This window comes from Wyeomyia smithii, chromosome 2, assembly GCF_029784165.1.
Source record: "Wyeomyia smithii strain HCP4-BCI-WySm-NY-G18 chromosome 2, ASM2978416v1, whole genome shotgun sequence".
Taxonomy (NCBI): domain Eukaryota; kingdom Metazoa; phylum Arthropoda; class Insecta; order Diptera; family Culicidae; genus Wyeomyia; species Wyeomyia smithii.
In genome coordinates, this window is record NC_073695.1 from 16064068 (window position 1) to 16208246 (window position 144179).

At 39.1% G+C, this 144179-nt stretch overlaps 7 protein-coding genes and 1 long non-coding RNA gene across 9 annotated transcripts; 4 read left to right on the plus strand and 4 right to left on the minus strand.

The window, feature by feature from the left end:
- Nucleotides 1–1906: 1906 nt before the first annotated feature.
- LOC129725846 (uncharacterized) lies at nucleotides 1907–2971 on the minus strand. Its single transcript, XM_055682161.1, has 3 exons — nucleotides 2836–2971; nucleotides 2097–2745; nucleotides 1907–2037 (listed from the first exon to the last, which is right to left on the minus strand). Exons 1-3 carry the CDS (start codon nucleotides 2917–2919, stop codon nucleotides 1907–1909), a joined length of 864 nt encoding a protein of 287 aa, XP_055538136.1. The 5' UTR covers nucleotides 2920–2971.
- Nucleotides 2972–4560: 1589 nt separating this feature from the next.
- LOC129725382 (uncharacterized) lies at nucleotides 4561–8494 on the plus strand. Its single transcript, XR_008728079.1, has 4 exons — nucleotides 4561–4665; nucleotides 4810–5091; nucleotides 5158–5256; nucleotides 8375–8494. It is a non-coding gene; the product is annotated as an uncharacterized LOC129725382 (long non-coding RNA).
- Nucleotides 8495–19349: 10855 nt separating this feature from the next.
- LOC129725381 (chymotrypsin-1-like) lies at nucleotides 19350–20840 on the plus strand. Its single transcript, XM_055681154.1, has 3 exons — nucleotides 19350–19433; nucleotides 19495–20057; nucleotides 20122–20840. Exons 1-3 carry the CDS (start codon nucleotides 19382–19384, stop codon nucleotides 20314–20316), a joined length of 810 nt encoding a protein of 269 aa, XP_055537129.1. The 5' UTR covers nucleotides 19350–19381; the 3' UTR covers nucleotides 20317–20840.
- Nucleotides 20841–36668: 15828 nt separating this feature from the next.
- On the plus strand, nucleotides 36669–63974 carry LOC129723821 (synaptic vesicle 2-related protein). Its single transcript, XM_055678273.1, has 8 exons — nucleotides 36669–36792; nucleotides 43714–44256; nucleotides 44316–44440; nucleotides 62515–62578; nucleotides 62640–62765; nucleotides 62831–62902; nucleotides 62963–63366; nucleotides 63427–63974. The coding sequence occupies exons 2-8, from the start codon at nucleotides 43810–43812 to the stop codon at nucleotides 63719–63721; spliced, it is 1533 nt and encodes a 510-aa protein (XP_055534248.1). The 5' UTR covers nucleotides 36669–36792; nucleotides 43714–43809; the 3' UTR covers nucleotides 63722–63974.
- On the minus strand, nucleotides 63902–66397 carry LOC129723820 (protein MTO1 homolog, mitochondrial). The gene is made up of 5 exons (XM_055678272.1): nucleotides 66179–66397; nucleotides 64454–66125; nucleotides 64291–64394; nucleotides 64175–64235; nucleotides 63902–64121 (listed from the first exon to the last, which is right to left on the minus strand). Exons 1-5 carry the CDS (start codon nucleotides 66250–66252, stop codon nucleotides 64026–64028), a joined length of 2007 nt encoding a protein of 668 aa, XP_055534247.1. The 5' UTR covers nucleotides 66253–66397; the 3' UTR covers nucleotides 63902–64025.
- A 15819-nt stretch (nucleotides 66398–82216) lies between these two features.
- LOC129724542 (retinol dehydrogenase 12-like) lies at nucleotides 82217–141964 on the plus strand. Of its 2 annotated transcripts, XM_055679528.1 has the most exons (6): nucleotides 82217–82795; nucleotides 82861–83064; nucleotides 140707–140812; nucleotides 140873–141033; nucleotides 141097–141501; nucleotides 141562–141964. In XM_055679528.1, the coding sequence occupies exons 2-6, from the start codon at nucleotides 82976–82978 to the stop codon at nucleotides 141779–141781; spliced, it is 981 nt and encodes a 326-aa protein (XP_055535503.1). In that variant the 5' UTR covers nucleotides 82217–82795; nucleotides 82861–82975; the 3' UTR covers nucleotides 141782–141964. The 2 variants fall into 2 exon arrangements, with proteins under 2 accessions (XP_055535503.1, XP_055535502.1); XM_055679527.1 differs by having other exon boundaries at nucleotides 82217–83064.
- Nucleotides 94497–96179, minus strand: LOC129724543 (uncharacterized). Its single transcript, XM_055679530.1, has 2 exons — nucleotides 95420–96179; nucleotides 94497–95347 (listed from the first exon to the last, which is right to left on the minus strand). Exons 1-2 carry the CDS (start codon nucleotides 96177–96179, stop codon nucleotides 95241–95243), a joined length of 867 nt encoding a protein of 288 aa, XP_055535505.1. The 3' UTR covers nucleotides 94497–95240.
- On the minus strand, nucleotides 96226–100794 carry LOC129724544 (uncharacterized). Its single transcript, XM_055679531.1, has 6 exons — nucleotides 100638–100794; nucleotides 100505–100582; nucleotides 98487–98591; nucleotides 98320–98430; nucleotides 98174–98266; nucleotides 96226–96589 (listed from the first exon to the last, which is right to left on the minus strand). The coding sequence occupies exons 1-6, from the start codon at nucleotides 100747–100749 to the stop codon at nucleotides 96240–96242; spliced, it is 849 nt and encodes a 282-aa protein (XP_055535506.1). The 5' UTR covers nucleotides 100750–100794; the 3' UTR covers nucleotides 96226–96239.
- Nucleotides 141965–144179: the final 2215 nt, after the last annotated feature.

Sequence of the window (144179 nt, forward strand, 5' to 3'; positions counted from 1 at the left end):
ACTCTCGGTTGTAAAACGCCCAAGATTACCGCAAGTTTATGGCTGGCTGAATCTCCCCTAGCTGAGGTCGATGGGTAAGATTTCTTAAGAGCAATCAGCGATCCTTGGGCATCCATCATTTATGAATAATGCATTCATCTCAACTGCATAAGGCCAGTCAGCCACAGCACTGCCGGCAGCAGAACAATTAAATCACTCTGAAAGGCATTGTAGGCATAGCATAAAACCTGAACCGGAAGCAGGATAGTAAGCCGTCCAAACACTATACATGTGGCCGCTCAATCAGGTTTGCTTGAACCGAGGAGTCAAGTGAAGTCGAATGGAACTCCATTAAGGTTCAAGGAACTACCCTGTCAGGAAACTAAAAACAACAAGAACCACCAACAACGCCGCGGGATGCGAATTGAATGCATTGTGTTGCCGCTTAGCCACACGCAACTCGCGTGACGCAAGAGGTGCATTCGGAGTTGATAGGTGCGCGACCTTCAGAGCGTTTCAGTTTATTTTTTATTTTTGATTAATGCTTTTATGGATACTATGAACAGTGTTTCTTATTCCTATTTTGCTCAACTCTTTCGTCCGCGTTCATTGTGATTTGAGAACCTTCAGCAGGAAAATAACCTAGGACAACAAAGCCGGTTGTCGATCAAATCTAAATTGAATGCGAATCTAGAAGTTGGAAAGCGTTGAACTTCGGTTTGGTTTTTTTGCCAAACTTTTATGTAGTTTTTGAAGTAGAATACTTCTCTCAGGAAGTTCGGCTACATAGGGATGTGAAATGAAAATCTAGAACCGAAAAAAGTGAAAAATATGTCCAATTTCAAATCCTAATAAATCGGTTAGTATCCGATGGATTTCCTTTGTTCTTGCAGCAATAGATTGGAAAATCTTCTAAGATTCTTCCCAAAATAAGATAATTGTAATTTTATTATTCACACTATTGTATTATTGAAAGTAGTCAAGCCTTGTCAAAACGAAAATTTCGACCTCTGATTGGTCGTTATATGATTGCTTCCCAAGCACGGTCGACAGAATCATATACATTGCAATTGAAAACATGCTATTTGGCCTATATAAGAGCCTGTTTCAGCCGAAGTTGCAACAATTTTGAATAGCTCATAATGTGGAGAGGACACTGGTTAAGTGCTCAGCTTTGGTTCGGTCACTATACCCGCTTATTTGTCGCAGATCTCGCCTCTCAAGAACAAACAAACTGGCAGTCTACAAACAAATAATTGCCCCCGCAGTCTTTTACGCGGCTCCGGTGTGGGAGTCATGTGCACAAACTCACAGGAACAAAATACAGATTGCGCAAAACCGAATCTTACGGATGATCCTCGATTGTCCCTATGACACCAGAATCTTAGACCTCCACCAAGAGGCAGCCACTCTAAAAGTAGATGCCAAAATCACAGAAAGTAAATCTAAATTTGTCCAAAAATGCCGGCAATCAGAATACGCTTTAGTAAGCGGTTTGTACATAGTAGGTTAAGTTAGTTCTAAGCTGTAAATAGTAGTTTTAAGTAGTTTCCCTTTCTTTTCTTTCAATCAACCCGAGCAGAAAGGAATAGGAAATGCATACCACATTATGTTATTCATTTTGAAATAGCAGAATGACTCAACTTGTACTGCATCAGGTCGAAATAAGTGCTAAAATAGCGAAATCAAAGACCAAAAAAATGTTTGTTCCAAAGCAACATCAGAGCATATCCAGGTATTGCGCTAGCTATTATTTTGCTATCAATAAACAATCCGAATAAGCTATTCGTGAGTTATTGTGCTAAAAGCAACTAAATACCTGATACAGGTTAAAATGTAAAAAAAACTAGCTATGTAATATTTCAGACATCTTTTATTTATCTTCTTCAAATAACAAGGGAAACGACAACGATTAACTCGATATTGATTAAAATGATTCTTTTCTAAGAGCGGGATTGTTCGCGACTGCTATGGCGATGTATTTCGGAACTTTTTGCGCCATCTTTTGAGCTGTACCTGGAGCATCTCTCAGCAACATCCTCCGTTCGAAAAGCCGATCTGAATAAAAAAAATGTTAGATTTTTTTTTGTTAATTGCTTAATAATTTTAAGAGTTACCTTTAATGTATTCAACTTTTTCTGGGTCAAGCTTCGCCGGAGAAACTGTTAACAAGGATTCCTGCTGATTTGGCAGCTTTCGCTTACCGCTAGGATTGTTCGACTTTCTTCCCGACACAGTTGCGTTGCCAATACCATTTGGCCACAGACGAAGCATTAATTCCTTCACAAACATATAGTCCGATTCGTTTGCAGCTTGCGAAACCTTCAACAGCCATGCCTTATCCGGGTATCCAGGCAGTTCTTTAAAAGAACCTTCTGTGGGGTTTTCCAGTAATGCCTCTTGCAACTTCATGTTGAGCTTTTGGAGTTTATCGTTTGCCTCTTCCAGTTTTGCGACTTTGCTGAGAAGTTCTGTAATTTTTGCATTTGCAGTGAACTCAACTGCAGTGTTATCTTCGAATGGTGTCTCGTTGTTATATATTTCAATTATCTGCGGTTGTTCTGCTTCAACAGCCGTGATTGTCTCTATTGTTTCCCCAAAATCAGACGGATATTGGTTCGAAACATTGCTAGGTCTTCGTTTTCGAAGGGCTGATTTTTTCGCTTGGCATTTTTCAGAAACTGGCATTTTCTTCATCGCATGGTCCTTTCCGTATATTTTACGTTCAGATGTCGGTTTTTTTGAAGTTTTTTTCACGTTGCTCACCTGAAAATACACGAGGATCAAAAATATTTGAGGTTATAACAGTTTTCTCTCCGTTTCCCAAAGGCTTTTTGTATTGTACCATATACTTACAGTTTGTTCCAAAAAAAGCATATTCGCTGCGTTCGCTTTTCTGCCAACGGTTTTTCGAGAGCCAACTTTTTTAAATTTAGCCATTTTACTAGACTTCGATTACGATTATTCGATTACTTGATTTCAACTACGCGTTCAACTAGCACGATTGAGAAGAAAACTATTCTGAACCAGAGATGCCAGACTGTTCTAAGTTGACTTGTCTTCAATAAAGATGCCAGATTATTTTTAAAGAAAGTTAATGAAAATTCAAAAAACTACCCGTCAGTCTACAATTCATTATAGTAGCCTTTCACTGTTAGAAGCATGATTGTCTTTTGCTTAAATTGTTCGCAAAATATATAGTCTGAAACCAACCTTAGAATATTCTTGAAACGAAGCATTTCCCAGCCAAATAGATCGAATTTTCAACCAGCACTGGACAGATATGCAAAGATTTTTACCAGTATCGCGAAATGTGCTCACATATATCATTTTTCAAGTATGATCATGTTCAAAAAAATAGATCAACAATTCGTGTCAAATCACAACGAAACCTAATGAATGTCAAACTGACCTATGGCACAGTTATGCGTCCACTGACATGTTTGTTCTGCTCTTCTTGAAACGGTGAAGAAGAACCAAACTGTAGTTTGAAAACATGTTAATGGTGTTTTTAAACTACACTTTGTTTCAAAGCAACAAAAAATACTAATAGTGCATTACGTCATATTAGAAATCTAAATTAAACATTTTATTTTTTTTCTAAACTGTGAACAATTTTGCCATCTTGGCATCGCTGTTTTCTTTTCATTCCTCTGATGCAGAGTTGCCATTCATACATAATCATCTATCAATGTGCACCAGGGATACCAGATATACAGATTGGTTTGCAAAAAGCAATTGTCTAGTGGTCGAGTGTAAATTTTTATTGATTTGCAGACATTTTCAGTTTTTTTTACAGGATCTACAGATTTTTCTTTGAGTCTTCTGATATATATATATATATATATATATATATATATATATATATATATATATATATATATATATATATATATATATATATATATATATATATATATATATATATATATATATATATATATATATATATATATATATATATATATATATATATATATATATATATATATACAGACATTCTCAAAATGTTCGCAGACTTTTCCTTGTCAACTGCAGTTTTTGCGCACTACGGAAAGATATCTCTCTGATTTAAACCAGATTTTTCCGGTTTCTCAAGCAATTGCAGGTAAATGGCAAATACTATAAAACCAGTGTATAACATCTGAGAGTATTTTTATTTCGCATCGTGTTGGGAAACATTTACAATAAACGACTGTAAATACATTAATCTCGAACTCGTTTGCGCGACGCTGCTACACCGTCACGGACTACACATGGCAGCTTGTAAACGAACAGGGAAACTAAAGTAACTTTGCTGTCGTTTTCGTACGGCATTTGACAGCACTTGTTTTTTTGTTGTTGTTTTGTTTCAAACTACACCCTGGTGTTTTTGGGTGAAGTCCGGAACAGAGAGAGAGAGTGTAGTTCCGGTGCAGTCCGGAAAATAAAAAAAAATCTACAGGCCAAAAGTGTAGTCCTCGTGTAGCTAAACCGCAAAAACGCATACGACATAAAAATTTGTGATAATTGACCTGGCAACTTTGCTGGTGCTTCTGTTACCATCGTTACCATCGGCATCCACCATTTTGGCTAGTTCGTTGTTGTTTCAAAGCTTTCTGTTTTATTTTCTGCATCATGAAACCACGTAGAAGGCGACATGACTATTTATCCAGTGAAATACAAGGAAGGCGATACGAAAAGAAGGTATTACATTTTTGAACTGGAGTCTACATACAGTGTGAAATTATTTGGACGTTGTAAATCTAAAATTTGTTTTGTCTAGTGATATGCAGTGCAAGCATTAAATCAATCGCGACGATCATAGTCTTAAAAAATCTATCTTTTCAGCCCAAGAAGACTGCAATTAAAAGGAATGAACAGATAGATACTGAACAATTTTTCAATGTAAAAAGAAAATTACGAACAGTTTCTGATTCGGGTAACTCGATTGTTGATGAAGCAGCAGCTCAGTTATCTAATTCTCGGTTTGTCGATGAAGATGAGCTTTCTGTCGAAGGAAGAATGAGCAATACAGTCAACGAATCCTCTCAGGAGCACTCGTATCATGGAGATAATAACGGGATCCCCGAAAATACAAATCTGTTGCGTTCTATCCAAGACGACAATGAGGTATCTTTGAATGAAATTAGCGGATGGTATGAGTTCTTAAAGGTTTGTTTTTCTTTCAAAATGCAGACTAGGCTGCTATATTGAACGAGAAAACTAGTTTATTTTTTGGTCACAGTTATAGTTTTTAACAGAAACTGCCGTCGCATAGCTGTTTTAAAATTATAGGTGAGTTATAATATAAAAGTAGAAAAAAAGATTATATAGGTTCGTTGTCATATACAGTACCTACATTCATTATTTTTATGGTAAACACACCATTGACTCTATAATAATTTCACACTGCATATAATAACGACAACAGTGACATTTCTAGTAATACTTTCACACTGACTTTCATCAACTATTTTTCTTTTTCATTTAAAGAAAATTGCGAAATAAAAATTCTAAGAACAGATAGATTCTTAGCTCGAAAATGCTTACAATGTACCAGGTAATGAATGATCTTATTTTCTGTTTTATTTTTTGTAGATATTTATTTTTATTTAGTAGATAATCAACACTTTCAGGCTCGTTCAAATCTGCTAGTGGTTGAAATTTTATTCATGATCCTGAATTATTACGTTCGGCACAATTTATCACAGGAAGCTTTAGAAGATCTTCTGAGACTATTCAATGTCATTGCAGGAGCGAAGACGTTTCCTGAAAACTTTACATCATTTGCATCAGAATTTCACAGTAACGCATACGATACAAAACGCATTTATTTTTGCACAACCTGCCAATACGATTTTGGAAATACCAAACCCGAGAAAAAAATCGAGTGTCCCATCTGTGTATCAAGAGAAAGAGATTTTTTTGTAATAATTCCAGTTGAACCCCACCTCCGTGACATGGTTCTCAAATATCAAACAGAAATTGAGCATTATGCTAAGTATATCAAAGATAACAATATTTGTGATATTAATCGAGGCCGGATTGCTCGTGAGTTGTTCTCAAAAAAACCTGGCAAGCATCTGACACTCAGTGTCAACACTGATGGTGCTGCATCTTGCAAAAGTACGATGAAAAAACCGCTTTATCCCATTTTTGTGACGTTGAACAACCTTCCTCCTATGCTTAGGTTCAGAAGACATAATTTGATAGTTGCTGGCCTTTGGCTATCTAAAGGGGAACCAAACCCAAATTTACTTTTTAAATATTTTTGTATAGAGTTAAGAGACCTTCAAGAAGGGACACTGATCGGCAGTGAACACTATACTGTTAGCTTACTTCAAAACTGCTTAGACTCTGTAGCAAGATGTAAGGTTTTATGCATGAAACAATACAATGGAGCTTACGGATGTACGATGTGTTTACATCCTGGAAAAACGATCGAGGCCGGAAGCGTGGGATCAAATATTTTAAAATAACAATATAGTTCACTCTCGAATTTCCCATATATTCCCGTGAAGACAGACAGGGAACACCCCCTCTTGTGGTTAAAAAGGTAACTAAACTCATTGCACAGTGGTACAGTAAGGCAATTTAGGCGGACATAGGCTTTTCGTTGCGATTTTGGTTTGCGGTTTAAAGCCATAGTTTTTGTAAAAAGTTGTTTCTTATACATAGTCCTCGATTCATGTGCGAATGAAAATTAGGGTGGTCCTAAATTCAACGAAATAAAACATTCTTTGGCAAACTTGTAGACCAACTTACTAAGTAACTTTGTAAAAAAACTTTTTTGTAGACATGAAATTTGGTTTCCAAAAACAGTCTTTTCGCTCTATTTTTTCAATTCAAATTCAAAAGCAATGTTTTCTTCGGTAACTTTAATCAAAAATACGCCAATTTTGACGAAAAAACATTGTCGATATATTATACAGATGAAGAGTTTTCACTATTTCTATTTTAAAAATAGGCCCTTTTGATATTTTGATGTCTCCGTTTAAGGCAAACATAAATAATATTTTTTGGTATCAGTTGATAGAACAAATATTGTATAAATATTGTGAAGAAATACCAAAGGTTGCTTAAAATTAGTTGATCTACAACTGTGCCGATGAATGTATACATTTATTTATGCAAATAAAAAGTTAGTTTTCTCATTTAGTCGATTTCAGGACCACCCTAATTTTCATTTGCACATAAAAAATAGACTAAATATAAGAAACAAGTTCTTAGAAAAAAATTTTACTCTAAAACCACAAAATCGCATCGAAAAACTCGTGTCCGCCTACATTGCCTTACTGTACCACTGTGCATTGTTGTTGAATTTCTGTGAGCGTGTGACATTCTCACACACGAAACTGAATTTACTCAATTTTAGATTTAGTTGACTCAATTTCATACTTTCACAGAAAAAAATATGTTGCATCTATCTGGAGAGGAAATATTTGGAATCTTAGATGAATCGGTTTTTGTTGCTATTCCTGGATTTGACATAATTTCATGTTTTCCACCGGACTACATGCACTCAGTACTTCTAGGAGTCATGAAACAGTTGTGGTTAACTTTGACTAAGAGCGAAAACCACAGTGCACCGTTTTATGTTGGACGTCGGCTACCAGAGATCGAGAGTACAATGTTATCATTCCGACTCCCTAGCTCGATTCCAAGATATCCAAGAACATTGGATGAATCCAAGAAAGTCAAGGCTAATGAGTGGGAGGCAATACTCCTACACTACATATACCCATCACTTAATGGGATATTACCCAAGGAATACATAGATCATCTGATGATTCTTTCATCGACAATTTTTCTGCTATTGAGCTCGAATATATCAGAAAAAACAATAGACACTTGCGAGAAACAGCTTAAACAATTTACACGGAAATTTGAGAAAATTTATGGTCTAGGCAAAATGACATATAACGTTCATTTATTGTTACATTTGACGGAAACTGTTCGAAATCTGGGCGCTTTATACAATTCTTCATTGTATCCTTATGAAGCGGGTAACTATATGTTTCATCATGTATTCTCATGCTCCATTGTTGATATATTTGATATAATCGATAGAAGGGCAGTTCCAATTTAATTAATCGTTTTGGTTTTAGAAACGTATGTTTCTAGACTATCAGACAAATATGCTGTTTGTGGGATAGTATATATTTTGTTGTAGATTGCAATGTGTAAAAACTAAACGCTAGTGCATGCTTTCGAAAATTCAAGCCATTAAGAGTATCGAACCCACATCTGTCAATTACCATCAGTCAAGTATACCATTCTCATATATTAGCTAACATTGTACAAAGCATACACTACCATATTCCATTTTCTTTTCAACCGCCAACAAAACGTGTTCTGCCCTGATAAAAAATATACGGAAAATAATCAAAGATATTTTAAACTTTAATTTTAGGTAATGGAATGCTTCTTTAATTTTGCACTGGCAATAATAAACCCATTCTTCAAGTCGAGAAGAAATATTATCTGAATAAACTTTGTCATTTTAAAGATGCCCCTGAGGATTCTGTCATCAGGTGTTGGATTCGGTCTACCTGGTCTAAAAAATATCCTTCAATTCAATATGATTCTCAGAGTTTGTTTACTCCTAGTGAAAATACGATATTTGAAGATGGTGTTCCACAACAGTCATTTAGCTGTCATTCTAAACTTTACATTCATGGAATCAATTTATGCACAGCCACTGCTTGTAAAGACTACAAATACGATAATTCGTGGTTTTGGGATAACGGATCTTTTTTCAATATTCAAGCTATTTTATGTGATATTAATAATTTAACATAAATCGTAGGTCAGAAACTACTAACTGTTAAATTGTTTGATAATTTGTACACATACACATTTACAGATGAACTTAGACTCATTCTACTTCAAAAGAAAGCTCTATCATTCCTCTTGAAAACGATGTGTTGGTTGCAGGAGATTCAATGACAAATTCAAGAGAAATAAATCAATAAAAAGGTCAAGAATTGCTCAAAAACCAATTTTTGTAAAAACCGTTTAACCGATTTGTGCCCGAGGGGTCCATCAATATGAACTAATCAAAGTGGTTTTCTCATTTTTTCGCTACTTTCAATCATTTAGACATAAAAATATCCTTTTTGAAAGACCTCATGCCATGTGGGACGGTTTCAGCGAGAATTGCTCACGGTGGTTTTTGGGTACAAGGTGGGGTTTTATGACATTACTGTGTCATCTGAGACTTTGCTTTATCTCAGTGGCGTAGTAAAGTGGAAGTAAAGGAGGGGAGTATGAGGTATGCCATCATTTATCGATTATTAATTTGATTATTGAATTCGGTGCATAGAGATCTTAAGGCAACAGATTTTGTCTATCTCACAAGCGTGGGCAGGAAGGGGGGGCAGCAAGGGTGCATTTGTTCTCCAAAATACCAAACTCGACTATTATGCCAATTTGTAAATGTTGATACTTAAATTCGAGGTATATTCCCCTTGCAATTAATTTGTCTAAAAACAGTAGATTATATTTTTAGGTAATGGCTTTATTTTAACTTTATTTCGGTACAACTAGTCAAGTTTTGCAACCGCAAAACTGAGTTGAAAAGGATTTATCTTTCTATCGTTTATTGTTAATGTGTTTGTTGAGTTTAATTTGGTTGAGCGATGTCCCACTATTAAACATTTTTTTTGACATGGAAAAATTACATCCTTTTTAAAGCTCAGGCTTGTTTTTTTGGCGATGCAAATTGCTTATAAGTACACAGTAAGAAATCTGAGAGACTAAAACCAGTTACTGGTACAGTGTGTATGAATTTCGTTAGAATATCGGTCATTTTAACATAAAATGGGCATAACTCAAAAATGCTGCCAACGATTTTTTTTTTTAATTTAGCCAGAAATGAAGAACATCATAACGAAATAACTGGCAGTTACCGTTTTGATGGTATTTTTTTGTTTGATAATAACGGTCTGTGGAAGCCCCGTGCAACGAACAGTTCTCAACGAATTTTAGCACAATTCGAACATCCGTTTAAATTTTCCATTTAGTAGCTTTGAAGTTTTGCATGATGTAAATTTCGAAAATCGTTCAAAATACCGTTCTATTTCGAGAAACTGTTCAAGAAAGGTGTGTACCAAAATTACGTGTAGAATAAAACCGTGCCTATTGTTTGCCCGGGGGATTGCGTCCTGTTGAAAAAAGCTTGTGAAGAAAAACCGTGTTTTTTCGAGAAACCGTGCAAAAAGCCTTTCTTTCAATAAGACTTGCCTTCTTATTTCTACCAAACCGAATTCGATTAAATACAAAAGATTAACTTCATCAACGCCTTCCATAAGTGGAAAAAGTGTTGCGAAAATGCACTGTATTCGTAACAACTTGTTACAATCATGAGCTTGGGATTATTGTATGCTATTCTGCTGTTCATAAGTGGTAGGTTTTTCGCTCCAATAAGCTTTCAGAACACTTTTCAGACCGCTTCTCTCAACTCAGCGAATTCGTCTTCATCGTTTGCCCGCATAATTCATGGTTCAAATGCATCGATAAAAAAATTTTCATTCATGGTGTCGCTGAGGAAAAATAATAAACATATTTGTGGTGGCACCATTCGGCCGAGGAACAGGATTACGAAGGCCACTCATTGTGTAAGCAATTTCACCGCACCGCAAAACGTTTCCATGATTTCCGTTCAGGTGGGAAGCAAAATCCGATCTAATCACGTTGACTCACCGGTCTATGAAGCCCAAGAAATTATTCCGCATGAACAATACTCCGCTGATAACGATTGGATCAACGGTATTGCTGTCTTTAAGTTGAAAGAACCATTAACATACTCGGAAAAGGTTCAACCGGCTACAATGCCTCCGGCTTGTTATGAAATTCCGGGACCGGATCGGGCGGTGACAGTGCTAGGCTGGGGAGTAACAGAATATGGTAGACTTTTTGATACCCTGCAGAAATTGAAATATTCCTTCGTTTCGTTTCCCGAACGCTTCAGGCAACTGAAAAGGTCAATCTATCGATCCCAAATGTGTAGCGCCAGACCCAGTTGCAATTAAGCTGAGTGTGATGTAAGGTTAGTGGTTCTTGTCTAGAGAAAATGGTTCAGGTAGTCTTGTCTTCGCAGGGTGACCCACTGATGTACCAAGGAATGTAGCTGGGAATTGTCTCGTGGAGTGTCAAACCCTGCGCAGAATCCCGAAGTGTTCACTCAAGTTTCGTATTTGCTAAAATTCCTCTACACGCATAATGACGCCGTGATTGACGATGCGTCATTTCCTCCGTGTGGGACAGAGAGCATTGAAATCTACTAATTTTGTTTCACAAATAACATACTAAGAAAATAATTCGGATTGAAGGACAGTAACAGTAATGTCCATTTTTTCATCAGAAAAAATACTGCCAACAAACAAGAAAATTCATTCCGCGTCGAACACTCGACAGAAACGGACGTGCAAAGTGGTCGTTCTATTACAATCCGGTCCGTGTGTACGAATAGCCAAACAAAAGAGTGTATTATTCTTTCGAGTTAAAGGCCATCAGTTGACAGTCGAGTCCGTGTCGCTGTGCTGAGTGATCTCACACCCGGCTCATTGCTGGTGGCTGTATTGGTGCTGCTGTACTGGTGCTGCTGGCTGCTTTGGGTGCAGCTTCGAACGATCGGACAACCACTGCTGGAAGGAAGAAGTAAATAGGTACGTGTTCTTGTCGGCGCTAGTGCGCTACATTTAGCGCGATGGATATAGATCCCTCGCCTCCCGTGCCACCATCCCCGAACCCCCTTGACCCTGACCCTTCTGTTACCCCCTCCCCTGTTCATTCTCCAGTCCCCCCTTGCCCCAGGCTTTACCCGGACGGATCTCAACAGGGCAGCTATACTGTTTATTTTCGTCCAAAGGCAGGAGTGAATTCAAAGCGATTAAACATACTGCAAATTTCTAAAGACCTGACGAAGGGGTACAAGGCCGTGACCGAAATTTCCAAGGTCCGACCTAACAAGCTCCGTGTCGTGGTCAGTGATCTGGCACAGGCCAATGCTATCGCTTGCTCTGAGCTCTTCACACGCGAGTATCGTGTTTACATACCCGCACGAGACGTGGAGATCGACGGTGTCGTAACCGATTCGAGTCTGTCTGTCGAGTGTATCCTCAAAAGCGCAACCGGTTGCTTCAAAAATACCGAAACACAGGCGAAGATTTTGGATTGTAAGCTATTGCGGTCCATGTCTCTCGTCGGCGGTAAAAAAGTTTACACTCCGTCAGACTCGTTTCGCGTTACGTTTGCCGGATCTGCACTCCCTAGCCACGTCTCGATCGACCGGGTTCGTCTGCCTGTGCGATTGTATGTACCCCGTGTTATGAATTGCACCAATTGCAAGCAGTTAGGCCACACAGCCGCCTACTGCTGCAATAAGGCACGATGTAGCAAGTGTGGGGAGACTCATGCGGAAGATTCTTGCAGTGTTAATGCTGAAAAATGTATTCACTGTGGGGAAAACCAGCATGAGCTCTCCACATGCCCGTTGTACATGCAGCGCAGAGATAAAATCAAGCGGTCACTTAAGGAGCGTTCAAAGCGTTCTTACGCTGAGATGCTGAAGAAGACCGTGACCACTTCTACCATAACATCGAACCCCTTTGATCTGTTGTCCTCTGATGAAACCGATTCTGACGATTCATCAGCGGGAACATCTTATGCCAATCCTGGGGAGTCTAGGAAGAGGAAAAATGTTTCTTCTCCTGAACTTCCCCGTAAAGGTCCTAAGATTTCCCAAAGTGTAATGAAAAGTACGAACAAACCAAACAGTGCTGCGGAAAAACCGAAGCAAACTCCTCCTGGGCTTGCAAATTTAAAGTCCCAGAAGGAGTTCCCAGCACTGCCAGGAACATCTAAAACCCCAGTTGTTCCTTTTGCACATCCACTTGATGAAACAAACTCTGGATTAGTGAAATTTTCTGACATTGTGGACTGGATTTTTGAAAATTTCAATGTACGCGATCCAATTAAAATTTTTCTTACAGCATTCTTCCCAACAGTTAGATCATTTTTGAAGCAGTTGACTGCCCAATGGCCCCTCCTTGCAGCGATTGTATCCTTCGATGCCTAATTCAACTGCGTATATGAAGGATTCTATCTCTGTCTTACAGTGGAATTGTAGAAGTATTTTACCAAAAATTGATTCGTTTAAAGTTTTGATAAATTAAAACAAATGCGATGCATTTTCCCTTTGTGAAACTTGGCTTACTTCAAATATTGATCTCAACTTCCATGATTTTAATATTATTCGCCTTGATCGAGACACCCCATATGGAGGAGTACTTTTAGGGATTAAAAAGTGCTATTCTTTCTATCGTATTAACCTCCCCTCGATTCCAGGCATCGAAGTTGTCGCATGTCAAATGACAATACAAGGTAAAGAGCTTTGTATTGCCTCAATATATATTCCTCCCAGAGCACAGGTTGGGCAACGGCTGCTCTTTGATTTAATAGAACTTCTTCCCTCGCCACGTTTGATTTTGGGAGACTTTGGGACAACTCTCATGGCGTGACTTGGGGTTCCCCTTACAATGATAACCGCTCCTCTTTAATCTATAACCTTTGCGATGACTTCGACATGACTATTTTGAACAACGGTGAAGTGACACGTATCCCGAAACCTCCAGCGCGCCCAAGCGCTTTGGATCTATCCTTATGTTCGACGTCGCTACGGTTGGATTGCACATGGAAGGTAATCCTCGAAGCTCACGGTAGCGACCATCTGCCTATTCTTATTTCAATTACAAACGGGTCAACTCGCATGCAACCAATTGACATTCCGTATGACCTCACACGGAATGTCGATTGGAAGTTATACGAGGAAATGATTTCAAAAGCGGTCGAGTCGATTCAACATCACCCACCACTTGAAGAATACAACCTCCTCGCGGGCTTAACCCTCGACGCCGCGTTGCAAGCCCAAACGAAGAAATATCCCGGCGTAACGATCAAAGAGCGGCCTCCAACTCCGTGGTGGGACAAAGAGTGCTCAGATGTCTACACGCAAAGATCCGACGCGTTTTTGGCCTTCCAGAAGGGAGGTATACCTGGCGACTATATACGGTATTCGGAGCTTAATACCAAGCTTAAAAGCTTGGCTAGAGCAAAGAAACGCGGATATTGGCGTCGGTTCGTGAACGAGACGTCGAGGGAGACATCGATGAGCACTCTTTGGAACACAGCCCGAAGAATGCGGAATCGCGTAACGGTCAACGAAAGCGAGGAGTCTTCAAGTCGGTGGATATTTGATTTTGCCAGGAAAGTATGTCCGGACTCTGTTCCTGAGCAAAACATTGTTCGCGATGCGTCTCCGGGCCACGACGCGATAGAATCACCTTTTACGATAGCAGAATTTTCAGTTGCCCTCCTGTCCTGTAACAATAACGCGCCTGGGTTAGATAGAATCAAATTCAGCTTGTTGAAGAATCTACCCGGCAATGCCAAGAGACGCTTGTTGAACTTGTTCAATAAGTTCCTGGAGCAAAACATTGTACCGCAGGATTGGAGGCAAGTGAAGGTGATCGCCACCCAAAAACCAGGAAAACCAGCTTCTGATCACAACTCTTATAGGCCGATTGCAATGCTATCCTGTATCAGGAAATTGATGGAAAAAATGATCCTCCGTCGTTTAGACCACTGGGTCGAATCAAATGGTCTACTATCAGATACTCAATTTGGCTTCCGCCGTGCCAAAGGGACGAATGATTGTCTTGCGTTGCTTTCAACAGATATTCAGCTGGCGTATGCTCGCAAAGAACAAATGGCGTCTGCCTTCTTGGACATTAAGGGGGCTTTTGATTCCGTTTCTATTGACATTCTTTCGGGTAAACTTCACCGACAAGGATTTTCTCCAATTTTGAACAATTTTTTGCACAATTTGTTGTCCGAAAAGCACATGCATTTTACGCACGGCGATTTGGCAACTTTTCGCATTAGCTACATGGGTCTTCCCCAGGGCTCATGTTTAAGCCCCCTTCTTTACAACTTTTATGTAAATGACATCGACGAATGTCTGGCAAATTCATGCACGATAAGACAACTTGCAGACGACAGTGTAATCTCTGTTACAGGAGCCAAAGCTGCCGATTTGCAAGGACCATTGCAAGATACCTTGGACAATTTGTCTGCTTGGGCTTTACAGCTAGGTATCGAATTCTCTCCGGAGAAGACTGAGATAGTAGTTTTTTCTAGGAAGCATGAACCTGCTCAGCTTCAAACACAATTAATGGGTAAAACGATTTCTCAGGTTCTGGTACACAAATATCTTGGTGTCTGGTTCGACTCTAAAGGCACCAGGGGTTGTCACGTGAGGTATCTGATGAAAAAATGTCAACAAAGCGTGAATTTTCTTCGTACAATAACCGGACAATGGTGGGGAGCCCACCCAGGAGACCTTATAAGGCTTTACCAAACAACGATACTGTCTGTTATTGAGTACGGGTGTTTCTGCTTCCGCTCCGCAGCAAACACACATTTGATCAAACTGGAGCGAATACAATATCGTTGTTTGCGTATCGCCTTGGGTTGCATGCAATCGACCCATACGATGAGTTTGGAGATCTTAGCTGGAGTACTACCATTGAAAAACCGCTTCTGGAGCCTGTCTTCTCGTATTCTAATCAAATGTGAGGTCTTGAACCGTCCCGTGATTGAAAATTTTGAAAGGTTAATCGAACTTAATTCTCAAACCCGTTTTATGACATTGTATTTCAATCACATGTCCCAAAATATTAACCCTTCTTCGAATATTCCAAATCGTGTCGACTTATCAAATACTTCTGATTCTACTGTGTTTTTCGATACATCCGTGGAATCCCGGATCATTTACGCGTGCAGCAGATCCCCAAAATTTTTTCCAATAAATATCGAAACATCAACTGCGACAATATGTACTACACTGACGGATCACTTCTTGATGGGTCCACTGGCTTCGGTATCTTCAATAAAAATTTAACCCATAAGCTCGATAATCCTGCTTCTGTTTACGTCGCAGAATTAGCTGCAATTCAGTACACCCTAGGGATTATCGAAAAAATGCCCACGGACCATTATTTCATCTTTACGGACAGTCTCAGTTCCATTGAGGCTCTCCGATCGATGAAAGATGTTAAGCACTCTCCGTATTTCCTGGGGAAAATACGGGAACATCTGAGTGCTTTATCCGAAAAATCGTATCAGATTACCTTAGCGTGGGTCCCTTCTCACTGCTCAATACCGGGCAATGAGAAAGCGGACTCTTTGGCTAAGGTGGGCGCAACAAACGGTGATATTTATGAAAGACCAATTGCCTTTAATGAATTTTTCGCATTTGTACGTCAGAATACGATCATCAGTTGGCAAAATTCTTGGACCAAGGGGGAACTGGGAAGGTGGTTACATTCCATAATCCCCAAGGTGTCGACGAACCCGTGGTTCAAGGGGTTGGATGTAGGTCGGGATTCCATTTGCGTGATGTCCCGGCTTATGTCCAATCACTATAGATTTGACGCGCATCCCCGTCGTGTTGGGCTCGGGGAGAGTGGTATGTGTGCCTGTGGTGAAGGTTATCACGACATAGAGCACGTTGTTTGGTCATGCCCTGTACACCGTGACGCCAGGTCTAGATTAATAGCTTCCCTGCAGGCCGAAGGTAGGCAGCCGGCTGTTCCTGTTCGTGATGTCTTGGCGAGCCGTGACCTATCCTACATGTCTCTTATATACGTTTTCCTGAAATCCATCCACGCCCCAGTTTAGTCCTACCCCCTTCCGCCTGCATCCAGCCTAACGACAAGAACACGTTAAGACCCCGGATCCTGAAACAGCAATCAGACCCGCACGATACTCTCAAGGCCCGATGGAAACAACCCAATATGCCAGTCCGTAATATCTTGGCCCAGCAGCGGAACAAATTTAATATGCTGCTTACCCATGGCAATGAAAACCATCAAACAGCAAACCTGTGCTTTTAATGCAAAATATTCTAGCTTTAAGCTAGATTTAGTTTCAGCTCGTAGTCGGCAGCGAGGATAAAAAATTTGCTTTTAGTTATTAAAATACTTTAGAAAGTAAGCTACCAGATATAATTGGCGCCGTTAAACATTGAATTGTATTTGTGCCGTGTCAAATAAACTATAGATGAAGAAAAAAAAAACAAGAAAATTGAGTATCACTTTAACCATGAAAAACTAGTATTTTCAGAACCGGTAATGAATGGCTATTTCGGGCCCTGTCTATGACGTACGAAACTGAAAGTTCAAAACCCGACGAGCGCTGTATTACACCTTCGATGCATAGCGCCTCGATCATAAAACACAATCTGCGAGCTCCCTTATAATGATTTTTTATTCGCAAAACTGGTGCGGTAAGATAAGTGACCGCAAAAAAAAACAACTTAACCACTGCAAACCGTTGACCGACATTCTGGTTTTTTGGGGGGTTCAATTCGGTGGAGCACGGCGAACCCGAAACTACGGGAAACCGGTGGTGTCGTGTACAGCATGTTGATTCGTTCACGTTTATCTTTTGCCGACTCGATTGCAGCGAATTGAACTGGTTCTTTTGCATCACGCATTGAAGTTTTTTTTTGGCAAATATGGACCCACTAAGATTGATCGTCAGACTCGCAAGGCTATGTATATCGCGTTTCGATGCTGGGGGTGGAAACAAAGTTGCCCCATTATGGGTTCATTCAGTAGAAACCGGCAGTAAGCTGAATGGTACGCGACAACCCCCTTTTTAGAACTTGCCGAAAATGATCGGTTGTTGGACTGTTTCGGACAGCAGATGAAGATAGCTAACGAAAAATGAATCGATCACACGGGTTTGAAATATTGTGCAATTCTGACGGAATAGTTTTGCAATAATTGTTACTCTGGTTAAAATGACTCTTTTTTCAGCAAGATTGGAAATCCAGTTATTTAAGCGTATGTGCTCATAATTGACATTTACCGAGCTTTACCACACGAGCTGAGAAGGTCCCTCTAATGTGGTGTCTAGTACACAAACAATAAAAACAGACTGACGTCAAGAGTGCAAATGTGCACTTGGAGCACTTTTATTTTCATTTTCAGTGTTTGTTTTTCGTTTGCTGATGATATACCATATATGTACCTACTGAAATCGGATGTATGTCAGCAGAGTGTGTGGCTTGCGAGGAGTGACATTACCGATGAGATAACGGCCGTGTGGGGGCTTGTGCCTTCTCTTATGTCACTCACAAAATGCTCCGTTCGCGCATACACCGTTAAAGTAGTATAATAAGTCCGAGGGAATCGTGGACAGCCAGCTGATCAGACCAATTAGCGTGCGGTATCCTCTTGTGTGTGACCGCGGTTAACGAAAATGGTACATTGCAATTTGAAGTGCGGTCGCTTTAAGTGGCGCTCTGTAAACCGGGCTGGCGGTGTCCAAAATTTGCAATAGCATATGTGCGCACTAAACAATCGCAAAAACAAGCGAGGTACAATTTTGGGTGGTGTTAATTAGTTAGCCAAACAATAATGAGTAAAGGTCAGTTAGCGGGTTGCGAAATATTTCAATTTGAGCTGAAAACTTTCTGACAAAATGTTGCGAAAAATTTCACTTCGATGGTGATGAGGATGGTCACGATTTTTTGCGCTGAGGTCTCAATTTTAGCGCTGTAAAAGCGAGAAGTGTCGGTTAGGACTTTAAATGTTGAAAATATCGAAAGAATGGAAAATTTCCATCAATTTATACTAAAAAATATTAAATTTGCTAGTCCGCAGAAACTTTTTTCTCTTCATCTACAATTTATTTGACACGGCACAAATACAAATTAATGTTTAACGACGCCAATTATATCTGGTAGCTTACTTTCAAAGGATCTTAATAACTAGAAGCAAATTTCAGTAAAACGTATATAAGAAACATGTAGGGTAGGTCACGGCTCGCCAAGACATCACGAACAGGAACAGCCGGCTGCCTACTTTCGGCCTGCAGAGAAGCTATTAATTTAGACCTGGCGTCACGGTGTACAGGGCATGACCAAACAACGTGCTCTATGTCGTGATAACCTTCACCACAGGCACAGATACCACTCTCCCCGAGCCCAACACGACGGAGATGCGCGTCAAATCTATAGTGATTGGACATAAGCCGGGACATCACGCAAATGAAATCCCGACCTACATCCAAACCCTTGAGCCACGGGTTCGTCGATACCTTGGGGATTATGGAATATAACCACCTTCCCAGTTCCCCTTTAGTCAGTCCGCAGAAACTTATTTCGAACTACGACTTGTAGTCTTCATCAGTTCGTTCTGTTCGAAAAAAAAGAGCTAAGAATTCATTTTTTTTTATTTTGCCAAGCCGCCTAATCGATTTGACGCGAACAGTCGATAACCACCATCGTATTTAAATGTAGCTAATCAAAGAAAATCTCTACATTCGCTTATCACACTTTGTTTAAATCATGAACTTAGAGCTTGGGCTGTGTATTGTACTTTTGTTCGGTTTGGCACACGGTAGGTTTCCCATACCCAATTGACGGACAGGATCACAATTATTTTCGAGCTCTTCTCGCAGCATCGGAATCCCAGCCTCGCATCATTAAGGGAACGAAAGTGTCGATTGAGGACTTCCCGTACATCGTATCACTTCGAAATAACAATCAACATTCCTGCGGTGGCAGCATCCTCTCGGAAAACTGGATTATGACGGCTGCTCACTGTGTTAAATACGCCGAAATTTCAAAACTCTCTATTCAAGCTGGACGGACAAAGGTCTCCAAACGCGTTGATTTGTCGGTCTACGGTGTTAAGCAGGTCATTCTGCATCCCCAGTACGATGAAAAAAATAGTTGGCAGAACGATATTGCTCTATTGAAATTGACGGAACCGCTACAGCTTTCGGACTCGGTACGTCCGGTTCGACTACCTGCCGTTTGCTACGAAGTCACTGGTCCGGATCTTAATGCGGTGGTGGTAGGTTGGGGCGTTACTCGTCGGGGTGTACTGTCCAAAAATCTGCAAAAATTAATTTATCTGATCGTTCCGCATCATGAGTGCTTTGAACAGCACAACAATTTTCCGATTTATCGAACCCAAATTTGTGCTGCCGATCCGACCTATCGTAGGGCCGAGTGTAATGTACGAAACTAATCATTTTCCTTCCTGAAATAATTAGTTAGTTATGCTTTTCCTATTGTTGCAGGGTGACTCCGGTGGTCCCCTGATGTACCAAGGAGTACAGGTTGGTATTATTTCGTGGAGTGAAAAACCGTGCACTGTAGCACGATTTCCAGGTGTAATGACCAAAGTATCGCATTACATCAGGTTCATTTATATGCATACCGATGTGGAACTGGAGGATGACAATTTTCACCAGTGCACTGGCGAGGGAAAATAAATTTGCCATTCGAAAAGGTCGTTTTATTGCAGACCAACCAATATTTAGTAACTGGGCGTATTTTCTAAGTGAAATACAAGACGCCAAAGTGACAAGGAGAAAGTAATAAAAGGTAATAGAGAATGTAATATTTGAACGCATTGTATGTTGAAGTGATACACCAGTTTGGAGGCTGGAAATCCTTGAATGTTCGTTGATATTAGATTTTGCTTAAACAACAACAAACAATTTCGAGCTATAATTGAAAAGAAGCCGCCATTTTTCCGAGATATATTTTTGCCAGAACCTCGGTAACATACAAAATATACCTTTCATTACTGACTTAACGTGATGCATGAACGTGAGTTACTGATGATTCGAGTTTTTATATGGTTGTATTATCCCAAAAAAAATTTTAAGAATACTAGCTTGGATTTTTTTAGAGAAGTATTTTTTCTTTCAACGGATTAAATAGTCGGAGTGACCGAACAGACCGAGCCAAGCGTCAAAAACATTATTTCGAGTAATCAGCGTTCAAAGTTTAACCACCCCGGATGTTTTCTGTAAGCTGCTACTGCTGAATTTCCGTTTTTTCATGAAAGAGTGAATTTTTGCAGCCAAAGAAAAGGAAAGCAAAACCTTGGCGCTACATTCCGATTCGGAACTCGACCTTTTGTTTATTATACACAAACGTTGCCAACTGTTTACTGTACAGGACAATTGCGGGGCAAGCGCTACGAGCCTACTGACACTAGCAGTGTTTCCCGAGCCGAGACTCGAACCTAGGACGATTGACGTCGTACCTCGAGACCGTCTGGGGATTTTTACATCTGGTCGCACGCTGACCAAATAGTCTAAGATGCGTTCCATTGCAGCATCTGCAAGGTATGTTTGTTCTCGAGAAAAAATATTATAAAACTTTGCTCAAACTCCAGTTTCGACTTTAAAAAAATGTTACTTATTACTTTCGTACAAGAGCAAACTATTTAACACAAAACACAATCACCCAGAGTAGCTAAACCATTGATTTTTCAGCCCATTACCCACCATTTCGGAATTGATTAAGTGCACACAATCGATTACACTGGTCGACAAAAATGAAACACAAGTTGCCCTGAAACATAAAAGAGAATTGCTTCTAACCATTCCTGTGAATTACGGTGCTCCTAGTGAATGCAGAAGTACGTCAAATTGTGGCAGAGTAATTGCTCACCGGATCTGTCGCTTCTACGTTTGTTTACGGGAAAACTCATGTAAGCCTCTGAAAAAGTTATCTTTGCAGGGGGCACCAAAATTCACAGGAATGGTGTAACCAACGGTTTCAAAGGGACTGGCCTTGGGTCTTCAACCCAAGCTATTTGCAACACTCACGGGCAGTCGTTCTCCTTCGTTTGGCTCTGTAAATCAGGCTGACAGTTCGATTAGGTGACAGAAATACTACCACTACCAAATTATTTGGCAGCGGTGTACTTCTGGGGCTGCGTACCAACCGTCATACCTGCCCATAGAATGGTGTGAACGGACCCCGAAAAATAAACATCAGGGACATTCACTAACCGCGTCCTCCGGAACCCAACTAACGCAAGCGGATGCGGAGGAATTGTCAAACTTCGGCTACTTTTCGCTGATGTAAACTCCCTCTTAACAACCTTTAGCTTCAGAAGCTTGGCTGATGGGGAGATGTCTTTCTTCTGATCCCGACCTTCGACAAGAGTAGAAGTGCGCGGCGCAGTCTTAAGAATATTTCAATCGTTTAAAATTTATAATATAAAAGGAAGTGTTGGTCTTACCAAAGGCAAAGAAGATAACAAAAAAAAAAACCCACAGGGATACACAGAAAATTAAGTAGTTAAAGTTAGTACAGAAAAGTAGAAGTGAGCACGAAGGTTGGTGGTGTTAAATATAATTTCAAATTATCTCAGGGTTTAACATTCACTAAAACTTATAGCTAAATAATACACATTGCGACTTAAAAGCTAGTGCACGCTGTACGACTTAAAATATAAAAACAAGAAAAAAACGGAAAAGGTATGGTAAAATTGTTAAAATATTTGTAATGTATTTGATATTGTATCGTAACAGTGAAAAAAAAGAGAATTTCGATGAGTTAGCTAATAAAATCGAAAAGGCCTGATATGGCCTTTTTCCGTCTCTTGGAATCAATTTCCGAGTTTTATTTCGCAGGAACAGAAACCCCTGAAAAATCCGCCTTCAAGCTTAGAGGTGTTGGATTGTGTCGCTATATTCCACGTGCTGGCATTTCTGCGGTACAGGTCGATTAGGGGTCCCCGATCGAAGAGGCTATCGGCCTACAGAGACGAAAAACAGAAAGGCCGTTGGGTCGAATCAGTCCACGTGTTGGTATTTCGGCGGTCCAGTTCGACTAGCAGTCCCCGATCCAACAGTTAACCAGACGGCGGAGACGAAGACGGAAGAGCGGTTTGATCGATTCAGTATCCAAACTCACGGTGGGTAAAGCAACATCCCGAATGCTGGAGTCCCGACGGATTGACTCGGATCCTACATTGGCAATCGTCGTCCTTCAGTGACGAGTGAGACTAGAGAAGGAACCCACGGGACTGTGCTGAAGGCAACCAGGAAGGAAATAGTATTTAACGGAAAATTTGTGAGTTGTTCATAACCGAAGTTAAGCCTAGCAGATAAAAGTTTATCGCAAGTGTCGTGCGTGAGTCCATACACTTTCCTTTTTGTTTTGAAAAGTTCGCTGTACTCCGAACCGGTAAAGCGGTTTCCAACCCTCGCTTGTTTTAGGTCGGTTTAAAAACTTAGACATCTCTCGGCTTGTGAGCATACCTTCTTTGTTAGGGTTCGCGTGTGTAGACGGGCCACAGTCGACCGCTAGTTTTTGTCATTGATTCGCGAAAAGTTCCCATTCACATCTGGGTGAAATATTTCCGGGCTACGAGAGATTGAACAGCCTGATTTTACCCGCCTTGGGAGAAGAACGACCCCGAGATCGCTCTCCCTACATTTACCTCGTGCGCGTAGGGAGGGATGAAGTAAAGAGTTACAATGGTTAACCACCTAAAATCTTTTAAATTTTCATTCCAGTTTGAGCTGTAGGACAAAACCTGTGTTTATTAGTGTTATATATAAGTTACTTTAAAAACACTATGTGAAATGAAACTGTTACCTTACTTTGCCATCAGTTGTTTGAACTATGAAATTGGGCTTGTTGAGTGCTTTATTTCTAGTCTGTAACGTGAAAGATAGAGTCGTCTCCATTCCACTCGCTTCATGCCTGCAGTTCGTCAGCTCTGCGTAGGGTCCTTAGGTTGTCTTCCACCTAATCGATCCACCTTGCTCGCTGTGCACTTCTCCGTTTCCTCCCTGACGGATTGATTTCAAGGATCATCTTTACCGGGCTGTCGTCCGAAATCGTCACGATATGTCCAGCCCTCCGCAACCTGCCTATCCTAGAGGTGTTGACAATAGACGGCTCCCCAAGCAGCTCCTGCAGTTCGTGGCTCATTCGTCTTCTCCACGTTCCGTTTTCCATCTGCATTCCACCGAAGATGATACGCAACACCTTTCGCTTGAAGACCACAAGGTTGGTCCTCCACAAGCATAGTCTATGTCTCATGGCTGTAGAGGACTACCGATCTGATCAGTGTCCTGTAGATGGTCAACTTGGTGCAGCGGCGAATTCTACTCGATCGGAACGTCTTACGGAGACCAAAGAATGCACGATTTCCTGTCATTAGTTACCAGTGACCCCAGGTGCACGAACTTGTCGACCACCTCGATTTCATCACCAACTTGAACTAGAGCTGCGAGGTTAGTACTGTCTTCTCGTGAACCCCCTTCTTTCATGTATTTTGTCCTCGCTGCAGTAATGACCAGTCCAATCTGTTTGGCTCCGGTCTTTAGTTCGATGTACGTATCCGTCATCTTCACAAAGATCCGAGCCACAATGTCGACATCGTCGTCGTAGCCAAACAGTTGGACTGACTTTTGGAATATCGTGCCATTCGTGTTACATCTGCACCTGCAGGGCAATATTAAACAGTAGGCACGAGAGACCATCACCTTGCCTTAAACCTCTTCGAGTTTCGAAGAGGCTCGAGAGTGCCCCCGATACTCGAACTAAAGATAGACAGGGTTTGTCCGGTAATCTGCATTCGCTATGACTAGTCTCGATCGATTGTGTCGTATGCCGACTTGAAATCGATGAATAGATGATGTGTGAGGGCGTTTCACATATTTCTGAATAACCTGCCGAACCGCGAATATCTGATCCGCGGAGGCACGGACACCCATGAATCCCGCCTTGCTGTACCCCAAGAACTGCTTCGCAAATGGTGATAGTCGACGGCAGAGTATTTGGGAGAGTACCTTGTAGGCGGCATTCAACAGACCTTACCTTACCGGTCAGCAAACCTTACCTTACCAGTCAGACGAGAGCCGTGGTGGCTCGTGCTGTATCAAGCAGTTGTCTCCATGTTGCTTGGTCTTGGGCTCCTCCGATCTAGTCGAGCCATCGTACATGGTGCGCCCCTCTAGCTGTGGTGCCGAAAGGGTTGCTTAAGAGGAGTGATCCCACCGCAATCTATTATCTTTCGTCAGGTGTGCAATGGGGTTTTCTCCAAGTAGCGCATGCAGCTCATGGTTGCTGCACCGTCGCCATTCTCCGTCATCCGATGCACCTTTCGTTCAAAAACGTTAAGATCCTCCGCGAGAAGCATTGTTGTCTCGATTCCGTAGAAGACTACCGGTTTTATCAGGATTTCGTACAACGTCAATTTCGTGCGTCGCCGCACTCCACTCGATTGAAGTGTCATCCAAAGTGAAAAGTAGGCACGATTTACAGCCTGGATGCTTCTCTAGATCTCTTTGTAGTGTTACTGTAGGCGGTCACCAGTGACTCCAAATACATGAGCTCGTCGACCACCTCAAGCTCATCGCCGTCTACAGAGACTTGAGTTGGGGGGCTGATACTGTTATTTTTCTTGGAGCTTCTCGCTCGCATGTATTTCGTTTTCGACGTATTTATTCGCAGTCCGATTCGTCCGGCTTCGGCTTCCAGTCGGGCGTAAGTTTCCTCTACCGTCACAAAGTTACGCGAAGCCCAGAAGCTGAACAGACCTTGTGAAAATCGTGCCTCTCGTGTCGTTGCTCGTCCTCCGGATCACACCCTCAAGGGCGATGGTCAACAACAAACAGGAAAGTCTTAACCCTCTGCACGATTCAGGGGGGTTTGAGAGTACCCCCGAAATACGCACGTAGCACATCACTTGCGTCGTGGTGGCCTTAATCAATTGAGTTAGTTTATACGAAAGTCCGTTGTCGTGCATGATGTGTCATAGCTGTTCTCGATCGACTGTTTCACAGGCCACCGTGAAATTGATGAAAATTTGATGTGTAGGCACGTTGTACTCGCGACATTTCTGTAAGATCTGTCGGATTGAGAAGATCTGGTGGCACGAGCTTCCATGAAGCCCGCTTGGTGGTACTGTCGCATGAATCACCTGGTTGAAGGTGATAGACGAAGACAATATATACGTTTGCGTTGCGTTGACGTTAATTTGACAGAAAATGTATGGGCTAACTGTAAAATTGCCGCAAACTCAACCGCTACGTATCCATTGTGTTTAGGCCTTGAGAGTATTTTGTAGGCGGCATTGAGAGCGATATACCGCGGTAGCTGTGGCACTCCAGTTTGTCGCCCTTATTGTAGATGAGGCAGACGACTTTCTCCATTCACCCGTCCGGCCGTTGTTCCTCCTTCAAAATCGTAAAAATTACCCATGCAGCGCCTCTCTGCATGTTGAAAGATCTCGCTCGGCAGCCCGTCTTTGCCTGCGGCTTTGTTGTCCTTCAGCTTCCCGATCTCACAAAGTACTTCATTAACATCGGGGGCTGGTACTAGGTCAGCTCCTAATGTACACGATCCTCTTGCTTTTGTCTGACAATCGTGGTCATGTCGTTCCGTGCCCGTTTGTAATTGGCCTTGTATATCGACCAGGTCCGGTTCTTTCAATTCACCGCTGCCTCACGCTTCCCGTCATACCAGTCGTTTCTGCCACTCGGTACTTCCACTCCTAGTCTCGCCTTTACGGTCTCCTCGATAGCTGTGCGAACGCTGCACCAGCCGCTCTCGAGAGGCGATGCGTCAAGCCCCGTTTCGAGCCGTTGCGCGTATTCTTCCGCGGCCTGGGAGTCCCAGAGCTGCTTGTTGTTGAGCCGCGGGGCTCGGCGATGTTGCACTTGGTATACGGTCGACAGTTACCGCAACTAGGTAGTGGTCCGGGCCAATATCCGCACCGCGATTGGTGCGTACGTTTGTAATGTCTGAGAAGAACCGGCCGTTGATGAGAACAAGGTCAGTTTGGTTTGCTGTACGTGGATCTGTTGATCTCCAGGTGGTTTAGTGAATGTCATTTCGCGAAAAGAAGGTACTTCGAACTGCCAGTCCTCGAGAAGCTGCGAAGTCACACACATTGCTGACCGTTGTCGTTCGTCACGGTGTGTAGGCTGTACCGATCTGAGCGTTCATGTCCCTGATGACGATCTTGATGTCTTCACGCGAGCAGCTTTCGTAAAGTTTCTCCACCTAGGCGTAGATCGCTTCTTACTCTACATCGGGTCTTCCTTCGTGAGGTCAGTGCACATTTCGGATAGTATATTTGTGGAGCCGGCCTTTTATTCTCAACAAACACAACCTGTTGCTGATCGCCCGCCACTTGATCACACGACTTTGCATTCTGCCCAGCACTATAAAGCCGGTATCCAGCTCATTGGTTGTGCCGCCGCTTTGATAATACTGTGCCACAAAACCTCCGTACCTTCTCTCCTTTCCGACAAAACTGGAACACACCTTCCTTCCATTTACTCCTCCGGAACTCCCAAACCTTGACAACGACCCAGTGCACGACTTCAGCCAGTCTTTCTCTACCGTATTTTAACAGCTCGCTGGGAAGTTGGTCCACTATAGCAGCTTGACTGTTTTTCAGCCAGCCAATCTTCTCCTCCACCTCCAAGAGATCAGGGACTGGAATTCTGTTGTCTTCTGATCGGCACCAAGATCTGGTACCATGCCATCTTCTGCTTCCACAAAGTTTGAATCGGCAAAACATTAAGTTTATGAAATATGCTCAATTTTTTCGTAGGTAACTCTATTTCCTTGGAGTTTTCTCAAATCACATATCCCTACACAAAAAGATCACGTTATAAATCAAACAGAAATAGTAGTCACTGACTACTAGTCAGAACATATTTTTCGACAGATAAGGTATCACTGACAGTAACATGTATAAAACCTTCGACAATCGTGTATGAAAAGGACGTTTCTTACTCACCTACAGAAATTATGTCACTAGTATTAATTCACTTTGGAGCATGCGGAACTGATGGTGTCAGGATTCGACTTATACTTCAAACTCGCAATTCATACCTTTTGAACTAGATGAAACGAGTATAGTGTCACAAGCTTCTTTTTTTTGCTACTGACGAAGAGAACCAAATAATGCTTAAAATGCAAATGAGCTGAAATGAAATTTGAACTGTGACTATAACTACAGCTTGATGTCGTCTGCGACGACGCTTCAGTGCATCAATACCAATCAAACGGCAGCGATCTGAATCCGGAGGGAGGCAGTGGCGTAGCTATGGTTTGATGGGCCTGGTGCGGTAACAAAAATGTGGGCCCCCAATGAAAATGACTGGGCAGTTTTTTATTTTATAAAAGGAATTGAGACAAATAAAATATTAAGATTTTTCTACTTCAGTGCGTCTTGAACTGTCCTACAGATCAGACGTTTTTTCGGTTGCTTGTGGACTGGTCTTTGACTGCCTATAGCTTCAAAGTTTGTGTTTGTCAGTGTGTCTTTTAAAGACTACCTGAAAGTTATTTCCCATCAGTCTTTCTCAAGACTACCTACTTTTGAATTTAACATTTGTTTTAACTTTTTTCGTATCACCTGAAATGGCTGGACGGAAAAAGAAACCTCGCATCGCTGCGGGGAGGAAAAGAGAGGCATCTCTTTCTGACACATCGAGTGTCTGTAGTGACAATCCTTTTGATATTTTGCCTGAGCAAGAAGCTGGTGAAATGGAAGTTATTAATAATGAAACTATACAAAATATAAAATCTTTAAAAAAGGAGAAAGTTCCACCTATTGTGGTAACTATTTCTTCTGAATTTAATATATTCAAAAAGGAACTTTCAACGTTTGTTTCTGACGTTAAAGTTACCTATTAGATTGGCCGTAGAGGTGAATGCCGCTTATTAGCCGACGCAGTAAAGGGTCGTGATCGTCTTGTTCAGTATTTAACTGACAAGATGTACAAATTTTGTACATACGATACCAAGAACGCCAAGCCGTTCAAGGTTGTCTTGAAAGGTCTCACCAACGATCAAACCGTTGATGAGATCAAACTTACTTTAACAGAATTACTTGGCATAGCCCCTACCCAAGTAATTCTAATGAAACAAAAATCACGAGGCGAAAACAGTCAGAGAACTGGAATTTCCCTTGTTAATTATTTAATTCATTTTAACCGCAATGAGGTTAACAACTTAAAATTTTTTGAAAAAGCACATGTGCGTGTAAAGTGGGAAATTTATAGGAAGTATGGCGGAGGTGAAAAGCATATCACCCAATGCCGTACTTGCCAACGTTATGGCCATGGTTCCAAGTTCTGTAACATGGACCAAAAATGTCTTAATTGTGGAGACGCTTCTCACAAAAAGGACACATGTCCTCTGAAAGAGAGTAAAAATTTTCGCTGTGCGAATTGTAACGGCAACCATATGTCAAATTTTTATCAATGCCCAGTCCGTTTAGCAATTGTTAAGGCAAGGCAAGGTAAACAAAATCCAAAACAAACTTCAAAACAAAATTCTCCAAGCGTACCAGTGACACATAGTTTACCTACTCCTTTGCATACCCGTTTAACATATGCACAGGTTACAGGTAGTTCGAACAGTCTACCGCCTAATGTTGGTAGTTCGAAAATGACCGCTAATATGGGTAAGCAAAACACGCTAGAAAATAATTGTACACCTATTACCCCAGCTAATATTGCTACCGAAAATATTTTTTCTAATGTCAACTGCCTGGGGCCTATTACGGCAGGTAAACTTACTTTTTTGCAACAGGCAATGTTCGATCTTATGAACGCCATGTTGCAGGCAAAATCAATGTTTGAAGCCATTCAAATAGGCACAAATTTTACTATTAAAATTGTTTCTAATTTAAAATTTAGCAATGATTTTAAATAAAACAATTAAAATATTAAACTGGAATGCTCGCTCATTGAAGGCCAATGAGAATGAGCTTTTCAATTTTTTAACAGTAAGAATGTGCATATTGCAATTATTACTGAAACATTTTTGAAACCTAACATAAAATTAAAATATGATCCCAATTACGTGGTTCATAGATATGATAGGATTCAGGGTTCCGGCGGTGGAGTTGCAATTGTTATTCATCGCCGAATCAAACATCGTGCTCTTCCCCATCTTGAGACGAAAGTTATTGAAACTTTGGGAATTGAAGTTCAAACTGAACTTGGGATTTTATTTATTGCCGCAGCATATTTACCATTTCAATGCACACGCGAGCTCAAAAATTATTTTAAAGGTGATTTACAAAAACTCACCAGAAATCGTTCGAAATTTTTCATAATCGGCGATTTTAACGCTAAATATCGTTCATGGAATAATTCTCAAAGTAATTCCGATGGCAAAATTTTATTCAATGATTGTTCTTCAGGATACTATTCTATTTTGTCTCCGAATAGTCCTACATGCTTTTCTTCTGTAAGAAACCCTTCAACAATTGATTTGGTGCTAACAGATCAAAGTCAGGTATGTAGTGATTTGATCACACATGCTGACTTTGATTCTGACCATCTTCCAATAACTTTTTCTTTATCACATGAATCAGTTTTAAACCCTACGAGCTCTGTTTTTAATTATACAAAAATTATATTGAGAGAAATTTTAATAATGAGCTTGATTTGCAAAACGAAGTGAATATTGATTCCGCTTTGGAAGCATTAAAATTTGCAATTGTTGATGCCAGGAATTATTCTGTTCCAAAGGCTCAAGTGAAATTTGATTCACCAATAATTGACGAAAATCTTCAACTTCTAATTCGTTTGAAAAATGTCCGCAGACGTCAATATCAACGTTTTCGTGACCCTGTTTTTAAAACTATTTATAAAGATTTACAGAAAGAGATTAGGCATAGATTTACTCTTCTGAGAAATCAAAATTTTGAGACTAAAGTTGAAAAATTGAAACCATATTCAAAACCATTTTGGAAGCTGTCGAAGATTCTTAAGAAACCTTCAAAGCCTATTCCAGTTTTAAAAGATGGTGAACGTTTTCTTGTATCCAATGAACAAAAGGCTCAAAGACTTGCTCAGCAGTTTGAGAGTGTTCATGACTCAAATTTGAATTTTGTGAGTCCAATTGAAAATGAAGTCACACGTCAATTTGATTTAATTTCTTCCCAGAATTTTTTACCTGCAGAAATAATTGAAACTAACTCGAATGAGATTAAATCAATTATTAAAAATTTCAAAAATATGAAAGCACCTGGTGACGATGGAATCTTTAATATACTAATCAAACATCTCCCTGAGAGCACAATGAATTTTGGTAAATGAATTTTTGGTAAAAATTTTCAATTGCTGCTTCAAAATTGCATATTTTCCCAAATTATGGAAAAATGCAAAAATTACTCCAATTTTAAAGCCGGATAAGAATCCAGCTGAGGTTTCAAGTTATCGACCAATCAGTTTGCTTTCTTTAATAAGTAAACTGTTTGAGAGAATTATTCTTAACAGAATGATGTCACACATCAACGAAAATTCAATTTTTGCAAATGAACAGTTTGGATTTCGTCATGGGCATTCCACAACTCATCAATTGCTCCGAGTTACTAATATGATACGAGCTAACAAATCTGAAGGTTATTCCACTGAAGCTGCTCTTTTAGACATAGAAAAAGCATTCGACAGTGTTTGGCATAAAGGTTTGATTGTGAAATTGCAAACTTTTAATTTTCCAATTTTCCTAATCAAAATTTAAAAAAATTATCTTACTGATCGAACTCTGCAGGTTGTCTATCAGAATTCAAAATCTGATAGATTTCCTGTCAGAGCAGGTGTGCCTCAAGGTTCAGTCTTGGGTCCAGTCCTGTACAATATATTCACTTCAGATCTTCCTGATTTGCCTCCAGGATGCACAAAGTCATTGTTCTGCGATGACACAAGCATTTCCGTAAAAGGAAAAAGTCTTCGTGTCATATGCAGTCAATTGCAGAAAAGTTTAGATATTTTTTCTTCCTACTTGCAAAAGTGTAAAATCTCTCCCAATGCTTCTAAAACTCAAATGATAATTTTTCCGCATAAGCCTAGGGCTTCTTTCCTCAAGCCAAACAATAATCACGTTGTCAAGATGAATGGGGTTATTTTAAGTTGGTCCGACAAGGTAAGTACTTGGGACTAATTTATGATAAAAAACTTATTTTCAAAGAGCACATTGAGAGTATACAAGCCAAGTGCATCAAATATACGAGATGTTTATATCCTCTCATTAACAGGAATTCTAAACTTTGTTTAAAGAACAAACTTTTGATTTACAAACAAATTTTTAGACCAGCAATGCTTTATGCTGTACCGATCTGGCCAAGTTGCTGTTCAACAAGGAAGAAAACGCTCCAAAGGATTCAGAATAAAATTCTGAAAATGATTTTGAAGCGTCCTCCTTGGTTTGGAACACTCGAATTACATAGACTTACTGGTGTTGAACCATTAGAAGCTATGTCAAATAAAATTATTAACAATTTTCGACAAAAATCGTTGCAATCCTCAATTGCTACGCTAAGCTCTCTTTATAGCCAATAATTTAGCATTTAAGTTAGTTGTAAGTTTACTTCCCCTCTTCCGACAAGTAGGTTTAAATCCCTACGAATGATAAGTCCTAATTGCGAAAGCAAACAAATCCTAACAATTAAAATTACAAATATCTAACAGTGTTGAGAAGTCACCATTTGTGATTGGACACACATACTCATTATTTACTAATATTTATCATAAATACTTAAGCTACTAACAAATCCCCCCCATTAATTAATAAGATTTTTCTACTTATTTATTTCGTTTTTAAGGGTAATTTAGATACCTACTATCCGTGCTTTTTGATTGGCAGAATCAGAAATTACAGATTCAAAATCAATGGAATCAGCAGTGGTGGCATCATTCCGCTAATTTGCTAATTGCTAATTAGCGGCGCTAATATTCAATTAGCGATTTAGCGTTTTCGCTAATTTGAATAGCGGACTGTTAGCGTCGCTAAAATTTTGGCCTTCGAATCGCTAATTCGCTAATTTTGTAGGGAAGCGACAAAATTGCTTCAAATTGATTGCTTCAAATGATGAACATACCTTAATGCAAAAGTTACTTTTGGAACAAATGTTTCATACGAACAAATTTAATTGTGATAATTGTCTACACACTTAAAATTTATTGCCGGGTCTCGATAATTTTTGCCGAGAACGGCACCACTAAGTGCTCGCTTAAAAAATTTATGGCAGCAGCTTTTTCGTGAATCTCGGTTCACTCAACTGAAATTTCGGCACAAAATATCCGTAATCTCGGTAGTGATAGCTCGGTATTACTTTGTGCCAAAATTTCAGTTAGGTTGCGCCGAGATTTACGAAAAAATACGACAGCTGTCGTTAATTTTTCAACCGAGCACTCAGTGGTGCCGTTCTCGGCAAGAATTACCGAGACCCGGCAATAAATTTTAAGCGTGTAGAATTCATTAAGCAAACAGTATGTGAAGTAAAGAGAGCAAAAATAAGCGAACTGGAAATGTGTAGAATTCCTTTCTTTACGACACAGGTGCAAGTCAGTTTTTTTACTCTAGGGTTCGAGTTATCGTAGAAGCTACAGGAGCATTCTGGAGAACAAGCTCAAGGTGATCTAGATTGAATTTTTGGAATGCCAAAAAATTCTGCATATTGCCATGCGCAACTTCGGTTCTCCTTTTCCAATCAAATAATATTTGAGATTTTAAAAACATTTGTATTACATACAAGCAGAATCACTTTTGTTGCTCCTCATATTCACAAAATTCTCAAGTATGACTGTTTTAAGAATTTTAAACCACTTTTTGTAAATAACACTCAAAAGTAATTATTTTTGTTTGTTTTTATAAGCAATAAACATATCCATATGACAATCTATGTATAAATAAGTTAGCGATTAGCGAAAGTTCTGCTAGTATGGATTTAGCGTTTAGTGATTATCGAGCTAAATCTTCCAGTAAACGAATTAGGGATTAGCGTCGCTAAATTTTTAGTTAGAGGTGCCCACCACTGGGAATCAATGATTTCACGTTCGTATGATAAAATGGCAAGGCTTGTTAATCTCAAGTTATTCATCGTTAACCTCAAATAGTTCTTGATCAATTTGAGAAACTTCTTTCGCAAGCTGCAATACTAATTCCAATCGCTAAAAAAAATCTGAGAGCGATTTCTATGTCGATCAATTTATACCTATGAATAAAATTCAAAGCTCTATTGCTCCACCTAGATGAATATTGTTGAATTCTATTAAAACCGAAACGTAGTCTTGGAGCGGTTTTCGTTCATCAATGAATTCGTCTCTATCGATTTCTCCTGAAGCCTTCTCTTAGATCCAGCTCTGCAACCGGATCCAAATAAATGTCGAGTGTTAAAAAAGCGTATTCCTCTGCGAGTTCATTTATCTGTTGAGATCTTGTGGCAATTTCCTGGATAATCCTGTCAACTGATGATATCATTTCTCGTCTTAATTCTTTCTTATAGCTTAGTCCAGCGTTTGCGCCTCTTCACCTGGCATTCTCTTCTTTCCACGAACACGTTTTTGTGGGTCTAGGTCAATTTCTAGTACAGTACACTTTTTTCTGCATACTTTAGAGCTCATTCCACAATTTTTTCTCGCTCTCGGTCAAAAACTTATGTAATGCCATCAACTTGTTAGCACACTCCTGTATATTCAGACTTTTTTGCTGCAAGTCTCCCAGCTGGTCTCGAGGTACGATGCTGGCCTAACAAGCCAGTCATCGTATGTTCGGGTCCCGGCTCGGGAGAGACTGTTAGTGTCAGTAGGATCGTAGTGCTAGCCGACTTAACAGTCGGCTGCGAAGTCTGTGTATAGTAGAACAGAAGGTCGAATTCCGATACGGAATATAGAATCAAGACTTTGCTTTGCTTGCTGCAAGTATTTCTGGGTATCGTTGATTTCAATAAGAATTGAAGCCCAAAAATCAAGAAGATGGGCATGTTGACCGGTTCGGTGTTCGCAAGATTTTGGGGCCCCTTTGGGTGGTGGGGCTGGTGCGGACCGCACCAACCGCACCCCCCTAGCTACGCTACGGAGGGAGGTTAGAAGGATCATGCCAGAAAAGAGATTTGAAGGATTTGAAACTTAGCAGGAAGTTTTAACTTATCTAGTTATTCAATGTGTTTACTTCACTTTTAAAAAATACAAGACAAAATCCGTATGTCAATGAACAACCTAGAGGATTCAACAGTAAACGAAGAGTTCGTCCGATTGGTGCGGGATACTTCTATTCTATGGAATATGCGTTTACCCCAGTACCAAAGCCGAGAATTAAAAGAACGGGAATGGGCCGAAGTTGGAGCACGCTTCAACCTTTCGGGTTAAAAAAGTTCGTGGCGCTACGAGGAAAAATACAAACGCGAACAAAAACTCGCTGAATCAAAAAAGTTTAACGCTTATACGAGAAACAGAAATTCCTCGATTCCGTTTCTATTTCGCGAGACCGACGGTGGTGTGCCCCGAAAATGAGCTTTAAAGGACAGCGTGTTTTTCCAATGACAACTTTGTACCAGCATGAATTCTCAAGTTTTATCAAAACATCGACTTCCCCTGCTCAACAAATGTCGGAGGAACCTTCCGTAATCGAGTCCAATGAAGCATATCAGGATAATCCAGATTTTTTCAATGATGCCGCAACACACGTTCCAAGTTCGAAAGATGCTGATAGCGGGGATTATCGAATAGGAGAAAAGATCGGATTCGAGGCGCATCAGCAGCCGCAAGAAGTAGAAGTTCATCCAAGTTCGTCACGAATAGACCAATTTCTAATCAGGCTAGAAACTAGAACAAACTAAATTCTTAATGATCACAGTCGACGGAATGTCAGCATAGCGAGATGTGAAACACTGGGACATTGAGATTTGGCACTAAAGTTCGATATCATTTTGAGTGAAGCAATTGCCAGTATAAAAAGGATCAACTGGAAAGGTTAACCAACAAACAGAAACAATAAATAGGTTATAATAAAAATATATGATGAAACAAAACTGGCGTGTAACTTTTGAAATTATCGTTGCGTGATGCAGGAGGAATGTAAAGCTGATCACGAGCTAGTTCTTTCGGCACCAGCTGCTAAACACATCTAAAAACATTGTAGACGTTGGGAATTTTCGATAGTTCGAACTTTCATGAAGAATTTCACGTTATTTGCATACACCAGCTTAAAACCATCACCTATCAGTAGGGTTACATCGTTAAAAAACAATGCGAATAGCAAAGGTCCTATATGACTTCCTTGGGGAGCACCTGACTTATTGGTGAATTGCGATGAAATGTTAGAATCAAGTTTTAGGCGCAGAACTCTTCCATGTGGATATGATCTCAGCCATTCAATGAACCGATGGGAGACACCTAGTTGGGAGGCTTTACGCAGTAGTTGTGCATACTATAAACAACCAAAAGCTGCTTTAAGATCGGTGTAAATTGCATCTACAATATTTGAACTTTTTGCTCCCTTTGCACAATACACGACGAGGTACACTTAGTAGAAACATAATGCTTACTACGAGAAAGTGCATAACCACTTACTATGATCTCGAACAGTTAAGTTGTAGTTAGTGTTTCAGACTGACTACTATAATATTCAAATAAATTTCAAACGGTTTAGGACTGTTTTCTACGATGTTTTTGCAATACAATTTAGTCCTTCTTTACGCAGTTCCATACATTTGGGACGTATACCTACATAAAAAAAACTTAACTGTAATTCTCATCGGCTAAGCCGCGTTCACCATCCTCTTGAAAAATAACTAATTGGTTGAATAACTAAAATTCAGACTCATGATTTATTGAGAAAAAACTTTCAAAAACCAATACCGAATCAAAACTTTAATTGAACTTTTTATCCAAACGATCGTTCAATCGATGAAGAAACACCCTGTGATCGCGCTCTGCGATGTTTTCGCTTTACTCCGTCTTACCTGTTTCTTTAAGCCATTCATCGTACCGTCTTGACATTTGCACGCCGTTCGTATGCTCGCTCAGCCAGGTATGCTTACGCTCAGGTGTCAGTCTTGGCTTAAGCTCCGTGCGCTCCGATCAGCAGTGAAAGCCCGACGCGCTCTGTTCGTGTTTTCGTGGCCGAAAGAGATGTGTATTTTGGCTTCCCCTCGAGCCAGCCGCCGTCACCATCAGGTAGTTTTCCAGTGTTTCCTTATTACTGTGTACTAATCGATGGGTGAAAGAAAATCGTAACTAGACAGGACTTTTTGCGCAGTAGCATCGTAGGTTCAAGCTAGGTAGTGCCAAGGAGTGACATTTTTTACGATTGTGGGTGATCTAGAGCAGGTACCCCCACACCCCCTGCGGAAGGGTGATCATCTCAATGGGTGGCAGACATCTTGCTGGTACTTTCTACTGTAAAAGAGTACTGTTTTGTGGGTAAAATGTTCGGTTTATTCTACAAGTGCTGTCTCGGTGCCGTTCACTGCCTTTTGTTAAGGTGTACTTGCTAATCAGTGCTAAAATCCGTGGCCGATATTCGTACGCCAAAAACGCTTCCTCATTTGGGAACTTGTTTGCTATTCCTGGCCCAGCGTCGCAACCACCATTCATTCAGTGCGGGTTTGGCGTGAAAGAAATAAAACAATTGTGATGCTTGGCTTGGTGTGGAAAGTGAAGAGGTTTCCAATTTGAAAACAATTACGAGAGAGTCACACACAAATTTCATATGAGCCGTTGAGAGCAAAAGTGGTACATGTGCCATTAGGTAAATTTTTCAGGAGACGCGATAAACGAAAACACTCAAATAGTAAATTATTTTCACCATTTTTTTCCAACATAACTGCACTAAATCATTGCTGGAAAGGTTTCAAAAGACGGTACCTGAAAGCATAACGAGTTCTGGTTGAGAAACTTACACAAACTTCAATGGAAAAACATGTACCACTATTGTTCTATAGGAAAAATAACGACAACCAGAAAACGTTGAGAGCAAAAGTGGTACATGTCCAGTCTAAGCATGAAGGATGCATTATAGCTCGCTAATCTTAAAACATAGAACATTCATGTCTTCAGCAGAATTGTTCAAGTGATTGAGTACTATAGAATGTAATCTGTTTGTTGAGGAATTCTGTCACTTTGTGACGCTAGTGTATATGTAACAGAAGACATTTCAAATAATCTAGATCGACTGGGGCCAATTCAAAGGAATATACCCTGGTATCTTTAGAATTGCTATTTGGTCGATAATAACTACACGATGGACCCAGGTTCAGCTTTCGGTAGACTACCGGTTGCCCTCCGGATCCAGAAATACCGTAGAAGAGGAAAACTGAAAATTATTTTGGCTATAACTCTGGTATAAGTTATCAGATCTCGGCTTTTCTTTGATATTATGGTATATTCTTGCATGTGATAGTTTCGAAAAACAAACACGGAAAATACTAGGACCTGTTCATTAAAGCAGACAGTGTATGTAGTTAAAGGAGCGACAAATGAGTGAACTGAAAATATGATACAGCCTTGAAAAAATAAACACCGCATCCAAATGGGACTAGGACCTGTTTTGAAGTAGAATACTTCTCTCAGGAAGTTCGGCTACATAGGGATGTGAAATGAAAATCTAAAACCGAAAAAAGTGAAAAATATGTCCAATTTCAAATGCTAATAAATCGGTTAGTATTCGATGGATTTCCTTCGTTCTTGCAGCAATAGATTGGAAAATCTTCTAAGATTCTTCCCAAAATAAGATAATTGTAATTTTATTATTCACACTATTGCACTATTGAAAATAGTCAAGCCTTGTCAAAACGAAAAATTCGACCTCTGATTGGTCGTTATATGCTTGCTTCCCAAGCACGGTCGACAGAATCATATACCTTGCAATTGAAAACATGCTATTTGGCCTATATAAGAGCCTGTTTCAGCCGGAGCCGCTCATAATAGTTCTAGACAGCGACAACAGCAGTCGTCCTTCCTTAGCAGCAGCACTAGCCCTGTGGTTGGTCACCACGTCTCAGGAGCAGCGCGGTTTTTCTCAGCGTGTGTCGCCAGACAGCCATTATTCCCCCCGTGTTGGGGCAGCATGAAGATTGCCATCAGGAAATCCAATTTTGGAAATCAAAATGCCTTTTTGAAGGCAAATAAACAAGTCATTGAAAGTTAATAATTTTTGTCAACGCAAGCAAGTATTCTGTGTTGCATCCTAGCAATTTAAATTTGTCGCACCCGTCTAATTTACTGAATGTGAAATAGCTTCCACAGTGCATGTTGTCCGTGTATCTTAATTCCCCCTATGTTAGGGCAGCTCAAAGGTTGTAATTAGCAACCGATTTTGAACAGCAAAATGCTTTTTTTAAGGCAAATAAAAATATAATTGAAGGTTAATAGTTTTCTGGCATCAACACAAGCAGACATTCTGTGCGGGATGCAATCAAATTCTGTTGTAGTTGTCTAATTTTTACTTTATTTAGTAAACTCCCCACTGTAGGGGCAGCGCAAAGGCTGCGATCAGCATAACCGACATTGAATAATAAACTGCCCTGTTAGAATGCATTCACAAAAGCAGTTAGCTCGACTATGCAGAGCTAATATGAAGACGATTCAATCAATCAGCGTAAACAGAATTTCGTCGTCTCCCAGCTGCCAAGTTGTCACATGATGCAACACGCAACAACGAGCAAACGAAAGCTTGATGTTACAAACCGCAATAAAATACGGGTTAAAACCGTTGCGTGTGTGAGAGCACCATCGGTGTTTATTCGCTGGATGCACTATCTACTGTCTACTGAACGCAATAATCTGCTTACATGCGACACGGGGACGGGAACATTTTCTTCAACGAAGCTGCGCAACACGACACAAAACATGTTAATTTGTTGCTTCAATGAGAGTGCTATCGGTCCGGTTCGACAAGAAATCATTTTTGTGCATCCGTGCTACGAAACTGAGGGAAAACTTTAGAAACTGAAAAAAGAGGTGGAGCTTATCAAATGATCGCTCTGAACCAGAATGAAGTCACACATATTTTTCAAGTTATATCATTCCACCACGTACGTAAAATAATTCATTTCTATTTTCATCCCTATATAAGAGCCTGTTTTAGTCGAAGCCGCTCATAGTAGTTCTGAACAGCGACGACAGCAGTCCTCCCTTAGATAGCGGATAGCGGCCACAACTGTGACATGGCTGTGGATAAGCGTAGCAGTTACAGCGGATCCCACCATCGATAGCAGCAGGGCCAGCAGATTCAGGTACAGCGGATACCAATGGCGGCCACAACTGTGGCATGGCTACGGATAGCGTTGCAGTTGCTCAGCAGTTAGGCCAGCGTATAGCGGCCAAAACTGTGGCATGGCTATGCATAGCGTAGCTGTTGCAGCGGGTATATCAGCATCGATAGTAGCAGGGTCAGCTGATGCAACGACACTCCCTTCACTAAAATGCTGTTTCAGTGTGGTAGCGGGAAGCATCAGCAGCAGGCTTGCATGAAGTGAATACATCAGCCAGCAACTTTCTCGAAGGCCTCTGCCATAGTAGACGCGAAAAGCGGCGCGAACCGATTCGCTCGGCCGTAGGTTGATGTACAGCTCTACTGATGGCTGTACATTAACCTACAGCTGAGCGAATCGGTTCGCGTCACTTTTCGCATCTATTATGGCAGAGGCCTAATGGGAAAGTTGTATCAGTTTGTTCAGAAGAATATTATTGTCGGTAATATTACAGAGATGCGATTGCGTAAATCCGATTTTGAATTGAACAATTGTTCTTTTGAGAACAAATAACACACTTATTTGAAGAGTTAGTAGCTTTTAGTACCAATAGCAGTATAGTGACAGCCTCAGCGGTAGATGCAGATGCAGCCGGTACTTCCCTGAGGCCGATGTAAAGGTAAATGGGAGCAGCACGGCGAAACAGTTCGGGTTATGCTTAGACGCGCGTCATTTTTCGTTGTTGATATTCCCCACATGAAACGACGCGCTTTCGTATGATAGCGGTGGTATTAGCGGTAGATGCATTTGCCAACACTTCCTCCAGTAAAGCCGTGTCTAGTTTTCAATGTGAAAACACCTTTCTCATTGTGTTGACCGTGCGCCTTAGTCCTCACTATCAATGATAAATTGAACAATTGTCCTTATAAGGACAACAAGTGAATTAATGAAGATTTAATTTTGAATTAGAATACTTCTCCCAGGAAGTTCGGCTACATAGGGATGTAAAATGAAAATCTAAAACTGAAAAAAGTGAGAAAAATTTCAAATGCCGATAAATCGGTTATTTTTCGATGGATTTCCTTCGTTTTTGCAGCAATCGATTAGAAAATCTTCTAAGATTCCTACCAAATGCATGAAATTGCAATTTTATCATTCGAACTATTGTACTATTGAAAACTCTTAAGCCTTGTCAAAACACAAAATTCGACCTCTGATTAGTCGTTATACCGCGCTTTCCCAAGCACGGTCGGCAGAGTTATGGACCTAGTAAATTGCATCATTTGGCATCATTTAACAAGCATCATTTGGCCTATATAAGAGCTTCATCAGATAATAAACAAACATTTCATCGGATATTAAATTGAACAACTGAAATTTGAAGAACACAAATGATTATTTGAAGAGTTAATATTTTCTCGTTTTGCGCTATAATCCAAAGTTAAATATCTTCATCTACATGCATACTCTGACTATTATTACGTGTTTGCGTCGCTTAGTGTTTGGCTACGGTCATGCAGAACGCAAATAACGGCGCGATGCGATTCGGCAAGACGAAATCTGTTGAAATGTATAGCTCTACTTCGCCTTAAAAAGAGCTGTATATTTCACCACGGTAAGGCGAATCGCATCGCGCCGGCATTCGCGTTCTGCATAACCGTAGCCTTTGTTCCGTTCCCGTTTAATGATGTCGTATTAAATGTGCATATTACAATTCGGCAGCACTTCAACTTCTCATTTGCACAAATTTAAAAATATCCAATGAACTTCATTCAAAATATCAGACAAAAAGAAATTACAATACTGCCAATGAACGGTCAACGTTTATTTACTAGAAAAAATGACTGACACGCAAGCAGCCAGGTTATCTTTCTTGTAAAAGTATTCTACTTCAACCTTGCGGTCGTGGCTTTGCATACAACCTTCTTGTGATTTTTTCAAAATTAATCTCGTTTACGGTAGCTCCGGATCTTTCGGAGGGCTCTCTGATGGTAAATTTGAGTAACATTCTGTCATGAAATCATTTATTTTCGTCTGGGAGTGGTTTAGAAAAAAAGTGGGACTGTTCTTAAAATTAATCTCTTTTATGGTAGTACCGGTGGTTCACGTGGTGGACATCTTGGAACATATTTCGTTAAAAGATCATTTTCCTTCTAGAATTGGTCTCGACAAAAAGGAAGCTTTAGAAACACTTTTGAAAATTGACATTTTACGGTAGTTCCGGATCTTTTGGTGAAATCCTTTCGTTTCTAGCCAATCCCGCAGAAGCAGTTTCGAAAAAATTAGGAAGTTCTAGGATCACTTTAGAAAATTGACCTCAATTACGGTATTCTGGATCTTCCGGAAGGCTATCGGTGGCTTGCCTAAAGCCAATCCTGGGTCAAGTGTGTAAATATATATCTGTATCGAAGACCTCAGAGAGTTATCTTCTAAATTGCCCACAGCATACGAGTTGATACTGAAATAGATAAAACTCTTTCTGTTACAAAATAGCCACGGGTACACTAGCGCCACGTAGTGAGAAAATTCCAAAACAGACAGATCTTCATCTGAAAGTACTCAATCACTTGACCAACTTTGCTGAAGACATGATTGTTCTATATCCTAAGATCTTCGACTTACAATTCATCTGATATGCACAGACTGGACATGTACCACTTTTGCTCTCAACGAAATGGTGATTATGTTAATTACTAAAAATTGTTCTGGCTATAACTTTGGTTTGGGTTATCAGATCTCGGTTTTTCTTGGATATTCTAGTACGTTATTGCGTTCTGCATCAATTTATGCAAAAAACCCAAAAGGTGTAAAAATGGCACATGTACCACTTTTGCTCTCAACGGCTCATATGCAGGCGGACATGCCCGAGTGCAGCGTCCAAGACGGTGACGACGACGAACGCGACGACGACAATGACGATGATAAGGAGAGGCGAACGGACGAAAGGAGGTCGCATTTTTCCTGAAACCAAAACACGAACCTAACGGCTGGAAGGTAGAAGCATCAATAGTGGCCTTGAATTCGCCGCCAAGTTGTTTTGATGAGGTTTGGTTTTGTTATCCAGTGGCACAAAGTTAGCCATTTCAACCTTTCAAATTGTCGCTATGCTTGTTTCTTGACCGGAAAAATAACATTACACACACACAGAACTGTACGATAAATTTGATTCCACTAATTGGTGAACATGCTTATCAATTATGCATGAGCGATAGACTCTGGATGATACTTAATTAGTTTACAGACTGATAGTTTACACGCAACATTAATCAATTGTTAATTTGCTCAATATTCAATTCAGTTAACTGCTTCACAACATTCAATGCTCTGCTTCGAGCATGCAAATACACTGTCCAATCAGCTTCATTTTACAAACGAATTAATCAAATAAATAGGTAAGGCTAAAGGCGATAAAAATGAGTTTATGAGATTTTTTGAAAAACGGGCTTGGGAGCAGTTACTGCTACTTTACCCTACACTATTCACAAGAGTCGATTCAGCACGATTCAAAATTGCATGCATTGTTTAGTAGGTGCATTCCCTTTCAGTTCGCCGATTACACTCATCGTCGCTTTATCGTATCGTCCAGACAGGGCGGTATGAGAGGGCGGTTTTGCGCGCTACTTTTATTTACCCACTACTAATATGGCTCAACCATATTCCGCAAACCAGTACGTGTACCTAGTTTCAAATTTGGCAACCAGAGTGACCGCGCAATTCGCGCGCTGTAAGGCAAACTTTTCGACAGTTTAAAAGAAAAGCTGACCTGCGGAGCTGGAATTAAAAAAAAAAATAACAAAAACAGCTCAAAGAAATCGCAATGATGAGAAAAGCAGAAAAGCTCAACAGTGGTACAAGTCGGTAACCTGAATTTTCCTTTCCTTTCTTCCACCGCCGGCGGATGCAGCGGTAACAACAGAAGCTGTGGTGTGCTAGGAAAACGAAAATCAAAGCTGCAGTAATCCAGTGAAGAAGCAAGCGAGAGCAAATTCCATCAAGTATAATGATAAAACCACGCAGAGCCGTCGCCGCCCGGGGCTACGAAGAAATGGACGGCGCTAATGTGCCCAGTCCACGAAACGGAGCGACCACTGGGACGGCTGGAATCGGTGGTGACGTCGATTCGTCTAGTCCAATCAACAATGGTGCCCCGCCGGAGTTTGAATTGGCTTCCGTTAGTGTGGTTCCGGATGACACATTTACCGTGACACAGGCCGTGAACGCCTTGGGGTTTGGTTGGTTTCAGGTGAAATTGTCCCTTTGCGTAGGACTTTGCTGGATGGCCGATTCGATGGAGATGACCATTTTGAGTGTGCTAGGACCGGCGTTGCACTGTGACTGGGGCATCACACGATACCAGCAGGCACTGGTTACCACCGTGGTGTTTCTAGGGATGATGCTGAGTTCGACCTTTTGGGGGCACTTGAGCGATCGGTACGGAAGAAAACCGGTAGGTCAAATTTTAATACTAGCGTTGTTGGTTAATTTTTATTATGACTTCGGTTTTAGGCCCTTACGCTGTGTGGTGTTTTACTATTCCTATATGGTCTGCTGAGTTCCGTTGCCCCAAGCTTCGGATGGTTGCTGTTGTTACGAGGTCTGGTAGGATTCGCCATCGGCTGTGTTCCTCAATCGTAAGTAAACTAAACTTCATTTATATGATATTGAGTTCAACCAGTAATGCAAAAATAGGAAAGAATCTAATGGTGTTTCTTGAACCGTCATTTCGATCATCTGTTTTTTTTAAACTCTAATATTTATTTAGGCCCAACCGCAAAGCATAACGGGCCGAATATCTTTTGGAGTAGGGAAAAGCCAGCTTGAGTAGAGCCTGTATCCTGACTGCTCCTCCTCAAACAGGCATAAAAACCCTCTCATCTTTTCTCTTTTATAAATACAATTTAAAAACACATATCATTTAAACCTACGGCTAACAATAACAATAATAAATAAAGTTCTTCTCTGTATGAGTAAATATCAATTCTTAATACTATTCGTTAAGGTGTGATGGTTCCTTATATCTTTAGAAATCAAAACTTATATCTATGTTTGGTGGATCATGTCTCTCAGAAAGAAGCGATGATTCATGTGTCTCTAAAAAGATCAATAAAAGAAAAAATCACAAGAAGGTTGTATGCAAAGCCACGACCGCAAGGTTGAAGTAGAATACTTTTACAAGAAAGATAACCTGGCTGCTTGCGTGTCAGTCATTTTTTCTAGTAAATAAACGTTGACCGTTCATTGGCAGTATTGTAATTTCTTTTTGTCTGATATTTTGAATGAAGTTCATTGGATATTTTTAAATTTTGTGCAAATGAGAAGTTGAAGTGCTGCCGAATTGTAATATGCACATTTAATACGACATCATTAAACGGGAACGGAACAAAGGCTACGGTTATGCAGAACGCGAATGCCGGCGCGATGCGATTCGCCTTGCCGTGGTGAAATGTACAGCTCTTTTTAAGGCAAAGTAGAGCTATACATTTCAACAGATTTCGTCTTGCCGAATCGCATCGCGCCGTTATTTGCGTTCTGCATGACCGTAGCCAAACACTAAGCAACGCAAACACGTAATAATAGTCAGAGTATGCATGTAGATGAAGATATTTAACTTTGGATTATAGCGCAAAACGAGAAAATATTAACTCTTCAAATAATCATTTGTGTTCTTCAAATTTCAGTTGTTCAATTTAATATCAGATGAAATGTTTGTTTATTATCTGATGAAGCTCTTATATAGGCCAAATGATGCTTGTTAAATGATGCCAAATGATGCAATTTACTAGGTCCATAACTCTGCCGACCGTGCTTGGGAAAGCGCGGTATAACGACTAATCAGAGGTCGAATTTTGTGTTTTGACAAGGCTTAAGAGTTTTCAATAGTACAATAGTTCGAATGATAAAATTGCAATTTCATGCATTTGGTAGGAATCTTAGAAGATTTTCTAATCGATTGCTGCAAAAACGAAGGAAATCCATCGAAAACTAACCGATTTATTGGCATTTGAAATTTTTCTCACTTTTTTCAGTTTTAGATTTTCATTTTACATCCCTATGTAGCCGAACTTCCTGAGAGAAGTATTCTAATTCAAAATTAAATCTTCATTAATTCACTTGTTGTCCTTATAAGGACAATTGTTTAATTTATCATTGATAGTGAGGACTAAGGCGCATGGTCAACACAATGAGAAAGGTGTTTTCACATTGAAAACTAGACACGGCTTTACTGGAGGAAGTGTTGGCAAATGCATCTACCGCTAATATCACCGCTATCATACGACAGCGCGTCGTTTCAGGTGGGGAATATCAACAACGAAAAATGACGCGCGTCTAAGCATAACCCGAACTGTTTCGCCGTGCTGCTCCCATTTACCTTTACATCGGCCTCAGGGAAGTACCGGCTGCATCTGCATCTACCGCTGAGGCTGTCACTATACTGCTATTGGTACCAAAAGCTATTAACTCTTCAAATAAGTGTGTTATTTGTTCTCAAAAGAACAATTGTTCAATTCAAATTCGGATTTACGCAAGCGCATCTTTGTAATATTACCGACAATAATATTCTTCTGAACAAACTGATACAACTTTCCCATTAGGCCTCTGCCATAATAGATGCGAAAAGTGACGCGAACCGATTCGCTCAGCTGTAGGTTAATGTACAGCCATCAGTAGAGCTGTACATCAACCTACGGCCGAGCGAATCGGTTCGCGCCGCTTTTCGCGTCTACTTTGGCAGAGGCCTTCGAGAAAGTTGCTGGCTGATGTATTCACTTCATGCAAGCCTGCTGCTGATGCTTCCCGCTACCACACTGAAACAGCATTTTAGTGAAGGGAGTGTCGTTGCATCAGCTGACCCTGCTACTATCGATGCTGATATACCCGCTGCAACAGCTACGCTATGCATAGCCATGCCACAGTTGTGGCCGCTATACGCTGGCCTAACTGCTGAGCAACTGCAACGCTATCCGTAGCCATGCCACAGTTGTGGCCGCCATTGGTATCCGCTGTACCTGAATCTGCTGGCCCTGCTGCTATCGATGGTGAGATCCGCTGAAACTGCTACGCTTATCCACAGCCATGTCACAGTTGTGGCCGCTATCCGCTATCTAAGGTAGGACTGCTGTCGTCGCTGTTCAGAACTACTATGAGCGGCTTCGACTAAAACAGGCTCTTATAATATAGGGATGAAAATAGGAATGAATTATTTTACGTACGTGGTGGAATGATATAACTTGAAAAATATGTGTGACTTCATTCTGGTCCAGAGCGATCATTTGATAAGCTCCACCTCTTTTTTCAGTTTCTGAAGTTTTCCCTCAGTTTCGTAGCACGGATGCACAAATATGATTTCTTGTCGAACCGGACCGATAGCACTCTCATTGAAGCAACAAAATAACATGTTTTGTGTCGTGTTGCGCAGCTTCGTTGAAGAAAATGTTCCCGTCCCCGTGTCGCATGTAAGCAGATTATTGCGTTCAGTAGACAGTAGATAGTGCATCCAGCGAATAAACACCGATGGTGCTCTCACACACGCAACGGTTTTAACCCGTATTTTATTGCGGTTTGTAACATCAAGCGATTTCGTTTGCTCGCTGTTGCGTGTTGCATCATGTGACAACTTGGCAGCTGGAAGACGACGAAATTCTGTTTACGCTGATTGATTGAATCGTCTTCATATTAGCTCTGCATAGTCGAGCTAACTGCTTTTGTGAATGCGTTCTAACAGGGCAGTTTATTATTCAATGTCGGTTATGCTGATCGCAGCCTTTGCGCTGCCCAAACAGTGGGGAGTTTACTAAATAAAGTAAAAATTAGACAACTACAACAGAATTTGATTGCATCCCGCACAGAATGTCTGCTTGTGTTGATGCCAGAAAATTGTTAACCTTCAATTATATTTTTATTTGCCTTAAAAAAAGCATTTTGCTGTTCAAAATCAGTTGCTAATCACAACCTTTGAGCTGCCCTAACATTGGGGGAATTAAGATACACGGACAACATGCACTGTGGAAGCTATTTCACATTCAGTAAATTAGACGGGTGCGACAAACTTAAATTGCTAGGATGCAACACAGAATACTTGCTTGCGTTGACAAAAATTATTAACTTTCAATGACTTGTTTATTTGCCTTCAAAAAGGCATTTTGATTTCCAAAATTGGATTTCCTGATGGCAATCTTCATGCTGCCCCAACACGGGGGGAATAATGGCTGTCTGGCGACACACGCTGAGAAAAACCGCGCTGCTCCTGAGACGTGGTGACCAACCACAGGGCTAGTGCTGCTGCTAAGGAAGGACGACTGCTGTTGTCGCTGTCTAGAACTATTATGAGCGGCTCCGGCTGAAACAGGCTCTTATATAGGCCAAGTAGCATGTTTTCAATTGCAAGGTATATGATTCTGTCGACCGTGCTTGGGAAGCAAGCATATAACGACCAATCAGAGGTCGAATTTTTCGTTTTGACAAGGCTTGACTATTTTCAATAGTACAATAGTGTGAATAATAAAATTACAATTATCTTATTTTGGGAAGAATCTTAGAAGATTTTCCAATCTATTGCTGCAAGAACGAAGGAAATCCACCGAATACTAACCGATTTATTAGCATTTGAAATTGGACATATTTTCACTTATTTCGGTTTTAGATTTTCATTTCACATCCCTATGTAGCCGAACTTCCTGAGAGAAGTATTCTGCTTCAAAAAAAAGGAACAGAATTAGTGTGAAACTTTTTGATGGAGGTTGTGTTGGAAAAATAAGAAGAAGAAGCAAGGAGATAATCAAATTCGATACTTGATATCTCTTAAAAAGTCATAAATAGGTATTACAAGCGCTTGGTTGCGGCTAGCAAGCGCATCCCGTACTTGCATTGTAAATGTCACTTTCTGTTTTCGGAGAGAATCAATAAGCTTGGTCCTTGCTCTGTGGTACTTAGGGCATACGAAGACTATATGATCTATATCTTCGTACCCTCCACATTCGCACAGATTACTATCGACTAAGTTTATTCGATAAAGGTGTGCGTTTGCAACATAGTGATTGGACATTAGGCGCGAAATAACTCGAATGAAATCTCGAGTTAAATCTAACCCTTTGAACCAAGCTTTTGTAGACACTTTGGGCGAAATCGAGTGCATCCATCGCCCAAGATCGTCTCTATCCCATTTTTCCTGCCAGTTTGCCAGGGCCAGTTGTCGAGGCAGGTGAAAATACTCGGTATAGATGATCGGTCTATCAAATATATCTCCTTCTATGGCACCCCTTTTCGCTAAAAAATCAGCTTCTTCATTGCCTGGGATTGAGCAATGAGAGGGGACCCACACAAAGCAGATAATGAAAGACCGATCAACCAGCACTTCTAATATCCGTCTAATTTCCGGAAGGAAATAGGACGGGTGCTTGACCGGTTTAATCGATCGGAGAGCTTCGATAGAACTGAGGCTGTCCGAGAAGATGAAATAATTGCCTGGTGTCTTGAGCTCGATAATTCGCAGCGAATTGTGTATGGCAGCAAATTCAGCTACATATATGGAGCAAGGTTGTGCCAGTTTGCGGGATATGTGATGATCTGTGTTAAAAACGCCAAATCCGGATTGTCCATCCATCACAGATCCGTCCGTGAAAAAGGAGTTCTGTTCTGGGAGGTGGCCGAATTTTGCCGAAAATATTAATGGCACAACTGTTGGTTTAAGGTGTTCGGGAATTCCATGGATTTCTAGTTTCATCGTCAAATCAAATACAACAGAAGAATTGTTGAGCGATGTTGAAATCTCACGGGATGGAGCAACAACCGAAGGGTTTATCTCCATGGTCATGAACCGCTGGTACACTGACATACAGGGTTTCTGAACAACTTCCAAACACCTCTCATAGTTCTCGATTATCATTGGGTTTGCTATCTCCGATCTGATGAGGAAACGAAGAGCCAACTCGAATAGCCTCTCTTTGAGTGGTAGTACTCCCGCAATGACCTCTAGAGACATGGTATGTGTCGATTGCATGCAGCCTAGAGCGATACGCAAACAACGGTATTGTATCCTCTCTAGCTTCAGCATGTGTGAGGCTGCGACTCCTCTGAAGCATATGCTGCCGTATTCTATTACGGGCAGAATAGTTGTTTGGTAGAGTCGTATTAAATCCTCTGGATGCGCTCCCCATGATGTTCCTGTTACCATCCGAAGAAAATTAATTCTCGGTTGGCATCTTTGCTTCAGGTAATTGACATGTTTTCCCATGTGCACTTAGAGTCATACCATACTCCTAGATACTTGAAGCTAGGTGACTAAGTGATGGGTATTCCGGACAGAACTAGCTCGAAGCGAGGTGGTGGTCGCTTTTTTGAAAAGACTACCATCATCTGGCCCAACCGGTCAGATTATCTAGCGTATTTTGCAGGCTGTTTTTCATGTCTACAGCTAGAGTCGCCGTGACTGATACAACGCAGTCGTCAGCTAACTGGCGCATTGTACAGCCGTCCGTCAAGCATGTGTCGATGTCACTGCTGTAGAAGTTGTACAACAGCGGACTCAGACAAGAGTCTTGGGGGAGACCCATGTAGCTTGTTCGTGTTATTGTTGAAGAACCGTGGTTGAAAAGTAAATGCTTTTCAGACAACAGGTTGATCAAAAAGTTTGTTAATATAGGGGAGAATCCTCTCTGATGCAGTTTCTCGGAAAGAATTTCGATTGAAACTGAATCAAATGCGCCTGTGATATCCAGGAAAACCGAAGTCATTTGTTGTTTGCTGCCAAGAGCCATTTCCGCTTCTGTGGCTAGCAATGCCAGGCAATCGTTAGGGCCCTTGCCCCTACGAAAGCCGAACTGGGTCTCTGATAGTTGGTTAGTTGTTTCTGCCCAGTTGTCAAGTCTACGCAGGATCATTTCTTTAAGCAATTTGCGTATGCATGAGAGCATCGCAATCGGCCTGTACGAGCGGTGATCTGCGGCAGGTTTGTCTGGCTTTTTGATTGCGATAATCCTAACCTGTCTCCAAGCTTCCGGAATCATATTGTTCCTGATAAGCTTATTAAGCAGTTTAAGAAATCGTAGCTTGGCCGAGTCCGGCAGGTTTTTCATCAAATTAAATTTGATCCTGTCCGGTTCTGGAGCCTTATTCTTGCAAGACGCGAGGGCAATTGAAAACTCCAACATGGTAAATTCTGGTTCTTCAATAGCCGTTGTATCGCTGAATTTTTGCTGTGATGGGACAGCGTCTGGGCATACCTTTTTCGCGAAATCATAGATCCAACGTTCAGAGTATTCATTAACCTCATTACTGTCGGACCTATTGCGCATTTTTCGAGCCGTATTCCAGAGATAGCTCATAGAAGCATCTCTGGGTAACGTGCTTATGAAATTTTGCCAGTATGATCTTTTTTTCAGTTTGTGTAGCTTAGACTGTTTTATTTCAAGCTCCCTAAACTGATCATAGAGCTCAATTGAGCCACCATTCCTGAATGCTAAGTATGATGCTTTCAGAGCTTTTTTCATCTCGGTGCAATCTTTGTCCCACCATTGTTTGTTGGGACGAATTTTCAACTTGTTCTCAGGGGCGGGCCTCGTCTGAGATTGCAACGCGCTATCTAGCACTAATGTTGCAAGGAAGTTGTATTCGTCAGATGGGGAAAGCTCTTCGTTTGTTTCGAGACCCTGGGATATTATGTTCGAGAATTTTCCCAATCAATATTCCGGGTAAGATCATACTCTACTTCGACTGTGGTAGCAGAATGGAGCCTGTTCATAATCGAAATACTGATTGGCAAATGGTCGCTACCGTGGGGATCTTGAATAATCTCCCATTTGCAGTCCAAAGCTATTGAGGAGGAGCACATCGACAAGTCTAATGTGCTCTCTCGTATTGGAGGCCTTGCTATTCTCGTAGCTAATCCAGGTTTGTTCAATAAGGTCAGATCGAAGTCGTCTAACAAACTTTCAATGAGAACAGCACGGCTGTCATCCCTGGGTGCTCCCCACGCCGTACCGTGAGAGTTGAAATCTCCCAGGATAAGGCGTGGAGTCGGAAGAAGTTCAGCTATTTGTGTCAGCTGCAACCGATTAATAGTAGCTCTAGGCGGAATGTAGACTGATGCAACAGTGAGGCCCTCACCAGCAATTGTTATATGGCAAGCAACAATTTCAATACCGTCAATTGCTGGGAGAGGAATACGGAAGAATGTGTAGCATTTTTCGATACCAAGGAGCACTCCGCCATAAAAGTTTCCTCGGTCTAAACGGATGATATTGAAGTCTGGTACGGCTAGTGTCGTATCAGTTGATAACCATGTTTCAGATAGCGCGAAAATATCGCATTTGCTATCGTGAACCAGAGGTTTAAATTTATCTAATTTGGGGATCAAACTTCTACAGTTCCATTGTATGATCCTTGTTGTCGATTCGTCACTTCTGTTGTCTAATTTAGACATCGAAGGATACGAACGCGAGGAGGGGCCATTTGGTGCTTAGTTGCTTACCCAACATGCAAATTGTTGGAAGCCAAGCCGAGATCATGCTTTTAAGAGTATCGGATAAACCAAAAGTGGTAAATATCCATTCAACGATCATTTTGAATGAGATACGTCCATCAGTGGTCTGTATTTCAGGTTCCGATGACTGTTTTTTGGCGGAAGCAGATTGTTTTCCTGGTAGTTTGGGAAACTCTTTATCGAAATTGTTACCCTCAGGATTAAGCTTGAATCCTGGAGGTGACGGCTTAGCAATATTTTGCTTAGGAGGACCACTTGGGGTATCTGTATGCGTTTTCTTCTGCTCTTTTCTAGGGAGCTTGGGGGAAGATACGCTTGCTCGTTTCCGCACGGCCCCGCTTGACGGAAAAGGTTGATATACCTCTTCATCATCATTGGGATCGTCATGTCCCAAGCTGGAATACGGGTTTTCCTGATGCTAAGGCAGTCTTTAGCATCTGTGCAAATGACTGCTTACAGCGTTGTTTCGTCGATTTTTTCAACGCTTCTGAGCGCAATTTATATGTTGGGCACGCTTCTATTTTATGTGGTTCACCTCCACATAGACAGCATTTTACGTGCTGTTCGCTACAAGTGTGGTTAATCTCGGAGATTTCACCACACTTGGAGCATTTAGATTTCTTATTGCAGTGGGTTTTCGTGTGCCCTAACTGCAAACAGTTCGTACACGTCATGACTTTCGGAAAAAAAAGTCTTACGGGTAGTCGAAGCTTGTGGAGCTCGACAAAATCCGGGAGTACTTTTCCCTAAAAAGTTACTCTAAACGAGTCATTTGGGGAATATTTGCCCGTATTGTCCTTGGAATACTTTCTCCTGCATTCAAGGATCTTGACTTCAGGAAGGGATGGATTTTTAAAACATCCAACACCTTTCATAATATCTCCTTCAGTGAGGTCAGCCTCTGTGATAACACCTTCTATTTCAACAACGCGTGCCGGTATATAAACGCGGTACTCGATGTTGAAATTTGGATCCTGGACGACAGCATTTGCTTGTCGAGGATCAGAAAAGGTTGCCTTCAGCTTGTCCGTTTTGACTTTAAAAATCTCAGTCAAGCTGGTGTAATCTTTTTTCAGAGTTTTGCATATCTGCATAACTCTGAGAGGTTTATTTTTGGGTCGGAAAAACACGACCCAACGAAGACCGGGTTGGTTCACCTGGTACTGTTTGACCCGTATTGGCACATCATTAGTGGATGGGACAATCGGGGCAGTTTTACGGGGCCTTTTACGCTTCTTTACTACATCAAAGAAAGCGTTGTTGTCATTTATGGGAATCTCGGCAAAGTCCATCCCGGACTCTTCACCCTCTGAGGAGGATGAAAGGTCCGGTGGGGTAGCCAGACCCCCAACCGCCATTCAACGGCTGCGCAATGTATTAAGTATAAGAATATGTAATATACTAATGTATACAAGGTAAAAAAAATATGAATATATGTATTATAAAAAGAATGCAAGATAGATCAGTTATGTATATACACAAGTGGGAAAGAGAATAAATAAAAAGTGTCACTTATCTTTGTATATAGTTGTAATCAGCACTAGCGGGAGTTACATCGACTGCAAAACGGCGCCGCCGATTTTCTCCTCTGTCAACGCACGCGCCAAAAACTAGCACGACACCTTCCAGCACAGTTGCGATGTGCACCGTCTGAGAAACGGCGTCACCGCCTCCTTTCCCTCGCCGGAGCTCCGATCAAATCGCCCTGTTCTGCTGGGAGAAGAAGCAAACCAAAAAACAAGCGCTGCACCTTCCAGCACACGCGCCAAAAGCAAGCACTTCACCACTACCACACACTGTTCTTCACCAGCGAGCGCTCTTCGGCTGCCGAATAAGCAATCATTCGATCATCTGTTGTTTGTTTGTCTAATTACCGGCTAAGTTTACGATATTTATTCCACACAGATATGCAAATTTCAATTGCCATCTCAATTTTTATCAGTAACATACAGTACGTGAAAAAAAGTTTATCCACTCCTAGTCACCTAGTACGTTGTGCATTTTCATATTGCAATACATTTTTTACTTATTAATCAAGGCTTTACGAATCAATTTGTGGTAAAATACTTTTACAATTTCATTGTAAGACAGAGAGAGGACATTTTACCTCAGCTCCTCCGCAGATGAATTAGCCTTCGAGTGATATGATCGCTGCAAGGTTTGCATTGTGCAGTCAACTGCTTCAAAAATGATCTAATTTTTGGGAGGAATGCCTTAAGAGAATTTTAGATTGGATCGGGTACATTGAATAGAAGCAACTAGGGTTCTAGATGTTCCTGGAAGTGCTAGGGACTTTTACAGGGATATTTATTTTCCAAACGCAAGAGGAGTTTCTTTCGCAACACTTTTTGATGTGAATGTATTTTTAATTTTGCTTTCAGAAATCCTAGAAACTTTTCAGGTAAGCTTGGGAGAAAGATATTTACTTTTTCTCTTAACGACATGCATAGAAAGTTCCCGCCAATGAACCGTCAGAATCGGTTTCATCTGGGGACATTACTGCCGGTAACCGTAAGTCAGTCCCATCTGTAATTTTGTCAATTTTGAGTTAGTATCGGATTTAAGCCTTTATTTGAGTGTATTTTCAGATGTGTCGATAAGAAATAGTGGTTTGTTCAACAAATGTGGAAATCAATACCAAGTCAATTTGGTTCATTATAAAAAGTAACCGCAAGTCAATCCCAGACTCTTTATAGAACTTCCGGTATACCTACAAAGATTCGATTTTCTTGGCCATTGAGTTGAATCTGTGCTTCTTCCGCTTCTTAGGTTCCCCTAAAATAAATTGGTTTTCGACATGTCGAGTAAATGGAGCTAACTTTACTGTTTCTCGGAAAAATGCGTCTTGACCAGAAGCGTTTAAGTTCCAGAATCGATCGCGGATCTGAATCCTGTCATCTTTCCCGATCTAGTTCACGCACTGTAGTCGACATTTCTTACAGTTGATTGCCTTTATGGCATGTGACTTGCGCCTCCTCTTTGCAGTCATTTTTTTGGATTTTTTTCTTGGTTCGTTTCTTCGTGGATCTATCCGGAAAGTCTTCAGTATCGAAAAAACTTTCATCGGAATCCAGAGTATTGTTCAAAGATATCTGCGAACGTGATGTTCTGGCCTCAAACGGATTTTGATCATCTTGACATTTGTTGTCGGATGAACCATCTGCAGTTCCAGCGGCAGTTTCTTCCAAATCCTCACGAGATGAGGTTCCGGTCCGGACGTTCCGGTCGGTTCCGTACATCATGAGACTTTCCAACACCGATTTTTTAAGCTGTTCTCTTGGACATATACTTCCAAACTGGGAAGGGTTGACGGCGTTTCACGGCAATGAATAAAAATACGTCAATACGCACTATAGCATCACCATGACAATGTGACTGACTTGTGGTTACTTTTCTCTTCGGTGTATAATGTAACGGCAAGTCAGTCCCACTCATGGTTATCATGAAATCAATAATTTCAGTGGTTTATACAACGCAATTTGTGCTGGATAGTATGCAAACTATATTATAGCACTAATATTGTCAAAATAATTCATCGCCGTCTAACCGTTGCTATTAGGGATTGCCAATCCTCTTATTTTGACGCTACGTCTGGAATACCGCAGGGAAGTCACTTAGGACCGCTCATCTTCCTGCTCTATGTTAATGACGTGAACCTAGTCATTAAAGGACCACGGTTGTCTTACGCGTTCTGGGATTCATCTTCAGGATCGCTAAAGACTTTACGAATATCTACTGCCTTAAATCATTGTATTGCGCTTTATCTCGCTCTATACTGGAGTACTGCTCGGTTGTCTGGACTCCTCATTACAACAATGGCGTGGAAAGAATAGAATCAGTTCAACGGCGCTTTTTGAGATTCGCTCTTCGTAAACTGCCATGGACGGATCGCTTCCGTCTACCAAGCTATGAAAGCCGCTGCTTATTAATTCGTTTGGAGCTTCTGTCTTTCCGTAGAGAAACAGCCAGGGCATTGTTCACCACTGACCTTTTACAAGGCCGCATAGACTGTCCCGCTCTTTTGGAACAAGTAAATATAAACGTGCGACCTCGTGCTCTGCGAAACAATTCGATGCTACGACTGCCTGCTCAACGAACTAACTACAGCATTTTTGGCGCAATGGTTGGTCTCCAACGGTTGTTCAACAGAGTATCTGCTCTATTTGACTTTAATTTACCTCGAACGCTTCTTCGTCGGCGATATCGTTTATTTTTTTCAAGATCTGACTAGTTCAAATGTTATATTGTTTGTAATATGTAATATTGTATTGACTCTCTGAAGATATTTTAATTGTTAGCTTTAAGTTACACCATTTGGGCACATGCCTGCCTGTTGGTGAATATACCAAATAAATAAATAAATATAAATCTTATTTCAGTGAAAACTGAGCGTGAACAAAATATTTTTAGAAGCTGTTTTCTCAATTTCGTATTTTTACAGATGGGACTGACTTGTGGTTACCGGCAGATTAGATCAAAGGGATTTGATTCAATGAGAGAAGTCATCGCGGTCTTCTTGAACTTGTCAGCGTAATAACGCTTCGAACGCTCTTTAACCCTTTATAAGGCAGTGGCAACTATATTGCCACCAACAAAATTTATTTTTTTCGCTGCACTAAGAATATTGTTTTCAAATTTGGCTTAACCAAAGACTTCTAAAGGTGTTTTAGAACACTTCAGTTTTTTTCTAGGACTGCTTGAAGTGAACAATATTGATTTTGAGATCATTTTTATGTGAATAAACCGTGATTTTAGACCGTGTTTAGGAAATTCATTCTTAATTTGGTGAAAATCCAATAAATTGGTAAGTTTTTCACCAGGAACTTTCTATTCAGGACCTACTGTATTCGACTATGCAGTTTTTTCGTTAAAATACATGGTGTATTGGACGACAAATTTCAAATTTCTTCCTAAATTTTTTTTCTGGATACCACTTGAAAAATCCTTCGCTTTGTTCTTTTCCATGCAAAATAAATTAAGTCCTACTGTTACATTCTAATTACTATGATTTTCCATTTCTTATAATTTCAAAAAATCAAGCTTACAATGCAGCTGCAAAAATATTGCTTCCATCGTTTTTGGGGTTAACGGGCAGTGGCAACTATATTGCCACCAACGTTTGTGCCGTTAACGGGCAGTGGCAACTATATTGCCACCAACATCGTGGCGTTAACGGGCAGTGGCAACTATATTGCCACCAATGTTTTTGGGGTTAACGGGCAGTGGCAACGATATTGCCACCAATTTTTTCAATTGATTCAATAGTGATTTTTTAACAAAGGTATATTTGTGTTGTTGCTTCTGCAAGGAATATGTTTTATTAAAGTTTATGTCGATTCCTTGCGTAGTTTTCACGGCCTTATAAAGGGTTAAGAGACTGCTTAATATTATCATTTTATCCCTGCGCTGTATGTACACCGCGCAGTTCGAGATCTCATGCTGATTCTCCTCGCGGTAAGTGCATTTTTTAGTATTTACTATGCTGGAATCTTCAGCATGATTCTCTCCACGCTTGCCACGATGTGCCCTGTTACAGCAGCGAGCGGCTGCGTGGACTAACTGCTTGCAATTAAGGCAGTTCATGACGGGGATATGTACTCCTTACAGGTAGATGAATTCGCTGGAACAAGACGTGGTTAGGTAGTTCAAATCCGGCAAACGTAACATGAAACGAGTCTGACGTAGTGTTTAATTTTGTACCACCGACGATTGACACAGACCGTAATTGCTTGCAATCCAGTATCTTTATAACGAAGAAAGTAGTATTTTTGAAGCATCCAATATCGAATTCTAAAATATTTTTTTTTAACTTATTTATTTGACACGGCACAATACCACTAAGTTTACGGTGCCAAATACAAAAAAAAATCTACTGCTCTATTGATTGTTATTTGGTACGTTTCTTTTTTCTGTTATGGGAGCATTTTGGCTGGTACTACGCGTTGTGATCTTTTCCCGGGGAGGGGAACAAACACTCTTTTCTGCCGCCGGATCAGGCCCAATAGTGTCGTTTTCGCTGGCTGAGATCTCGCTGTCGCTTCCACACAAGGCATTGTTCTCTCGGAGTCTTCGTTTTGTCTTTCGGTCCACGGTTTTAAACTCGTCAGTATCGGTATCGGGTGAGGTGTCCTCAGTTTGCGCTGGTGTGTCTTGTACTGATGTTTTTTCCGTTGCTGTTTTGACTGTTGGCTGCTTCGCATTTGGATTTTGTGTTGTTGTCTTTGTTGCTTCCGATGATGATGACGGCTTTTTTTTGTTCACACAATAGGATGACGGCTTTGTCGATGGTTGTTTATTTGTTTTTTCGTCTCTGGGTTTTCGAGGATGAGGAACTGCGTTTTACTGCTTCATTGCAGGGTTTTCCAGGATGAGCCTCTAGTCCACATCATTGGCAAGTTGGACGTTGATTTTTGTAGGTAACCAAGCTTTGTTCGGGGTAGGTTCGACCGGCAAAAGTGACAAAACTTGGTATAGGTTTTGATAAACGCATACGCACGATACGGACACCGTTGTAAACTCCCGGAAAGAAATTTTTCCATGTATCGTGTCTAATAGACAAAACTACTCCATACTCGCCTATTATACGTTCTATTGACCTCGGACTAAACGCCCTTAGAAGGTCATGGATGCGTCAATGGCATTTTCTTCCATGTACACCGGAATCAAATAATTTGATTGCCCATTCCGATACGATGTTTCACGTTGTTTTCGGTTATAAATTTTTCAGCTGCATCGAGTAACTTGAATGTGATCAACACACAATTACGAACATGATGCATTTGAATACTATTGACTTCATCGACATTGATTTTCATCTCGCTTTTCATTATTCTTTCAACTTCACGACGCGTGGGACGCGAAACACAGGATGCCAAATCAACCACGGCAGTGTTAACACGCATCACACAATCACGCATCACGCATCACAACAGAACGGCTGCGCGGCGCAAAGCACTTTTTTTATGGAGACTGACTTTTGTACGTGCTGCTTGGATGAAGCGACAAACGAGACTCGGTTTCTAGAATATACTCGAAAGACAGATTCGAATCGATTATGACACCGTCGAACTCCACGTCTTGTGCGAGTATATACACACGGTACTCCCGAGTAAAGAGCTTGGAACAAATTTCAGGTCATTGAACATGACACGGAACTTGTTTGGTCTAATCTCCGAAATTTCGGTCACGACCTAGTATTCAAAGATTTTGATTTTAATCCTGCTTTGGGCTGAAAGCAGGTAACTGATTCTTTTAGGTGGAGCTTGGCACGAGTGGTGATTATAACGGGAGCAGATGGAGTGTGATCAGGAGGGACTAAGTGACAGAGGAACGCACTTGTAACGTGGATAACAAACTCGTACCTTTTTTCTCAACGCACAACACACGAATACGAGAAAGAACCAATTATTTTGAACTTCTGCAAAATTTTAGCAAATTTGTCGCTTGTTTTTCGACAGACGTCTAAAGCTGTCCGATTTTTCGACTTAATTACTTCCTGGACGCTGCTGAACAATTTTGCTTAACTCTGCCACATCCCGGAACGCTGTACCTCAGTGGCGTAGCGTGACCGGGTGACACCCGGGGCGGAAAATTTGGGTGTCACCCCGCTCCCCCTGGGTGGTGGGTGCCACTCCCACCAGATTGCAGCGAAATCATCTTGTTATCAAAAATTGTGAGGGTTTACACGCTCGTTTTAAATTGCATTAAATCTACCCATTTTTGAAAATTGGTTGAAACTATACTCTTAGGAACAAATTTATATTTATAATTTTCGAGAGTTTCACCTCGACCTCCAACTAGCTGATAATTGATCGCACGGATGTCACATTCTTGAAGGTGTCACATATGATAATTTTCCATCGCAGTGGTTTCTCGGTTGCCTCAGCTCATACTTATGTGGTAGAGTTCCACGAGTACACATTAATTCCTCAATTATTCTTCGAACGGTTGACAGAATCTACACACTTTTTTTTGAGTGGATCTAAACACTGATGAAAGTTCCAATCAGCAGTCCATCTTACCACTGATGAAGGCACTAAGTCAGCGTTGGAATGCGTATTTGGAAGTGATAAGTGAAATGTGATAGAATTAAAAAGTGAAGCGAAATAAAAGTGTGAAGCAAAAAAGCATTAATTTCTGCTGTTCGTCACAGTTTTCAAACACCTCTGGCATTTCTCAAGGTTGTAACTTAGGACCTTTGCTGTTTACGCTGTTCTTTAATGGTGTTTGCTTACTGCTGGACGTTGGTCGTGAATTAATGTACGTAGACGATCTTAAGCTGAATTTGATAACAACAAACCGGGAAAAAATAAAAGCCATTCCTGTGAATTTTGGTGTCCTATGAAATCTACAAATAGCACTAGTTTTAATCTACCATAGCCTAGATCAGCTATCCGGTAAAGCTGTTCTGGTCACGTACTACAGGGTTTTGCCATTTTTGTGGATAGGGCAGATAACTCCATCCCTGCACTCCTCAGGCAGCTGTTCAGTATTTCAAATCTTGAAAGTCAGTCGATGAAGGCACGCGACCATTCTGTCTACGCCCATTTTAATAAGTTCCTCTCCAAACCATCTTCGCCGGCCAAATTGTTGTTCTTCAGCCGCATGACGGCATTCTTAACTTTGCCTATCGTTGGAGGTGGCCTGTCTCCGTCGTCTACTGCACCGACGATGTCATATTCCTAGAGTCGGCGGAATCGATGAGTGTACGCTGCACTTTCCAATCACCGGTTTGAACTCCTTCTTCTTGCCAGTCTGACCGTTGTAATCCCCGAAATGATTTCATGCGTTTGGCAAAACTCAACCTTATCAACATCGGTGCTTCCGACGTGAGAGCTTTGCACATTGATGATACTGACGTTGAAAAAACCGGCCTTTGATTCTCTAAAGTCACATTCGGGGTATTATCGGTCAACACTCAATCTCCCGCTTCTGCTCATCACATCAAAACAGGGCCAGATTGAAACGGTGGAGGGCCCGGGGCAAATTCGTTTGTGAGGCCCTCTTTTTTAAATACATTTAGAGATAACGTTCTGGAAGGTGACGAGCAAAAAAACAAGTCGCCCCAGGACTAGGGGGGGGCCCTCAATCGGGAGGCCCGGGGCATTCCCCCCCCCCCTCAAATCCGGGCCTGTATCAAAAGCAAGACCTCATCTCTTTTTGTTTCTTTTTCTTTCACTTTCTACAGGGCATTCCTGAGGATTTTTTTTCAGGAATCCTTTTCAAGGACGCTCACGAATCCAATGTGAGGAATCCTAGAGAACCTATGCGAATCGTATGTGTTCGTCCGGGTTCTCTGATGAGCATATTTTTTAACGACTCTCTCATCAGGCATTCTGGCTACATGTCCAGACCATAGCAGCCAGTCACGCTGTAGTACCTTTACTACAGCGGTTCTCAACCTGAGGTACGCGTACCCCTGGGGGTACTCGAAAGCCTTCAGGAGGTTCGCGAAAGAAAAATCAGTAATGGCGGATAAAGCAATTTTCAATTATACTTCATTTGTTGATCAATTTTACTCCTAAAACCTGACTGTAGCAATCCTGCAAACGACGATAGTTGAATTTTAAACCTGGACTAGACTACCACAACATGATCTACCACTACTCTCTCTCACTCTTCGAAAACATTCCAAGCCAGGGGGTACAATCGGTATGAAAAATATCGCCAAGGGGTACGCGGACAAAAAAAGGTTGAGAACCGCTGCTTTACTATATCAGTATGTGAGTTTTCGTTATAATTGACCATTTCTTTGCACGTTTGCTGTTCGTACTGCACCACTAGGGGCAATGTAAACCCTTCCCCTGCTTTAGATCAGCTAACGTTACGAATGAGTCTCATGTCTTGTCGGCTATGCGCATGATTACGACCCCTTCAGCGTCATACGACTTAACTTAAATAGCTTCGGCAGGAGTCGTGTTCCAGCATGATATGCCACAGTTCGTTTCTTTTCAAAATCCACAAACATATAGTATGTCTGCAAGTTATACTCCCGGAACTTATTCTGCTCGCTGGCCAAACCGAATTAATGGAAATTTCCTACAACAAAAACAAAAGACACTTGATCTCGTTTGTAGTCACAGCCTACTCCTGAATACTAGAAGCCTATTATTCAAAATCCTGAATAGAAAAAGGAGAAAAAAATGGGATTAATTCTGAACTAATTCAAGCTTTTTCAGAACTAAATTAATACATGTAAAATTAATAATTTCCTCCTTTTCTTCTCAGTGTCACGTTATACGCCGAGTTCCTGCCGACAAAGCAGCGCGCTAAATGTGTGGTCCTGCTGGACGTAAGTATACGCTCATCACACGGTAAATCGAATTTCTAACTTTATCTAACCGATTTCACAGTGTTTCTGGGCATTAGGAGCCTGCTTCGAGGTGGCACTGGCTATGGCCGTAGGTCCAAACCTTGGATGGCGATGGCTTCTCGGACTATCCGCGGCTCCGTTGTTTGCGTTTGCTGTTGTAACACCGGTAGGATCAAGTCAATTTTCTGTAATTTTTCAATTTGAGGCTAAATCTGGTGTTTAAAATTTCAGTGGTTGCCTGAATCTGCCCGTTATCACGTTACTAGCGGGCAAAGCGATAAGGCGTTGGCTACTCTCGAGCAGGTAGGCCTTGTCTAGTCTAGACTCCAAAAACTGGTAGAAATTAAAACTTTTAATTTGTAGATCGCCAAAGATAACAAGCGACCAATGCTGTTGGGTCGACTGGTGGTGGAAGGTCCTACCGGGTCCCGGGGTAGCGTAAAAGCGTTGCTCGGCAGTTCGCTCCGAAGAACCACGTTGCTGTTGTGGTTTATTTGGATGTCGTGTGCCTTCTGCTATTACGGCCTGGTGCTAATGTCTACAGAATTGTTCGGTGGCAAGAATAAAACGGTTCTGCCTGATACGGAAAACGATTGTCACCCACTAGCCACAACCGATTACATGGATCTACTGTGGACGACGTTGGCCGAATTTCCCGGCATCTTCGCTACCATCTACGTGATCGAGAAGTTTGGCCGCAAGAAAACAATGGCACTACAGTTTCTGCTGTACGCAGGGTGTGTCCTAATGATCACCGTTACCGATGTGTAGGTTAACCGATTTTACGATCATAGTAATTTTTTCAAACTAGATTTTTTTCGTTACAGACGTGTCTTTTTGACCATCATTTTGTTCATGGCACGTGGCATCATTGCTGGCCTGTTTCAGGCGGCATACGTGTACACCCCGGAAGTTTACCCCACGGCGCTGCGATCGGTCGGAGTCGGTGGTTGTTCTGCTCTGGCCCGTCTAGGAGCTATGGCAACTCCTTACGTGGCCCAAGTACTGCTGCAGTCGTCAATCTGGAGTGCAGTGACGGTGTACGGGTTCTTCGCCGTTTGCGCCAGTGCCGCCTGTATTATGTTACCCTACGAAACACGGGGTACTGACATGGGCCAGTAATAACAGCAATACTCACTTTACGCCGTCCGTTGCATTGAGATTGGCAGTTTGTTCCAAACATTCACTGACACAAAGATACCTCTTCGGTGGAAAAACACACGACACGGTTGTTACTTACTCTAGAAAAAATAAGGATTTTTTGCTTTTGTTGAACGAACAAATCGATTTACAGTGTTTAGATAGTGTGTATATACAAGTATTTATTTTTTCGATATTGACTATTTATTATTACCGCGAGTAAAGTATATTTTCTACTGAAGAAATGGTTTTCTCTTCCACACATTTTGTTCGGAAACTAAGCATGTTAACAGAATGTGGTCATTTCTTGCTGTTTTACATATCGTACGAGTCGAACGATAGTGGATGGTGTTATTCCTTGTATTCGACTGGCGGCTGCAATCTAGAGAGGGATTTATTAACTGATATCATCATATTTCAATCATTTGTACATACCGTTTGAGGTTGGATATTAACAAGCTTCTCTTGTTCTTCGAATGAGAGATTAAGCGTCTTCCTATGAAAAAGAAAATTGAGTCATATTCCCTCGAAAGCATAGCTTAACAACCTACGATAGATAATCAATTGAACTAGGAATATGAAGTCGCTCGTGTTTTTGTACTTCTTCCACTTCTCTAGCTTGCTCCTGGATAGACAAGCTGTACAAGGCTTCGATCTATAAGAAACAAAAAAGCACAATCAGTTTTCATTACTTTTTCTCCAATTCAAACTCACCTTTAGCCTTTGACAGAGCAATGGATCTTCTCTAATCCAACCAAGCACCTGGGGTTCCAAGTCACACAACCGTTCTGTCGCAATATCATCCGCGCTGATCGCAAGCATCTCAAACCCACTTTTAAATATACTCGCCTTTCCTAAAGGCAGACCCAGCTTCTCCCGCCAGGTATTGCTTCCCTTTTTTATGTCACTCAGCAATTCGGTCGCTCTTTTCAATTTATCTCTAATATCAACCATTTTCCGAAACCTGCCCTTGTCAACCAATCCCAGTTGGTACCCTTTTTCCGTTAACCGCAGATCTGCATTATCCGGTCGTAAACTAAGCCGAAACTCTGCTCTACTGGTAAACATCCGATAAGGTTCATTAGTGCCTAGCGTAGTCAAATCATCAACCAACACCCCCAAATAGCCTTCGGTTCGACTAATCATCAATCGCTCTTTACCCTGAACTTTAACAGCAGCATTCGCTCCGGCCAAAACACCCTGAGCAGCGGCCTCTTCGTATCCTGTAGTGCCGTTGATTTGCCCAGCAAAGAACAATCCATCCACTCGTTTAGTTTCCAATGTCGGAAAAAGTTCTCTCGGATCAACAAAGTCATATTCCACTCCATAGCCGGGCCGCACGACTTCAGCCTGTTCCAATCCCGGCAGACAACGAACCAATTTAACCTGTTCCTCTTCTGGCAGAGTACAAGAAAGCCCGTTGGGATAAATCAATTCACTATCGAAACCTTCCGGTTCCAACCAGATCTGATGAGTTTTTTCACCGAATCGCAGCACCTTCGACTCAATCGATGGACAGTATCGGGGGCCGGTCAGTTCCTCCGTCACATGTCGATTACAGTGTAGATTTCTCTTAACAATCTCGTTCACTTCGGTGCTTGTGCTAGTCAGATAGCAGTCCAGCTGATCCTCTGCATTTAACCAAACTCGATCGTTCATGAAGGAGAATGGAATGGGTGGATTATCCCCTGAATTCTTGCTAAGAATGCTAAAATTAATCGAGGATGATTTTATTCGAGGTGGAGTTCCAGTTTTCAGCCTCGAAAGACGAAACCCCAGTTCATCAAGACTTTTCGCCAATCCAATTGCTGGTTCATCACCCATTCTACCGGCCGGCATCGTTTTCAGCCCAATATTGATTTGTCCTCTCAGAAAAGTCCCCGTAGTAATAACCAGCGATTTAGTTTCTATTACTGTGCCATTTTTCAAACTTATTCCTTTTATTCTATTTTTCGATTCGCCTTCAAACCCCTCTAGTACGATATCTTCAACCGAAGCTTCAACAATATTCAAATTTCTCGTAGCCGCCAGCTCCCGCTGTACTTCCGCTTTGTACAATTTTCGATCGATCTGCGCTCGTGGTCCCCAGACGGCTGGACCACGCCGTTTGTTTAGCACCTTGTACTGTACTCCACTCTTATCACAGCAGCGTCCACAAACGCCATGCAGGGCATCAACCTCCCGAATCAGATGCCCCTTTCCGATGCCACCAAACGACGGATTGCAGGACATTTCACCGATGGTGGCTTTCTTGTGGGTCACCAGCAGCGTTCTGGCACCCATCCGGGCGGCGGCCGTGCATGCTTCCGTCCCGGCGTGACCACCGCCGACGACGATCACGTCGTAGGGCGGTTCGGTGCACGGATGGTAGTTATTTGTGAGTTTTCTACAAGATATTTTGTTGAAGGGTTGCGTTAACGATAATAATATATAACTCACCGTTCGCTGTGTACACGATTAGGTAATAAACATCTGTGTAGCTTTAATGTCCTACCCCTATTTACAATTAGCATGTTATACCGTTCTGCGAAAATGCTGAAGTTTAGTGAGTTTTTTGTTAGATATCGAACATGCTCAATATAAACTCCGGTGAAATGTCCAAAACGTTCTAATGATTTTAGGATTTGTTTACGAATGAATGGACGAGAAGCAACTGCCAAATAAACTCACGCTGCAATCTGGTGGCTGCACGGAAAACAAAATCTACCCAACCGGTGGGTACAAACCACCTGAAATGATGTGAACATTATACAACTTACGTGTTGGGTAATTTTGCAATGCGAACGCTCAGTCATTTCAACCTGATAGATTTTAAACATGCTCTTACTCAATGGCGGTGTTTTGATAAAAAGCCAACGTTGAGTAGTTTGAACCAAACATTGGATGAAAAATCAAACTGGTTGAAAAATTGAAAACCCGAGTGATAAGCTTGATTTCGTGAAAGTGGCAAATATAAGTAAAAATTGGTAGTTTTGGCACTGAGTTGGTGATTTTAGGTAACGAACGGTTTATGTGCATCTATTTGTTAATAATAGCCGTCAATTAAAAACAAGATTAACAATGAATTGTTAGAATGGAGCTGAAGCGGAGGCGCTAACAGGGAAAATTGATGAAGCCAGTGATCCCAAATTGGAAGGTATTTGAATAAATACTACTATACTATAATACTAAGATAGATTTTATAGATTGTTTTTCAATTATTTTCTATTTTCAAATAATGTTAAATCAATCGAATGAAACTACCCAAGATAAAGTATGAAAGAGTGAACTCAACGTTGAGTATTTTTGACGTATTATTACACTGAGTGCTATACACCTACTATTTAATTAATCTACAATTACTCAAAATTGGCTTCCTGCACGGAACGACTCCGTTGAGTGAAATCGACATGAACTTGGGTACTTTTCGTTTTCCGTGTAGGTATTACCAAAGTTTTGGTTTCTCTTTGGCAAACTTAAATATAAAATCTCTTAAACTCGTGAGTTTTGAGCGTTTCTAGAAGGCAAATTACTGATTGCTTAACTCGAGCTATTTATTTACGCAGTCACTTTTGATTCATTTAATGGAAAAAAAGTTTAAGAGAGAGAATCTCGAGGTATTCTACATGCCATTCCGAAGTATTTTGACTTGCTGACTTTAATGTTGAATAGTTTAATGTCCGAAATATTTGATATATTTACAAATTTACCTTATTCAAACAAATAAAAAACAACAATAAAAAGATTGTCTAACCCTAAAAAGATAGTCTGCGTCAACTTTTTTGGATTTATTTTTTCAAAACAAAATTCATGTATTTCTGTGACTAAACCGGTAAGCCAATCATATCATCGGTGGCGTACATCTTAACATAGTTTAGGAAGAAATAATAAAAAATATCTACGAAAAACCAATAAACATTATAAAAAAATTCTGATTGCTCACGTTTAGTTTGTGGCTTTGCATTTTTTTGTGCTTTTTCCGCATTCAAAATATTTATTTCGATATTGTCGTCACAATCAATATTCTAAAACGATTTCAGTCATTTGTTCTTTAACATTGAGGAAACAACGTCAAATGCAAGATAATTTACAATTTTGTGTGTTTTCCACTTATGAATATTTATTGTTCTAAAAAACAATACCGTTTAAACGAAATTCTTGTTAGTAAACTAACGAAATATGTATATAGTGGTGGTGGTGGTGTAGCAGCTTGTAGCGAAATTCTCTCAAATTATAAGTCGTATCGCTAGCAAAATGAGCGGGAGCGTTGTCTTGATGTAAGAAGGTTGAACGTTAAAATCAGATGAAACTGCCTTAATCCAACGTTTAATAGATCCAATGATATACAAAAATGTTGTTTATGGATTGTTTTTGTATGCTCAAGTAGTCAACAAATATTAAGCCTTGCGAAGCCCGAAAAAAAGCTGAGTTTTTGAGCGCTTTAAACGACTCTCATCAGGCACTCTGTTTAATTCTAATCGGAATCAGGAGTGTAGTGGTTGATCCAAGTTTCATCCATTGTCACGGAACGTCGCAAAAATTCTTTTATATTGCGTATAATCAATGCCAGATTTTCCGTCAAAAGTTTGACCAACGCGCGTACAACTTTTTCATGTGTGAAAGATGTGACAAACGCGTTTTTTAGATGTCTATGGTCTTAATAGCTCAATCAATTTCACTTTGCGGTTATTTAGTACGATTTTATGTTTTTCGATTTTCCGGCCGGAAAGCGTTTCTGAGCATTGCTTAACGTTTGGGGTAAAAAAATGGACTTTTTTCGGATGGTGGTGAACAAAACTTAGACAGATAATTGAGTTTGCTAAATTTCTCATGGAACGTTACTTGCAAAAAACTTCACGCCCTTGCGAGCGGCCTTCCGGGAGTTAACCCTTTATAAGGCAGTGGCAACTATATTGCCACCAACAACTTTCGTTTTTTTTCTGCTTCATAATTACGAGTTATGATCAGTGATCAGCAGTGGTGGGCACCATTCCGCTAATTCGCTAATTAGCGACGCTAAAATTCAGTTAGAGATTTCGCTAATTTTTGAGCTGGTTAGCGAAACTGTTAGCGTCGCTAAAACTTTGGCTTTCGAAACGCTAATAATAATTCGCTAAATTTTGTAGAGAAGCGACAATAGAAATATTTAAAAACACTGTGAATTACTGATTGCGTACGTAAATTGCTTCGAAAGATGAACAAACTCTAATGCGAAAGCTACTTTTGTCAGTTTTTTACCCTAGAATGGAGTTCCAGTTATCGTACAAGCCACAGAAGTATTTTGAAGAACAAGCACAAGGTCTAGATTGAATTTTCGGCACACCAAGAACTTTGGTAAATTGCAATGCGCTTGAAATTATGACAACTTTGGTTCTACTTTTTCGATTCAGATAAGAATTGAATTTTTATGAAAACATTCCTAAGAGTATCTATTTTCAATGCAAGCTAAATAACTTTTGCTATTCTTGTTTTTACAAAATCAAAAATGAATACCGTTTCATGAACCTCCTACTGTAAATAGCTTTAAAAAGTAATTCTATTCGTTTGTTTAACCAAAAAAGATCAAAGTGGTCCAAATCTTACAAAACACGAATAATAAATATAGCGATATGACTATTTACATATTAAAAAGTTAAAAATAAAATCCTGTCCGAAGAACTTCTATAGTTACGTGAAAACTAAACTAAAATCTGACAATTTTCCCTTTAAAATGCATCTTGACGAAAATGTCGGGGATAACTCGGAAAGGATTTGCAATCTTTTTGCGAAATTTTTCCAAGAAATCTATACAACATTTTCTGAGGAGGATCGCGACCACGATTATTTTGCATTTTATCCAAACTTCTCGAGGGATATTGGTGTAAACCAAATTCATGTGCAGGATATTTTTCAGGCGTTGAATAGCTTAGATGCCTCAAAAGGTCTTGGACCTGACGGAATTACGCCAGTATTTTTGAAAAATCTTGCAACGGAACTTACAGCTCCATTGTTCTGGCTCTTCAACATGTCATTAGAATATGGAAGCTTCCCATCAAAATGGAAAAGCTCGTTTCTAGTGCCTATTTTCAAATCAGGCCGGAAATCCGACATACGTAATTATCGTGGAATAGCCCTAATTTCTTGTATTCCTAAACTATTCGAAGCAATTGTAAATAAAAAACTATTTACCCAAATTAAAAACCGGAAAACTGAGAAGCAACATGGCTTCTTCAAGGGCCGTTCAACATCGACCAATTTACTTGAATTTATAAATTATTCATTGAATGCAATGGATAATGGAAACCATGTAGAAGCTCTTTACACAGATTTCAGTAAGGCATTTGATCGCATAGACATACCAATGCTACTTTTCAAATTGCAAAAAATGGGATTTGAGCCAGAACTCCTGAAGTGGCTCGAATCATATTTAACCAATCGCCAACAAATAGTTAAATTTAACGGACAAAACTCAAATCCGATTCTAGTCACTTCTGGTGTCCCCCAAGGCTCTCATTTAGGACCTCTTCTTTCCATCTTGTACGTTAACGACATTTCCTTTATTCTCAAAAAACTAAAAGTGTTAATTTATACCGACGATATGAAGCTCTTTTTGGGAATAAGAAATGAAGAAGACATCAATGCATTCCAGAATGAAATATACATATTCTACACATGGTGTAAAAAAAGTTTACTAAAGTTAAATGTAAAAAAATGCAACCACATATCATTCTGTCGTAAAAGAACAACACCAAACATTACAATATCATTAGGAAACCAAACTGCAGCAAATTGTGAAAGAGTTAGGCACTTTGGAGTTGTCTTAGACTCCAAACTAACCTTCATTGACCACTACAACACAATAATCCACAAAGCTAATAACATGCTAGGATTGATAAAGCGCTTTTGTTTCAACTTTCAGGATCCGTATACCATCTGGATACTGGATACTGGAATACTGCAGCATTGTATGGTCACCCTATACAATCACACACGAAGAAAGAATAGAATCGGTACAAAAGCAATTTCTATTGTATGCTCTTCGTAAATTAGGTTGGACATCATTTTCTCTTCCATCATATGAAGCACGTTGCATGCTCATAAACATACAATTATTGAAAGAGCGTCGTGAATTCGCAATAGTGTCATTTGTATACGACATCGTTTAGCAGCGCATTGATTCAGCTACACTTTTATCTAAGCTAAATTTCTACGCACCTCTTAGACAACTTCGAAATTGAAACACGTTTGCCACCAATCATTACCGCACAAATTATGCAAAATTCGGACCCTTGAATCGTATGATGGCCACTTACAATCAATACTGCAAAACCATTGACTTTACAATGTCTCGGCATGAACTTAAACACTTTTTCAGCTCGATACGCAATCGCAACGCTTAGTGAAAAAAAATAGTTGGTAAGTAAACATTGTATTAGAATATTAGAATATTGTATATTGTCTACTTCTGATTGACGAAATGAATAAAATGATTCTAAAAAAAATATAGATTTAAATACATTTTGTACTTGAGTTAGCGATTAGCGATTAGCGAAAGTTCCGCTAATGTGGGTTTAGCGTTTAGCGATTATCGAGCTAAATTTTCCGGTTAGCGACTTAGCGATTAGCGTCGCTAAATTTGCGATTAGCGGTGCCCACCACTGGTGATCAGAAATAAACAATAAAAATCAATGACATTTTTTTAGCCTCGGCCCGTTAAAGGGTTAACAGGAAAATTCGCTATGGTGGACGTAAACGAGTGTTTAAGATTTTTTGCTTAAAGTTTGCCCAGAAATCCTCGATGGGACGTAACTTGGAAAAGTAGGGCGAGTTCGCCACCCTGGGTACCGCAAATTCCGGCAGGCACTTCGTACTATAAATTTTCCCGTTCACGATCAGTCCGGAGTGAAAAAAGAACGGCTTTGACATCACCTTCTCGCTGATTGTTGGCCACAACAGCACCTTCTTGGGGAACTTGGTGTGTGAAATGAACTTCACCTCGGAGCTCACTTGCTACGTGGGGGAAATAAAATACGAAGTGCCCTACCAGTGGTTGCCATCCAGGGTTAGAAAGGACTAGTAGTCCCACCGCCGCCACGTCGCAGATGGCCGGGAAAATCGACTTGACCATCTTCTTCAGGCGCTGCCGCTGCGTCATTGCCTGCAACTCCAGAACCAGTGGACGAGACTGCCGCTTCCTGACATGTATGTCCATGTTTATCAGATACTTTTTCACTGTTTGTCCGGTTGTACTGACCTCTTGGCCAAGCGCACTCAGCTTCTTGTCGCTTTTTGTATCGCTTGTGATTGTTGTTCACTGGTGCCAAGATATTGTAGATGCCGGAACGGACGCATCCAGTGTCCACGAACTGCCGCATGATGTCCGTTTTCGACGCGACGGGGTATCGAACGCGCACACTTCTGAACGGAGCTGTTGTCGCCATCACGGTTAGAGTTCGAGTGATAGAGCTGTCAATTTTTTTCTGCTGACTCATGGGTTACTATGATGCTGCATGAATAGTTTCGTTAGTGCGTCATGAAAAAATCAGCAATATTTGTTCTGTAGCAAACGTTATTGTTGAAAAAAAAAAACATAACTTGGAAACTTTTGTGATTGTTTGGATAAGTTTACGATTTACCACAAATTTTGGCGAAAAGTGTACTGTCGATGTTCCAATAGAACTAATAGAACTGTTTCAATACAATACTACCGAATATTTAGTTGGCGTAACACTTTCAGCAAATTCTTGCACGAACAAATTATGTAATACTTTTGATCTTTGTCATAAATAAAACACTTTGCATTCTAATTTTATTTTTGCAAGAGAATTAAAATTTTTACCACTGTTTCAAATCATTTCCAATCGCATTTTTTCACTTTCAATTTTTGCAATATTTTTCAAACATTTTTGAATTGCAAATAATTTCGAAAAATTTATAAATTATGAAAAACATTCCAATTCCATTCAGAATAGAATGCGTCCGCGCCACCACGGACCAGATATTCGCGGTTCGACAGAAATCGAACCCTTTCGGAACTCGAAGAGGTTTAAGGTGGCGATGATCTCTCGTGTCTATCGTTTAATATTGCCTTGGAAGGGTCCATAAGAAGAGCGGGTATTAACACAAGTAACACGGTATTCCAAAAATCGGACCAACTGTTTGGCTTCTCCGACGATATCGACATTGTGGCTCGGACCATTGTGAACATCTTACATCTAACTACATCTAACTAAAGGCCGAAGCCAAACGGTCATCAATGCATCGAAGAAATAGTACATGAAAAGAAGGGGTTCACGAGAATACAGTGCCGACCTTCCACCTCCAGTTCAAGTAGGTGGTGATGAAATCGAGGTGGTCGATGAGTTCGTGTACCTGGACTTACTGGTAACTGATAACAACCATACCAGCAGAGAAATTCATCGGCGCATTATGGCAGGAAATCGTGCACAGGGTAGAAGCACCGGTTTTGGCCATGATAGAATAAAATTGATAATTGTGAAAAAGTATCTTGAATTACTCCTAATTCGTAGTCTCCTATTGAACCTGCTGATACTATTCAACAAAACTATTACAAACTCAAGCAAATGAATATGCGTATTTTAAAATAAAGGAACTAACTATGCTTTCTCCAGTTCACTATACAGCCTAACGTTTAGGTAGTTTGCAAGCTATTTTTCATAGAGCATAACTTTGTTTAAATTTGCTCATTTCTATAACAAATCCTGTTACCAGCATCAGGCACAACTTACTACAGCACATGGATAAAAAAGTAGGCATTTTGGTGTGATTTTTTTCTGAAATATCAAAATTACCTACAGCTTCCAAAAACGTTCATTGATCCATTCTTGACCACATATTAATGCAATTCCATGATTCATAATCCCGATATTGGCCATATTTAAACAAAACCATGGTAACGTATTGATGTTTATGCAAAACATGTAATGTATGGAGTTTTTCGGGCTGATATTTTAATCGCATAAGATATGTGAAACTACAAAACTGGTTTGGGATTAGAAAGTCTCCGTTGACTTCATTTGAATTTACCAAAACTAACGCTTCGGATTCTCAACCTTAACCTGACTATAATAAATGGCACTTTAGTTTCCCAAGTTAATGTTAGCAAATAATACGAAAAAGTTTCTATGTGAAAAAGGAAATAGCGGAAGCTTTTGAATGTAGATGACAGACGAAAAACTAATATAGGTCAATGATGTGATGTCAGTGTTATTAAACATCCTACTAAGTTTAAACAAATTCTTACGTGAAGTAATTTGCCCTGCTAGCTTTGTGTGAATATAATATCATTATTTAGTTTGATTATTTCATAAACTGGCTTTTTGGTTAGTTAAAAAGCGAGGGTTCTCTGCTGATAAAATATACCTATATGATAAAGTCAAAATATAAAATGAATTCGTTTGACTTTAACTTTTTCGCGAATTGGCCACAATAGGAGACCCAAGTGGCCAATTTAGAAACGCTATGGCCAAAACAGGAGCCTAGAGAAGTTTTTTGATTGGAAAATATGTAAACAATACAACATAATTTGATTATTTAAACTCATTTTAGTGCAGAATATAGGCGATTTCATCCGATTTCCGCGTTGAAATTATTCAATTACATATTTTTCGAAGGAAGAAGCACAAATATCTCTCATACATAACATACTATGGCCAAAACCGGTGCTCTTACCCTACTTTGGTCTCCGAAGCTCTGATCGAGTAGAATTTGTCACCGCACCATATCAACCCGTAAAGACCCAGGACGGAACTTTTTTTCTGAAAATGGTCGTTCTCAGCGCTGCCACGGCCGATTAGGAATAACTTGGAATAACATTCAAGAGGAATAGTTGCTCTAAGTTTTAGTAAGGTGGTTGGCACCTCTGGACCCCTTCCCGTTTTCGTAACTCGCAAATATGTATGTGTTTTTTTTCTAATTTTTCAAACAGTTCAATCAAACACCGGGAATTTCCATACGTATCAATTGCTCGATGTATCAAATTTTGAAGTTTCCAAATTATTTTAGTACAAAATTTCATAACTACTTTTCATAGAAATTCGAATAACATAATCATCCTTGAAGTTTTTAGCTCTACTTTTATGAAAAAATAGTAGGAGGGTGGTATCCAAGACACGACCGCATAGTTGACGTAGGACTATGATAGTTTTATACTTCCCTTTGAGGCTCTGTTTGATTTGAGCTCGTTTTACTTTTGGCACGGTTCGATTTTGGCACACATGTGCCAAAAACGAGCGATTATGTCAAAACTTATTTCTTAGTTTTCTTGATAATTTCAACCAATTCAAGCTCAACATCCTCCAAAAGAAGGGTATTTTGGCTCTTTATGTTACCGAAGCGGATGACCGGTATCGGTAAAACGGTTCCTGAAATATGACCGCAACATGTGCCGGTAATATAATGATCATGATCTAAGCAGTACTAAGCCTCTAATTACTCGGGTAGTAATATCAAGTATCTAGGTCGTCAGCCTTAATTCATATAGCGACACCTCAAACGACTTAGAACTAAAACTAGTTCATTGGTGGAAATATCTATGAAAAAAGTCATGAAAAGAGAACCGTTCATTTTTGGTATGGTTCAATCTTGACAACAGAAAAATTCTGCCGTGTCGTGTTTGGCAAAATGGAATAGGGTCTGTATTTTGATTATTTATTTTATATTCTCTTCGATATTGATGAATACCATTCGTTCTGATACAGTCAATTTTCTTCAATACGCGAAAATGTAAGCTTCTATACAGACCTGTACAATTTAGTAGAAATTAAACAATATTTATTTGTCTTGTGAAAGATGGCTCACTCTCCGATCACCAAGCGGCAAAGAGAGTTCGTGGAAAAAAAAACGGAAAAGAATTACAGTTTATAAACAAAAATGTATATTCACAGAAAATTTAAAATGGACATGAGAAAATCAAAGTGTAGAGTTCAAAAATAAACAACGCATTTTATCTGTACAACGAACCTAATATATATACCCTGCTATCCACTTCCACCGACACGTACAGAATTTTGCTGTCCCTGGTGGCGCAGCGTATTTTGCGGCACCCGAATAATCATATTGAATTCTGATATTTGCCACCATACGAAACAAGAAGAAGAAGAAGACAATTCAAACGGCAATTCGATTGTGTTCCAGATCGCAAAACGATACCTGCGCGTTAACCCAACACGCCCCACTGTACGTCGGCAGCGGCAATGTAGTCTTCACTTGGCTTGGCTGCATACAAATAAATATCGAGTTCTACTGCACTGATAGACGATGAGTGACCAGCGCTCTATTCATACATTGCTCGGTGCAGTACTGTTGCCTGTGCCAGCATGTTCTCCTTCAAGACATCAGTTTTAATAACATTCTAACAGCAGAACGTAAAACTGTCTGATAGTGGAGGTGGTTACGAACTTTCCGAAAAAGCTTCACCTTCAAGACATCAAAATCTCCCGAAACCTCCAGCGCGCCCAAGCGCTTTGGATCTATCCTTATGTTCGACGTCGCTACGGTTGGATTGCACATGGAAGATAATCCTCGATCCTCACGGTAGCGACCATCTGCCTATTCTCATTTCAATTACTAACGGTTCAACTCGCATGCGACCAATTGACATTCCGTATGACCTCACACGGAATGTCGATTGGAAGTTATACGAGGAAATGATTTCAAAAGCGGTCGAGTCGATTCAACATCATCCACCACTTGAAGAATACAACCTCCTCGCGGGCTTAATCCTCGACGCCGCGTTGCAAGCCCAAACGAAGAAATATCCCGGCGTAACGATCAAAGAACGGCCTCCCACTCCGTGGTGGGACCAAGAGTGCTCCGATGTCTACACGCAAAGATCCGACGCGTTTTTGGCCTTCCAGAAGGGAGGTATACCCGACGACTATATACGGTATTCGGAGCTTAATACCAAGCTTAAAAGCCTGGCTAAAGCAAAGAAACGCGGATATTGGCGTCGGTTCGTGAACGAGACGTCGAGGGAGACATCGATGAGCACTCTTTGGAACACAGCCCGAAGAATGCGGAATCGCGTAACGGTCAACGAAAGCGAGGAGTCTTCAAGTCGGTGGATATTTGATTTTGCCAGAAAAGTGTGTCCGGACTCTGTTCCTGAACAAAACATTGTTCGCGATGCGTCTCCGGGCCACGACGAGATAGAATCACCTTTTACGATGGCAGAATTTTCAGTTGCCCTCCTGTCCTGTAACAATAACGCGCCTGGGTTAGATAGAATCAAATTCAACTTGTTGAAGAATCTACCCGGCAATGCCAAGAGGCGCTTGTTGAACTTGTTCAATAAGTTCCTGGAGCAAAACATTGTACCGCAGGATTGGAGGCAAGTGAAGGTGATCGCCATCCAAAAACCAGGGAAACCAGCTTCTGATCACAACTCTTATAGGCCGATTGCAATGCTATCCTGTATCCGGAAATTGATGGAAAAAATGATACTCCGTCGCTTAGACTATTGGGTCGAATCAAATGGTCTACTATCAGATACTCAATTTGGCTTCCGCCGCGCCAAAGGGACGAATGATTGCTTTCAACAGATATTCAGCTGGCGTATGCTCGCAAAGAACAAATGGCGTCTGCGTTCTTGGACATTAAGGGGGCTTTTGATTCCGTTTCTATTGACATTCTTTCGGGTAAACTTCACCGACAAGGATTTTCTCCAATTTTGAACAATTTTTTGCACAATTTGTTGTCCGATAAGCACATGCATTTTACGCACGGCGGTTTGGCAACTTCTCGCATTAGCTACATGGGTCTTCCCCAGGGCTCATGTTTAAGCCCCCTTCTTTACAACTTTTATGTAAATGACATCGACGAATGTCTGGCAAATTCATGCACGATAAGACAACTTGCAGACGACAGTGTAATCTCTGTTACAGGAGCCAAAGCTGCCGATTTGCAAGGACCATTGCAAGATACCTTGGATAATTTGTCTGCTTGGGCTTTACAGCTAGGTATCGAATTCTCTCCGGAGAAGACTGAGATAGTAGTTTTTTCTAGGAAGCATGAACCTGCTCAGCTTCAAACACAATTAATGGGTAAAACGATTTCTCAGGTTTTGGTACACAAATATCTTGGTGTCTGGTTCGACTCTAAAGGCACCTGGGGTTGTCATGTGAGGTATCTGATGAAAAAATGTCAACAAAGAGTGAATTTTCTTCGTACAATAACCGGACAATGGTGGGGAGCCCACCCAGGAGACCTTATAAGGCTTTACCAAACAACGATATTGTCTGTCATTGAGTACGGGTGTTTCTGCTTCCGCTCCGCAGCAAACACACATCTGATCAAACTGGAGCGAATACAATATCGTTGTTTGCGTATCGCCTTGGGTTGCATGCAATCGACCCATACGATGAGTTTGGAGATCTTAGCTGGAGTACTACCGTTGAAAAACCGCTTCTGGAGCCTGTCTTCTCGTATTCTAATCAAATGTGAGGTCTTGAACCGTCCCGTGATTGAAAATTTTGAAAGGTTAATCGAACTTAATTCTCAAACCCGTTTTATGACATTGTATTTCAATCACATGTCCCAAAATATTAACCCTTCATCGAATATTCCAAATCGTGTCGACTTATCAAATACTTTTGATTCTACTGTGTTTTTCGATACATCCATGATAGAAGAAACTCGTGGAATTCCGGATCATTTACGCGTGCAGCAGATCCCTAAATTTTTTTCCAATAAATATCGAAACATCAACTGCGACAATATGTACTACACTGACGGATCACTTCTTGATGGGTCCACTGGCTTCGGTATCTTCAATAACAATTTAACCGTCTCCCATAAGCTCGATAATCCTGCTTCTGTTTACGTCGCAGAATTAGCTGCAATTCAGTACACCCTAGGGATTATCGAAAAAATGCCCACGGACCATTATTTCATCTTTACGGACAGTCTCAGTTCCATTGAGGCTCTCCGATCAATGAAAGATGTTAAGCACTCTCCGTATTTCCTGGGGAAAATACGGGAACATCTGAGTGCTTTATCCGAAAAATCTACTCAGATTACCTTAGCGTGGGTCCCTTCTCACTGCTCGATACCGGGCAATGAGAAAGCGGACTCTTTGGCTAAGGTGGGCGCAACAAACGGTGATATTTATGAAAGACCAATTGCCATTAATGAATTTTTCGCAATTGTACGTCAGAATACGATCATCAGTTGGCAAAATTCTTGGACCAGAGGGGAATTGGGAAGGTGGTTACATTCCATAATCCCCAAAGTATCGACGAACCCGTGGTTCAAGGGGTTGGATGTAGGTCGGGATTTCATTTGCGTGATGTCCCGGCTTATGTCCAATCACTATAGATTTGACGCGCTCCTCCGTCGTGTTGGGCTCGGGGAAAGTGGTATCTGTGCCTGTGGTGAAGGTTATCACGACATAGAGCACGTTGTTTGGTCATGCCCTGTACACCGTGACGCCAGGTCTAGATTAATAGCTTCCCTGCAGGCCGAAGGTAGGCAGCCGGCTGTTCCTGTTCGTGATGTCTTGGCGAGCCGTGACCTATCCTACATGTCCCTTATATACGTTTTCCTGAAATCCATCCACGCCCCAGTTTAGTCCTATCCCCTTCCGCCTACATCCAACCAAACGACAAGAGCACGTTAAGACCCCGGATCCGGAAACAGCAATCAGACCCGCACGATACTCTCAAGGCCCGATGGAAACAACCCAATATGCCAGTCCGTAATATCTTGGCCCAGCAGCGGAACAAATTTAATATGCTGCTTACCTATGGCAATGAAAATCATCAAACAGCAAACCTGTGCTTTTAATGCAAAATATTCTAGCTTTAAGTTAGATTTAGTTTCAGCTCGTAGTCGGCAGCGAGGATAAAAAAATTGCTTTTAGTTATTAAGATACTTTAGAAAGTAAGCTACCAGATATAATTGGCGCCGTTAAACATTGAATTGTATATGTGCCGTGTCAAATAAACTATAGATGAAGGAAAAAAAACATCAAAATAGTCTAGGCTCATGGAAGCTAACATAAGTTGACCTATTGGGACGGGGAGATTCTGTCAAATTTTTTTTGCCACTGCTATACAGGATATCACAGCAGGCAGTTGGTGTCTACTCATGAAGTCTGTGCCAGGCGTGCTCGCATGTGATTGGTACATTGTTCGTGAAAATTCGACCTTGAAACCTCTATGAAATTTTCACTGTTTAACAATGAAATGATAATGATAACTGAGGAATCACAAAATTGTCCATCCTTTTATCAATCCAACGACATATTGATTATTGTATGATTATTGTATTATTATGATGGATATCATGTGGTTACATCAGTATTACCGTTTGAAATCTTTCATTCCAACGTTACACCTTGGTTTTAGTTTCCGCAGAATGTATCTCGATATAGTGCGGTTAGACGTAGTCCAACGTCAAAAAGTTTCGTACCGGGTATTTACGGGTTAACCATCTACAAGACGCTGATCAGACCGGTAGTCCTCTACGGGCATGAGACATGGACTATGCTTTTGGGGAACTAACGCGCCATTGCGGTCTCCGAGCGGAAGATGTTGCGTACCATCTTCGGTGGACTGCAGATGGAGAACGGAACGTGGAGGAGGCGAATGAACCACGAACTGCAAGAGCTGCTTGGGGAGCCATCTGTCATCCATACCGCCAAGATTTGCAGGTTGCGGTCGGCTGGGCATGTCGCGAGGATGTCGGACGACAGCCCGGTAAAGACGGTTATTGAAACCAAACCGTTAGGAACGAGACGGGGAGATACACAGCAGGCAAGGTGGATCGACCAGGCGGAAGACGCCCTACGGTCCCTACGCAAACTGCAGAGCTGGCGGACTGTAGCCATAGCCTAGTGGAATGGAGAGTCCTATGTACAACAAAGGCCATACCACGACTTGGGACTGTTTGGTGAGGTAAGTTGTCTATTTACAAGTCACGGTTCATCTGGAGCTGTCTCACAATCTTTCGCCGACATTTTGCGTGATGGCATTCAAAAGATTGTTGTGTTTTCGGACAACAGAACGAATTTCGTAGGAGCGAATCGTTAAGAGAAGCCGAAAATTCGGGATATTGTTCAAGACTGCGTCGGTACATTTACCAATGCAAATACTAAGTGGCATTTCAGCTAGATCTAGAGGAGTGCTTGCTCGACTTGAGTCTAGCTAGCGGTACTGGACGTCACCGGCAAAGCGGATGCGGAAGCAGTGACTCTGGTAACGGGAACGGTTCACGGGTCGGGGAATGTCACCAAAACCCCCCATTGCGGCGAAAAAAAACCGTTTTCTATCGAGCGAAAAAAATCCGAGCGAACGAAACAACAGTTTGGATGTCAACATTCTTAAACATCGTTCGTAACGCAGGGAAACCATTTCAACCATTCAAATCGCGAATGAAACAATTAGTTAGGTACATTAAAAAAGAAGTCGTCCACAGTTCAGAACAATAATAAATTAGGTTTCACCCCGAAGAAAGTGGTATATATAAAGCAGATTATAACTGGGAGGTACGTTGTTGAAAATAGAAGTAAAATATACGTATCTGTAACTTAACCTAAAACGCACATGAAATACTTACCGCTAATTGTAGACTAACTGATCATCGCTGGGAAAAAAAGCGAAGAATTAGAAGACCTGAAAGGTAGGACATAAAGGAAAGATTCCGGACATAAAAACCAAGAAAACACTGAATAATTAAAAAATATTATAAATATCTTCAACACGTTCCTTAGAACTTAAAATATTGTATTACAGCTCTGTAGCTGTTAAGTGAGCTACTAAAAGAACGGTGTATGTTTCGACTTCGATTTTATACATTTTCAATAACACTGCTTACGTCAGTTTTGGCGTCCGCCTTTTAGGTGCTTTAAAAATTGGATAGATTTTACAGTTTTTTCTTTGAAAATTAATTATTTTACAGATTTGTGAGCTTTAGAAATTTTGATCTTCTTATAGATTCAATAAATTGTGTAAATTTGATAGACTCTAAAACCTGTAGATGTTGAGGAAATGTAGTTTCGAACGGGTTTAAGGTTTTTGCATTTTTTAGAGATTTTGAAGTTATAATAGACTCTGTATCTTTCATAAAATGAACAATTATATCATGTAGAAACTATCTCTTCCAATCCAATGAAAGTCATAGATATTATTTCGTGCGTTACATTCCAACCTGTTGGTCAAATCAAAACAAAAACGTAAAAAATCTGGAGCACACGTCGCGCGTGAATTGCGTGACGTGAGTGGAAGCGCTTAACATGCGGGCCATAATTTATTATAATCAGTCAAAATAGTTCCATCCCCCAGCAAGACAAGAGTAATTCACAAATAAAATTCATTTTAAAAGCCATCTAAAACACGCACATCGTCTGGGTGATTTGAAACGAAAAATGAAGTTTACGTGCTCACGAGTGCACCTTCGGCGCATTAGTATTTATGTGCGCCAGTGTAGACATACGCAATGCTTTGCAGCCTGGCGCGCAGCACAGGGGCTCACGCTTTCTGGTGCGCCTATATGCTGTTCATTCGTCCGATCGCAGTCGATCTGTTCAGTTGGCGGAAATCCCTAACGGGCGCGGGTTTTTGCAAAATAATAATAATAATTGATCATTGTAAGTGTTTTCGGCTATCCTGTGCGTTCGTCTTTCGATCGGAAATTCGCTCCGTTTTTGGAGTTTCGAAATTGATAAAGGCGCGGAGAACGTGACGTTTTTTTTTTGCTTCAGTTGAGGTTACCTGTCCAGTAGGAGGCCAGCTCTCCAACTCTAGGGACTATATAATTAGTATATTACTGCAGTTATAGGCAGTCAGTGCATATTAGTTCGGAACAAGCCGGTACGTGATTGGATTTGCGATCGCAAATTACTGACATTGAGGTTGGCCGACCGAAGGCTAGCAGAGCCGACCGACGGGAGAACCAAGTCCGGAGAGATTTATAGCCCGCGCGCGTGTTTTATTTTCTGAAGTGCAGGGCTGATGTAATTCCGAGATTAAACAATGTGCCCTAATTAACGGACGGGTGATTTCGAAGATACCTGCTTACAGTGATTGATCTGTGAAGAAGTTGTTTGTGATAGTTCCCAAAGTGTAAAATCTGCTACTGGTGACTCCGTTTTAGACGGATAGTGAGTCAATTGTAGTAAAGTTGGTGTGAATTTATGTCTTCAGGAACGGCAGGAACCGATAACGGAGGGCCCGAACTTCGTTACGTGAATAAAACGGATGACGCAGCTCTACTTCTGGAGGATCAACAACTATTGCGGTTTCACTACTGGCTTCTCTAATGGCGCACAAAACCGATGACACGTTTATGGTCGTCAGCATTTGTCTGGCCGCCGGAATAGTCAGTTTCGCAGTCGTCTACTTCGTAAGGTAGGGTTGCTTTTTTTTGTAGACCAGTAAGGTTGAGTTAAACAGCTGTTGATAACTGCAAACACAGCAACATTGTGCGCGAAGGAGTGAGTTTAATCATTTAACAGTTTCACAGAGAGCAAAAAGATTCTAAATTTTGCTTTCAAGATTCCTGATTGCAATGTCAGAAAGCACGATCTCGGGCCGGATACAATCAAAACATTTTTTCAAAATTTTTCGAAAATTGGAATTTAGATGTGTTACAGATTATATATTCCTCATGTTGATTGGGATATTCAAAATAAACTTATTCACTAACTTAAGTTTGTGGTTCAAAATTTATACATTTCCGAAATTGGTGGCAGGTACTTCAGTTTTCTGACGATTAAATTTTATGTGAGTTCATGAGCCGATAAACTCGAGCCGCAAGAAAAAACATTTGTAACATTTATTGGCGAATTCCGGACCGAAATTCGGACCGGGTCCAAAATTTTACTTCGATATCGGCCAATACAATGTTAACGATACTTCAACTTTAGAACTTTACAACGAAACTTCAACTTTACACTGAAACAATATAAGCTCAATGACCCCAAATAGCATAACACACGTTAATCAAGTTTTTTACATATCCACTTAAAGCCACGGGTGTCCAGCTTAATGACGTTACAAGTGCTCAGATTGCGGAAAGAAACCGAATTAATTGATCCACAGAGAATTGCTGGTAAATGTCCTTGTATGTATGTATCCTTGTCATGATCAATGTCGTACATTTCAAACGTAGCAAGCCGTTGCTATTTTTTTTGCACACCTGATGACCTGACGGCAAGGTAACTGTCAGCAGCAGCCACTCGATGAACGGCAGTGCTGTTGTCCATGTTTGTGCATGATCTGATCGCAGTAAATATTCGACAATAGGAAAAGGTCGATTAGAAGCTGTGAAACAACATGATGATGATCAGCTGGTGGGTATGCAAATGATTGTATTTGCCCTAATAGCTTTAGGTTAATAACAATCATTAGCAGCGAGGCGTTTAAGTACATTTTATTTATATTTACTCAGCTGCAGCTTTCTTGTTCCTGTTTTCTAGAAATAGAAAACGCTTGCTATTTTTAATTAGATCGCAATTTGTCTGAAAACAAACGAAAGCTTTGTTATGCTTCGCATGTTTTAACGACAAACTTTCTAATTCGCAAAACAGTATGTTTGTAAACGAGTACTGATATACGGCAAAGGAACCCCCTTTAATATAAAAGAAACACGAGAAATTCTGTAAGATTCCATGTGACAAATCGGGGTGGAATCGATCAGCCATGAAATTTATACATTCTATTGAAAATATTTGTATTTTTGATATGTACACACCAAATGATGATTTTTGAACTAAAAATCTCATTCCCAGCGATAGCGAAGGATAGCGGAATTTTAGGTTAAAATCTATTAAATTTGGCTCATGGCTCGATTTTGTTGCAAAAGGTCAGAAATTGTTACGTAAAGTTTTCCGAGAAATGCGATGCGTTTGCCGAAAAATACAAATTAAATTTTGTAAATACAAAATAATCTATCTTGCAACACTTCCGGTCAAAAATAACATTTCTTCTGGATTCCTTACTTTGTTTACTTCAAAAATCAACTATCATTTTTCTCGGTCGTCTTACGTCTATAAATTGTAGGAAATAGAAAATAGTGATTTGACAAACAAATGCATCATCATCAATCCTGCAACAAAGAAAGAGTCTCATTCCAAACGACACCGAAATTGAGATTTTTCCAAAGTGACACTAGACGAATGATTCCTCCACCTTTGATCAAATCTTAATGGTCGTGTCCAAATTTTTGCGTTTTCGTGGTCACTTCGTATGGAATGACCCAATTTCAATTGGGTATTGGAGAATTTCAAATTTAAAAGCTAAATCGTTCGAAATAATTTGTATTCACGCAACATTCTCTCCTTTGAGTTCACCGTTGAGTATTGACGTTTAATTGGTATGGTAAGTACTGTATAACATTGGTTTTTAGATGCTTTACGACCTACATTGTCCCATTGCATATTTTTCGTTAGTAGGCTTCTTAGTATCATGATGCGATTTCCAAATTCAATCAAGCCTTACATTATACGGCGATTTTCCTTCGCACGAAACGGTAAAACAAAACAAAAAAACTCATGGAAATATTGAAAAATCATCAGCTTTCAACTGCAAAGTTTGCATGAACATGTTATCAATCAGATAAAAAATTGAAAGAGTATCATGGAATGGAATGAAATTGATCACCTGATAAATCTTGTAAATACTACAAGGTATACAGCCCTAGGGTTGTTTGGAATGGTGACGTGGGACTAAACACTGTAATTAGGGGATTTTTTGTTACAAAATATACAGAGTCTGCAGACAGAATCAATGTGTTTATATCCAGCCTCCCCTGGAAATCAATTTTTGGAATATGTTCAACAACACTCAGAGAAGGATCATTTATATTTGGCGATATTATGCCTTTAGTATTTTTTTTTGTGCAAAAAAATATGTATTTAACAAGGCACAAGCATATCGTGCTTGTTGAAGAAGCACCAAGAATTTCTCATAATGCGTCAAAGTCAGAATTATCTCTATATCCTCAAAAACCAAATCCAATAATGCTTACGTTATCATAATGAATGGTTTTGTCTTATTTTACTCTAACCAAATCCACTCTATAGTATGGATCTTACTTTCAAAATAATATGGAAGCCCTTACAAAGGTTCATCAATTGGAAAACATAAGAAAATATTTTGAACAAATTTCCTAACAAGTTCCAGCAAAAAATCGTAGAGATCCACAATTACATTTTTATTTTTTGCTTGACAATTGTTTCATTTGCCTGCAACTACATTCGCTGTATTACGAAGACAGGAAATATACGTTTATTATGGTAAAGCTTAGAATAATAATATATCATCTAACAATTTTGAAATGTAAAAAGAGATTCTGTACGAATCTTACTAAATCAACTAAAAAATCACAAGCATTCGCAGGTTCTTACTCTTCTATAAATGTATATATTTAGGAATTTACTCTTTCGATACTATCCGGTCACGATTATTTAGTTCATATCGAAGATAAAATTAAATAAATATCCGTTGCAAAAATTTACAATTCTTGTTGAGTAATTTATGGCAATCATATTTATGAAATAAACTTTCAATCACCATCAACAGCAGCATTGTAGTTTTTTCTCAATTGCATACGAATAGAAATGTACGAACAAAAGTGTACCACTGCAATACGAATAGTACTGCTGCAGTACGAATAGAAGAGTACCACTGCAATCATAGACGACGAGAGACCTGCGGATCTATACTCCACTGGTACTGTTGCTTTTACTGGCATGTTTTCTTTCAAGACATCAGTTTTTATTAGGTTCTACAGTACCTAACACGCAGGTTTAGAGATTGTTCAAGGATGGGTATTGTTTCAAACTTTTAGGAAAACTTTTACCTTCGAGACATCATATTAGTCTAAGCTCATGGAAGCAAAAATAAATTGACCTATTGGGACGGGGAGACTCTGTCAATTTTTATTTCGAAATTGATAAAGGGAATATCACAGGGAACGGATGGTGTCCATTCACGTCGTCTGTGCTAGGAATGCTCGCATGTAATTGGTTCATTATTCGCGTAAATTTGTTATTGAAATTATTATCAATTTTACCGCTTAGCAATGAAATTAGAGTGATAATTAACACATTACAAAATTGTTATACATTTTATCTATCCAACAACATATTGGTTATTGTTATCCGTCATGTGGTTATGCTGTTATTAGCGTTTGAAATCTGACGCAACATTTGCCCGTTTCATTTCCAATTTTACAGAATGCATCCCAGTATAGTAAACAAAGACGTGTCCCACGTCAAAAGTACTGATCAAAAGATACTACACACCAGCTCTCCATACTACACCCTCTGAAGCGATGTTGGACAACAGGTTCAAACTTATCCCAGACCGTCCAACGTCACGGACGGGTCCGAAATTACGCCCGCTATTCTGACGCATGATAGGAAACAGTCAAGAGTGGCATATATCAGCTTAATCAGGTTTATTAGGAACCCGTGTTCAAGCATTGTCTGCCGTAATTTGTTGCGCCTAACGGAATCGTAACAAACATATGAGCCGTTGCGAACCAGAGTGGTCTATGTGCCATCGAGCAAACTGTTCAGGAGAAGCAATTTTCGAAAAATCTCTGAATAAAATTCTGTTCAACGGATTCTCTCAAACAAAATATTCTAATATAAAGGTCATGAAGTGGTTTAACATTGGGATACATAAAATTAACAGTTTCTCTGCGAAATCGGAGATTTTATCTCACCAATGTACATAGACCACTCTGACTACATATATATATTCACTGGAATCCTCGAATCGTTTCGGAACAGAGTGGTCTATGTACACAAACCCGGTAAATGACAAAGAAAATGACGGTAAATCGTAGAAAATGGCTAGTGTCACATGTTATATGATACATATAGCATGTCACATGTAAGATGTCACGTGTTACATTGCATGTAACACAACATATTACATATTACATAATATTTTACATGTTACATTTTTCGAGTTACATTACGTGTAACATATCACGTGTGACATGTACAAAACAAGTGGCATGTTCCTTATCACATGTAATATGCTACATGTTACGTGTTACATGATAGTATTACATCGATTTATGTACATAGACTACTCTGTTCCGAAACAAAACGGCCATTCTGTTTCGGACGAATTTTCAACACGGAATAAATCAGCTTTGAAATTCTTTTTCTATAGACAGGCCCAATAAGTCCACCCTGCTGGTTTCTCTTCCGTCTAAACTTTTAAAATGAGCCGATGAATTGCATGCAACAGCTGTTTACTAGAGATGGTTGGGTTTCGGATTTTTAAACCCGAAAGCCGAACCCGACCCGTACCCGTCGGGTTCGGGTTTGAAAATGTTTGAAGGTGTCGGGTACGGGTCAGGTTCGGGTTTGGTGTAAAAAAAATTTTCGGGTTCGGGTCGGGCTCGGGTTTAAAAAAGGTCGGATTTAGGTCTGAAAACCCGAAACCCGACTATATCAAATAAGCATTTTTGTAAGATGATGATGTGTAATTTCATGCAATTGCAAAAACACTAGCATTTCAATACCATTCCAGGCCCAAAGCTTCAGGGCAGCCTCAAATTGGTACAAAAAATCTACCCCTCAAAAAAAATCTCCGGTTCGGGTCGGGTTCGGGTTTCACAGTTTCGGGTTCGGTTTTCACAAAAATAAAATTTTCGGGTTCGGGTCGGGTTCGGCTTTGATCGAAAAACAAAGTTTCGGGTTCGGGTCGGGTTCGGATTTCAACCGAAAAAAAAATTCGGGTACGGGTTTGAAAAATGCCAAACCCGACCATCTCTACTGTTTACTACCGAATGCGAGAAGTGAGCCGCCCTTTTCTTAAACTAAAACTAACTTAAAAAAAAACAATTTTTAACCTGTCAGTGATCTAGAACATTGCACAACGGTTAAATCCTGAAACATTCTGAATTTAAGGTCTTGAAATATTTGATGGAACCAGGACGAAACCGATTTTTTCGAACTGTTAACTGGGAAAAACACAAAAATGACTTGAAATTGTGGAAAACATAGCACATAGTGCGTTCCATGTCTCTAAGCACGATTTCAAATAAATGCTATAAACATAATTTAGGAGCAAACTAAATTTCCATTTCTCTCTTATTTGTTCTTCAAAATTTGGTTCTAGTCAATCGTAGGCCAATGGTCAAATTTTCGATCCAGGCTACCGTGTCCTTCGAGGAGTGCACTGGTGTCAAATCTGACTAAAACAGTACTGAGTGGTTATGTTTACGGATTAGGCAGCAGTCCCCGATTGAGACACTCTCGGTATTCGTCTGTTGTTACGAATGGCTCGAAGTGCATACCACACTCACATATGGCTTGCTAAACCACTACCTTTTTAGCGGACTTTTCGATAAAAATTAATGTCTCCGCCTCGTCAACGCAGTCTGGCCATCCCGAACTGTATAGTACTCGGAAGCGTTTTGTAACGGGTGACAACTGAAAATTTGGATTTTTTTTTACTACTATCAAAAAAGTGGATGAACTTTGAGAAAAACTGATTTATTCCTCACGAAGATACAATCATTATGAATAGGGTTACCATTTGGTCGGGGCTGAAAATCAGGACAACTTTTTCCGGTACAAATTTGATATGTGTTTTTTTTTTTAGGTATCAATAAATAAAATACGTAATTTAAGATTCACACTTCAAAACACGTCACTCGTTCATTTATTTAAAGTATTTCTCGGACGATGCAATTTTGCAACTTTGATTCATTAGGCATTAGTAGATACCTAAAAAATGCAACACACGTAAACTCTTTAAAACTGTTTAAAATTACACGGTTTTCTGATTTTCATATTTCAGTTGAAAGCGTGCAACTTTCTAAGCAAAACGTGATTTTTAAAAATGTTTATCGTTGTCCTCCGATTTTTAAATGAAGAATAACAAACCGCTCGAAATACCTCAAATGACAATTCTCCCATATACCGTACGTGTGCGAAATGTCATTTAAGACATTTCGAGCAATTTTTTATTCTTCATTTAAAAAACTAAGGAAAACGAGGAAAATTTTTTAAAAATCACGTATTGCTCAGAAAACGCGGTTTTTTCAAATGATATATAAAAACTGGTATTCAGCTTTTTACGCGCCATAATGGCGGACGCTAAAATGCAAAATTAAGTATTAAATCATCCACCCTTTTGACAACTTTGCTCATGTCAATTTGAAGTCTTCAAGTATTTTATCAAAAGGAAGTGAATCTGGCAACATTTGTGTTGTCAATGTCTCAGAAATCCTGTAACTAACGTAAGCAGAGAGGTTCGCATATCACGAACACGCATTATAGCGACCGCCATTATGGTGCGAAAAAAACTGGATAGCTTTAGGACCCAAAAGTCAGATAGTTGAGGGTTGCAAGAACTAGACAATTTCTCTCGGCAAAATTCAACCAAAGAAAAAAAAATCATTCAAAATGAGTCTGTTTCATTCCGGAGTCAAAATAAAAGTACTGAACAATCTTCAAAATTTCTGACCATCCGACATCATTCAGAAAAATCAGGACAAATGCTAAAATATGAAAAATAAATCAGGACGCTTCAAACGGATCTCAAAATCAGGACATGTCCTGCTAAATCAGGACGGATGGTATCCCTAATTATGAACGCAATTATGAACAAGAGCGTTGTACCATAGGATTATTTAGTCCCTAGATAAGTAATGCCGCTGGCGTCGCTGGATATTGATAGGTTATGTATAGAGTTGATCTGCTGGGGAACGTAACGTCAAACGTCGTTACACTGAACGGAATCATGGAGCCTTTATTAGATGATTTATTATTCAGAAGTATTAGAAAATCATTCGAAATACTCGATGCATTGATAATTTACGTCAAATGAAATGATTCGCTATGCATACTGGTAAAAAAATGTTATCAATGGATGATTTAGCATTTACATATATTTTTAGTGATATTTGTCCATAGTTGACAGCATGAATTTCAAGCGCATATGTGAAATAGAATCATCCAGGAAAGCCCCATTAACCTATTCACAACAATTATACTTGAAAATTTGCACGATGAAACTATTTAGTATGGTTAGAGAACAGATTAATCTTTAATAAGCAATGATGAGTAATAAGAGTTTGAAGTTTATTTTTGGAGGTAAAAATTGATTTCTCTCCGCCGGGAATGGTTTGAGGAAATCGTATACAAACATGAACTGTTTTACGATTCAGTTCCACACCGTTTCGCTTTCGATGTGCGCGTCTATAATCTCTCCCATAGTTAATAACAATCATGCTATTTTTAACTGATAACTGATAACTGATAACTGATCATGTTTTTCTTCTGAACAGAATACTTTTTCTTGTGTGTTTGAACTACGCAAGCAAAAGATGAAAATCAGTTCTAAAATGAGGTACATTCGTTACTCGGGACTCGTTGTTGTAGCTGCTGATATTTGTTTTGTTTTTTTGCATAAAAGAGTAAAGGAAAGAAATATTTTTACTTTTGTTAACACGCATAGTCTGACAACCTGTATGAGACTTAACGTGAGTGTGAGCAGCTTTTAAAATCTCTTCAAGCTTCGTAGGGGGATAAAGTCAAGCAAAAGATAATACATTTATGTGCGAGCAATTTGGTTCAGTGTAGTCTGCTTTTTCTACACGCTGCTTTATTTTAACTCTAATTTGATTAGGATCTACTCAGTTTGGTATTCTTATGCAAAATGTCAAAAAGTGAGTTATTGGGTACTGGATTATTGAGTAACATTTACCCAAATTTTCATAATTACCAGTTTTGAGTTATTATCCATGATGTTTACTCACCCCTTTATATGTCAAAAGTTTTCAACAGCGATATTATCTGTTTCCGAAGAACAATTGGTGTCGCTTTTTATTCGTTTGCTAGCAGTAAGTATTTGATCTTTCATCAAATCAATAATTTCCTAATCAATTACATTACAAACAACATGTAACAATATTCCATAACAATTTCAGGCCAACATCATTATTGCAGAGGATTTGAAAACATAAAAAACATCTCTTCAAAATGAACAACCGCATGTTGTGTGTCCTGCGATGCCGTTTTAAGTCGGGCTTTTATTCGTGATAATGAACGGAAACATTTGTATCGATGTACAGTGCCCAATACATGCAATCGATACAATTTAAATCCTGCGCAGTGTTTGGTGACGGATGATGACGGATTTTCTGGTGTGCGTACTGTACAAAAACATGAGCCATAGTTCACGGGCAACTGTGAACCGGTTGGTTGCCGCATTATATAAAGACCCGTGAATGATTTAAAACTTTTATAATGTTTCGATGAAAAATAAATCTATGATTTTGATTGTTCTGAATTTATTTTATTTATTGAGTCAGATTCACAAAAACCAGAAATCATCAAATTTCCAAATTTAGGCAAACTGGGTAACTTGTACTCATTTTCGTTAATTCCTGGTTTGCATAAACAGAGTAGATTCTAATCAGTTTTTGACGTATGACGCCCTTACTCAGAGGTGAGTAACCGTAAAAGTACTCAAAAATGGGTCATATCTAACTCACTTTAGAGTAACAAATAATGAGCGTGTACGTAACACTCAGGTAGAAATCTTGCAGAAGTTAGTGCAAAATGAACTACTCGAATGGTACCACACTCTGAATAATATCATCACATACATAAGACATACGTAAAACCACAGATAACAGATATCCAAGCTAGAACAAAAAACTCCAGAAATCACGTGTAAGATTTCAAATTCTTACTCGTTCGGAATGCTAACGACATCTTTCTGCAACTTGCGACTTCAACCACTTTAGTGATGGCAGCGCTGGATTATAGTCAAAGCTGCCAGACGCATGTAAATTCTCACAAATAGTAGAGTCGCTGTTTTTGCAACGATGTAAAACTGTTTTTGTGAGGTTTGAGTATTTTGTTTTTCATATTTTTCAAAATTGTCGATTATGTACAAATTACGACTGCTTAAAATTTCTACATTAAAAAACGGCAACGCTTCTAATTGCAGTAATATCCATAAGCGCTGGGAAATTATCGATTTTATCGAATCATTGACCACTAAGTGTTCTTAGCGCCACCATACTGCGTATTGCGACATGCTAAAAAACCGTTGCGTCTTTTTACACATGAAGCAAAATTAGGTTGAATGTCTGTTATCTGTGGTAAAACTGAATTTTTTTTTCTAATTCACGTTCCCCATAGTACTCCGTACCCCGTCCTGTCCAACTGCTCGACAAATTATGGACAAAATGAATTTTCTTTTTCTCGGCTTTATCGAGCCCCAAAGAAAATCCCATAAGGAACTGTCTAAAAGTTATTTACAAAATCAATGCAGCATTTTTCGAGTAGAAACGAGACGAATGCAGGTACACTGCCTTCAAAAACAACTCAAATAGAGTTTTTATTCAGAGCGTGGTACCATTCGAGTAGTTCATTTTGTACCAACTTTAATATTATTTCTTCCTGAGTGTTACGTATGTCTTATGTATGTGGTACTACTTTAGGACTTCAAATTCGTCATACAAAATTGTTCAGAATTGTTCTTATTAAATTAACTATCGGCTTACGAAAAAAATGAACGCGAGTGATAATTTTCATCTTTGCATAAAGGGGAGTTGTTGAGACAGTAACGTAACTGTGATCAATGATGGTGATCGGCGATAAAATCGACGATGAACATTCGATTATTTTCAGCGTGTGAGTCAACTTCGTCTCTCAGTCGGTTCCAACATTTATCGTACGAAATGCCAGTCCGAGTGAACCAATTCGGAGATTCGCTGAGATAATTCATTCTCTCTCAGAGATGGAATTTCCAATAGCTCTAGAAACCGATGATTACCTCTTCGCTGATAGAATCGAAGTGTCAAAACAAAAGAGAAGAATCGCGAGATGAGAAGCGATTGCGATCGCTTGGACAATTATCCCCCTTTCTTTCTAAGTCACAAGTGTTGACAGCAAAATATGGTTTTCATCGTTTAACAAAATGTTGCTGTGCTGTTGTCAACTCAATGTTCCTTTGTTTGTCGGTTTTATTTGCATCGAAGGTTTGTTCGCTGATGTATGTTGGCCGATATCGAAGTTTTTTTTAAACAAGCAAAAACCTGCACACATTTTGGAAAAAAAAAATCCGCATATATAAATAGATTCTAAAAAAGTTTCCAAGCTATGCAAAAATTCACAAAAAATATTTGCCATTTGAAAAAACAAAATCGGCCACGGACTCTGAAAATCTGCATTTCACAGTCAATTCTGTAAATCTAGTATCCCTGCTTTGTGCTGCCTTTAAGTTGGTCTAACGCTTGCAGTTTTTTCCCTCTCTGAGTTTTTGGTTTACGATACAATTTTACGATTATTGGGACCAGCGTTGCCAGATCGATTTTGTCGATATCTGGAAAAAATTAAATAAAAATCTGGAAAAAATCTGGATCGTCTTGAAAAGACGTTTTGCAGGAAAATTTTGTTTTCGTTCTGATTTTTTGTTTCCGTTCGAAAATATGAACATTTTAGATTCTTTTAAGGGGGGAGATTAAAGAAAATCTATAGCGAATCCAAGAAGTTAGAATTTTTTTGTCGTAGTAAGTATGCTCAAAAGAAACACAAAGACTTAGGGGTCGTTCACCAGTTATATAGAAAAAAAAGGAGAGGAGGGGTGGGGGTGGTTTGTACAATCTTACAATATCTTATTTTAGGAGATGGGGGATGAATTGATTCTTACATTTCAATTTAAATTGATTGGTATATTTCGGATAGCTGAAAATCAAAGATTTAAAGAATTGCAATTTCGTAACAAAGAACAGTTTAATCAACAGTACTATTTTTATAATATTTATTTAACAGTGATAATAATAATATTTATTTGATAATAACACTTCGACATGTTGTTCATAGTTATTCATTCGTCCTGTCATACATCGTATTGTTGTATTTTTCCCTAATTTTGTTATTAAATGTTATCGTTCCGTCCTTTTCTTTGTTTCTTTTAACAAAACTTTTCGTTGCTAATATTCCCTTCATTGTAGTTGTATGTAACCGATTTCGGTGTTTGGTGTTGTTTAAATTATAATCCGAAAATTGTCTCTCGACAGTTGCGGAGGAGTGTGGCAAACTCAACATGTCGGGAATAAACTTTCTTAAATAAGGGAACGCGTATGAAGACGATTCTCTTTTGGTGGACAATATTTTGCCCCAAAAAGACTCCGCATTTGTTACATCTAAATCTAATTCATTAAAATCTATGTTTCTGATTTCTCTGAACTCGTTATCTACCTCTTGGTAGTCGACTGGATCTACCAGGTTAGGAAACAACTCCATCAATGGGAGGATTGACATGTTTTTTTTCTCTTACGTTTAACGGATCAATAATTGTTAAATTCATAGCAATATTATCGGTAAAATTTAATCGTTTTAAAATTTGTTTGCATAACGTTATATAGAAACGCATAGCGTTGGTCTTAAACCTATTCACTTCATCTAATCCTAAATGGAGCTCTCCCAATAGTTTAGCACTTTCTGTGCCTACATACACATCTTTTAAAACTACGTAGTTTTCATCGACGAAATTCACTGCGTTTAGATTCGTCAAAGTTTGTAAATAATTATTTTTCATGAAGTTGTCGAGTATTGTTTTGAACAACCTTGACACACTCGAATGTAGCTTATAAAGCTCGGGGGTTTCGCTTTGAAAAAGCTTGTTAAGCTTGTTACAAGGCCTAGAAAACAAGACAAAAAAGTTGAATATATTTCAGTTGGAGGGTCGTTCAGCATATCAAAAATAAGCATACCTAAAACATAGGACAAAAATGTTAGATATAGTTTGGTTGTAGGGTCATTCAGCATGTCAAAAATGAAACGCACTTTCACCGTCTCGTTTCTCTCGGCGTTAACTAGTAGTCCAAAATATATTTGCAATGCTTCGTAGCGATCTAACAAACGCCGAACCACGGCTTCCAGAGACAACCACCGTGTGGCGCTTGGGTGTAGCATTTTCACGGGTTTATATTCAAGCAAAACTTGAATTTCCTCAAACCTGCTTGTTCGCATGGGGCTGTTGCTCAGGTAATTATAAATTTCTCGACAAAGTTGCTCGATGTTATCCGGCACATGTTTGCAAGCATAAGATGAGCAGAGAGCTATGCTGTGGCATGTACATTTTAAAATTAACAGCGACGGAACATCCCTTTTAAGCAGCGCGCTCAAAGATTTGTCATGTCCAGTCATATTGTTGGCACCGTCAGCAGCATATCCGATCAACTGATTTTTATATGGAATTTTGTCTCGTTCAAAACATCCTGTAACATGGTTGTACAGAGTTCGGGAATCAGTTTCAACCACTTCAACTAAATCGTAGAAAATATCCATTATTTTCAGACGATCTTCTTGCCATTGTGTGCTAATGTGTGCTAATGACTTTTTACTAGATATATCTGTAGATTCATCTGCGATCAAGTTGAATGGTGTTTCTCGCATAATTGTACTAATTTCCTCGTGCTGACCCTCCCCTACGAAATTGACGATCATTGCGGTTGCCTTCGTTCTTCCCATTCGTATAGACTTGGCTATTTCGGAGTCAGGGCATATGAGTCGAAGAGCAGCAGCTATCGCCTAAATTTCAAAGGCTGACTTGTTCTGACCAACCGCCCAGGTAACCAAAAATAGCTCTGCATTCCTAACGCTATCGTTGATCTTCGTACTCACATATTTCTCCATGGCAGTTTTTTGGTTTCCCACATCCACTAGGTTTTTCGCGTTAGTTTTATGCTTCTGGGTGGCTCCATGCCTTTGCATGTCCTTTATGCCAGCAATGCATTTCACGTCTGTTCGGCAGACTTTGCAAAATCCAGCATATACATCAGTTTTATTTGCCTCTAGCCATGGCATTTTGCATTCCCAGTCTATTTTGTATTTTGATAATGCTTTGTTTTTCTTTTTTTGTTTACCTAAAACGTCAGCATCTAAAATTAGAACGAAATTCTAAAATTAATTTTCATTCCAATGAAACGCAATGTTTTTTGCTTTTCCTTATTCTAATTGAATTCACAAATAGACTGATGCTGTCAAAAATCACCTTTTTTCATTTTTCCTTCAAGAACTTAACTAGTGTTTTTTGTTTATTTTAACAGGATGTGAAGTAAATTTCAGAAAAAAAATTCCCTGATTTTTTCAGGTTTTTCCAGAAGATTTATGTATTTTCTAGATATTTTTTTTACTTAGAATCAGTAGTATGAGTTGAGAATCCAGATAAAACCGATTATAAATAACAACCACCTCAGTATTTAATTGGCTCCGTAGAACATAAATTTGTATTGTGCCGTGTCAAATAAATGTTGTGTGAACAAGAAAAAAAAAACACTTCAGTAGCATTTTGATCGCGCCGCTCATCGATGGAACCGACAACACTGAGGCTGTCGATTTGGCAGAATGCGCGGTAATGGCCATTGCGGTTGACCATCTCAAAGTAAAACTAAATGACAGTCCAGCTTGGATCTTCAACTGATCAACATGTAGATTCAAATAAGTTTAAAACGTTCCGAACGAATCCGGGTTAATAATTTATGTCATATAACTTTCAGTGGTTTTGTAAACAATTACCGTAAAACACCCTAATTCTGTGTGGCTCCCGTGCGCTTCGAATCAAAATATAAAAAAAATATATATAAATTTCAAAAAAGTGTTTTGAGGTGTTTTTCTGTATACAAAAAATTATCTTCAACATACTTTTTAAAATTTTTTCTTATAATTGGTATTTTTTCACATTTTGATACAAGATGCACAGGATAATGAACCGCGTGGAATTAGGGTCCCAAACGGTATCACAGAAATTAGATTGAATTGAAGTTTTTATTTCAATGCAAAATTTCGAAAAATTTTCGATATAAACAGTGCATTTGTGATGATTGGAGATCTAACTGAAATAAATTTGTATACCTGAATTGATAATTTCCGCACGGTTTTTTTTTCCACAACTTACATTCAGATTTCTTGTATACTTTTCAAAAAATCATGAGAAGAAAAAAAAACATTGAAAATCGGTTCCTTTAAAAAAAAAAAAATCTCTAAATTTATATAAAAAAACCTGAGTTTTAAATCGACTTTTCATACCAAATATTTTTAGGCTTATTTCATTTTTTTTTCTAGAAAATATGTTATAGAAATAGTTCAATCCTTAAAATAATGAATTATTTCGTGGGCTACCGATTGAAATTGGTTCGTATAATCGAATCTCGTCTCGTATCGCCTGCAATCCGAACGCTAACCGTAGGCTGCAAAATCTGTGTATATGTAATAACGTAACATATAAAGAAAAACTTTGCCTTTTTGTGCAACAAAAATTATGTTTCAATTCCAAACATTTCCCTAACTTTCTCTGAACGATTTGCTAACAACATCTAATGAAGAGCGATGCAATTTTTGATGCATAGCGTTTTTAATCGATTTCAATAATATTTCAAAACAATTGTTTACTATTACTTTTTTCTGATTGGTAAATTTCTCAAACAGGTTCAAATAAAAACAGATTTTTAATGTCAAAAACTTACCATCGCTTAAAACGCTTCCCTTACTGGAGTGGCCGGAAGCGGTTGATTGATCGGAAGTGGTTGACTGCATCACAGTTATCTTGTCGTTTCGATCTAAAATAAATAAAATTAAAAATTATTTTATGGTAAAATAAAAAAAAACTTACCATCGCTCGTAACGCTTTCCTTACTGGAGTTGCCAGAAGTGGTGGACTGACCAGAAGCGGATGATTGACCAGAAGTGGTTGACTGCATCACAGTTACCTCGTCGTTCAGATCTGGAATAAATAAAAAGAAAGCTATTTCATGTTAAATTTAAAAAACAAAAACTTACCATCGCTCGAAACGCTTTCCTTACTGGAAGAAGTGGTGGGCTGGCCGGAAGCGGATGATTGACCGGAAGTGGTTAACTGCATCACAGTTATCTCGCCGTTCCGATCTAAAATGAATAAATAAGAAGGTTATTTTTTGTTCAAATTTAAACAAAAAAAGCTCACCATCGTTCGGAACGCTTTCCGCCGTTCAATGACTGAAAGTGGTTGCCTGGCAAAGAGCGGTGGATTGACTGAGAGCGTCAATCTGTAACTTAGTTCCTATCTCGTTATTGTTATCTGATATGAAAAAAAACATGAGTCAAATAGAATCAAGCAAAATTTTCTACCTTATTTGTATGTTTTTTTCTTGATCTGATATACATCTAAACTAAAAGTTTTGGTTATTTTCAAACCGTAAGCGGGGCAATTTATTATTAGAAGTCATTTAGTTATGATTTTGTCACGTTGAGGAAACATTTTAATAACAGCTTTGGAGATATGACTATGGCTATACGGTAAGGTTTTTTTACCCGGTAAAATTCAATATTTTCTGAAAATTTCATATATTGCATTGAGGCCTTTAAATTGATCACTATCATATCCTTCGCGTTGAAAAGACCTCAAGGTATTCTAGCATTGAAAAAGAGATGTGGAATCGTAGAGCTTTGCGCGACCTACAGGAAAATAGCTTAAGATCCTGCAAAATGTATGCGTGAATTGTTTCAATACTATGCAAAAACTCTTGAATAATTGGCTATTACTGTGAGTGATAAAAGCTGGCTAGAAATACCTTTAAAGGCAACAAAACACCAGTAAGTTTACTTCAAAATGGTTTGAAATAGCTCTGGACGATTTTTATCGTTTATAACGAGCAATACTAAACTAAATTTAGTCGAAAAGGAATGCTTTCGAAGATCAACAAAAATTGCTTTCGATTGCAGTTGAAAACGACCGAATGTCCAAGATGTTCTACAGTTCTTTTCCTTTTTCAACTTAAAAACACACGTCTGTCAAATTCTCAATGTAATAAAGTAGATCAATAATTTATAATTTAAATTCGTTTTCGTTTTAGAGTCGGTAGTAAATTTGATTCTTACAGCCTCAAGTACAGGGACGATCCATTAATGATGTAACGCAAAATTTGGAAAAAAATTACTCCCCCCCTCCCCGTTGTCACAAGCTGTCACAACTTCCTTGCCCCCCCCCCCCCCCTAATTACGTCATTTTTTTATTATTTATCGACGACATAGAAAGCCGAGACAGTAACTTTAGCATCATTGCTGATTTTTGAAAGACCATCAATATTAAGTTCCTCTTCTTCAATCATTTCGCAATCCAAATCTTCTCCACATGTTACAATAGTCAAGCGTTCTTATTTACGTTTTGTCACAATTTTTGTATTGATTGGATTTAGAGACACTAAACATTAATGAAATTGCGCTGTCATTCATAAACGAACATGCACGGTAAACCTGAATTAGCGAACATTATGCGTTTTTAACGAGAGAAAAAAATTGTCATTTATTTTATCTTAAGCAAAAAAGGGATCGTAGAACTGGATCGAAAAATGAATGATGCAAATATCATGAATAGTTCTGAGTTGAACTCTGTAGTTTGGAAGGTATGTGACTTTTTTATTTATTTATTTTTTTAGTTGAAATGTGATGTCACACTCAAGTTACCCAACCCCCCCCCCCCCCATATGTCACAAAATGTCACAATAATCGAAACACCCTCACCCCCCTAAACGCGTTACATCATTAATGGATGGTCCCTACAAACTGAACTCGATTGCACAGAACTCGAAAGAAAGTTACAAAGTTTGTCGGTCTCAAAATTGATATCCTGGAAAAACTACAAAATATCCTTGTTTACTACAACAAAGCTTGGGAACAGCTAAAAATCCTAGTTAACAATTTTAATAATAAATAAATAATGATATTATCTATAACGCGAAATATTTTTAAACCGTCCTGCTGTCTCCGAGAACTTAACAAATTTAAGGTTAAAATTTAATTAAAAAATGCCAAACACTCACCATCACTTGAATTGCTTCCAGTGGTTGGGTGACCGGAAGCAGTCGAATGACCGGAAGCACGAATGCCTCGTGAATTTGCTGAATAATAAAATATTTCAATAAAAATGTTTTATTTTAAGGTTAGAATACCTACCTTCATTTAAAACCCTTCTTGATTGCGTCGATCCAGGAACGCGATGGAAAAAGTTTGTTAACTTGACAATATTCCCTGTGGTTTTGTTTGCTAATTTGGTATTTTTACGCATTTTGTTCCTAATTTTAAAATAATTATTCGCACGACACGTAAACGAGACAGAAAATCGGATGAGAAAGTGTCGGTATTTATCGTTAATATCGATAATCTCTTCTTATCGATAATATCGTTGCTTTGGTACAAAAAACTTTTCAGCGGCCTCGCACTCTTCTGCCAGCGCCAGGTCGACTCGGTTGAAAAAACGTCGATAAAAACTTGAAAGGGTCGATGCTATCGATGACGATATAGCTCGATTTCCCCATCGCTAAATAACCAGTAAGATATAGCAGAACAGTGTTTGGCAGTTGACAGCGGACAAGACCCAGTGAAAAATAAATGCTTTTCATTATTTTGTACACTGAAAAAAATGTGAGTTATGGTAAAATCTGGAAAAATCTGGATTATTTATGAAAAATCTGGATAATTGAACATAAAATCTGCCTATCTGGATACATGTTCAAAAATCTGGATAATCCAGATAAATCTGGATACCTGACAACACTGATTGGGACACTCTCACTCACAAGGTGATTCAAACCAAAGATTTTCGTTCCACGGCTCGATCGGATCGGTAGACGATAATGAATTACCGATCGAAACCGATGAGAGAATCGAGAAAGCGTATGAACAAGCGACAATAAACTCGCCTACAGTTAACAGGGTATAAAGTTCACGGAGAATTTTTTCGGCAGTTTGTTTGTCACACAAGTTCTCTTCTCGAGAGACGATACAAAACATCCCCAGTCAGAATTTCATGGAACGCGATTCGGACCATCGGACCCGCTTCTCTCAAAATTCATGCGGGTTGAACGAAATTCGCTCGAAATACACGATCTCCCGCATTGGTGTATGTGCGCTGGACGCTCTTTTTCTGTTTTTTCGTCTTTCTCTTTTGGCGCCGGGCATATTCTTTCGGTTTTTTTTCTGTCTTTCTCGCATTGGCGCAGACCTTATTCTCACCGATAGCAACGTCGCGCAAACAGATGCACGGTTTATTGTATTGGTGTGTGTGTTGAACTTTCTTTATTCTCTTCGATAGCAAACGTAGCGCAGTTTTTATTTTGAATCGAGTTGTTAATAAAAGTTCGATTATTTCGTGTCGCGTTGGAAATTTTTTTCGCGTGTTTTGATCGTCGCGGCGGTTTCTAAAGTATCGAAAGTGTTTTCCGGGCTGCTGGCAAACAGTGTGTGGTTTTTTTTGGTGCTAAGTTTGCTGGAATGCAGCGGTGTGAAAAACTTTTTATATTGTGGTGAAAAAAAATGTAAAACTCATGGGGTGAAGTGCGGTGTTTATTGAAAAGTGAAGTGGAAGATCTAGTAAATTTTAAACGGATTTGATCCGAGCTAGATTACAAAGGAATGCTGGTTCGCAACCAGCAAGTGTGTTCTTTGGTGGTTTTAAGGAAGAGGTGGTTCCTAGATATTCGATATTCGAGAATGGATTACTTCTTTTCGAGATTATTCTTTTATATCAACATATAGTGCGATTGCACTCGCCAGGTAAGTGCCATCCAAAACAATGAAAAACAAGTTTTACTGTAAACTTCATTTGTTGAAGTTTTTGTTTTTGTTTTTACTGCTGAAGTTTTTTTTTTGTTTTTACTGCTGAAATGATCTAACAAGTAGCGAATGTTTCATGATTTCAAATATTAGTTTACCACAATTGCATATGTGAAAACCAGCAATTGTCAACAGGTCATGCTAAGTTTAAATAATGTTAAAAATTGGCTATAGATACTATCATGCCAGTGTCAGCTTGATGTGTTTTTTTAATTGTCGACATTCTAGAAAGTTCCTAAAATTGTAGACTGCCGTGAATTACCGTTATAAGATGTATTTTTAACTCGCTTTTTAGCGCTTAGTTTTTGAAATAAATATTGCATATTTTGTCTATTCACCCACAATTAATTCAATTTATTTAAGTAATTATTAATATTATTAATTTAAAGAAAAAAACAAAAAAAAGGTCCAAATAAAAACATAATTTACTGTTTTTTGAACAAAAAGCAGGATGGCCACTCTAAATAAATTGTCTATTTCCCGGGATTTCCCGATTTTCCGATAATATTCAATAAAATTTCCCGGTGTTTAATTATTAAAACATATAATAAACAAAATCAATTTTTACATGTTTATTTATACCTTGCAAAAAATAGTGTTACAAAACTATAAAAACATTTCTGCTTCATCGTTTATAGTTGTTCGTCGACAATAGTAGCAGGTACATAGTGATCTGTTGTACAATTCTAGCCTTCTATTTTTATCTCCAAATCGTTGACAATCTTCGCCTTCTCGCGCTAGCTTGCTTCTTTCTGTCAACCTACTCTTAAGCTCGCCATGCTTTGTATCAGGGTGCCGATGTATGGGATAAGATTTGGGGCGTAGAAGTTTTTTCTTCTCAATATAAGTCGTCATGCGAAATTCGATCTCAAGCAGACTTTGGGAAAAAGAGCCTCAGAGTGACCAATGAAAAAATGCACATAAAATTATCAAAATTATTTTATCATGCAAAATATGTGAAATGCTGAGATCTTTTATCTCAAAAAAAAAAATTTTTTCTCGAAAAACTTAGATCATGGACTTACGAAATTTTCGAGCTGGGGCCAATGGAACGTATGAGAATATTTTCTCATGGTCCGTAAAATAAAATCAACTGACACAATTTGAAAAAATATTATTCAAAGCAATCAAAGTAAAACGCGACTTTTCTTAGGTATGCACATAATCAACTGTGGAAGTACCGAAATTCGCGTTCAAAAGATGCGTGAAAAATCACAACAAAAAACTACGTAAAAAGCAAATCATGACCGTTTGACAGGAACTCGATAAATATGAGTTAATTTTTAAACCAGCGTACAACACGTACTTACGAAATCGTCTTGAAAATTTGAAAATATGTAAAAAAATTGTTCTGCCAAAAATATTAAAAAACAATTTGTGCTCAATCTTACAAGTCTTTAAATGCCTTTAATTTTACATAGTTATAATTTGAAATGAAAAAAAAATTAAAAAAATTTTTTTTGTTACAATATTGTATTTTTTTTCAAATCTAGGAATTGATTTGCTTTGATAGGCAACATTCTTATAAGTTTCTTAAATACAAGTTTTTTATTATTACATGCATTAGAACTAGAGAGAGTGGTAATTCGCGGCAAAACAATTGGAAATTCGCGGGTGGCAAAATAGAAAGTATTCAAAATTCGCGGTAATTTCGCGGCAACCTTCTTCTTCAGAAAACAAGAAACAACTGGTTTAGTTAAATATTATATTTAATTAACCGGTTTATTTTTTAATATATTTAACCTGACGATTCATGATTTCTTTGCATTGACAAGTACATACTGTGTCAAATTGTCTTCAGCCAAATTTTGGTGTCGATGGGCTCGTACTATTCAAGTTATACTGGCTCACGCTGCGTTCCGTATCTACCAAGTGAAACGCTGAAAATTGTAGTACCAATCTGCTGTACTTAGTTCCCCTTGCATATGGCTGCATGTACTTAGTTCATCTTGCAAGTTCGATTTCATGACTGCCAAAGTCTCTGCTCGAAGAGTATCTAGTAACCGAACCTTTCGAAAATTCAACCCAGGCTAAAAAAATCGGGTTGCAAGAGAGCAATAGTACTGCGAGGAAAAGACGTCGCGTTGCCATCGAGGTGCCAAGTCTTCTTCAGCTTTGTCCATGTTGCTCGTTTTGATGAATTCCGCAGGTTTTAAATCGAAATGTTTCATGAATGACATAGAATGTTGCTATTTTTCATTACTTTCACGGCATTTCGCGGGTTTTTGTAATTTTCGCGGCTGATGCCGAAGTTCGCGTAATTCGCGGCTTCCGCGAAATCGCGATTTACCACTGTCCCTAATTGGAACCAAAACGCTTTTCAAATTATATTGCTTATGTTAAAACGATCTGAATATCTACGAAAAAGTCATGTGTCTTCTAGTCGCAAGCAAATGCGAAGTTTCATTCAAGTCAAAAATGCACATGTTTTATCATCCATTTCGCGTTAAAATACATATCACTCGATTGATTTATTTGAAAACATGAATGAAAATCGTTACGTTTTAAAATTTTTAGGGTAGATTGCCAAGGTTGGGGACATGAAAATTTTAGTTTTCTGATATCTTACAAAAAGTCCTGATTTAAAGGCTCTAGAAATTTTTTTCTTTTTTTTTTGTAGATGTTTTTGATGTAGGAAAAATCGAAAACCGATCAACTGGTTCATGAGTTATGAATTTTCTGGAAATGAAAGCATTGAATTAAGGTCGTTTTTTATGGTCGGTTGTTTTTAAAGATAGAGAAAAACATTTTTTTTAAAGTTACTTCAAATTAACGGAGCTATTACATTATAGAACAACTTTTTCTTCTATTTACGAAGACAAAACAGTTAAATACTTGATTCTATCGAAAATTTGGGTCACCCTAATTTTTGATAATTTTTCAATGAGCGTTTTTTCGTATTTTACAACTTTGTAAAAGAAAGTTTTTTCCTTAAAATATTGCTATAGAGCTCTAGACTCAAATTTCCCCCTAAATTTGGTTTCTGGACCATTGTGCATTGAAAAATATATTTTGAAGTTAAATTGCATTTTCAGTTATTTAAAAGTCGGGAGTCAATTTGACGTATGATTATTAGGGTGGGGAAAAGTGAACGATTTTCCAGAACCAAGTTTTTTTGGTTTCTTTTGGGCCCCAAACAACCACCAACTTACCGGAAGTCGATTGGTTTTGTCTCCGCTTGGCGCATTGCATTTCAAATTTGTATGAAAATTTATTTGGGAAAACCTACTTTTTTGCATTTACCTTCCTAGAGAGCTCAATAATGATCTAATAATGCACTACATTATGTAAAAGTATAGTATTTTAGATGCCTAACAACTTTGCAGAAGGCACTGAAGAGTTAGAATGACCCTAAGAAGAGCAATAGCTGTTCAAAGTTGAGTATGTCGATTTAAATGCAGGAAATCTTGTTTTCTGCCAACATTACCAATTTACCGGCGCCAGTAGGATTCCCATCAGAAATAACCTGTCGTAACGAGTTTATACACTCAGCTGGATGAAACAAACAAATTCACGAAGTAGAAAAAAAAACAAGTACTACCGTTTTCCAATTGGAAACGGTTAACTGCCCCACTGCTATATTCTAGACTAAATTGTTTTCCTCTCTTTCACACTTGATGAACGAGTGGAAACGTGGCATCAAAGTATGAGTGTTGGCAGGAGTTGATTTGATTTATTCTGATAGCGAAACGGTCTGCAATGGTGAACAATTTTCATATTTTGTCATAAGAATTTGGTACAGGTGTCTTTGAGCAGATTATGTGAACTGCTGTTGTATAAGAAAGATGAAAGACAATTAGATTGTATCCGTTCTCGTTAGAATGTGATACTGTTTTCTTTTTGCTGTTCGCATGATTCGACTTTTCGCGCGCACAGATTTATCGTTTTAGGTGTAATGCCGGTTATGCCACACGATTCCTATGGCGGTGGGTTCGTGCGTCATTTAATGTAGAATTCGGTGTAATACTTTTCCACTAGAGTTGTTCGTTTCTAGTTGCGAGCTGCATCTGAATTTTACTTGCACCGCGTAAGAAAGTGTATTTGGATTTTGGAATACTTAAAAATTCAAAAAAAAAAAACAATGCGACGGTTTTATTTTGTAAGATATGTTCTCTTACTTCTATTTTGGATTTCTTCAGCTTTTGAATATTTTTTTCTAGCTTCCACGCAAATTAAGGTAAAATTTTTAAAGATGACACGGGTTCGAAACCATGAAACCAATTTTGACAACATTGGCATTTTGCAAATTTATTAGGAATGTAGTATTGTTACTTATGCTTACATGGTTTTTTTTTTATTTTTCGAGCTTTGGATGCATGGATGTTGCCAAATTTAAAATTTAATAGGAATATTCCCTCGTGCGTCTACGAAAACGATAATCGCGTTGTTACTACTTATTTGTCCTTACGCCGGTTGCCGTAGTATGAATGATAATATTGATTGTGATTAACGGTTAAACAGACTATTGACAGACTACCCTATTGCCTGCACGAAAAACTCGGATTTTCCATCCATCAGTCTACGTGAAAATAACGTTTCGTTGTTACCCGTGTGTACGGCGCGAATAGTATTTACGAGATTGATAGCTTCCATATCGGTACGTCGTGTTGAAATCATATATAACTTGCTAGAGGCTAGCTATCCGGCAAACTTTGTCCCGCTCATTTATACTTTCTTCATCTTAACTCTGGCTATTAACGACAGTTTCACTTGTTTTTTTTTACCGAATATTCGTGACTTCAGGTGTGTTTTTCGCGGTATCGTAGCGTTTTTTCTTTTAGGACAGACGAAGTCTATACGAGAGACGTCGCTACTTGATCTGTAAGGTAGAAAACTAAATGTCCGGTTGACCAAACCCCTAAGAATTCCGCGTCGATACATCCCATGAGGTCGTATTATCTACAGATAAATCAACAACGTGCAATAGTTTTCGGTGTAGAGAGGATCACCTTACGAGGAGATGTCCGATTAAGTCCAGTATCTTTGCGTATGCCTATTATTGCGGTGTTGCTTCATCAAACTGAAAAAGTTCGGAACACATTATGAATTTCGTGGCGGATGTAATGAACTTGTAGGCGCGACATTTAGTCTAAAAAACTTGACACTCGAAATTAGTGAATCGTTTACCAAAACGAACCCTGCTGTATACCCTGCCCTTTCTCCAAAATCCCAGTGATTTCTCGTGAAGTGCAGAGGTGTTCTCGGCTTCCAATAAAGCGAGTATCACGTCAACATATTCCCATATAAACTCCTTCTTTGACCTGCATTCGGATGCGGCCGGCGCTGGTATTGCCTTACATAAAGAATAAGATCTCCAGTTTTTACACATTGAGGATGCATGTTGGTCCCGAGCTTCATCTGTTGGTTCTCTGTGTAATTACAGCTGATCTGGCAATAACGGAGTAGCAACCGCGGGCGGTCAATCATGCTCATGCTCATGCTCATGCTCAGCTGGATGAAACAAACAAATTCAGGTCAATATTCTAGGCGTAGGTAAAATCTACAATGTGGTTCAGAGGTGACTTCTGATAGAAATCTGACTAACGCCGGTACACTGGCAGTGTTGGCAGAAAAAATGATTTGCAACATAAATTTCGACATACTCAACTTTATACAGCTCCAGTATTTTTTGGGACACCCTAGCTCTTTGATGTCTTCGGCCAAGTTGTTAGGCATCAAAAAACCTACCAGTTGAAGTCATGAAACCTATGGTTTGAGCCACTTTGAGATCTTTAGGAAGGAAAATGCAAGAACGTTGGTTTTTTCATACAAATCTCCATTTAAATTTGAAATGCAATGCGCCAAGCGTAGACTAAACCAATCGACTTCCGATAAATTTAGGATTGTTTGGGGCTCCAAATAGAACAAAAAAAGCTTGGTTCTGGCTTTCTGCTATCAAGTTTCGTTTTTTCCATATAACGATTCCCCACCCTAATGATTATCCTTTTACGCACATTGAAATATGATTATCTTTCCAGAGTTAACAAAATCTAGTAAAAATGATGAACACAAAACGGAAAAAAACTAGAATATCGGTGAGGAATTGCATTAGAATGCTGCAGTGGTGGGTACCGCTAACAGAAAATTTAGCGACGCTAATCACTAAGCCGCTAACCGGAAAATTTAGCTCGATAATCGCTAAACGCTAAGCCCACATTAGCGTAACTTTCGCCAATCGCTAATCGCTAACTTATTAATATGTGAACAGTCACATCGCTATATTTATTGCTCGTGTTTTGTAAGATTTGGACCACTTTGATCTTTTGTGGTAAAACAAACGAAAACAATTACTTTTTGGAGCTATTTACAATAGGAGGTTCACAAAACAGTGTTCATACTTGATTTTTTAAAAAAGGTGTATCAAAAGTTATTCAGCTTGCTTAAAAAATAGATACTTCAGGAATGTTTTCATAGAAATTCAATTATTATCTGAATCGAAAAAGTAGAACCAAAGTTGTAATATTTTCAAGCGCTTTGTAATTTCTTATTTGGTGTGCCGAAAATTCAACCTCGACCTGTGGTTTGTACGATATTTGGAACTCCATTCTAGAGTAAAAAGACTGACAACAGTAACTTTCGCAGTAAGGTATGTTCATCTTTCGAAACAATTTACGTACGCCATCAGCAATTCACAGTTTTTCTAAATATTTATACTGTCGCTTCTCTTCAAAATTTAGCGAATAAGCGATTAGCGTTTCGATGCCAAAATTTTAGCGACGCTAACAGTTTCGCTAACCAGCTCAAACATTAGCGAAATCGCTAAACCGCTAACTGAATATTAGCATCGCTAATTAGCGAATTAGCGGAATGGTGCCCACTACTGGAATGTTATAGAACACCAGACGAAGAAAACCGCGAATGTTAATAATGCTTAAACTAACAGAGTTGTGAAGAAAACTGAACTCTATCATTATTAGTTGTAAAATCGTGCCGAACCGAATGTGAAAATCGGGGATTCGCCATGTGATGATATGTTTATCAATAATATTTTTCCAATACTTTGCAGATAACAAATTCTAAACTTGAGAAAATCGTTATCAATTATGTTTTCGACATAATTAGCATGTGCGAGTTCTGAAGGAGACCATTTTCAGGCTCTTGGTACGACAGTGTCAATTCGTTGAATTGAAAGTTGAAATTGAAATCTATCGAAGGGCCAGTTAGAGTGTCTGAAAACAATGCTCCACAACTTTTTGCTCTTTGTACTTTATGTTACATAATACCTATTCGACATTGCTCAATGTTGGAGTAGATTAAAGTAACGTCCACTTTAGCAACCTGAAACAATTATATAAATTATCGCTTTCGGTGTTTTCAAAATAGATCAAGCCACTTATCAGTGAAAGTAAAGTATGCGCTCACCATATGGCCTTTTACAATACTAAATTTATCTGTATTTAATATTGTGTAAACTTATGTTAGTTGAAAACATCGAAATTTTTTTTTGCGTTTTATGAAAGGATATGTACCTCCAGATAAAGCAATGAAATTATTTCTAGAGCATCTTTTCTCAAAAAAAAAAAAAAAAAACATAAACGTCTAAGCAGTAGAACCGATTTGACAGTGATTGCAAGCGCGTAATCTGCTGCGCGCTACACGCCACGAACGATATTATCTCAAAAATATGTGGCTGTGTTAAGCACTGGTTCTGAAGAACCATCAACTCGTTCAGCCTGAATTTTAGACAGGCTCGTTTATAACAATAATAGCGTACTCGAGAACGAAAAAGTTTTAATTTAAAGCTTTTTTTCTACTGCAAAAACCGGTTTTTATTCTTGAATAATGAAACTTTTTATGTTTGTCTACACCAAAAATGATAAAAATTATTTTTTATCGCGAGCACAAGTTTATAACCTTCTAAGACGACTGCTTTTTCAACCAGATGGTCATGAGTTCGAGTCTTAGTAGAATCAGACCATTCGATATCGAAAAGGATTTTAACTATGGGTTTATTCTCAGGCTCCCCCAACACTTACCCTCGCTTACCGCTGAATTCTATAATACCTTCTTATTAACAAAACTGGTGAGGGGATTTGGCAGGAGGAACGAGGCTCGGTATAGTAGAGCATATAGCGTGTAATAGGAAGGGTAAAGTCACATTACTCACAAGCAAGGATAACATAATAATAACCATGCCACTTTTCAAAAGCGGTATTGCTTATAATAGAAGTGCGGAATACAGCAGTCACCCGGGCATATCTCACAATAGTTCAACGATTCTGGTCGCAGTGAGGAGGTCCATACAGGAAAAAACCTCTTAAGAACATCAAATTAAAAACCCTTGTTTATGTATTTCGATAAACAAATGTCCTAGAACATAGTCCTGGAATCGAACTGGCATACCAGATGAATATGTTTTCGAATCAAGCGGTACTGGAAGAACTTGAATTGATGAGTGGCCGAGGTAATAAAATAATTTAAAGGGTAAATTGGGAGGATTGTAATTGACACATGAATGCGTGCTTGACTTGATGCAGTTTGCTGCATTAGAATTTTGTGTTTGTAGTACCAAAATTAGTTTCTGAATAACTCTGATGGTTACACAAGTACTTTGGTTGAAGCTATATATCGTCGACTGGTCTAACTGTAAACTGTTTGTTTCACGAGAAATAAAAAAAAGTTTGTGGTCCCATGAGCTTCTGTACTGGTTAGTAGAACAAAACGGAGACACAGTTATGCTTGATTTTTTGTGAGATGAAAGTTTACGTCATCAAATATTTAAAATTTGGAGTTGTGTCAGTGTTTCCTTCAACTTACGATAAAGTGGGATATTCACTTCTTCACAATGCGCTTTGTTTGGAGATAAACACTCTGGCGATACGCTACGGTTTCCAAAGAATCACAATCGGATTCGGATTGGAAAGCTATGGATGGAATTTTGCTGTCTTACGGCAGACTATTTTATGAGGTATCGGAAACACCCGACTTTTCAGTGTAAGTAAATTAGAAAATAATTGTAATTGATGTGAAAAATGTTCTTTTTTGTCATTTTGATTAGCTTCAAGTTAATTACTAGCGGGATCTGTTCGTGGCAGCAGCAAACGGAAAGCTGGAATCTATACCGGGTGCACTTCAAGCTTCCAATGCCGTACTTAAGTGAAACAAACCAGCACGAGAGCATGGTGGAGGTTGGTCTTACTTTATGTGTGTGTGTGTATTTTTTTTTTTTGTTATTTTGACCAGAGTAAATCTTAATCCAGAGACTGCTGCTGGGCTACTGCTGCTGTTGGGACTATTTCAATTAAATGAGAAAACAGAATAAAATCAAATTCAATCTATTGTCCCCGTTTTTAAATGATATAATAATCAAAATGAATAAAAATTATAAAAAAACTCGATATATTGTTATATTTTTTAAAGATCACAATACCCTTTCCAATAAGTCTAGCGTAGTAGTAAAGTTTATTTGCTTCGCTCGTTTGGTTCAGCGTTTGACGGTTCGTTTGGTGGTTTTTCCTGCTTTAGACTCTGCGCCACTCTATTTTTTTCACTCTTGTTCACCTATGGATTGTTTATATGAGCCGTTGCGGAACAGAGTGGTCTAAAGACCAGTTTTTTCGAAAATGAGTTTTTTGCATGAACCACATCTACTCAAGAAGCTGAAGTTGGGTGATTAAAAAAAAAAACGAAAAATCGAACTTTAAAGCTGATTTATATCGTGTTAAAATTTCGTCCGAAACAGAATGGCCATTCTGTTTCGGAACAGAGTGGTCTATGTACATAAACCGGTGTAATACTAACATGTAACACGTAACACGTAGCATATTACATGTGATAAGTAACATGTCACTTGTTCTGTACATGACACACATAAAATGTAACATGTTACACGTAATGTAATACGAGAAATGTAACATGTAAATTATTATGTAACATGTAACATGTTGTGTTACATGTAATGTTACACGTGACATCTTATATGTATATGTGACATACTATATGTATCACTAGCCATGTGACACTAGCCATTTTATACGAGTTACCATCATTTTCATTGTCATTTACCAGGTTTGTGTAAATAGACTACTCTGTTTCGAAACGATTTGAGGATTCCAGTGAATATATATATGAAGTCAGAGTGGTCTATGTACATTGGTGAGATAAAGGGAAAATATTTCACTACAACATAGTCACATCTTCGCAAGTCGCTGCGATGCACTCTCCGGGAAGCACAAAATATCGTTGGCAACGATATTTTTCATTCGCATGGCGGCAACACGACACTGGCCCACCTGGATATGCGGATGACCTACACTATTGAAACAAACAGGATTTTTTTATGAAATATAAACTGGAACTATGCTGTTATGCACCCGAAACCCGCTGGCCCAGTGACTCGCTGTAGCTTTCGCAGACAGAACGAATCAGTTTGAAATTGCCAAAATTATTGTAGCTTATTTAGAATTTGAATATAACTATCAAATTTCTGTGCCGTTTCAATGAAAATTGTACACCCTGATGAACTGAAGAATAAAAAATCAAATCATATTGAGTCTCCTCATTCATGAATTCAAACACCTGCAGCCTTTTGATATTAATACACACTTCTTAATTATCCTAAAATAAAATAAAGTGCCAATCAATGTAAATTTTTTAAACCTTCAGAACAATCAATTATTTCTAATACACTCGCTGTATAATCAAAAGCGATTCATTAAATAAAATCAATTTTATCAATATCATTTACTAGCTGAACGTTCCCGGCGATGTCCGGAATAGATTCAAAATTAACCGTTATGTACTCGACAAAAAACATCCCAACTTTGACAATTTTCATCCAATTTTTATAACTCTAGTACTTAAAGATTCAGCATGTCTTCTATCTACTTTGAAATCAGCGGGGCTCCGAAAGAATTTTTTCATTCTCGGAAATCCGGTTTGTTTCGGAGATATGTTTCAAAGCTGAGGATTTTTATGAATATTTGATAATTTTATTGGTATAATTACAACTCTTATTTCGGAAATACCCATCTTGGCTGCTATTCGGTTATTTTCAAATCTATTCCAGAAACCGCCATTTCGATATTCAAAATGGCCGCTAGGGTCGTTTTCAGGTATATAGACATCATTTAGATTTGGTCAATTTTGGCTGTTTTTCAAAAACTGGAGGTCACCATCTGGGATTTCGTCTGCAATTGATCTCCGGGCTCTGGGCATCATTCCAATTCCAGAAATATCCACATTCGATGGTATTCGTTACCATCACAAAATAAATACACTATAGTCGCTTTTTACGCGGGGGATACGTGCCGCGTAAAAAAAAATGCGTAAATTCCGGAATCCGCGTAAAAAAAACTGCGTAAATTCCGGAATCCGCGTAAAAAAAACCAGCGTTAATTCTGCATTTCAAATGAAGGGAAACCGAAATCCGGGCAAAAAAAAACCGCGTAAATTCCGGAATCCGCGTAAAAAAAACCGCGTTAATTCCGGAATCCGCGTAAAAAACCGCGTAAATTCCGGAATCCGCGTAAAAAGCCGCGTGAAAAAAAACCCGCGTAAAAAAAACCGCGTAAAAAGCGACCTTAGTTAATGCCAGCTGGAGTTGATGTGGGATGACCATTTAGGGCTGTTTTTTATCATTATTAAATTTAGGTCTACTAAACTGCAAGAACACCCACCATTGCTACAATGTTGATTTCGTATTTGAGGAAAATAGCTTTTTGTGTTCAGATGTGTGGCACACATTCTTTGTTTTGTTGTTGACAGGTTTTGTTTCAATAATCCCGGAGTATCCGGAACACAACCGGAATGGGTCCCTAGACACTTTAGAGGGCCACCGAAGTAATTAGAGGCATGGTACAGTTTTTAGCATTATCTTGATCATAGCCATTATATCACTGGAACATGTTACAGCCATGTATATCCGAAACCAATTGTTCGATCCAGTCGTCCTCCTTGGCAACATGAACCATACTAACTTTCTTTTGGCTGATATTGACCTTAAATTTGTTAAAGGAAAAACGAGAAAACTTAAAAGTATGAACAAAAAAAACCGTTCGTTTTTGGCTCATGTGCTAAAATCGAACAGTACCAAAATTGAATCGTGCCAAAATCGAACAGAGTCTGTATCACCGTTCCAGCTGTGAATCAAGAAAAGACTTGCGACATTCGATTTTTCTACCTTATGAACAATCCGCATAATGTAGCATCTAGTGCGCTACTTAGCGTAAGAAAACCGCGTTAATTCGAAAATGCGCGTAAAAAACCACGTAAGAAACCTGGGAAGAATCCTGACCATACTATTCTTTTCTTTGTCAAATATGTATATTCAAAAACTTCTATTCGTGTGCACATTTGAATCAAACAATTGGATGTAGTTAAAATTTATAACTTTAGGGGTTACTAACTTTCATGATTTTGCATGTCTACGGAGTTTCATAAATAATATCTCATTTTTTATTTATCGGATTCAATTATTTATCAAATATTTCCATATTTTCTTCATTTGCAAGATATCCTCAAATTGCTTTTCTAAGCATCACCGAACATTTTTCAGAAAAAAAGCACTCTATGTCATCGCTTTGAATTTTGAGTTAGAGGCGAATCACGCATTAAATATCATTATTATGAATGTTATATGTAGTGAATAATATCTCAAATTTTAGTAATTTACTTAGTTTATTGTAGTTGAAAAAAAAATCACATCATTGTTTTGAACTTTGATTCAGAGGCAGATCAAGCATTAAAAACATGGTTTTGTATGTTTCACGCCGTTTTGTGAATAATATCTCAATTTTTAATAGTCAGATACTTATTATTTCTTCCTAAAAATCTTTTCTCAACATCAACGAAGATATTAATGTAGAAAAATCACATGTCATCTTTTGAATTTCTATTTAAAAGCATATTTTGCATAGTTGTGTGAATAATCTTTAAATATTTAGCAATCGGATATCTACTATTTCTCCTCAAATGTATCGCCTGAATATCAACAAACATTTCAATATGAAAAAAACCACATGCCATTGCTTTGAATTTCGAATTATAGGCGAATTGAACGAAAAAAAGACAGGTTTTATTTATGTTTTACGTTATGTGATATCACGATTTTTTTATTGAAAACCCCTAACTGTTTCACAAATATATCGCTTTGACCTCTAAGAATATTTTCTTGCAATAGAACGTACATGTCACCGTTTACTTTATTGATTTAGAACAATTTGAAATGATGGTGATTATTGTGCACCTGCGAAACGAAGGGAATATCAATATGATCTGCGTTTCGCAATTCCATTTTTATATAGTAGATAAAAATAATGAATCACGAACCATCCTATGAATGAAGTGCTCTAATTCAATATTGCGCTATCAAAATAATCAAAACAAAGCACACGCACACGTTTCACAAATTTATTGCTTCGACCTCTACGAATATTTTATTGCGATAAAACTTACATGTCACCGCTTACTTTTTGATTTAGAGCGATTTAAAATCAAAGTGCTTTTGGTGTAACTCAGAAACGGCGGGAATAACATCAATAAGATCTGCGTTACGTAATTCCAATTTTATATAGTAGATAAAAATAATTAATCATGGACCAGCCTATAAATGAAGCGCTCTAATTCAATACTGCGCTATCAAAAAAATCAAAACAAAGCAATTTGCACATCGCCGTTGTTGTATCGCACACAATGAGGTTTGAATCGCACAGCCCCGCTACCACGTTTTACGTTATGTGAATGATATCACAATTTTTATTATTAAGAAACCCTAAATGTTTCACAAATATATTGCTTCGAACTTTACGAATATTTTCTTGCAATAAAATGTACATGTCACCGCTTACTTTCTTGATTTAAAATGATGGTGCTTATTGTGCACCTCAGTAACGGCGGGAATAATATCAATAAAATCTGCGTTACGTAAATCCATTTTAATATAGTGGATAAAAATAATTAATCATGCACCATCCTAAAATAAGTGAAACGCTCTAATCCAAAACCGCGCTATCAAAATAATCAAAACAAAGCAACCTGCACACCGCCGTTGCTGCGTCGCATACAATGAAGATTGAATCGCACACCCCGCCATCGTGATCTCTTTGCGGCAGGAGAAGTTTGGTTGTGTTTGTTTTGACCAAGTCCGCATGCCAGCCGCACCGGACTTGCTTCAAAACAAACACAACTAAACTTCCCTCTCGCCCGCGACGCACGAAGACGAATGAACCCCTAGGAGCGAATGAACCCTGGTCCGACATTTTTGTTGCATTTGAGCACGATATCGGACCGATGTTGAGCCAAATGTCCACCCGTTGTCGGACCGATCTATCGGAGAATCGGACGCGAATTGGTCCGACATCGGCCCGACAATTCTTACTGGGTCGCGTATTATGCGTGATCAGAATCCAATAGGATTCTCTCGTGATAATTCTCTGATACGATTTTAACCATCCTTGACTGTGATGTTTGCCCAACATTAAAAATTTTGATGGGGGACGCAATTTGTTCAGCATTACATAATTTTAAGGGGGGGGGGGGGGGTCTTATCGAACGTTACTTTTTATTACACAGAAGTTACAGAACTTCTATAATCTAGATTCAATCAAATTCAAGCAATAGTTTTCTTGTAAAAAGTGTCCTACCTCAGATTGTATACGGAAAAAAATGCTATAGAAAATAACCTAGTTGACCGATCCTTTCAAAACCTTTAGACAATAAAATATAACCGATTTAGCTTTTGGCATATTTATTTCATTCAACTTCGATGTCATAACCGCTTGCACCTTACACTTAACTGCACTCCTTTGGTTTTCTACATTCTTCGATTTTTCGATAGGCCTTGGTTTCGGTGCTTTGGAGGGTTCATATCCTTGGATACGAAAGTGACCCCATTGGCTTCGTACCTCCCCAGGACATAGGCCAGAAGATCGTAGGTCACTCGTGTTGCTTCAATTGAGGAGGCAGGTGCTTCTGTAGACACGCTTTGAGGTAGAACCCCCCGTTTACAGTCCCGGTAGTCACGAACGGGATTGTAAACAACTCCTTTTGTCACATGAGAAGATCGCTTACCAAATCAGGAATTTCTTAGCAAACTGAAACTGCTTCCTTACTTCCTCCAGAACATCATACTTGTGTAAGTCTCATCATCCATGATGAGGCAATAAGGCTTCGTCAACATCTGGGTGTACAGTTTTCGGGCCCGTGACTTTCTCACCTGGACTTGCCGTTCGTCACGATTAGGAGCCTTCTGCACTTTGAACGTATGAAGTCCCTTCCGATACTTGGCTCTCTGAACGAATAACCCGGAAAGGTTGAACTTTTTTACCACATCCCTGACCAGCATTGGTGTTCCGCATAAACGCATGCTTGTGATCCTGATCACTAATAGAACATCCATTCTGACCGCATTTCTCCTTCCGTTCGGTAGTTAGAGTTTCACCGTTTCACTGTACGATTTCAAGTTGTTTTCCGATGTCCCGAGCGTTGACGATTTTTCAGATACTTGCGCAAGATCAATTCACGACGTTGCATTTCGGGTAATGGCATTTCTTTCCAATAAATACAGCGTAAACAATACACTCCAAACTATTTCTACCCAAATTTTCAAAACAAAATACTCAATGGGTATTTTCAAAGATGACTAGTACAAGATAGATACCTGACGCTTGCAGTAGGCAGCGGACATGATTGTCGCTGCGCGTGAACAAAACTAATTTGTATACTGTTAATTCAATGATGTCGGCACGGTGCACATAGTGGAAAAGTGTATTTGAGTGCAAAAGTTGGAGAGAATGGCAAAACTTGAAATTATTATTGAACCCTTATGATTAATACTACCAGATTCATAGATAGTGTGGGTATCCCATGGCAACTACTTTGCTTTAATTTGTTTTGTTCTTGGCTCACAACAGCTGTCAAACTAGAAGGCAAAAGCAAAGAAGATTTTGAATACGAAATTTTGTGATTTTTCAGGTGGAATTTATAATATTGGTGATTTTAGTCGCCCTGTTTCAAATATGGATCTTCAAATGGCAGGTTTGAACATGTTAGATGGAGGGTTTGGTGTCTTGTTGACTGTATATTTTGCATTGTCAATTATGGTAATTCAACTTTCCGAATTGAGCTTCGAAATTATTTGTTTCAATGTTTTGGACGTTTCTGTGCACAAACAAACTCATTTTTGAGTAGATACGAGTGTCCTTAAAAACGTTCAGAGAAAAAAAAAACTTGCGCATTTATGATATTTCATGATTATTTATAATAACACGCAATGTTTTTCTTAATTTATTAGTTTACTAGCTGACCCGGCAAATTTCGTCCCGCCTGTTTAAGTGTTTGATTTAATAATTTTAAACATTTCAAATTCATTGATTCCTTGCGATTCGATTATATCGTTTAAAAATGATTGGTTTTATCGGAATGACAACATCCTCGACTTTTGGCTTTTGTACATCACCTCTATTCCGGAAATATATTGGGTGCATTTCAGTTATTTTCGTTGTTTTCCAGAAACTGAAAGTGGGCATCTTATAATTCAATATGGTGTCAAGGGTCAATGCTTGGCTTCTCTACATCATTTCGATTACGGACATATTCATATATAGTAGTATTCGGTTATTTTCGGCTGTTTCCCAAAAGTTGCCATTTTTTAATTCAAACTGTTGTCTAAAATCAATTTATAGCTCCTTGCATCATTATGGGTGCGGTGATACTAATATTGGGTGGTATTGGGTTACTTAAGGCTGTTTTCCAGACACCGAAAGTCGCCATCTTACAATTCAAAATGTTGTCTGAGGTCGATTTATGGCTTCAGTGCGTCATAACAATCCCGGAAATACCCATATTGGGTGGTATTTGGTCATTTGCCGCTGTATTTTAGAAACGGGAAGTCACCATCTTGAATTTCAAAATGGCATTAGAAGACAATTTTTGGCCTCTGAGCGTCAATCTGGTTGAAGAAACACTCATATTGGGTGGTATTTGCTAATTTTCGGCTGTTTTCTAGACACCGGAAGTCGCCTTCTTACAATTTAAAATATTGTCTGAGGTTGGTAGGTCGATTTGTGGCTTCAGTGCGTCATAATAATTCCGGAAATACCCATATTAGGTGGTATTTGGTCATTTGCCGCTGTTTTTCAGAAACCGGAAGTCGCCATCTTGGATTTCAAAATGGCATTTGGAAACAATTTCTGGCCTCTGAGCGTCAATCTGGTTGAGGAAACTCTCATATTGGGTTGTATTTGGTCATTTCCGGCTGTTTTCCAGACACCGGAAGTCGCCATCTTACAATTCGAAATGTTGTCTGAGGTCGATTTATGGCTTCAGTGCGTCATAACAATCCCGGAAATACCCATATTGGGTGGTATTTGGTCATTTGCCGCTGTTTTTCAGAAACCGGAAGTCGCCATCTTGGATTTCGAAATGGTATGTGGAGACATGCCAGAAGAAGGAATGGTGTCGAAACATTATTGACATGTTTGTTACCCCTAAAAACAATCACCTGCCAAATTTGGTTCCATTTAGTTGGTTAGTTCTCGAGATAAGCAGAAATTTGTGTTTCATTTGTTATGAACCCCTCCCTCACAGGAAAGGGAGGGGAATCGAACCACTATGGACATACTTGTTACTCCTAAAAACATTCACATATCAAATTTGGTTGTATTTGGTTGATTGGTTCTCGAGCAGTGCGAAATTCGTGTTTCATTTGTATGGGACCCCTCCCTTGTAGAAGAGGGAGGGGTGTCAAACCATTATGGATATGTTTGTTACCCCTAAAAACATTCACCTACCAAATTTGGTTCTATTTACTTGGTTAGATCTCTAGATGTGCAGAAATTTGTGTTTCATTTGTATGGGACCCCTCCCTTACAGAAGAGGGAAGGGTGTCTAATCAACATGGACATATTTGTTACTCCTAAAAACATCCACTTGCCAAATTTGGTTCCATTTGCTTAGTTAGTTTTCGAGATGTGCAGAAATTTGTGTTTCATTTGTATGGGACCCCTCCCTTCCAGAGGAGGGAAGGGTGTCTGACCAACAAGGACATATTTTTTACTTCTAAAAACATCCACATGCCAAATTTGGTTCCATTTGCTTGGTTAGTTTTCGAGATGTGCAGAAATTTGTGTTTCATTTGTATGGGACCCCTCCCTTACAGAAGAGGGAGGGGTCTCGAACTATCTTAGTCACCTTTTCCGGCCCCTAAAACCCCTATATACAAAATTTCACGCCGATCGGTTCGGTAGTTTCCAAGCCTATATGAATCAGACAGACAGACAGACAGACAGAGCTGCATTTTTATATGTTTAGAGGATTTTTAAATCACGACGTGTTTTCAGACACTGAAAAAAACATTAAGAAGAAACTTCTTTGGAAATGGTTCCGAGAATTCTCTGCCACATCGTGGAACGAAAAATTTAATTTTTTGGAGGCGAAGTTATTCCAAATAAACAAACAGCGAATGAGTGTTTTTAAAGCAGATATAATGCGCAAGTGAACAGCATCTTATCGATACAAAATCCGCTTCTCTACAATGAATGATTCTTCAAGTCTCTTGGTTCCAGAAAAGGTAAATTCCTCTAAGGATGTCGTTGTAACATTTGGGTACGATTTTGATGATAAGTCTGATGAATAAACATTTTTTTATATTATTTCGTTTTACTGTATAAAATCAAATATAAATAAGAATATATTTCCAGCTAAATCTGTTACTGTGCAATCGTTCAGTTTTGTGCAGTCTGTATTAAGGGGTTATATACCGTTTCAGTTTTCAAAAATCGAAAAATTGGTTATTACATTATCTTGAACTACAACATGTTGAGAACATTTTTACAAATTTTCATAATGATCTGAGCAATAAGGAGAAAGTTAGAGCGATTTCCCAAGCAGCAAAATTTGTTTCGATTATGAACTTTGTGCATTACAGCAACAAATTCTTATGCGAAACTAAGTTGCAGCTACATTTCTGTTTCTTATACAATGACAAAAAAAAGCACAGGACTGCAACATTTTCGTTGTTTCAACACAAGTTACAAGAATGAAACAGTAATGTGTATGAACTTATGCGTGGAATTTGATAACAACATGGTAACTGCTGCATGGTCAAATTTTAGCAATGAAGATGTATCGTAGAAGCAACTTGGGCGAAATAGTCAAATGGCGTTGTGTTAAACAAAAGGTTTGATTATTTCGAGAAATTTGATGAGGATTCAACTTCAGTTATCAATTTCTATTCAATTTTTACGTTTCTACTATTTACGTCGTTTGCTGTAGAAACTCTTGCAAGTGTATGGCTCAGTATTTATTTTGCTTCTCTAATTATGCTTATGCTCATACTCAGTTTTTAATTTTGCTTCTTGAATTCATCAGCACTTCAGCGTGATAGTGAAATTCAAATCAATTCATTTCATTTGGTTTTAGAGACCAACATTTTTCTGCCGAATTGTAAAAATGGTGTTTGGATGACTTCTAGTCCAAGTATCAGAGGCGTGATAAAATAAAAGGTCATTAGTTAGTCACCTGAGCAATATTATTATTTTATTTACCATTTTAAACATTACAAAGGTGTAATAATCCCCTCTCGTGTGTTGTGAGGATAATAATATTTGCAAGAAGCGCTGTAAAGAACCTGGATGTGATGATAAACAACAACATTCCCGTATTTGAACTGCTCGCCTTGCCTTGAAGACATGGACATCAGTATGAACCTCAGTAAAAAGTTACAACGCAGTACATAATCTCATCTCAGAAACAAATATAAGGCGAACGATCAACCAAAAGTTGCTGTTACATGTCTTGAGAACGTGACAGCAACTTTTAGGAGTATTGTTGTGTGTTTGTTTTGTGTATCTCGCAAGCATCACGTTGGCAACTCATACGCTCCGCCCACTAGGTCTATCCAGTGAAGGTTAGATTTTCAAATAACGTTTCCACGTTTCAACAACAAATTCAACATCGCGAATTACGTTGTTGGTGTAAAGATTTTTGAAGCAGCGATGCAACTTTAGTTGTTGCTTGTATCTTTACAATTTCATCGTAGTAACAAATAATGTACCTTGAAACCTTAGAATTTCATTAGTGCAACAAATGATCACAATTTATTTTTTTATGATGTTTCAATTGTTGCTTGGGTTGCAACACGCCTCGCTACGGCCGCATAAGCTAAACTTGAAATTATAAACGCGATTATCGCGGAATAGTGTTTTTCGAAAAATGACTTCGCCGTGATCCAGATTGCGGGGAAACTACTGAACCGATTTCCTTCACCCTTTTTTTAAATTTTCGTTATTGAATTCGCCGGTCCTTGAACGATCGCTTTTTGAAACATACAGTTACATTTTGCCACAAAGAAAAATTTTAATGCAATTTTTAGCGCTCAAAAGTGCATTTTTTGGGAAAAACGTTCCCGTCTCGTTTGCACTGAAAACAAAATACTCATAACAGCGATCGTTCAAGGACACGGCACACTTCTAAACTAATGAAATAATATGAGTTTTCTGAATTCAGTTGACCCGCTGAGTCTCCATCAGGATCACCGCAAGCCTCTGCGAAAAAAAAGCGTTTCGGAGAAACAACCATTTCTTCAGTAATAATTGGTATATCTCAAAATCAAACGTATTCTTGCCTTTCTCCTAGAAAGGTATAGCAATCACTGGAAAAACCAAAGGTATAAAAGTGGTCCCAATGGCCGAATGTCGTATACCACTCGACCCCTTTCGACTGTATGTATGTGTGTGTGTGTGTGTGTGTATGTGCAATTTTTTTTCTCACTCACTTTTCTCAGAGATGGCTGGACCGATTTTCATAAAATTAATTGCAAATGAAAGGTCTAGTTGCGCCATAGGTTGCTATTGAATTTCATTGTAATCGGATTTTTAGTTTAGAGGTTATGTATCAAAATGTAAAAATCACGAAACATCAATATCTCAGAAACCACGAATCAGGGCCGAATGTCGTATACCACTCGACTCAGTTCGACGAGCTGAGCATTTTCTGCATGTGTGTGTAATGCTCTCCCAATCTCACTCGATTTTCTCAGAGATGGCTGAACCGATTTAAATGAAATTAGTTGCAAATAAAAAGTCTAGTTGCCCTATAAGACCCTATTGAATTTTATTGTAATCTGATTTCCAGTTTAGAGGTTATGTATCAAAATGTAAAAATCACGAAACATCAATATCTCAGAAACTACACAACCTAAACAGAAACTACACAACCTAACTAAACTAACAAAATTGGTTTCAAGTAAACGGGCTACCAAAAAACCCCTTAACTTTTGAATTTTATGAAAATTTAACATGTGGTTAAAAAGTTATGGAAAGAAACGTGTTCTGGAGACTATTCAATCTCACTCATGTTCTCAGAGATGGCTGGACCGATTTTCATAAAATCAGTGTCATATGGAAGGTCTTGTTGTCCCATAAGACACTAATGATTTTTTTTGCAAACGAATTATTACTTTGCCTGTTATGTTTAAAAATGTGAAGTCCAGCTATGAAAAGAAACAAATTACGAAGCCTACTTGGACTCACTCACTTTTCTCAGAGATGGTTGACCCGATTTCCACAGAATTAGTATCAAATGAAAGGTCTAGCTGCCTCATAACACCCTATTGAGTTTTGCTGTAATCGGACTGTAACTTCGTCTGTAATGTATCGAAATGTGAAAATCACGAAACTTCATTATCTTAGAAACTACACAACCGATTTGAACAATATTGATATCAGATGAACGTGTTAGTTAGAGGTTAGCTGATGAATTATGTTTGAACATGTGGTTTCAAAGTTTGGCTGCCCTATACGTTCCCTTTTCATTTGATTGTAATCAAACTTGAGCTTAATTTGTAAAACAACGAAAGTCTATTATCTCAAGTATTACACGACTTATTTGAACATAACTAGTGTCATACAAACGAGTCATCTCTCAAACTTACAAATAACAAACTTTATATCAATTTGATATGTGGTTCAAAAGTTTTGGAAAGAAAAGAAGTTCAAAGACTATTCAAAACTATACCTGCTTTGATCAATATATGTGGCCTCAACATGATTTAAATGTGATATCGTACTATCTAAACGTCCGGTATCGCTCGTGATTAAATTGTTCGAAATTTAGAGTCATTTCTTTTATTTCGCTATTTCTTAAGCACTAATATTACGTCAAATTTCATATGTTATACTTTAATTACAACTTCAATATTTTAGAATCCAAAGAGTGATCGGATTTAAGCATTCATGTAAATCTATTTTTACAAATAATAAGTTTGAATGAGAAAGGCTGAGTCTGACCGCTAGGTGGATTAATTTAGGTTTTTTGTTGTTGATAAACTGTACTTTCAGAAAAATACCACTTTGAGGCAATAAAAATTGTGCTATGCACTTAAAAATAAATTAAACCTTCCCTCATTTTTCTCGACCAAAAAGGTATATAATCCCTTAAAACTGTCTGCATAAAAGCAAAACTTTAGTGCTACATTCCAATTCGGATCTCGAATTTTTGTTCATTATTATTATTAATTACTGTGCTGCTACGATTCTATTGACGCTAACAGCCTCTTCCGAGTCGATATATATGATTTTGAATTACTTGTATAAGAAAAGTTATTTATCACTGTTACATAGATATTATTTATCTTTCAATTATAATTTTCGTATTAAAGTTATAGAAACTGCTGAATATGAAAATTTCAGCGTTACTGTGCATGAAAATAATTGTTTTCAACTTTTCACTCGAAATTCCCCTATGTGCGGTGCAGGGGCGGATCAACGCGAAGGCGAAGCAGGCGGTCGCCTGCTTGTCAACCATTGAAGGGCACCAAATGAGTAAGCGAAAATAAAAAAAAAAACTCGAATCATAATAATATTGATGTTCGGCAGGTTTAGTTGACTATTGTTTTTAGACTGCTATTACTAAAAATTATCGAGTAAATAGAAAATTGTAGAATAACATTAGACTTGGACTCGGACGGACAAATACTAAGGCAAACATTAACGAGTGATGAACAGTTCATCGAAAAACGATCTCGCGTTTGCGATTGCGCGTCTTCATCGGGAATGATTGAGAATCTTCTCCATGACCGCTTGTCAACTTCTTAAGGCTTGCTTGGCAGCGCCTACTTCGCCACCACCTTTTGATAATGGAGCCAAATTGTTCGTCGTAGGTCTTCGAATCAGCGTCTTCGTGGAGATGTGAAGATGTCCGCCAACAGCTTGTCGGTTCAAATAGGTTCCACCATTTTTAGGCATTCATCTGTGATGTGGTCGTATATAAAATGGTATCCGTATCCTGTCAAAGTATGGTTTGGCGTTCATCCGCTTCTCTGCAAGGGTTACGTTTCCAGCTAAAGCCACCGTAGACAACATCTTCGTAGCTTTTAAATTAGACAGAATTGATCTTAGCCTCTCAACCAGCGTCTGATTGAAGAGTTTAGCTACTTCGTTTTGCTGTGGAGTTCCATGAATCTTGTAATAGTTGAATGGCTCATTTGTAAAATATTCGCGGCCTTGGTCCACGGTGAGACCTTTATTTGCCACTAAGCTAACGGCTCCCAGCGCTGCTTTTGCTGCTTTGCGCAGAATCCAATCGAATCCAGCTCCTTTACAAAACCAAGGGTCATCTTGTGTTTCGCAAGGTTGTCCAGTGCTTGTTGACTTACATGACCCATACGACGATACTACAAGTTACGAATTTCGGATACGCTGTTATTGGCTTGCCCAAACGAAACTATTTCCAGAGTCAGCACCTACCACCGATCAGACCATCATTTCATTCGTTCTGGTCTTCGCGAACAGTGAATAGTACATCAATACCATCTTGTGTTGTGAAAGCTTCTTAATCGAAGGCAAGTTTTCCCGAAGATATTTCTTTGTTAGACATACCTTGAATTACTCTATCATACTTTAGAACTGTGTCACGGCTTTCTTGGCCACATCGACAATGAATGCATCTTTCATTTCGCGCATAGGCCTCAAATGATTTATTTATTTATTTATTTATTAACATATGTAACGTAAGGCAATGCCTTTTAATATGCTGCAAAAAGATTTATCTTTGATTGGCTGTCTATCTCTCATGTAGCTTCCAACTTAAAAAACTATTTATTTGTATTAGTTTATTTTGTGTTTCCACTTATTTTAATTCTTTAATTTAATTTGTACTGTTAAGCCATGCCAGCAAATTGCGCTTGAAGACTGCTAAGTTTGTAATAGATTTGATTGAAGACGGTAACGAGTTCCAATGAACAATGCCTTTAACAGAAAGTGCTGAGCCATAGTCACAGGTTCTATGACGCGGTACAGAAAAGTTTCTTGTTCGGAGATTTCTTACAGGCGTCAAGTTCGAAAAAAGATACGCAGGTTTCTTAGTCATATTGGTTTTAAAAATTGAAAGACAAGATCGGTATTTATAAAAATGTGAGAAACTGCAACCTAGTGGAGCAGCATGGTGATGTGAAACATGCGAATATCTGGGAAGATTATAAACATATCTTACACATGCATTTAGAGCCATACGAAGCTTATTTAAAACACCCACAGCAGAATTAGCGAAAAGGGAATCACCGTAAATGAAATGAGGGAGTATTAATGATTTGAATAACCGCAGCTTTGTTGTAATATGTAAGTGTTTCGTAACTAAATTCAGACGTTTCAACGTGCCATAAATCTTTCCACACTGGGCATTAATGTGGGCATCCCATTTATGATTTGTATCCTTCACGAGATGATCACTGCATCGTGTATCTAGAAAGAACTTGATCTTCCCGCTACTGCCTTCTTATCGACTGCCACTATAGCATCTCCTTTTGGTTTCTTAGAACGACAGTTACACTGCATGTGCTCGACCTTGCTAGAACGATGGTACTTGCTCGTGAACTGCTGCTTCTTCCCACCTCTGACGAGTCCCGCATCTCTCAAGTCATTCTGCCCTTTTACTCTCTTCGGTGAACAGCCGCTGTTTGATCGTCCTTCTCCTCTAGATTATCGAGCGCCGCGAAAGGTTAGGAATAGTTGAGCTATCAAGTCACATTCTTTCATTTTCACTCCTCCGGTATTGAGTTGCCGGATAATATCATCAAATACAACGAAATGAGCTCGTATGAAGATTCCTTACTTCTTCCGTAATCTCGTGCTAACTGCTTTCTTAGCAACGTTAAACTTGAAACGGGACAGAGCATTCCACAGTTCAGCTGCCGTTTGCTTTTGCCGAGTAAATTCGAGCGATCCGCTGTAAATCCAACAAGAATTAATTTGACCGTCTTGTCGGTTTGATTCCACTTCTTGAGAGCATCCTTTGCCGCCGATGCTGCTTTTGTCTGCGCAGATGAACCTTAAACTGCATCCAAGTGAAGCTCGACTCGGAAACACAAATTTTCATAATTCGCTCCGGTCAGCTCCCTGTGAATTGCCCATAACCTCTAGGATAATTTCGGACTTTGACTCGGACAGACAAAGACTAACTCAGACAAAATCAGACAAATGTTAACAAACAAGCAATATTTTATTGAAAAACGTCTTTACGTCTTTTCCATAAGCGCTTATTAACTTCTCAAGAACTGCCAGGGGGCGTCAAATTAATTTTCGCCTGCAGCTCAAAATACCCTTCGTCCGCCTCTGGTGCGGTGGCGGAAGGTGATGCAACTTTTTCCAATATTCTTGTATAGACCTATTTACGTACGACTGTGTTAGTGTCACTTATTGAGGAAAATATTTACAAATCGCTGTTTTGTTTGCAATGCTATGTTTTTAGCAGCTGGACAAATAATCAATTGAACACTTATTATAAGTTCTAAACTCGTTTCTGAATGAATCTTTCATTCGTGATTATGAATCGGAAGAAGCTGCTAACCATAACCGACCAAAAATGGTAAAAAGTGATAAAAAGTCGAAGCAACGAGATGCGATGATTTACAGTTCGGAGGAAACAAAAGCAACTCTACACGGGTTTACACGTTCACTAGTGTGCGTAGGTGAAAAGTCACTTATCTCTATGGTCCTGGCATCTAGTTTTAAATATCCTTACACGGTGCGGCCATCTAATTTTCACCACCCTCACACGGTGTTGTAATCTAGTTTTTAGTTTTATCTGGCGGATTATGCACTATAAAACGATTTTGCTAATAACCGCAGTTTTATGTGCATTTAAGCTATCAGATCACAGTACTAATCGTTGTAAAGGTGTCGTGGGCAAAATGTATAAAACATTGGAAGTCAGGTATCTTGCTCTAGTCATCTTTGGCAATTTTCAACAGTGTTTTCCCGTGATGAATTTAATGTGGAACACTCTTTAGGCAAAACCAAATGGAACATTTTTCGTCTAAAGTTTGTGTTAAAATAGTTTTTAAAAGATTCGCAAAATAAACACATATTATAATAAATATGTACACATCTGTAAAATGACATCATTAGTACTAATTTCTCTAGGAATGTGGGGCTTCAGGACTTTACACAAAAAAAACACGTAAAAAACTTTTAAACTAAAAAAAAAATGATAAAAAGTATAATTCCAAACCTGCAGCGGTTCAAAATTAAATTTAAAAATTTAGTGGAACTTTTCTCTAAAAATAAGAGGATTAAAAAAAATAATTTTGGAGATTTTCGATTACTGATTATCATATGTCACCGTATCACCGCATCGGAAGGCCTACCCTGTAAATCAGCTGCGTTTGTTTTGATAGCGACACATGTTTATAGTTCACTTGTAAGTAATAAAGGCAGTTTGTCACTTTTTTATAGAAAAATTGCCATGGATTCAAGTAGAGAACAAATCGAGATTTTGTATCTTGTTGGAAGGAGAAACATACAAATCAGAAGGAAGCTGTCACATCTGAATTTAAACAGAATATTTGTGTACAGGACCATCAAACGATTCGAGGTAACTGGCACGGTTGTTCCCAAGCAGAAACCGGGTAAAAAAAACGGAGTTGCGGACTGTAGCGGTGAACAGAGCGGTTAAAGAACGTATCCGGCGAAATTCAGCCCGGTAGGCAAGAAAAATGGCTCATGAAACGAGCACGAACGAAGTCATAACACTATGCATAAAATACGGAGCTCTCAAGAAACAAAGTATTCACGGATTATCTCGCAGAAATATTACCAACGTTACTCACATCAGATTTTGAAGTAGAATACCTCTCTCAGGAAGTTCGGCTACATAGGGATGTGAAATGAAAATCTAAAACCGAAAAAAGTGAAAAATATGTCCGATTTCAAATGCTAATAAATCGGTTAGTATTCGATGGATTTCCTTCGTTCTTGCAGCAAGATTGGAAAATCTTCTAAGATTCTTCCCAAAATAAGATAATTGTAATTTTATTATTCACACTATTGTACTATTCAAAATAGTCAAGCCTTGTCAAAACGAAAAATTCGACCTCTGATTGGTCGTTATATGCTTGCTTCCCAAGCACGGTCGACAGGATCATATACCTTGCAATTGAAAACATGCTATTTGGCCTATATAGGAGCCTGTTTCAGCCGGAGCCGCTCATAATAGTTCTAGACAGCGACAACAGCAGTCGTCCTTCCTTAGCAGCAGCACTAGCTCTGTGGTTGGTCACCACGTCTCAGGAGCAGCACGGTTTCTCTCAGCGTGTGTCGCCAGACAGCCATTATTCCCCCCGTGTTGAAGCAGCATGAAGATTGCCATCAGGAAATTCAATTTTGGAATAGGGATGGGAAATATCGACTAAAACGGCTATCGATAATTATCGACAAATTCTCCGATACCATCGATAACTATAGATAGTTATCGATAGTTTGACAGCTAGAACCAGATGAAGAAAAACAACAAAGTGTTGCTCCTGTTGTGGACAGGAACAATATTTAAAAGTTTATTCGCACACATCATTCGCATTTAAGCAAAATCTCGTCGTTGTCCGTATAAGGTAGAGTGAGCGAAAATGAGTATCCCTCAATTTTCTAGCAATTTTGAAGAGGATTATATGTGAAAGCGAACAGTCATCGAATTCTCTTTAAACAAAGGCACGGCCAATATATTTTTTCAGTTCTGGCATCATTGTGGAGTATAAATGTCAATGCGAGGAAAATATCAATAACTATCGATAACGCGGAAAGCTTAACGATTCTATCGATAGCCGGTAACTATCGATACTATCGATAATTATCGATAGATTTTTCATCCCTATTTTGGAAATCAAAATGCCTTTTTGAAGGCAAATAAACAAGTCATTGAAAGTTAATAAATTTGGTCAACGCAAGTAAGTATTCTGTGTTGCATCCTAGCAATTTAGATTTGTCGCACCCGTCTTTTTTTTTTTTTAAGGGGGGATTTGTTAGTAGCTTAAGTATTTATGATAAATATTAGTAAATAATGAGTATGTGTGTCCAATCACAAATGGTGACTTCTCAACACTGTTAGAAATTTTAAATTTTAATTGTTAGGATTTGTTTGCTTTCGCAATTAGGACTTATCATTCGTAGGGATTTAAACCTACTTGTCAGAAAAGGGGAAGTAAACTTACAACTAACTTAATTGCTAACTTATTGGCTATAAAGAGAGCTTATCGTAGCTTATCGTGAGGATTGCAACGATTTTTGTCGAAAATTGTTAATAATTTTATTTGACATAGTTTCTAATGGTTCAACACCAGTAAGACCATGTATTTCGAGTGTACCAAACCAAGGAGGACGCTTCAAAATCATTTTCAGAATTTTATTCTGAATCCTTTGGAGCGTTTTCTTCCTTGTTGAACAGCAACTTGACCAGATCGGTACAGCATAAAGCATTGCTGGTCTAAAAATTTGTTTGTAAATCAAAAGTTTGTTCTTTAAACAAAGTTTAGAATTCCTGTTAATGAGAGGATATAAACATCTCGTATATTTGATGCACTTGGCTTGTATACTCTCAATGTGCTCTTTGAAAATAAGTTTTTTATCATAAATTAGTCCCAAGTACTTAACCTTGTCGGACCAACTTAAAATAACCCCATTCATCTTGACAACGTGATTATTGTTTGGCTTGAGGAAAGAAGCCCTAGGCTTATGCGGAAAAATTATCATTTGAGTTTTAGAAGCATTGGGAGAGATTTTCCACTTTTGCAAGTAGGAAGAAAAAATATCTAAACTTTTCTGCAATCGACTGCATATGACACGAAGACTTTTTCCTTTTACGGAAATGCTTGTGTCATCACAGAACAATGACTTTGTGCATCCTGGAGGCAAATCAGGAAGATCTGAAGTGAATATGTTGTACAGGACTGGACCCAAGACTGAACCGTGAGGCACACCTGCTCTGACAGGAAATCTATCAGATTTTGAATTCTGATAGACAACCTGCAGAGTTCGATCAGTAAGATAATTTTTTAAAATTTTGATTAGGAAAATTGGAAAATTAAAAGTTTGCAATTTCACAATCAAACCTTTATGCCAAACACTGTCGAATGCTTTTTCTATGTCTAAAAGAGCAGCTCCAGTGGAATAACTTCAGATTTGTTAGCTCGTATCATATTAGTAACTCTGAGCAATTGATGAGTTGTGGAATGCCCATGGCGAAATCCAAACTGTTCATTTGCAAAAATTGAATTTTCGTTGATGTGTGACATCATTCTGTTAAGAATAATTCTCTCAAACAGTTTACTTATTGAAGAAAGCAAACTGATTGGTCGATAACTTGAAACTTCAGCTGGGTTCAGCTTCCGGTTTTAAAATGGGAGTAATTTTTGCATTTTTCCATAATTTGGGAAAATATGCAATTTTGAAGCAGCAATTGAAAATTTTCACTAAAAATTCCATTGTGCTCTCAGGGAGATGTTTGATTAGAATATTAAAGATTCCATCGTCACCAGGTGCTTTCATATTTTTGAAATTTTTAATAATTGATTTAATCTCATTCAAGTTAGTTTCAATTATTTCTGCAGGTAAAAAATTCTGGGAAGAAATTAAATCAAATTGACGTGTGACTTCATTTTCAATTGGACTCACAAAATTCAAATTTGAGTTATGAACACTCTCAAACTGCTGAGCAAGTCTTTGAGCCTTTTGTTCATTGGATACAAGAAAACGTTCACCATCTTTTAAAACTGGAATAGGCTTTGAAGGTTTCTTAAGAATCTTCGACAGCTTCCAAAATGGTTTTGAATATGGTTTCAATTTTTCAACTTTAGTCTCAAAATTTTGATTTCTCAGAAGAGTAAATCTATGTTTAATCTCTTTCTGCAAATCTTTATAAATAGTTTTAAAAACAGGGTCACGTGAACGTTGATATTGACGTCTGCGGACATTTTTCAAACGAATTAGAAGTTGAAGATTTTCGTCAATTATTGGTGAATCAAATTTCACTTGAGCCTTTGGAACAGAATAATTCCTGGCATCAACAATTGCTCATTTTAATGCTTCTAAAGCGGAATCAATATTCACTTCGTTTTGCAAATCAAGCTCATTATTGAAATTTCTCTCAATATGAGTTTTGTATCTTTCCCAATTAGCCTTGTTATAATTAAAGTTATAATTGAGCTCTGTTTCATAGGGTTTAAAACTGATTCATGTGATAAAGAAAAAGTTATTGAAAGATGGTCAGAATCAAAGTCAGCATGTGTGATCAAATCACTACATACATGACTTTGATCTGTCAGCACCAAATCAATTGTTGAAGGGTTTCTTACAGAAGAAAAGCATGTAGGACTATTCGGAGACAAAATAGAATAGTATCCTGAAGAACAATCATTGAATAAAATTTTGCCATTGGAATTACTTTGAGAATTATTCCATGAACGATGTTTAGCGTTAAAATCGCCGATTATGAAAAATTTCGAACGATTTCTGGTGAGTTTTTGTAAATCACCTTTAAAATAATTTTTGAGCTCGCGTGTGCATTGAAATGGTAAATATGCTGCGGCAATAAATAAAATCCCAAGTTCAGTTTGAACTTCAATTCCCAAAGTTTCAATAACTTTCGTCTCAAGATGGGGAAGAGCACGATGTTTGATTCGGCGATGAATAACAATTGCAACTCCACCGCCGGAACCCTGAATCCTATCATATCTATGAACCACGTAATTGGGATCATGTTTTAATTTAATGTTAGGTTTCAAAAATGTTTCAGTAATAATTGCAATATGCACATTATTTACTGTTAAAAAATTAAAAAGCTCATTCTCATTGGCCTTCAATGAGCGAGCATTCCAATTTAATATTTTATTTGTTTTATTTAAAATCATTGCTAAATTTTAAATTAGAAACAATTTTAATAGTAAAATTTGTGCCTATTTGAATGGCTTCAAACATTGATTTTGCCTGCAACACGGCGTTCATAAGATCGAACATTGCCTGTTGCAAAAAAGAAAGTTTACCTGCCGTAATAGGCCCCAGGCAGTTGACATTAGAAAAAATATTTTCGGCAGCAATATTAGCTGGAGTTATAGGCGTACAATTATTTTCTAGCGTGTTTTGCTTACCCATATTAACGGTCATTTTCGAACTACCAACACTAGGCGGTATAATGTTCGAACTACCTGTAACCTGTACATAAGTTAAACGGGTATGCAAAGGAGTAGGTAAACTATGCGTCACTGGTACGCTTGGAGAATTTTGTTTTGAAGTTGGTTTTAAATGAGAAATTGAATTTTGTTTACCTTGCCTTGCCTTAACAATTGCTAAACGGACTGGGCATTGATAAAAATTTGACATATGGTTGCCGTTACAATTCGCACAGCGAAAATTTTTACTCTCTTTCACAGCACATGTGTCCTTTTTGTGAGAAGAGTCTCCACAATTAAGACATTTTTGGTCCATGTTACAGAATTTGGAACCATGGCCATAACGTTGGCAAGTACGGCATTGGGTGATATGCTTTTCACCTCCGCCATACTTCCTATAAATTTCCCACTTTACACGCACATTATACAAAGCATGTGCCTTTTCAAAAAATTTTAAGTTGTTAACCTCATTGCGGTTAAAATGAATTAAATAATTAACAAGGGAAATTCCAGTTCTCTGACTGTTTTCGCCTCGTGATTTTTGTTTCATTAGAATTACTTGGGTAGGGGCTATGCCAAGTAATTCTGTTAAAGTAAGTTTGATCTCATCAACGGTTTGATCGTTGGTGAGACCTTTCAAGACAACCTTGAACGGCTTGGCGTTCTTGGTGTCATATGTAAAAAAAATTTGTACATCTTGTCAGTTAAATACTGAACAAGACGATCACGACCCTTTACTGAGTCGGCTAATAAGCGGCATTCACCTCTACGGCCAATTTGATAGGTAACTTTAACGTCAGAAACAAACGTTGAACGTTCCTTTTTGAATATATTAAATTCAGAAGAAATAGTTACCACAATAGGTGGAACTTTCTCCTTTTTTAAAGATTTTATATTTTGTATAGTTTCATTATTGGTAACTTCCATTTCACCAGCTTCTTGCTCAGGCAAAATATCAAAAGGATTGTCACTACAGACACTCGATGTGTCAGAAAGAGATGCCTCTCTTTTCCTCCCCGCAGCGATGCGAGGTTTCTTTTTCCGTCCAGCCATTTCAGGTGATACGAAAAAAGTTAAAACAAATGTTAAATTCAAAAGTAGGTAGTCTTGAGAAAGACTGATGGGAAATAACTTTCAGGTAGTCTTTAAAAGACACACTGACAAAACACAAACTTTGAAGCTATAGGCAGTCAAAGACCAGTCCACAAGCAACCGAAAAACGTCTGATCTGTAGGACAGTTCAAGACGCACTGATGTCGCACCCGTCTAATTTACTGAATGTGAAATAGCTTCCACAGTGCATGTTGTTCGTGTATCTTAATTCCCCCAATGTTAGGGCAGCTCAAAGGTTGTAATTAGCAACCGATTTTGAACAGCAAAATGCTTTTTTGAAGGCAAATAAAAAAATAATTGGCAAATAAAAATAATAATTTTCTGGCATCAACACAAGCAGACATTCTGTGCGGGATGCAATCAAATTCTGTTGTAGTTGTCTAATTTTTACTTTATTTAGTAAACTCCCCACTGTAGGGGCAGCGCAAACGCTGCGATCAGCATAACCGACATTGTTAGAACGCATTCACAAAAGCAGTTAGTTCGACTATGCAGAGCAAATATGAAGACGATTCAATCAATCAGCGTAAACAGAATTTCGTCGTCTCCCAGCTGCCAAGTTGTCACATGATGCAACACGCAACAGCGAGCAAACGAAATCGCTTGATGTTACAAACCGCAATAAAATACGGGTTAAAACCGTTGCGTGTGTGAGAGCACCATCGGTGTTTATTCGCTGGATACACTATTTACTGTCTACTGAACGCAATAATCTGCTTACATGCGACATGGGGACGGGAACATTTTCTTCAACCAAGCTGCACAACACGACACAAAACATGTTATTTTGTTGCTTCAATAAGAGTGCTATCGGTCCGGCTCGACAAGAAATCATTTTTGTGCATCCGTGCTACGAAACTGAGGAAAAACTTTAGAAACTGAAAAAAGAGGTGGAGCTTATCAAATGATCGCTCTGAGCCGGAATGAAGTCACACATATTTTTCAAGTTATATCATTCCACCACGTACGTAAAATAATTCATTCCTATTTTCATCCCTATATAAGAGCCTGTTTTAGGCGAAGCCGCTCATAGTAGTTCTGAACAGCGACGACAGCAGTCCTCCCTTAGCAGCAGCGGGAGCGAGCAGTGGGTACCATCGATAGCGGATAGCGGCCACAACTGTGGCATGGCTGCGAATAAGCGTAGCAGTTTCAGCGGATCTCACCACCGATAGCAGCAGGGCCAGCAGATGCAGGTACAGCGGATACCAATGGCGGCCACAACTGTGGCATGGCTACGGATAGCGTTGCAGTTGCTCAGCAGTTGGGCTAGCGTATAGCCAGCGGCTTGCATGAAGTGAATACATTAGCCAGCAACTTTCTCTAAGGCCTCTGCCATACTAGACGCGAAAAGCGGCGCGAACCGATTCGCTCGGCCGTAGGTTGATGTACAGCTCTACTGATGGCTGTACAATTACCTACAGCTGAGCGAATCGGTTCGCGTCGCTTTTCGCGTCTATTCTGGCAGAGGCCTAATGGGAAAGTTGTATCAGTTTGTTCAGAAGAATATTATTGTCGGTAATATTACAGAGATGCGATTGCGTAAATCCGATTTTGAATTGAACAATTGTTCTTTTGAGAACAAATAACACACTTATTTGAAGTGTTAATAGCTTTTGGTACCAATAGCAGTATAGTGACAGCCTCAGCGGTAGATGCAGATGCAGCCGGTACTTCCCTGAGGCCGATGTAAAGGTAAATGGGAGCAGCACGGCGCAACAGTTCGGGTTATGATTAGACGCGCGTCATTTTTCGTTGTTGATATTCCCCACATGAAACGACGCGCTTTCGTATGATAGCGGTGGTATTAGCGGTAGATGCATTTGCCAACACTTCCTCCAGTAAAGCCGTGTCTAGTTTTCAATGTGAAAACACCTTTCTCATTGTGTTGACCGTGCGCCTTAGTCCTCACTATCAATTATAAATTGAACAATTGTCCTTATAAGGACAAGAAATGAATTAATGAAGATTTAATTTTGAATAAGAATACTTCTCTCAGGAAGTTCGGCTACATAGGGATGTGAAATGAAAATCTAAAACTGAAAGAAGTGAGGAAATTTTCAAATGCTAATAAATCGGTTAGTTTTCGATGGATTTCCTTCGTTTTTGCAGCAATCGATTAGAAAATCTTCTAAGATTCCTACCAAATGCATGAATTTGCAATTTTATCATTCGAACTATTGTACTATTGAAAACTCTTAGGCCTTGTCAAAACACAAAATTCGACCTCTGATTGGTCGTTATACCGCACTTTCCCAAGCACGGTCGGCAGAGTTATGGACCTAGTAAATTGGGAATGCATCATTTGGCCTATATAGGAGCTTCATCAGAAAATAAACAAACATTTCATCGGATATTAAATTGAACAACTGAAATTTGAAGAACACAAATGATTATTTGAAGAGTTAATATTTTCTCGTTTTGCGCTATAATCCAAAGTTAATTATAATCATCTACATGCATACTCTGATTATTATTACGTGTTTGCGTCGCTTAGTGTTTGGCTACGGTCATGCAGAACGCAAATAACGGCGCGATGCGATTCGGCAAGACGAAATCTGTTGAAATGTATAGCTCTACTTCGCCTTAAAAAGAGCTGTACATTTCACCACGGTAAGGCGAATCGCATCGCGCCGGCATTCGCGTTCTGCATAACCGTAGCCTTTGTTCCGTTCCCGTTTAATGATGTCGTATTAAATGTGCATATTACAATTCGGCAGCACTTCAACTTCTCATTTGCACAAATTTTAAAAATATCCAATGAACTTCATTCAAAATATCAGACAAAAAGAAATTACAATACTGCCAATGAACGGTCAACGTTTATTTACTAGAAAAAATGACTGACACGCAAGCAGCCAGGTTATCTTTCTTGTAAAAGTATTCTACTTCAACCTTGCGGTCGTGGCTTTGCATAAAACCTTCTTGTGATTTTTTTAAGATGGAAAATTGTTTACGTTGGAGGCTCTTTTCAACAATCAGAATGATCGTGTTTATTCTTGCCGATAAACGAAGAGTGGAACGATTGACGAATGCTTCAGCTGTGATGGTTGGGGAGCAATATCCAACAGAGGAAAATTACCACTGCTATTTATCAACAGGGGTGTGAAAATTAATAAAGAGTACTATCTACAACACTTCATTAAAGACCATTAGCTGTCTTGTGTCAGGGAATTGTTTGGAGGAGAAAGTTTCTGCATTCAACAAGATTCAGTGCCATCGCTTAGGGTATTGGTTGTTTAGAAGTGGTGCAACAAAAATTTACCGTGTTTTATCAGCACCCCCGAATTGCCCGCACCCTCTCCCGATTTAAATCCATTGGACTTTAGCATTTAGGGATTGGAAAGCTGGATGAAGTAAAACACATGACTTTGGTTATCTTTAAGAACCGTTTGGTGAAAATCTGGGATCCAATGACGTTCGAAGTCGTGCGTGTGGCTTCTGATAATTTCGACAAGCGTTTGCGGACCGTAAGCAAATGTAAAGGCGAAAGATTTGAATTGACCTGGGATGACATTGTGCAGCTCGATTCGAATGATTTTCGCTCTTTCGAGCACGTTACACACTGCCAGTTTGCTTCGAGCCTGAAAGAAGCTGTCACTGTAAATTGTGCTTTGGCTCATCTAACCCACCAAGTTTAAAAAAATACGAAAAACACAACAAAACGCCCATCAGCATCAACATTTGAACATTTTTTGATTGAACCGTAACTTTACTACTCTACCATGATTATAGTAAAAAAGAACCAGAGAAGGAATTTTCATAGATCTGTTTAAGTTTCATGGCATAAATAAAATGTAGCACTGTTACGGTGACACACCCCTCCCCTACAAAATAACAGCTCAGAATGACGAAATTGATAGAGTACTCTCTGTAAAAAATATAATATCGTAGGTCGTTATACATTTTTCTCATCAGTTGCCCTAATGCGAAAATAAAACGTTCGTTAGTAGTGAAATGGTTTATTCATATTCATCATCATTTCAAACTCATTAGCTTGTGCATTGTCGCACTCCCACGTTTGTTTCGTACTGGTGAGTGTGAAAATATTGTCTTTGCTGCATCAACCATAACTATATATATTTTCTAGGCATGTGCATGAATGAATCCTATTGCTAATCCCAATCCTATGAAATCAATGCAGTGGCACGAGTGACGTCGAATAACCCTGTGTAGACCATTCTAGAATTTTCAGCACGAAAAAAAAACTTTTCATATAGTTATGAATCTCCTCACAGTTGGAAAATATGAAACACCACTACTTAACCGGTACCGCAGCAGTAACAACAACAACGACAACCGTTCATTGATTTCCGCAGCAACCCAACATCACAGGTTGATTCGAGTAACCCGCTATATAATTAAATTGCAAGGGAAGCCGGCTGGCATTGTTTTGCATTTCCCATTACAAGCGAAAAAACCAGGCGCACACGCCTCGCACGAACCGAGAATCGAGTGATCTAATTTAATTAATTCACCAACGTCAACAAAGTTCAGTTAAACAAACTGTGAACTCAGGTCCAGTTTATCAAACAACAAAACTGATATCGGAGTAACTTCTGCAAAACACTTGCGATTATGCAGCAAAAGCCTACTTCCAGCTTGGCGCGCGACTTCTCGCATGCTGTTCATCTAGATCTTGAAAATTGCAGCACCGCGCACGGGTTACGCACCTGAGCCTGCGGTTCTAATGTTGAATTTATCTACAAAACACAAATTTGTTTCCGTGTTAGTGGCAGCAGGGGTAATGCTACTTTCGATTACTTCAAGTCGAGAAATGCTCGAAACCGTAGCCCCGATTTACGCTAGTCGTAAGCTGTAAACTTGTTTGCCGAGCGACGGGATTAAACGACAACAGTTTGTGTACATATGGCGGTTGTCGCCTTTGCGTGACTTTCCACCATTGTAGGCTTAGAATTATGTAGCTACCCTGCTAGAAACAATTACATCCGGTTGGGCAGTGGGTCATTTCCCTGTAGGCTGAATCTAGGGAAAAACAAACTACCAGTAAAACCAGGATCGCTATCAACAACGTTTTAAAACCACTCTCATTCACATTTTAAATATTCTTCGTAATTTATTACGCTTATTTCGGAAAGTTTCGACACTTTAAAATTTTTTACCTTTTTTTTTATTTTTGGTCTACTTAACATTTTTATTATTTTTGACCTTAACTCTATTTTTCACATTCTTAACCCTTTAAGTGCCCAGGTTAGTTTTTAGACGGACTTCAAAAAAATCTCTATGAAACTTTATAAAAATTTTTTAAATATTGATTGAGGCTTTTTAGAGGTTTAACTGAAGACCGTCTAAAGGCGGCACTGGGTCTAGGGTTAATATTTTTGACATTTGTGACATTTCTATCCCAACTGGTCTCGAGGTACGATGCTGGCCTAACAAGCCAGTCGTCGTATGTTCGAGTCCCGGCTCGGGAGAGACTGTTAGTGTCAGTAGGATCGTAGCGCTAGCCTCGCAATTGTCCTGTACATTTAACAGTCGGCTGCGAAGTCTGTGTATAGTAAAACAGAAGGTCGAATTCGGATACGGAATGTAGCACCAAGGCTTTGCTTTGCTTTGACATTTCTATCCCACTGCAATGGGTAGCGATGGTTTTAAGTAACAATGAACCAAACATAGCTTAATCGCTCCATTATCATTCTCAACAGCTAGGTGTACCTATATTCATCTTATTTCTCTCATTTGTCCAAATTACCGTCAAATTTCTACAAGTTTTGAAAGTAAATCTATTTGCTTCTCGATATTGTCAAGTGATTTAAAGTTTTAATTTGAAAATATGGTAGAATTTGACGATAAATTGATCAAATAGGTGTCATGAGATGAATATAGGAGCGATTACCCTATAAACCTTGAAACAGAAACAAGAGCAGTAGCTAATAACACAGAAATCTCTTTATTTTTCCCCAACAGAAAGTACTTCCAAGGTGGTCAGTTCAAGAACAAAGACATACGATTGGATGCCAAGGTTGTCATAATTACCGGTGCAAACTCCGGGATCGGAAAAGAAACTGCCCTCGTAAGAACTGTGTTTTCTACGCACAAGTATGTCACCAATGAAAACCCCCTATTTTTTCAGGAATGCGCCAAACGGGGAGCCCGAGTGTACATGGGCTGTCGAGATGTGAACCGAATGGAGAAGGCCCGCCAGGAAATTCTCGACAAATCGGGCAGTCAGAATGTTTTCGGTCTCGAGCTGGACCTTGCATCGCTCGAATCTATCCGGAAGTTTGTTCGAACGTACGTCAACATGGTTCTGTTTCAAAAATATCTGAATCTGAATTTATGTACTATTTATTTTAGATTCTTGACCATGGAGCGAAGGTTGCACGTGTTGATTAACAACGCCGGAGTGATGGCATGTCCCAAGGGTTACACCAAGGAAGGGTTCGAGCTTCACTTTGGTACGAACCACTTGGGACATTTCTACCTGACTAACTTGCTGCTAGATCTGTTGAAAAAGACAGCTCCCAGCAGAGTTGTGACAGTGTCCAGCGTTGCGCATCGGCTGGGGCGCATCAACAGGGATGACATTAACAGTGAAAGAGATTACCGAGAGTGGGATGCGTACATGCAGAGTAAGCTGTGCAATGTTCTTTTCTCGAGGCATCTGGCCCGCAAGTTACGGGGAACTGGCGTCAATACGTACTGTTTGAGTCCGGGAACAATCAACTCCGAACTGACGAGGAATCTTAGTCGGTGCATGAAGTAAGTGGGTACTTTTTTTTTATCCTGGTTTTCACTACAAATTTGGGGACTTTCTTTTAGAATTGCAGCAAAACCGATACTGTGGGTTTTCTTCAAATCGTCGAAATCGGGTGCGCAGACGTCACTGTTCTGCGCCATGGAACCCTCGATCGCGGGACACACGGGGAAGTACTACACCGACTGTAGACTCAAAGATCTAGATCCACACGCGAAGGATGACGCGATGGGCGAGTGGCTTTGGAAGATTAGTGAAAAAATGACCGGACTGAATCATCGATAACCGTTAGCTACGGATTTGCTCACCGGCAGATAGATACGAAACATAACCTAAAAAACAAGTCAATCGCAGAGTAAGCCTCCCGCTGTGCTGGGAAAGAATGAATGGATTAGCGATGCGTAGATCAAGTGTCTACTAGCGTTAAGTGAATGAAAGTTGATGAATAAAATATGAATAATCTCTTAAGTAATAACCGTGTTTAATATTGTATGAGAAAATTGCGCAATTAGTAGGAGTGTCTCCGATAGAAAATGGAACTTTTGTGACCGTTATATGATCCCTGCTCCCAGTAGTAGTCGTAAATTTCTATGACCGATATTAAATAATTATTCTAATGATTTAATCAGTAAGCAACGGCATCCAGTCATAGCCGTGCGTTTCAGGAAGGGGCAGAGTGAGTCGTATAATTGGTACCTATTTCAATTTGTGATTACAGTATACAGAATGCTTATTTGTTCAAACCCAAACTTTTTTTAGATGTTCCAGAATTCCGAATTTCTGAACTTTGGGTTTCCTATATTCTTCATTCCCTATTTCGAACGCACCCCAGAGCGATGATAACGGTAACGCAGTTCTCAGTTGTTCGCCGAGCAATTTATTTCACTTATCTAGCGTGTGAGGATGAGCTATTTACAAAAGATTCACTGGGCTTCTGATCTGTCAAATTAAGAGCGTTCATTCGTCAGACAAACTATTACTCAGTGCTCTCTCTGCAGCAAATGGTGTGATGTACATTGAATGTAAACTCACAGTTGTTTCACGCTTTTCGGATCCTGTATTTTTTCGTACTTTATTGATGCTTATCTCTCATCATGATGGAGAAAGTTTAGGTTTTCTGGATACGTATTACTCAGATTTTCTAACGATTGACTATTCTTCTCTGGATTTCGATTGTTATGGAAAAAACATGCACTTTACAGGTTCGATAATATTTACATTTACAACATTACATTTATTATCGTTTTGGATTTGCCATCGTAGAAAAAATTGAATTTTCGGAACCCTCAAATGTTATGCCTAAAGTTAGTTTTCTAGGTCATTGTTGTTAACGTTTGCATTTGAAAAATGGACAAAAATTGCCTTCTCACGCACTGACGCAACTAATATAGGCTACATGATGTAGCATCAATCAAAGTAACTCATGAATCAGCTGAAAACATTTGACAGCTCTATCAGCCGAACTCTAACCGTGATGGCGAAAACAGTGAAGTTCAGAAGTGTGCGCGTTCAAAAAAGGTACCCCACCGCGTTGAAAACGGACATCGTGCGGCAGTTCGTGGATACCGCATACGCCCGTTAAGGCATCTACAACATCTTGGCACCATTGGACAACAATCAGAGCATCGAAAGAACGGCCGGTTCCGGTCCCGGATCCTGAGCGCAAGAAGCTCCAAAGGATGCTGAAAAAAAGACCGAGGGAAAAGTGGCTACATCGCTGAGTGCGCTTGACCGGATGGTCGATGCAACCAGCCAAACAGTGAGTCAGTGCGTCTTGAACTGTCCTACAGATCAGACGTTTTTTCGGTTGCTTGTGGACTGGTCTTTGACTGCCTATAGCTTCAAAGTTTGTGTTTTGTCAGTGTGTCTTTTAAAGACTACCTGAAAGTTATTTCCCATCAGTCTTTCTCAAGACTACCTACTTTTGAATTTAACATTTGTTTTAACTTTTTTTCGTATCACCTGAAATGGCTGGACGGAAAAAGAAACCTCGCATCGCTGCGGGGAGGAAAAGAGAGGCATCTCTTTCTGACACTTCGAGTGTCTGTAGTGACAATCCTTTTGATATTTTGCCTGAGCAAGAAGCTGGTGAAATGGAAGTTACCAATAATGAAACTATACAAAATATAAAATCTTTAAAAAAGGAGAAAGTTCCACCTATTGTGGTAACTATTTCTTCAGAATTTAATGTATTCAAAAAGGAACTTTCAACGTTTGTTTCTGACGTTAAAGTTACCTATCAAATTGGCCGTAGAGGTGAATGCCGCTTATTAGCCGACTCAGTAAAGGGTCGTGATCGTCTTGTTCAGTATTTAACTAACAAGATGTACAAATTTTTTACATATGACACCAAGAACGCCAAGCCGTTCAAGGTTGTCTTGAAAGGTCTCACCAACGATCAAACCGTTGATGAGATCAAACTTACTTTAACAGAATTACTTGGCATAGCCCCTACCCAAGTAATTCTAATGAAACAAAAATCACGAGGCGAAAACAGTCAGAGAACTGGAATTTCCCTTGTTAATTATTTAATTCATTTTAACCGCAATGAGGTTAACAACTTAAAATTTTTTGAAAAAGCACATGTTTTGTATAATGTGCGTGTAAAGTGGGAAATTTATAGGAAGTATGGCGGAGGTGAAAAGCATATCACCCAATGCCGTACTTGCCAACGTTATGGCCA

What these genes read in the sequence shown, in the direction of transcription:
- LOC129725846 (XM_055682161.1), bottom strand. Translation starts at nt 2,919, where the DNA reads ATGGCTAAATTTAAAAAAGTTGGCTCTCGAAAAACCGTTGGCAGAAAA. An exon ending in TGCTTTTTTTGGAACAAACT is followed by an intron (nt 2,746 to 2,835) that starts GTAAGTATATGG and finishes GTGTATTTTCAG; the next exon opens with GTGAGCAACGTGAAAAAAAC. An exon ending in AAAAGTTGAATACATTAAAG is followed by an intron (nt 2,038 to 2,096) that starts GTAACTCTTAAA and finishes TTTTTTATTCAG; the next exon opens with ATCGGCTTTTCGAACGGAGG.
- LOC129725381 (XM_055681154.1), top strand. Translation starts at nt 19,382, where the DNA reads ATGAACTTAGAGCTTGGGCTGTGTATTGTACTTTTGTTCGGTTTGGCA. An exon ending in TTTGTTCGGTTTGGCACACG is followed by an intron (nt 19,434 to 19,494) that starts GTAGGTTTCCCA and finishes CTCTTCTCGCAG; the next exon opens with CATCGGAATCCCAGCCTCGC. An exon ending in ATCGTAGGGCCGAGTGTAAT is followed by an intron (nt 20,058 to 20,121) that starts GTACGAAACTAA and finishes CTATTGTTGCAG; the next exon opens with GGTGACTCCGGTGGTCCCCT.
- LOC129723821 (XM_055678273.1), top strand. Translation starts at nt 43,810, where the DNA reads ATGATAAAACCACGCAGAGCCGTCGCCGCCCGGGGCTACGAAGAAATG. An exon ending in ATCGGCTGTGTTCCTCAATC is followed by an intron (nt 44,441 to 62,514) that starts GTAAGTAAACTA and finishes TTTTCTTCTCAG; the next exon opens with TGTCACGTTATACGCCGAGT. An exon ending in CGTTGGCTACTCTCGAGCAG is followed by an intron (nt 62,903 to 62,962) that starts GTAGGCCTTGTC and finishes TTTAATTTGTAG; the next exon opens with ATCGCCAAAGATAACAAGCG.
- LOC129723820 (XM_055678272.1), bottom strand. Translation starts at nt 66,252, where the DNA reads ATGCTAATTGTAAATAGGGGTAGGACATTAAAGCTACACAGATGTTTA. An exon ending in AATCGTGTACACAGCGAACG is followed by an intron (nt 66,126 to 66,178) that starts GTGAGTTATATA and finishes AATATCTTGTAG; the next exon opens with AAAACTCACAAATAACTACC. An exon ending in TGCTCTGTCAAAGGCTAAAG is followed by an intron (nt 64,395 to 64,453) that starts GTGAGTTTGAAT and finishes TGTTTCTTATAG; the next exon opens with ATCGAAGCCTTGTACAGCTT.
- LOC129724542 (XM_055679527.1), top strand. Translation starts at nt 82,976, where the DNA reads ATGGCGCACAAAACCGATGACACGTTTATGGTCGTCAGCATTTGTCTG. An exon ending in GCAGTCGTCTACTTCGTAAG is followed by an intron (nt 83,065 to 140,706) that starts GTAGGGTTGCTT and finishes TTTCCCCAACAG; the next exon opens with AAAGTACTTCCAAGGTGGTC. An exon ending in AATCTTAGTCGGTGCATGAA is followed by an intron (nt 141,502 to 141,561) that starts GTAAGTGGGTAC and finishes ACTTTCTTTTAG; the next exon opens with AATTGCAGCAAAACCGATAC.
- LOC129724543 (XM_055679530.1), bottom strand. Translation starts at nt 96,179, where the DNA reads ATGGGAAGAACGAAGGCAACCGCAATGATCGTCAATTTCGTAGGGGAG. An exon ending in ATTTTTGTCCTATGTTTTAG is followed by an intron (nt 95,348 to 95,419) that starts GTATGCTTATTT and finishes CTTGTTTTCTAG; the next exon opens with GCCTTGTAACAAGCTTAACA.
- LOC129724544 (XM_055679531.1), bottom strand. Translation starts at nt 100,749, where the DNA reads ATGCGTAAAAATACCAAATTAGCAAACAAAACCACAGGGAATATTGTC. An exon ending in AAGAAGGGTTTTAAATGAAG is followed by an intron (nt 100,583 to 100,637) that starts GTAGGTATTCTA and finishes TTTATTATTCAG; the next exon opens with CAAATTCACGAGGCATTCGT. An exon ending in GGGAAGCGTTTTAAGCGATG is followed by an intron (nt 96,590 to 98,173) that starts GTAAGTTTTTGA and finishes TTCTAATTTTAG; the next exon opens with ATGCTGACGTTTTAGGTAAA.